The sequence below is a fragment of the Thunnus maccoyii genome, chromosome 9, assembly GCF_910596095.1.
Source record: "Thunnus maccoyii chromosome 9, fThuMac1.1, whole genome shotgun sequence".
NCBI lineage: Eukaryota > Metazoa > Chordata > Actinopteri > Scombriformes > Scombridae > Thunnus > Thunnus maccoyii.
The window spans coordinates 34,570,958-34,692,853 of NC_056541.1; the positions used below are offsets into that span (position 1 = coordinate 34,570,958).

The 121,896-nt window shown below is 40.4% G+C and overlaps 4 protein-coding genes and 1 long non-coding RNA gene across 8 annotated transcripts; 2 read left to right on the top strand and 3 right to left on the bottom strand.

Moving 5' to 3' along the window:
• Positions 1-38,587: 38,587 nt before the first annotated feature.
• Positions 38,588-39,612, bottom strand: tcima (transcriptional and immune response regulator a). Its single transcript, XM_042421716.1, has one exon. It carries the CDS (start codon positions 39,456-39,458, stop codon positions 39,156-39,158), a length of 303 nt encoding a protein of 100 aa, XP_042277650.1. The 5' UTR covers positions 39,459-39,612; the 3' UTR covers positions 38,588-39,155.
• Positions 39,613-53,389: 13,777 nt separating this feature from the next.
• On the top strand, positions 53,390-75,047 carry LOC121903462 (zinc metalloproteinase-disintegrin-like crotastatin). Of its 4 annotated transcripts, none has more exons than XM_042420486.1 (23): positions 53,396-53,532; positions 57,154-57,231; positions 60,503-60,591; positions 60,763-60,839; positions 61,082-61,160; positions 61,355-61,431; positions 62,775-62,958; positions 63,134-63,196; positions 63,521-63,592; positions 63,842-64,011; positions 64,688-64,769; positions 65,570-65,703; positions 66,026-66,203; positions 67,651-67,740; positions 68,243-68,438; positions 68,615-68,720; positions 68,896-69,052; positions 69,144-69,224; positions 70,682-70,775; positions 70,902-71,004; positions 71,089-71,182; positions 71,270-71,362; positions 74,402-75,047. In XM_042420486.1, coding segments are annotated over exons 1-23 (2,331 nt in total). In that variant the 5' UTR covers positions 53,396-53,531; the 3' UTR covers positions 74,435-75,047. The 4 variants fall into 4 exon arrangements, 3 of the variants coding, with proteins under 3 accessions (XP_042276420.1, XP_042276421.1, XP_042276422.1); XM_042420487.1 differs by lacking the exon at positions 53,396-53,532 and adding an exon at positions 54,973-55,004; XM_042420488.1 differs by lacking the exon at positions 53,396-53,532 and adding an exon at positions 56,109-56,850.
• LOC121903464 lies at positions 57,652-62,763 on the bottom strand. Its single transcript, XR_006098052.1, has 2 exons — positions 62,671-62,763; positions 57,652-58,751 (listed from the first exon to the last, which is right to left on the bottom strand). It is a non-coding gene; the product is annotated as an uncharacterized LOC121903464 (long non-coding RNA).
• A 3,261-nt stretch (positions 75,048-78,308) lies between the features above and the next one.
• On the top strand, positions 78,309-97,042 carry LOC121903461 (zinc metalloproteinase-disintegrin-like lachestatin-2). Its single transcript, XM_042420485.1, has 22 exons — positions 78,309-78,405; positions 80,589-80,677; positions 80,849-80,925; positions 81,350-81,428; positions 81,623-81,699; positions 83,404-83,587; positions 83,763-83,825; positions 84,150-84,221; positions 84,471-84,640; positions 85,157-85,238; positions 86,036-86,169; positions 86,492-86,669; positions 88,120-88,209; positions 88,712-88,907; positions 89,084-89,189; positions 89,394-89,550; positions 89,642-89,722; positions 90,793-90,886; positions 91,013-91,115; positions 91,200-91,293; positions 91,381-91,476; positions 94,507-97,042. The coding sequence occupies exons 1-22, from the start codon at positions 78,348-78,350 to the stop codon at positions 94,537-94,539; spliced, it is 2,313 nt and encodes a 770-aa protein (XP_042276419.1). The 5' UTR covers positions 78,309-78,347; the 3' UTR covers positions 94,540-97,042.
• Positions 97,012-121,692, bottom strand: ppp3cca (protein phosphatase 3, catalytic subunit, gamma isozyme, a). Its single transcript, XM_042420489.1, is given in 15 exon segments — positions 97,012-99,019; positions 101,043-101,069; positions 102,931-103,028; positions 103,711-103,795; positions 104,209-104,286; positions 104,778-104,903; positions 104,997-105,091; positions 105,180-105,257; positions 106,581-106,720; positions 106,830-106,975; positions 109,252-109,282; positions 109,285-109,365; positions 113,894-114,018; positions 115,178-115,375; positions 120,936-121,692. Coding segments are annotated over 15 exon segments (1,530 nt in total). The 5' UTR covers positions 120,997-121,692; the 3' UTR covers positions 97,012-98,858.
• Between the last annotated feature and the right edge of the window lie 204 nt (positions 121,693-121,896).

Below are 121,896 nucleotides of genomic sequence, written 5' to 3' on the forward strand. Positions count from 1 at the left end.
AATACAACAGCTCTGCCCTAAATTCTACATTTATGAAGCTTACACATTTTCAGTTTTTGTTGACATTGTCAGAAAGGTGATAATCCTACTTTATTCATTATTGAGGTCATAGTGGGTGGTGATGGTGGTGGTGTACTGGAGTGCATTATATTGGATAGTCTTCCTAATATTTTGTCCAGTCCATTAACATACATGATGGGGGCAAAATATCAGGTACACTTTTCAATGTAATGCACTCCAGTACACCACCACCATCATCCACTACAACCTCAATAATAAAGTAGAGTTATCACCTTTCTGACAATGTCAACAAAAACTGAAGATATATGCACACCCAGCTAAAAGTCTCATGTTGTTGGTTTGGGTGACACAGATCCTCCTGTTCTGTTGCAGTATTAGTCTGAACAGCATATGCTTTGGCCCTCACAACTTGAAATTGGCACCCTTAATCTCAACTAAGTCTCTTGACATTTGCGTTTGTTCTAAAATGTTATCGTTGAAAAACAATCAAATCAACAAATATCTCGTATCATCACAGCAGTGGGAAATCCATGTTCATGGAAATGAGCAAAACCTCCATCCATGCAGGAAGTGAAGTGTAAGTAATGGCACCATTAGAATTACTGTTGTGTTTATGATGCTGATAATGGCAGGAAATTAGCCAAATCAAGTCCTTCTTGCACCCTGTGGGTGTTGGAAAATGACATAACAGTAGTTTTTCAGCCAAACCCTGTACAGAAATGTAAAATGTTTGCTGTTTTATTCAAATGAGGCCAATTCGTTCATCTTGAAACTCATTCTGCTGTGGCAGACATCGCATGAAAGCGCTGCGTAAACACTTTTTTTTTCTGCAAAAGCTATTCCAGCACTGATCTTTTGACTGATAGAGCAGCATTATTCTGCTAGACTTCAACAAAAAACACCACATTCATAATCTTGATACAGTAGGTTCATATCAGACAAACATGAAAAGGAGAAAGCTACACTCAGAGTCAACTGACGTTTGATAAATTGCTGCATGTGACATTTGTGCCTCCAAGCACAGCGGCCTGACTCCTGATTAGCAATGCTTCAAATGAGGACCTGTCATGATCTGGATCCTGTTGATAACGGCTGAAGCTGAGGAGACGGAGTTGACGAAAAGGAGAAGTAGTCTCAGCTAATCATCATCTAAGAATCTGAGAAAAGGGGATCTCCTTAGTCTGGCAGGAGACAGCGTAAATAAAGAGTTGTCTATCTAATCTCCAGTCCTCTGCCAAAACGTGGTGTTAAGCTGCAGTTGAATCACTTCCGCTAATATAGGCAGGAGAGAAGTAATTGCCACCAGTGACTGACCTATGGACCTATATTGATTTGGAAGCCAGTGTTGTTGTTTTTCACCCCTGCTGATACGAACCCCTCATTTGTTAGAAAGTAATTGAATTCTTCCTTCTTCACAGAATTACTGCGATGAATTCAAATGACAGTCAGTTTGTGCATCAAACTTTGGTGGAAACAGTCAAGATTCAAAGAAATCTACATGTTAGGGTTATATAAAAGTAAAGTTAAAAGTTATATTTTAAGCAATTTGAGGGATTGTGACAGAAAATGCCAAGAAATGTTCAGGATGAGTATCAGAGGAGGATCAGACTGTTTCAAGTTTGTATTTCTCACGTTTGAGTTAGTGTATATATATATATATACAGTACAGTATAGTGTGAAGCCTACAATCACACAACAGATACACTAGTGTTGACTTATGTTAGGCCTTCAATCAGCATCACTGACAGAACAGCTGTGAGCTAGCTCTTGGACGGAGTGATGTGGTTGAAATTAATTAATATTTTACCCTGTTTCCCTTCAAAAGGCGTCCAATCACATTTCAGCTAATCAAAAATCTTAAACTTAATATGAGATAAAAATCTTAAATTGCTGATATGACGAAGCAATCATGTCATATCAGCAATCAGGGCCTCCAGGTTTGGTTTTGTATTCTAGTTCTGAGTAGTAATTACAGTACTGACAGTCCTTTCACTGCCAGGATATGCACACTTTAAACTATGTCATTTTAATAAAAGTGTCTTAAATATTGATCCAAAGTGTGTATTGTTTTTTTCTTGAATATAAAGGCTTTGTTTCTCTGGATAATCCACAGACTTTACTTTCTCCTCATCAGAAGTGTTGCCTGTGGGTTCTGTGGATTATTCAGAGTAACTGGTCTTGAGTAGGGGTTGATAATATGATGACATGTACCATGAGATTAAATTTATCTACCGTCAAAGATGCTGCCATACCGTTTACACCCTGTAACCATCACTTTAACATCTCTAGATATATCAGCCCATTGTAGACAACCTCTGTGTTCAACCCAGCTGCTACCGCTTATGATGTGAACGCAGTCTTAGCACAAAACCAGTAAACGTATAAGCTAAAGTAGCCTTAGCATTGTGTAGTGAATGCTAAAGTGTTAGCACACGGGAGCCAGTAACCTATGAAAGACACATGGATGGTTTCAGTGTCTGAACCTCTTCTTTGTTGAGATGGAGGTAATAATTCATCATCTTTTAACTACAGATTCCAACCTAAGCAATCCATCATGCCATCAATAGTAAATCTCCTTTTACTGGAGGACGGGAAAGGCATATGAGCATCCAATACTCTGATTCTTCCCTTTTTCTCAGTGCAGAGTTGGAGCAGGAGATGCTGGAGAAATGTGCTCTTGGGTTTATCTGGAAAATAAATGATAGATAAGATTGCTGGTTTCCTCTCAATTTACTGTAAACTCCTGCGAAAGAAATCAGACCTTCCAAAATGAGTTCATCCATCTGGCTGGCTGACAAAGTCTATCTGCCAGGCGGGACGAGGAGAGATGACCTGATACTGCCTTCCCCACTTGCACTGTGGTAGGAGCCACTCTGGTCTTCAGACACATGAGTAATAGATAGATGAAGAGAGGATCCTGCAGTATAATGGACTGCAAAGGGGTTAGACCAATATTCATTGGCACTTTTATTACTTTTTATTAAGAATCTGATTATGAGCAGGGTGTTCCACGCTGATGTTATGCAGCTAGTTTAATTGCATATTTATATCATTACTCATTGTAATGGTGTCATTAGCGAAGTGGTAATGTTATTTTCCTGTTTCACTGTTTGATAAGGACCAGTTCCAATGGTGGAAGAAACTCTGACTATTATTTGTCCAGTTCTATCCTCAGATACTCAAACACTTTTAGACTGTATCAATCTGTGATGCAAATTCATTCTATAACTCTTCATCTTTTTGTGATAAAGGGCTATATTTTGTTTAGTTTTCCTCGACCTGCTTTCATAACTGTCACAGCAAACTATACAAGATTTGTCTCTGTAAATAGAGTTCAAAGAAATGCAGATACACCTCAGCCCTGAGCACAGTCTGAGAGAGCTGAAACTGAACTGACTGAAAGCACTTAAATCTGTGTGAGGGGTGTCATAAAAAAACTATGTAGGGGTGCAGAGGTTTTAAAAAGTTTAGGAACCAGTGTGATGCTGGATGTCCCTGCTCTGTTAAAATGACACATCTTGTGCTGAATGAAAGTAACCGTAGGGGACACTAGGGTGGCACTAGAAAGGGCTACAGACCCACCAAGGAATTACTTTGACATATAAAATCCTGTCTGATCTCCTCTATTCAACTGCTGTTTCCCCCGTACAATTGATCCAGTTCCCATAGCAACCTTATATGCACTGGTATAACCTGGGCAAGTTCACTGTGCTGATGTCATGCGAGTACAGCATATTTACTTAAGTAAACTGATTATTCAGTTAGCTCATTCCATCATAAAACCTCGGCAGAAGTAACGAGAAACTGGTGAAAATGAGAAAGTGGAGGCATGGAGAGAGAGAGAGGTAACAGCAAGGGAGACCACCTGTGAGAAGCTACAGTAGCTCCTCAGGTGCTGCACACTCCTGGCAGCGCTATTAGCAGTATTACAGCAGCCAGCAGACGACTCTGAGCCTTGAAAATGTACAAAAACTCTACAACCAGCGAAGGTAATCAGAGCTTGTATGAGAAGGACTCCTGCCTTGAATATTCTCACTGAAAAAATGAAAAAATGAAAATGAAAAAATATATATTAGAAAATATTCCTTTCAGTGACTCTAAGGAGAGTCCATAGCTCATCTCCTGATCTATAATCTATGGCATTTTATCTTTGATTGGAAAAGACTTGCTGACAGACGATTATGCATTAATGCTATTTTTCTGGCAGGGAACATTTAAAAATGTTATGAATAGAATTTGTGGAGCTGTAATAAAAAAGTGAGAGAAGAAGTGGCAACTCATCATACGCAGCACATAGCTGCTTTGTATTGTATGGATATTCTTCAGCATCCTCTCCCAGAGGTGTTATTCAAAGAGAGATGACCCTGTGAGAAGCACAGACGTATTATTTATCTGCAGAGCGATAAACACAATTCTGGGAAAGGATTGGAAGCCTGTGCTGTTTTTGATATTACTTCATTACCTTCAGAAGCCTCTGTAACTTCTCTAGCTTCTTGGAACTGGTTGAATCTCTGGGTGAAATGAAAGTGCAGCAGTTCCTACAGTATAGGAAGACTGACACCAGTGTTTCTGGACTGAAGCTGTTGGAATATTTTATCCCCTGCCAATATTCAATATATGTCAATTAAACTGGGAAATAACCTGTTAAAGGCTGGATTGTACTGTCTGCCTCTGAGAAGCCTGAGCCTATTACTGTATTAAGGTTGAAATAAATAACTTTTAAACAAGTTTGAGAAGGTTGAAAAACTCTGAAAATATAATTAAGTTAGGTGCCTGAACTGAAAACAGCTAAGCAACAAAATTACCACTCAGGGCCCAGAATTAAGCTGACCTATACTTCATAAAAGTAACAAACTTACTGTACTGTACCTCATAGAAAGAGACATTTTTAAGGTGTCAGAAGATGTGCATACAAGATCATATTATTGCAAGTAGACCTAATTGTAAAGAAAAGTCAGACGGCTTAGTATAAACACAATGCACACTAGCTTATTTTTAGCATAAAAAAATTAAAAAGTGATTATATATCAATGCTATGTTTTCAACTTGTTTCTGCTGCCCCCAAGTGGCCAAAAATCAGTTATTGCAGGTATTAAAGGGGGTCTATTTTGGGTCTATTTTTGCTAGAACAGCGTATCTGAAGCACAAAATTCCCTTGGAAATGTATATCAATGCCTGCCTTTTTTTGGCAATTGACTTAAAATGAATTTTAATTAGCATGTCATATATTAGTGACACTGCCTTCACATGTACACAGCAAAACTAGTTTTAACATGTTTGTTTGTATAGGGAGAGTGAGCCTGTTTTCATACAGTAGAATTCATGATAGAGTTGTACTCATTTAATTATTTTTCTGTTTATGTTGTCAGATACTGGTACGAGTGTGAAATTTGATGACCAGCAGTCATCAACAAACTGTTGATAAAATCATTATTTTATGATCACAACATTAAGACAAAAGAAACAAAAACAGAGATGTGCAGATGTGCTGTTAGATCAGCTGTACTGACATTTAAAATGAAAGATCACTGAGAATACAGACACAAAAAAAAGGTCATATCACACCATCACTTTCTCAGGCAGTTGTGAAAAACTCCTTCATGGTTTTACAGTCATCTGGATTACTGAGTGCACATACTATACTCTCCACATACTAAAATCTCTCCACTGGCTGCCTGAAAGCTATGACTGATGTTAAGGTGCTTTTCATTGTTCTCAGATCATGACCTCACGTTCCTAACTTATCATTCAGTCATTGTTGGGTGTTTATAGCACTCCAAAGAAGGTTTTCAATGTTTTTCAGGTTTTTATTTTGTAATCATTGTGTTTTTGGACCAGTAGGCAACATGTAACCTGCGATTCCATTGCGGCCGGTAGCTATGCTTCACAGTCCAGCACGCTTCCTGGACTCACAGTAGCTTTGATGTGTTGGATTGACGGACTGTTTGCTCACCTGCTGCTCTATCCAGCTCTGAGACTGACTCTGAGTCAGACTATTGTCTGTGTTCACAGTGTTTTAATGCTAGTTTAATGCTACTTGATTACGATACCTGCCCTGTTAGCACAATTTAGTTTAAGTAGCTAACATTAGTCAAAGTGTGTACCGCTTGGTGTTTGCTTTGGTCCGAGGTAGCGCAACGTGAAAGGCGCCAACATGAAGGATGATGTGAAAGGTGCCATCACACTTCGCTACATCCATCTTTATTCACAGTCTACTCCGCCTACCAGTCATGGAGAATCTAATGAACGATGCAAGTGTATGATCCTGCATTTTTGGGGGGTTGGATATTATTTTTTAAAGACTGTATGTCTTTCGCAAATCCGCCAACTTTGTGACAGTGCAACACTAAATCTCTGGACTACACCTTTAATATTTTTTCCTTCCAATAAGCAAACATTGAGGTCTCATTATTAGCTTCTTGAATTAAAAAGGTGTGAAGCTCCAACCTCAAACAGACCTGGACATGTTCAGTCCACACTTTCAGCCGCATTACTAAACAATGAAAAATTTTGACAGATATTAAATCAAGGTTCATGTCAATCATTATGGATTGCCTATCTTGAGCAAGTTTTAGTGTCATGAAATTGATTTTCACACCATTCTGAGAAACATTGTAGTTATAGTTAAGCTACTAAATCTGCTACACCCTGGTCCTATAGGACGAGTCAGTAAATATACTTAATCAAGATCTATCACATCCATCATATTTGAGGTGGATGACTGCACCACATCATTTTTTAATAAAAAGGACAAAATCAGTCTCATTTATCAGTCTCCATCTAGCAGCAGCAGGGCCACTGACTGGAAGTATAGCAACAAACTTAATCCCTCTTGCCCTGGGACGTTGAGGACTGACCTTCACCGAAGTGATGAAGGAACATCTAATCCACTTAAAGCTCCATTAGTGGATAGGCTCTTGTTTTTCAGATAGGGTGCCATGTCCATGTCATCCTCCAGTTTTAGAGGGATGAAAGTAAAAGCACCAGAGACACAGCGGTTCAATACTTTTGGTTTAACTTTTAAAAAGAACCCGGTGTTGTTTCCTGGGAAGCATCCTAACAAATCTTCAGAGGACTGTGGAGAGTGTGTTCTTGTAATGAAACATTAAAGGATTTAAAGGAAGAATTAACACAGCAATAAATGTTTCAAATACAATATGTCGCCTCACTCTGGAGACAGTGCTCAAGATGACCTTGCTTGTGGTTTTGAACCTTAGCTATCCAAGGCGGTTTTCCACCTGAGACAAAATGAAAAGGCTCCTGTGAAGGATGGATCAAGGCTTGATGGGAGACACTCCTGAACCTACATTCTTTTCAAACAGGCGACAGACCACTGCAGTTGCACAGATAATAAAGAAGTCTGTGCTTTCCCAAAGGCTGCTTGACATGACAGATGACTCGTTAAAACCAACAAGTTACACACATTCAGTGCCAATGCAGGAACTAGTGTGTAAGGTGTACAGCAAGGAGGAAAGTAAAGGTGTGGAGGTCATATCCCAGCACTGACCTGCACTTAATGTTGCAGGTTGCAGGTTGAAATACTTTGATCATAATGCCTTGATAATTGTTGGATGGATTGCCATAAACTTAAGTATAGATATTTATACACTTTGTTTTAAAAGCAGTAATATTATGCTTTTTATGATTTTCTGTTATTTGTATAATGTTATGATGTCAGATATCTATGCTAAGGTCATGGTCATGGTCATGGTATGTAGAAATGTTCCCTGCAAGTCTCTGAACGTTTTATTTATGACATTTTTTTTCTACCTTGTCGATGAGCTGACGTCGGCTCGATGCTCATAAACAGCCGTCCATTCTGTTGCCTTTGTTGCTAAAGTTGTTGCTAAGGTTTTTCCATGTGTTGTTTGCATTGTCCACTCTCATCTTGAGCAAAGAACAAGAAAAAGTAGTGAAATCTGAAGTCGGTTGTGACGCAGCCTCAAAATTTAAAAAATCATCAGTCACATCTTTTAACAAAGTGCTTTAACATGCCTTAAAGCTGCTCAATCATCACTAAACAATGCATCATACAACAACATGTACTGTGAAATGGGTCACTCATAGAATCATCACCCGACTCTACACCGAATGGCAGACAGACAAAATTAGTGACTTGCTAGCAACATAATGGAGCTTTTAGTAGCTTTAGATTTCAGGAGTTGATAAAACCTAAACAGAGTTAAAAGAAGAGAGTGAGAGACTTACTTTCATCAGGATGCCTGGACATTACTCTGTGTCTGGATGTATAAATAGGCAGCTGATTGCTAACATGTTTCCCATAACAACTTCATAAATTGATATTATGTCAATGTTGTGTTACAAGCTTGTTGCGATGCCATCAAGTGGCCGGAAAAATAAATGAATGCTGGTTTAACCATACTTTTGTAACTTTTTTTTTTTACTATTTGCCATAACTGTGATCTTACCCATTCCGCAGTTGCCATACATATATACTGAAAAGTTCTCCTTGAACATAATCCTGGGGTTTGCTAACCCTTTCAATATCAATGTTATTGTCTGGTAATAGGTTGGTACAGTATGTTGCTGAGCCACTGGCTGTACAATAAGGTCAACACTATTTCTGTTTGTATGAGCTCACATGTAGTCCTTCCTGTGAAAAGAACACAAACACATTCAAATATGTAAGAGCCCAGTTCATGCCTCATCCAAGACTTAAATGAGAATTTAAATGCATCCTTGAAGAGGACGTTTCTTTCATCCTGTAGGCTGAATTTATAGGATCAGAACTGTGGAGTGGAAGGGCAGCACATGGTAAGCAGTTTTCTCAAACACAACCTTCTCCTTTTTGCCAGGGCCCTCATGTGTGACTGCAGTGCGAGTCAAGCCTCTATCTATGGAGAGGCTTTTAAAAAGAACATTGAATTTAATTATTAAAAATGAAACAGATATTGTGGAGCAGGCCACAGTGAAGCTTGGAAACAGGAGGGCCGTCATGTGTGGATTAATCAACCTTTGCAGACTCAGCAGAATCTTTGCAGAGGTGGGAAATGAGATAGGAAGTCAGTAGAGAATAAAAGTGTTGACATTTTGCTCTCTATTACACTTTAATGTTTTCTCTCTTTACTTTGATGCCAGAGGAAAGGCTCGAATCGGACAGTTTGCAGAAAGATGCTATAAAAGCAGTGACCTTGAGCTATGGCTGGGGGGTTAGCTCCAGGGTGATAAGAGTCTGTTCACACACTGTATGTCTGTGTCATTATGTGGCTGTGTTTCTGTGTCACAACTCATGCTGTGTCCATATCACACTGGAAATATGAATATCTGACAGGTAAACAGGTCAAAAGTAGAGGGACCCACAATAAAATACTCACAAAAACACGTTTTACTGCAGGGTAAATTGATTTATTTTATAGACATGATTACTATCTTTATAGCAAACAAAAAATCAATTTCCCCATTACTATGACAATCAGTGGCAGAGTGTTAATCTGAAAAGTCTGGACTGTGGGTGTCCTGGTCAATTTTGGCAGTATTCCACACACCCCTGCTGAAGATAGAGACAAAGAAATGGAAGGAAAACAATGATTAAAATTTCAAAAAACACTTTAGCGGGCTACAGCAAAGTGCTTTGTAATAGCAGAACTATTCAGTGCAAACTATTAACTGTCAAGATTATGGCTTATATAATGACTTCCTCCAATTTTCATTTTATAGCTGGCTGTGAAACCACTGTACTGTATCAAATAAACAAGATCAAACATTACAGGCAACCTTGAAAAGTAACAAAGTGATCAACAAGATTGTCGAGACCATGTGACCTGCTGTAACAACTTGTGTTCAGAAACTAGAGTGTTTTGCCGGCTCCCGTTCGGCATCCCCGGAGGGCGAGCCACAGAAATGACCCCTGACGCCAACGGCACTGCTCTGTTCTGGACTGGCAGACGGCCGTGCTCGCAGCGGGCACAACCGTGGTCATCACTGGGAATGGTGTTACAAAGAATGATGTCCTCAGCCTCGATGGGCTTCTGCGAACCTTGCCATCTACAGTAGAGGCCATGCAGACGGAAAACCAGAGTTTCTCTTAGTCGACTCTGTCATCAGGTTTGTGGAAATTCCAAATGGAAATTACATACTGCTGGCCTCTCTTCTTACTGACATCCACCCAACTGCCCATACTATTATTGTTCATGTGGGCACAAATGATATTAGACTTAAGCGGTCAATTAAGCTCCAACAGGACTATGAGACACTAACTGATACTATTCAGAGCCTCGGAAAGCTCTGTGTTCAATCAGGCCCGATTGCCTCTCAGAGGAAAAGTTTCAGTCGTCTCTTCAGCGCTCACCAATGGCCTGTACAAGAAAGATAACCTTCATTCAAACCACAGAGGCACTAGACTGCTCACCAAAAACTCAATTTTCAGTCCCTATGATGTGTTGGGAGGATAGGTAGCACCAGTAATATCCCTCACCCACTCAAGCTGTTGAAGGCAGGCGATCCCATTTTATTACACAGAAAACTGTACAAAGGTCAGCCAACCATCAAGTCTGATTCAGATTAATGCCATTAATGACAACTTTAATTTAAAGCTTGCTTTATTCATTATTTATGTGAGATCTTTAACAGGAAAGGCTGTGCTGGTTAGTGACCTAATTACAGGTCATAAGCTGGACATGTTACTTTAGACTGTAACTTGGCTGGACTGGTGGTAGTTGTACACTAACAGAGGCATCATCACTGAATTTTAACTTCTTAAATGTTTTTAAGTCTAGAGGTAGAAGAGGTGGAGGTGTAGCAGCACTCTTCGCTGATATGTTTTTATAGAGGCAACTCACTTTTGGTGAGTACACTTCATTTTATTCATTTGAATATCTTGCACTGACACTGAAATGCAGAACTCCTGTCTTATTATTCATAGTGCAAAAACAACTAGCCCTTTTATTGATGCATTCAATGACCTGTTGTTCCAAACTTCCTTAGATTTTGATTCTATATTGGCTTCTGGTGACTTTAATATCCATGTAAATAATAACAATGGAGTCTACTATTCTAGAGAGCTAAACAACCTGCTGGAGGCCTTTGGTTCCTCTCAGCATGTATCTGGATCCATTCATACCTCAGGCTTAATTATATCTAAAGGAGTTAATGTCCTCGCCGTGTCAGCACTTGACATTGCTTTATTAGACCATTACTGCATCTTTTTCTAAATCAATCTTGATCGTGTAAGAACTGTATAGAAACAGTACCTGCATGCTAACTCAGCTGGTATCATGGTAATTGCCTTTAATCAAGGTACTGAACTGGTTTTAGATTATATTGCTCCTGTTAAAATCAAAGTGAATTGATAAGGAGGAAGAGAGGGGACTGCAAAAGGGCTGAGCATGAATGGCATAAAGCCCAGCTTCTAGAGCATCTTGATATTTACAAAAATCTAACTTCAATTCAAAGTGATTTTATTTCCATATTTCCAGGATATTTTAACCACTGAATATTTCCAGCTCACTCAAATCTTCAACTGTTAAACCTCTTTTAAAGAAGCCCACTCTAGATCCATCTATGATTTATAACTACAGACTGATCTCTAACCTCTCGTTCCAAAGCAAAATTATTGAAAAAGTCGTCCACAAGCAGTTAATCAACCACCTGACAACCAACAAAATACAGGATCTCTACCAACCATAGTACTAAAACAGCCTTGGTCAAAGTAATTAATGACTTAAGAATAAATGACAATGGTAGTGTTTCTATTTTAGTATTATTGGATCTAAGTGCATCATTTGACACTATCAACCATGATATTTTAATGGAGAACCTGAGAGGTGGGTTGGCCCATCTGGGTCAGTACTGGACTGGTTTTTATCAGACCTTCAAGGACATGATTTTAAGGTTTGTCTTGGCAATTTTAGCTCGAAAAATGTTTTTATCTCATGTGGTGTTCCCCAGGGACCAATTTTAGGCCCATTATTTTTTAGTTTGTATTTGGTGACACTATCTGTGTCTCAATATAAAATTTAAATCCTTCAAATTCCAAAATGACAAAGTCATCTGACAATAGAGGGCAGTGAAATTGTTTTGGCTTCTCTTTACAGCACTTTGATCATTGATTTGTTATTATAAAAAAGTAAGTAATGAATGGACTCTGCAATCAATAGACTACTGGGAGGCATTTCCTGTTGATTTAAGAGAGTCAAACACAGGCTCGTGTGGAACGATAGCTCTTTGATGAGTCTGATGAACAGGCGGTTTAGACTTTGGCAGCGCTGAGAACAGTGGTAAAAAACACAAGGCTCTTACTTATGCGCTAAATCTCCCTGAATGATGGAAGCGCTTCCTTTTAAAGAAGCTGAATTTATGGAGGTCTTTCAGGTGCTTCATCATCTCCACTTTAGCATTCTCATATTCCTTGGAAGGACGGTGGCAGCCCTGATAAGTAGAGCAGACTCCGCTGAATAGCAGTCAATCTATCCCAGGCTTGAATTAATGTTAAACTGAGATATCAAACTGATCAGAGTTTGAATGGAGCTGCAAACACATCCGAGTGGTTGTTTGTTTGGTTTCCCTGTCACAATGGAGTGAGTGGTGTGTTGCTGAGAAAACAAAAGTGAGCATGCATGGGCTGATTGATGGATTTAAGCTCCCAGTTATTGATATTTGTCACTAACAGTATCTTCACATATTCCAGAAAAAATGTAATATATTAAAGAAAATATATGACAGGAGCATAAAGATCACAGTGTAAATGAAACAAACTCACATGGACCAATATCTTAATTTTAACTCTGACCAGCAGAACAACATGTCAGAGGGAGTGAGGTACAGCATGTCCAAGGAGCTTCTCAAGGCAACGTCTACGAGGAGTCCCATCTCCAGTCCACATCCCGGTGAGACTCTCTGAAGAGGCTGGACTGTCAAGGAACTGGAACTTCAAGTCAGAGTCTCTTCACAAACTGTTAGCACTTAAGTTTCTGTAACTTTCCAAAACCAACAATCCAACATTTCATACTGTGGTTGGCCAGGTGTGTGGAAGTGAGAAAGCAGAGAAGAGCCAGGATGTGAATTTCTTTCTCCAGCTCTCTTTTTCATTCCTTACACAACCATTTCCTCCCATTTTCAAGTGAGCAACTGAGTGCAACACTGTGAATGCCTTCCAGGAGAGTCTGAAAATGTGTGTCATTATCCCTGTAATGATATCGCATCTTCCCCCATATCACAGTTGGCTCCCTCCACCTTCAAGTGAGGCCGTTCATAACAACTATAGACACATTTGATTTCGTGATGAGGTCAGACCACACGTAATACAAACTACTCCTTTTTGAATATAAACTGCCCCTTATTTTCCATATTAATACATAGGCAAATGGAGTTTTTCATCAGTTAGTTACTATAATAAAGCAGGAAATAAAAAATTAAAAATAAGAATTATATTTGGTGAAGCCATTTATATAACTGCATCAGACTGACGCTGTATCTCTACTTATAAATAATCACATTAACTAATGTTACAGAACAGGGTTTGCACCATAGTGCATTTCAAGAATTAAACATGAGAAAGTTGGGAAAGAGGCTATGATGAGCTGCTCAGCCGACGTCTATAACGGACCAGTCTGATGTGTGTAGAGATGTGTGTGGTTATTCTGTAGTGGCCTGGTGTCGTTTTCAGGTAATTTAATGGTGCGTAATGGAACTGTGCTCCGACATGAAACTTCTCAGAGGCTGGGGATTTATCAACATATCAGTCCTGCTGCCTTCAGATGCTGCAGGGATTTAAAGAACTGAAGGAAAAGCTTTTCATACAATATGAACAGCTGTGGACAACAGATACTGTGAGAATCACCCACATTCATTCATAGATCAATGCAGACTGATTTACTGACTTTCCTGCTTTAACCACATTAAATTTTATTTTCTGTGCTGATTTTGGTCGGAGAGTGTTTAATTTAAATAACCTGTTTATATTTTAAGCATTAATCTGTTATTGCAGCATGTCTGCATCAAGTATTTAGTTTGATCCTGTTGATAAAATCACAGCGGCAGCAGACTGATGTTGCACCAGAAACAGATGTGTTTCTGAGACGTCTATTTTCGGCACAACATCTAGAACCATGTTTCAACCAAAATACAACAACTGGCTTTCATTTGAATGAACCTCCCACTTGTCTGCACCTCTCCTCCCACCTGTGCACCATGTGCTCTGCGCTGGGCACTAAATACCAAACAGATGGGCAAAGAGAGTGTCAATGTCAGGAAAATACCAAACAGCCTCCACAAAAATAGGGCACATAAAGAGCACACTGCGGGCACTGATACTGGGCTGCATCATATCTGTGGACCCTGGACAAGAGAAGCAACACCGGAAGCATCAGCTGACTGTGAAAAACAGACCAAAACATGTCACAGCATTGACTGGGAAAAGATCAAAGGTTGGTTGAAACCTGCTGGAGAAACATCTAGCAGGACATTCACATCTGACACCAAAGACCATCTTTAAATAGAGAAAGCATTTAACATAAGAGTGTCTGTGACCTGACCCCATGGCGTAGGGGGTTACGGCCATGAACCCCTCCCTGGTTTGAGGTTTGAGGACTTTTGTTGCTTGTCATACACCGTCTCTTTTCTCTGCAATCTCTCTACTAATGTCACTATCTAATAAATGCATGAAATGCCCCAAAAATAAGCATACGAGTCAATAACTATTATTGCTGATGAAGACCATGAGATGAAAATGAAGAAAAAAAGGTAGTACGTGGCCCTTGACATAAGATTCTCATCATCAGTTTCTTTTTATTTTAATGCATATTGTGTGCAGTACATTAATGCTTAGAATATTAATGTTAATTATCACAAAACACATTTGTTAATCCAGACACTCCACATACCTCAACCTGCATAGTCTGATTGTTAATGTTGCCGGTAGCGTCTCTCCATATTCTGTCTCGTTGGCTTCCTGGTGTTTCAGTAAAGAAGTGAGACTATAGGAAAGCATCTACCCACACTGTCAGAAAGGCTGAAGACTCAAATACAGCCTCCATTGTTGTTTTTAATTCACTTTCAATAATGGATGTCTCCCATATTTCCCATACCATGGAAAATATCTGGATTAGGACAAATCCCCTGTGATCACCTTAAAAAACATTTGGTGTCAGTCTGGGGAAAACCTGTATTGTTCACTAAACCTGAGTGGCAGGTGCGTTATTTGAAATACTATCTCCTCTTTGTAATCAGATCCTGGAGAAAATACTCCATGTAGCATTAATTTCCCCCGGTGGGAGGAAGGTCATTCGAGAGCTTTTCACCGGGTCCTTTGTTTGAAGTCTTCCAAGTTAATTGACAAGTCTGTCAGGATGCTGTCATATCAATATTGAAAGGCATCAGTATAAACGCCAGTAGTTAATAGTGCATGGGAGAATGTGGAAGCAGAGGGCAGATGTGTGCAAGGGGACACCCGTGGAATATTTCAGGGATTTTTCACAGTGATCTCTGACATTAGAAAATGTCAGTCCGCAGGCTCTCGTATTTCAGATGCATGATGGGACGTGGGCATCGACCTGCAAGCAGCAGACTTTCATAAGAAATAGATTTCAAAGTTAGTGGAAGGTTTTAATCCAGATATATACAGATGTAAATGTTACTGTAAATGTGATTCTTAGGAGAAGGTGTTTCATGAAATTTCTTGTTCACTCAAATTCATCATGGTTACTCTCAAGGCTAAACTACTGTAGCTGGTGAGCTCACTGCTAGCAAGCTAGCCAGTCAGATTAGCATTTTTAGGTCACAATAGCTCTCTGGGCTGCTTTCTAATTTCTCTGTACTGTGAAGTTTACTCCCTCTTGGCATTTTGATAAGCAGACACTTCATTGTGTCATTCAATAAAGAGCTACTGAAGGGGACAAAGGCTTGCTGAGCTAGCAAACTTAGTTAGCTCAGTCCCTTAACAAAAACATATTTGTACTATGTCGACTCCTGTCAGAACTGTCTGCAAACCTTTTCTCTTTGTGGGGCCGTTTATATTCAGAGAGATATAAATGGATGCTGCAACCATGCTAATGATAGCATCCATGTCAGACTCTCCAACTCTCTGTTGCCTCAGTGGTCTGACAGCTAACAGCTAACAGCTAACAGCTAACGGTCAGCTGCACAAATTTGTGTGTAAAAATTCACAAAGTTTAACTCAAGATGAAAAATGTGCTCAAATTTATTTTGTTCCCATGAGACAATCTTCTCATCGTGACAGTTCTACTGGAATTAATTGATTTCGCAGTAAAAATTTTGTCATTTTAAATGTGGCCTTTACTCTTAAAATAACTGTTCTCAACTTCTAAATGTTAAGCGAAAAAATGTTTTTGATGAGTGTAAGTGTGTTTAGCCGAAGTGTTACTGTTCTGTCAAATTATCACTATATATCAAATTGTACACATCTAATTTACATCTATATAAACTACAACTTAAAGGCCTCATTTAGGAAACAACTGAAGCATTTTCCTCTCCAATGAGGGTTTTTATTAAATGTCAACTGAGCTTATGTTGGTTACATAATGTGGCTTGACATTAAAGATGAACACATTACTGTTTGCATATGAAACACTTTATCCCTGTTCAATATAAATGATCCCTCTGGTGAGATACTGCTCCAAATTAAATTAACACATTACTGCACCAGTGATTGCCGTTATTCAGACCCTTCATCATTGAGCTCTGAAGGAAATTCTATACTATCATATTGACCAACTGAAAGCACAGTCCCGCCTCTCTTGGCTGCAGAGAAGATGCACTTTCTCTGTATTTTCTCTTGTGGTTGAAATCACTCAAAGGTGCATTGTAGTGCTTTTTAACAAACCTTTAGGTGCTGGAATGGGAAATAACAGCTGATGTAACAAGTCTATATATATATCACCTCTAGTTGTAATAAAAACACACAACACTCCATTAAATGTACAATGTCTGAATTCAACATGTTACTAAAATCAAAGTAAGAGTGTTCAAATCTTATTTCGTGTGACCTCTGTATAGGTGTCGTGTTAAATTGGCCAGCTGCTTGGAGTGTAGCATATCAGGTTAGCTGCTGCTGATTAGTCTTTTTGATGGGCTTGAAGAGGCATATTATCTCTGACAGATTAGCAGTGACAACTGGAGAGGTGCAAATTAAAAGTTTCTTATCTCCACTCTGCACAAGGATAACTGTCACCGTGCTAAGAAGATCTGACCAGGAGAAGTCAAGATTATACTGTCACTTTCCAGTAAAGATTTTCAGTTCCACACATTTTTCAGAAACATTCTTTGATTCTCATCCAATCTTTTATTTGGCTTTAAAAAAAAACAGATTCATTATGTTTGTTTTATAATTAATCCACAGGCAATTTAATGTTTTTCATTCTGGTTAAAATCACATCAATTTATTCGCTGTCTCACAGGACTGGCATGAGCTCCCATGCAGGAATTATAAAAGAACATCTTCACTATTGCAAATATAATATGGATATCAAATATAACACCTAGTTATTAATTTACTGCATCTAATCTTCCATCTCAGCCATTCATCATAAGCATGTTCATCAAATTACAACTAAGCGATCTTTTTACCAGTGTTGAACGACATAAGATCCACCCTGAGGGTGCCAAAGTATTAGATTCGGATAACTAATTCAGAACATGATGTATTAAGGTGAATGCTGATGCTGTCCTGCAAAGACTTTGTGGATAAAGTCACAGTTGGAGGGATTAATAGTGCAGCCAAGGTCAGGGAGGTAACTGTTTACAACTGTAATCAGCAACATTATTATTCCCTCAGAATAAAAAGTGCAAAACATGCCGACTGCTCGGCCTCCGGCTGCTACTTCAACGCATAGAAAAATGAATACAGTTGATGTGGGCTGTGAATGAGTATGCACACCAACAACATGAAAGAAGCTGTTAAGATGTTAAGTACTGTAATAGTGGATCTTTTCTCATTTCAAGTATAATGAGGGCTGCATTTAAAGATAAAACACATAACAGAGAGCTTTCCTAAAATATAGTGGATCAATCTTATTGGGTTCTCAGATTGTTTATTTTGTGGGTTTATTTGCATACAGGTTTTGAACTGCCCATGGGAAGCAGCCAATGACATGAAAATACTGCAGAAAGCTTTCCACCGCTCCCTCTCCTTACTCTGCCATGCTCTCTCTCACTCTCTCTCTCTCTCTCTCTCTCTCTGTCTCTCTCTCTCTCTCTCTGTTGCTCGCTCACCCTCTCTCTCTCTTTTTCTCTCGTCTTTTTTAAAATGAGTCGGGAAGCCAACAACAAAGCATCACTTTTAACGTTATCAAACGAAGTGAGACGTCCTCCATTCCTCCTCTGATGGCAGGTTTACCTCCGTCTGGCTCCGCCCTGCTGCTGCTGCAGAGTGAAGCGACTCTCTGATCACTTGTTTATTCAAAGTTTATTAATTATTATTGAATCTGTCGCATGTTCAAATTGCACCAAATTTGACACTGCACTTCCTTTGGTCCTCAGCAATACACCTGTCAAAGTGAAGTTGATCAGATGAACAGTTGTCGAGATACACGAAGGACACACAGACATACAGACAGAGATTATTTATAGTTAGTTAAGTAAATAATATCTCTGGATTTCTTCTATGAATCCAAACAAACAATTTGTTACAGTGTGAAACAGGCTGATGTTTAGCGGTTATAATGTTTACCATGTGTGTGCACTAAACACGCTAGTGCTAAACATCATGACATCAAGATGACAAATTAAGACATCGTTAAAGTCAGTGGGCTCATCTGCAGGGACCATGAATGTCATTGCAATGCATCCAGTAGTTGTCAAGATATTTCACTAAAAAAACAAAACCTCAAACTGCTGGTGGCGCTAAAGGAAAGGTCAGATCTGAGGATATTTCACTGGATATGTGTAAATGTTCATCTGCTGGTGAAGCTCAGGAGATCGTCTTCTGGGGACCATGCATATCTGTATTATATTTCATGGCAAACCATCCTAAAGCTGTTTAGACATTTCATTGGACACCACAGTTAGCCTCATGGTAGCACAAGAGGAAAAGTCAGTATGATTCATCCTCTGTGGACCATGAATGTCTGTCTACAAAGTTTCATGGAAATTCATCCAGTAGTTCTGGATCAAAGTGGAGGGCCAACAGATCTCAGAAGTGTGTAAGTCCTTCATTCTTAGTCTGTATAAATTAAAATAATCAAAGAAATTGCTAATGTAAAAGGCGTTTTTACAATTACTATATGGAAATGCAGTTTCCCTCTTGGCATAATTAAAACTGTTAATGAACAGTATAAACACAAGGGGCTACCAGCACTGTTAATGAGCCATATTGGATAAAGCATCTTGACAATTTACAGTGTATCATCTCACAGTACGATGTGACACAAGGATACAGTAGGAGGACCTTGAACACTGATCAGGCTACGTTGTCACAGGCAAGGACACACCAGACTGTGCAGTATATGCTGCACTGTTAATTTCCATAGACAGCGTCAAGTATATGTGACATCCTCTGTCTCCTCCGTCTATTTAATTGATTCACGCACTGCCAAACGTGTGTCTTCTGTTTGTAAAGCAGGCCATTAAACATTCATGCTCACCACTGTTGCTGCATCTAACTTGGCTGCATGAGTTCTCAGTGCCCCCTGGTTGTTGTCGTTCCGTGAGGCCCGATGGGAATTAACCACGCTCAGCCATGCACTTCCTCTCCGGCTCCAGCCCATCAAAGGACTGGGAGCAACGGCGAGGAGAAAGCGTGCGGCTTCCAGGCACCTCGCAGGCAAGAGATTTTCTCACCCTATCTACAGATCTAGATCTGCTTCCATATTTTAAGCCAGATGCTGCCGCAAACAACAAGGGCGTCTGTGTAATTACCAGACTGGATGTGGAGCAATTTCACCACGTGTGTGTGTGTGTGTGTGTGTGTGTGTGTGTGTGTTACCCCTGATGTGCAAACGCCGCCTCTGGTTTCACTTCATACATGTCACATATGTCATGCAAGCCAATGTCACCCAGTGTCATACACATTAAGCTTGGGTTAGTACTTGTTATATGACATTTTTAATGAGTGATGTGGATAATTTGATACTCTGCATGTGCAGGAAGGTGTAGTGCAGGATCATTATCCTTCAGTCTACACGTCAAAATAAATGAAGTTACAAGGTGAACGTATACCGTAGCGCCCTCGCAGGATGACGTGTGTGCATTTATGCTTCCTGTGACTGAAGGCTACATCCTACTCAGCTTAATGGGGTTAGACAGGATCACTGGGTAGGAGGTCAGAGATACAATCTCCTTTAAATTAATCTAGAGGACAAATGAGACTGTTTGGATATTAGCTCAGGTTACAAAAACGTGTCTGAACCAGTCTGTGCTTCCTGTTCTTTTGGAGATTTATATTTAATTGTTACACTCTCGCCTGTCTGATGCCTGTCCCAGACGATCTTGTGGTATTGCGGTGTCTGGTCACTCTAATGACATCCAGAAGCAGCTGAATGAAGAGGAACTGAAACCACTGGCCAGTTCCTTCTTCGTTGTGAGGGGTTGTGGGAGGTCAATATCATGGGTCGCGCACACGCCATCACCTTCATTTCCATATGAAGCGTGAATCAGCTGTTTTCAGCTGTGCGTCATCATCAAGGGCAGGCAGGGATCATGCCTGTCTCGCCACACAGAAAGCATTAACGAAGCATTACCTCTCCAGCTCTGACTGCTGGCATATGACAGCTTCTGAGTGTAAGAGAGAAGAAAGTTTGGTGAACTGTGTGACACCCATCTTTCTCTCATGAATTTTAAAATTGTTTACAACTCTGACAAAGTCAAATGTATGTTTTTAATTCGAACCCAGTGATGACACAAATAATGGCATCCATGAACTCATTTATATAATACTGCAAATACTTTAATAACACATTTTAAATCAAAACCTGACCCGAAAACTGAGGATAAAATTATTAAATATTAATAATAAACTGAGAGGCACTGATACCCTCACCGACTTTAAAAGAACACTTAATTCATCAGAAGACTGTTATTCAGTCAGAAATCTTTAATTGATGTCAGTACTTCCTTAAAGCAGCTGTAATAAATATTTTCAGCCGTGCTATAGTGTAATGGCTTAAATAAATACAACTACTGGCTGGATTGGGATAATATAACGTACAAAAATCTCCCCTCAGGATGAATTGTAGTAACTTTGTTGATGCTCTGACTTTTCATCAGGGGTGAAAATTTCAAAATTTTTAGTTGTTTTCAGCAAAAAAGAAATCCTATTGTATGATTTGTTGGAACAGGCCAAAAACTTTGTGACAAATTTATTGGTTGAACATTACTGAGGATACACTGGGGTTTTCATGAAGTAACAGCTTTAAACATCTAAATGATGTGATAACGTCTGTGATTGCCTTTCATAAAGGGGCACGCCACTGATTCTAGTTTACGTCATGAGATGTACCACTCAGGCTGTGAAAACAGCCTTCTAGTGTCAAACTCTGCACGTACATCATTCTGCGTCAGGGTGGGGAAGCAGGAGTCGACCCAAACGCAGAGGCTGGAAAATCTCCTTTAATCATGGATGGTCAAGAACAGGCAAACAGAGCTGAACAGAACCAGCAGACGAGACAAAACGAATGATCCAACAAAGACTCAACTCAAAACCAGACCTTAAATACAGACTAAACTAATCAGGGAATGGGGGAACAGGTGACGAGACACACGGGCAGGCTGGGAGTGATTGGCTGAGGGAAACACAGGAAGTAGAGCTAACGAGGGAAACACAGTAACAAAACCAAAACCCAGAAAACACAATACTCTAAATACAACCCACACCGACCTGTCCAAGAACCACCATGAACCTAAACTAAAGTACACAACACACCAGGCTAAACAACAAAAGGCAGTCCAAATATAACACGACCCATATGACCAGAAGGACTAAACAGAACTGCAAACCAGGAGATCCCAAAGAACACAAGAACATAAAAAGACCAAAAAACACACAAAGTCCAGACAGGGTGGGACAATTCTGCACAATGAAGCTCAAACATCCAACTGAAGGAACAAGAGCAGAAGTGGACTTTAAACTTGCAGGGAGATTTCAGATTGTTCAGGACGCCAGAATTACAAACTGGGTCTGTGGAGTTAGAGAGACGTGGGCCTTTAAGGGTCCAACAGAGAGAAGTTAGTGTTATTACAGGAAATGAAAATGCAGTGATCCATACTGGGGAGTCAAAGTCAAAGATATTTCTTTTGCTACTGAGTCAATTTTGACCTTTTTAATCTTTAATTTATTTTCTATTGAAACAAAAAACAACAAAAAAAAAAGTGAGAAACATACAGCTGAACTCCCATGAGTCATGTCTGTGTCATGTATCAAACCGCCACCTTAAAATGCACAAGACGTTTCCAGTTGAGCAGAACAACAATTATTTATTATCTCTTCCTCTCAGGTGGGTTCAGAATCCAAGATTTCATCATTTGCTCTTGACGTCAAACTAATTCTTTTCAGGTCTTTTCTCTGATTCGTCTTACTCAAGCGACGCATGGCGGCTCTGACTCTGTAATTACGGGTGGCGCTCTGTGTGCTGAAAGTCTGTGTTTATGTGCTACAGCTGACACTTCAGCTCATCTCCATGCTGATAGCTCTGGTTGGGGCTGCACACACACACCAGCTCTCTCCCCCGCAATGATTAAACTGTGCCGCGCGACAAAAGGCGCTGCTGGCATCCAAACAGCAATTAAAGTGAAAATGGCCGTGTCAAATCCAACAACCATATTTCCGTTTGTCAAGATAATTATAACCATCTTGGTGGCCTGGCGACGCTCAGTTCAGGCGGAGAAGACACAGTGGGTGGGGGAGAGGAAATACAGAGGAGGAAAACACAGAGGGAGGAAGAGAGAGGGCCATCGGAGCATTAGATTACCAACAGCAACAATAGAAATATCTGTCAGATTAGCCTGTATTGCCAGCCCCGCGGCCCTGACTATAAAATCTATAACCTTTTTACCCTTGATTCCTTAAACGCAGCTGAATTGTTTTGAAACATATTGCTGCAGAGCGGCTCAGGGGCCCGGTGCGGAGCCGGGCAACTGGCAGCAGCAATCACTGAGAACAACTGGTTATTTGCTTTGGCCTTGAACGCTCCAGCGACGCTGCGGGGTTTTATAAGAACCACGATGACCTAATCGCTTTCACAAAGGTTGCTTCTCTGTTAAACTTTTGGTTTAGTTTAGAGTCATGTATCATTTAGTGTCATAAACCTTTAATATGAGCTGTAATCATGACGTATTTTTCTTTGTGGTCACATTTTTTCACTTCCTCACTATGCGCACAGGACCAGTCATATTCTGGTGTTATAAGTCAACTTCCAGTCACAAGCATGCTGATGCATTCAGTCTGGTGACATATTAGTTGTAGAACTGATCAAAACCACATCAATCCTTTAGGAATTAAGAGGATTTAAAGGATCGTAACACTGATTTTATTTTGATTTGTAACTCATTAATTACAGATCAGGCTGTAAAGGTTCAGATGTTCAGATATATTACTGCTACTGTTTTACATTCATTTACGTAGGTATGAAAATTAGCTGATTCTTAAAAACTTTCTTGAATTATGTAATCCATCAGTTTATTGTCGTGTGGGAATGTAGTTTACATGCAGACTGATATGACAAGACAAGATCATTTGGATCATTTAACTAAATGAATTGAACTAAAGAGCCTTTAATTCCTTTAATTTATTTCATGTAACTCTTGGATCAGGTTCCACAACACTGTGCATGAAAATGTTTTACACACTAACAAAAATACATTTCCTGAAAGACTGTATTGAATTTTTTCTGAATTTTAGAAATTGTCAGTTTCAAAAGTATTGATTTTAAATACCATCAATGAGACGTTACAGTCTGTTCATCCAGACCTGCGTTACGTAAAGAATGTTTTCACATCTCTGATTTCAACATTTTGATGCACTTTCATAGTTATTCAGGTCTGTATTAAATAATTGAAAATGAATCAAATGGAACATCTTTAGAAATTAAATGTGTGATTTGAGATCCACAATCTGTTCAGCTGAGTCATAGTTCAGAACATTTTGAGCTAATTTTCACATTAAGTACAATTCATTCACTGTCTGGGGATTTGAGAGGAGGTGGTTTGTGATAAGAAGAACTAAGAAGTGAAACAATCTCATGTTGTCACTTCAGCAAACCCTTCACTGCATAATAGATTTAAAGAAAACATTTTTGTATCCTTTGAGACTCACTTTCTTGGGATAATAGTTTTTAAAAAGGTTATTATTTTGCAGAAGAATTGCTCAAAAGATTCATTTGCATACTACATGTTGTTAATGAGTTGTCAGTTATCACTCTTTTAAAGTCCCACTGTCCTACTGTACATCTTGTAGTGGGACTGAGTATAATAGAAAATGAGTCATAGTGTAATTTTTCCTTTGAGTAGATCAAAGCATTGTTTCCCTGGCAAGCATCAAACGCAATGAGTCATAAGCCTCATGTTTGTTCTGGGCTTTTTTCCCTCCTGTGTCTATCTGTTTAGCTTGCTGTGACAAATTGTGGAATTAGCAGCAGCAACAATGACCATTGGAATCTGAACAAAGCACAATGTAAAGAATCTGCATAGCAAATGGATAGAAAATAGCTCCAGCTGCTGGATGCAAACAGAGGAAGCGCCATTCTTTCCTGCCTGGAGCTCTTTTGTTTATTGTTTCACCCAGAGAGCAATGCATGCTTGTATCATGCTCTTGTTTGGTTAGCAGTGTGTTTCTGACTTCTTGCTGCAGGCCAAGAAGTCAGAAACCCATATTTGGGTAGTAGAATCAGGGCTTTGTTAGGATACAAGGGCTCAAAGATTTATAGAAGCAGCACAGTTGAAGTACGTACTTTGACCAATAGATGGTGTGATTATCTAAAGAAACAAGTGAGAGTTTGATGACAGTGTACACTGAATCTGTATTACAGTAATAATTAGACCCACCTTTGCAGCAGTGTTTGCAGTGGTTTTATCACATCTGCAGATAAGTGGTAAGACCCCAGGTGTAATAATAACCTTAATTAATCTTAATTAAGGGTGCATCTCAGTTAGGTGTTCTGGCTCCAGAGCTGTGATGTATGCATGTTAACTCAGTGGAAAAACCTAAACAGGCCTTTTTCACAGAAGACATTTTGATATGTCACAGTAGGAACATTAATGATGGCTGAATTTCATTTAGCTGCTTCAGTATGATTCATGCAGGCTCACACTGCCACATCTTTTCACTAACGATGTCACCATTCAGTGACATCGTTAATGTTATTAGTGAAACCTGTGCTTTTCCTGCTATGATAAGTCAGTATGTCTTCTGTGAAAAAGAGCTTTTTCTAAACAGAGTAGTTAAGTTCCATTAAATATTGCCATAAATGATATTATCTAAGCTATAAAACTGTGACCATCAGCTACTGTAGAAACACTCCTGACATACAGGATGTGAGTTAAATTACATATCTCACTTTTCTGTGACCATCCACTGATGCACCATACAGCAAATGCATACATAATTATGCAAATGCATAATTCCTGGCAGCTTATGACTTTTTTATATATCTGTTTGTACATACATGAATTAACATGGCAATCTGTTCAGTCTGGTACAGTATTAGCTACGATTAGTCAGTTAATTTGTTTTGCATGAGAGATTCATAAAGAGAAAAATAAAAGTCAGGCACTTATATTTGATTGAAACATTACTGCTGTGTGATATCTAACATGGCTTGACAAGGAGCAGCTTATGCATCCAGTGACTGTGGAGGAGAAAACATTTAGATAGATAGAAATACAGTTTGGCAGCAATCCTCAGTGTAGCAGCTGGACAAAACCGAATAAATAGAGAGTAAAATAAAGTAGTTAAATAGATAAAGTATCATACTAAATATTTTTTACAATATCCTCCAAATAAATGGAATGATTTTCAGAATATTACTGTAATACTGTTGTAACACCAGATGGCGCTCTCCACTTTGCATCCACACTTGATCCTCTCTGGTCTATTCTCTCTGAACCCAAACGAGCCTGAAGGTGAAACTCAGTCATTATGATTTAAATGATAGTAGAGAAAAAAATCATAACATGGACCTGTTTTAGAAAATTCTTGCCGATGCAGCTGAGGATGTGCATATGCTAAATGCAAAATGACACTTTTAACAAAATTTTAATTCATACTAAAATACGTTTGTGTTCAGATGGTATCAGAAAGGGTCCTGGCTCTAATGATAGACACAGCAGACTGCAGTGATCTGACCTATGACCTCTGGGCCATAATCCTGCCATCCATACACAGATCAGTGAGACTGAGAACAGAACATATCAGCGAGGTAACGCAAGTGCAAAGAACAAAGAAGGTGTCCCATTGTGCATGCAAAATCAAGAAAGCAGGTTTGAACCAGTTTTCAAGGCTCCACGTGGACGCCAACAGTAATCTCATCCATCTCATCTCAGTGTTTACCTGCTCCAGGTAGTAGACAAGCCCTGCTGAGTCAACAGGCACATGAAGTCGCCGTGCTTCACACTCGTCTCTACCTGCTGTCTTTGATTCAATGCAAACAGTCTTTTGTCCCAGTGGTTCTCCATGCTCCCCACTGCATTTACACTCACAGGTTCAGATCATTAAAAACAGCAGCCAAACAGATGAAGGTTCTAGTGGCTTGGATCAGAGGGGAGAAAGATTATAGACAGAGCATCCCATTCCACAACATCAAGCTAACATAGAGCCAAAAATGATGAGAGATTTGGGGTTTGGAGACACTGTAATTTCCCTCCTTGAAAGCATAATTTGTGCAAACTAACGAAAATTAACTTCGTGGCAAACTGCAAGCTGCCCACAAGCTTTGAACTGCTTCCTGAAGAGGCTGACCTCCTGTGTTGTGACATAACTCCTGCCAGAGTAAATGCATGACTCATGATTGTGGGCAATAATAAGCTTAGGGTTAGTAACTTCTCGCTGCACCAGTGTGTTCTCATGGCTCTAAATCTGACTGAACATACATCATCTGCAGGTATGGAGCCACTGATCTGTCATCCCGGTTTTTGATGCAAACAAAAAAAAAAAGCTGAGCAGGATTTGGACGCCGCTGATCTCTGGCTGTCCCTCGCAAGGTTTCTGAGCATTACCAGATACACTAAGAGGGATGTGCCCGTCCTTGTAAGCACTTCTGGCTGGATCACAGCACCGAATAAAGGGACAGTGCTCTAAAAACAAACCCAAACTCAGCTCTCCAAGGAGACAAGCACAGAATTGTGTCACTAAAACACTCAATTCTGCCGGCTCAGTAGAGGTTGCTGTTTAGTGTATGCTGTGATACATCTGTTCTGGCCGGCTGACAGCTGATCTGCTTATAGGCTTTGCCGTAGGTGCCAGGCTGCCTGGATAAAGGGGCGGTGTGCTCTGCTATGCTCTCGCCAGCTCCATCTGACTTGACCCACAAGGTTAATCTGAACAGGTTTGAAACCGGTTCTGGGGCAGGCAGGGCGGTCCAAGCACATGCAGGCAGATACTCACTGTCGTAGGTTTTACTCACTGTTGTTGAGTGTGTTAATGCTCTGTGTGCAGCCCAAAAACCTCCCATGTCCTCAGCTCACTGTTGGACTGGCTGGGTTTCACTACTGAGACGCTTCATTCCAGCTATTTACTGGTTATAATGGAAATAGTCATGTAAAGTCACTTTCCAGTAAAAAATTATTGATAACTAAGAAGAAGAAGAAACAATTACTGTCTGTCAGGTTGGAGGAGTCAATGATAATGGAGCCCAAATGTCCATCTATTAACTAGAAACACAGGAATACTTCATGTTACACAATCTGTTTATGCAAAATAATCCAAAAAGTGAAATTGGAGGGAAATATATGTTTAAATTTAGATACTATAGACACAAATATACACTGAGATTACTTGTATTGGAAACACATTTGCAGTTGTATTTTTCAACTTGCATGAATTATGTGCAAAACATGCATCATATTCACTTTAGCAGGACGACAGAGGTCACATGATTTAGATTAATGTACTAGATATATTTTAAGATACAAATATTTAATTTTAGAAAACATCTTTCAGTGCCTTTGTTTCTGAAAAGTTTTCATCTTTATTAAGAACATAAATGTTAGATGGTCTGTTATTGTAGCAACCTTCCCCCAACACTCACAAGTCTATTTTTTTCCACTGTTTATGTTCAGTGGAATTTATTCCAAACTCTTTGAAAAGCTTTTTTTATCTCTTCCCCTATTCACAGCCCATTGTTGACACTGATACTGTGTGAAAAACTCTCTGTGTTACATGAACACTTCAATGAGTCAGTTCTGTGTCAAGAAAAATAAGGCTTAAGAGGAGAAATGACAGGAAATTACAAATAAGGGCATGTGTTAATAAGTATTCCTTTGTTTTCTTATCATGAAATATTCCATGCATTTCATAGATACCTCTTAACGAAGTGAAACAGATCATGACCATGATAAAAACCTGCAGTTGAGAGTATTGACCCCATTAAAGCCCCTCTGTTAACAATGTCCCTCTCTGTACCAGTCATACTTTTATCATGTGGCCCTGCTGGTTTGCCAAAGCCTTCATCTTCAGTGCTGCTCTGAGCCGACATCAGCTGCTAGATTAAGAGCCCTCATTGCCCACCGTCACTGCCTAACGACTACCGACTGCCTCTCTCTCGCTCTGATTATCATGGTGATGTTGATTATAGGCCAAGATAAATACAGCCTCTCACATCTTGGCAGCAGCAGAGGGAGGATGAGATGCAGTATATATTTCAGTTCAGGTTCTGGGATCTCTTCTCTTTGTTGAGAAAAGCTTCACAGACCTAAAGGTTAAGTCTTGTTTCAAGGTAATAAACTTTCCTGTTTAACAGCAAACATGTAATATCAGACAGCCAGAGGGGCGTATCTGGCATTTTGGGTCACAATGAGACTTTTAGGTATGCAAGGGCGCAACAATGTCGGTCCATCAGTGTAAGTCCAACCCAGTATCACCAGGACTTCCACACACTTCCCAGTTTATGTCCGACGCCAACACAGGGAGTTGTAGCATACGCACTTCCTCAATATCCACACCCTTACTTTCATGGCAGAGATGCAGGATTGCAACCTTTTCATTAACTGTGATGACGTGGAAAACTTTATATTGACAGTCATATTGACATTCATAGTCCCCAGAGGATGATATATGTAGCAGGATATTTCTAAAACTAAAGATCATAACATGCTAAGTTTGGCATGTTAGCATGCTAACATAAACTCAAACTACAGCTTCTTCTCTTCTTGAGAGCAGCTGAGGCTGATGGTGTAGATTAAGGGGTTACGCTGTCTGCAGAGCAACCACATGGAACTACCTGCCAGCTGGATCTTGGACTGTATGTTTTTAAGTGTGTGATGCCAGAAGAGACTGCTGAGAGTGGAGATAACTTGAAACAAGGGGGGGGGGGGGAAGTTATCTGCTGCTTTTCAGTACCTAGTAAAGACATGTCCACTGCAAACTTCTGCTAAATGCAATCACCACATTTAGCAGACAGTGAATGAAAGGAATTACATCGACTTTACAGAAAACTCTCCCATTCAGCATTGCTCGTATCACAAAGTGAATTAAAGATTTAAACACTACTGTGGGTGATAGAAATTAAAGCCTGATCACATGATACATCCATCTAGTATTGTGGGGGTGATGCTGAGTTATGTATTGAAACCTACACCGTAGATATCTGCAGTGGGATTCCCATGAACCCATTGTGTTTATCCAGAATCCCAATAAATTGAGTGTGATGTGTCTTAAATAGTTGCTGTACAGATGATAAACTTCTGACTGAAGATACATGGACTCCTCTCAGGTCAAACTTGCGGTAAGAAGAATCTGGGCTGGAAATGTTGTTACACTTTTTGATATAAAGAAAAATATTTTAAGGGGAACATTTTCCAGTGTTGTGAGTCTTTGATGTAATTTATACATTTTTCATTCATCCAAAAATCATTTGTTGGATGTTTTCTGGAGTTTTACAGCCTCATGGTGCGCTAGCATGTTAATGTAATGTGATGGATGTACTGTAGATACACTGTTACATAATAATACGTAAGAAAATTATTTCTATTGTTCAAATCTTGTCTCTCTTGTCATAATCATTGGATCAAAATTTAAGAGAGGTGGGAGATTTTATCTTTGCCTCCTGTAATCAGCACTGACAGATTTTTATGAGCATAACAGCTGGACTGTCATTCTGAGCTGGAAGAGTTCAGTCTCAGGCCACCGCTGGAGCCATTGTGTTTGTGAAATTAACCACTAGATGTGTAAGATTGTGGAGCACTTATGGACATTTCTTGCAAGATTGTATTGAAAGATAGCTGGAGGGAGTAAATGATGCAAACCATATCACAAGTGAACAAAGTGCATTGTATCTTTGAATACATGTGTATTATGTTGGATGCCCTAATGAACTGAGCACAGCAGCTGTTTAACGCATCAGTAGCTAATGTAGAGCATAGACGTAAACCCAGCCAGGACCAAAGCGTGACTATAGCAGGCGGACTACATATCCGCTCTCTCAGTGGCGTAATGCCTGACGTTTGCCTCTCAGATATGGATCAGCTACAGAGCAATTGAGCCATATCAGTTTCCTTTCTCTTTATCAAGTTCCTGTCTCAGCTGATGGATGTTGGGCAGGTCTGTGTGTTTGAAAGCAGCTATTGTTGTGCACATTTCACTTTGGAATTGCAAAAATGAATATTAAAAAGGTCTTTGTTATAAACAGACAGAGGCTGCATGTGTTTCTTTGTTCATCTTTAATTATCATTGCAGTAGATAGATAGATAGATAGACAGACAGATAGATAGATAGATAGACAGACAGACAGACAGATAGATACCTGGTAACGTATTGATAGCACACAGCAAATTGAACTGAACAGAGCAACGTTTCAATCTCAGACAAACATGATTAATAGGTGTATTACATTTATTATGTTCTTGTATAATATTTTCCCTGATGTTTTGTTCTATTTTTGCCCTTCACATAGAGGCCTGTCTCGTCCCTATATTGGAGTATCAGACAGTGTTATCCAGCTTTGCTCTGATTGGTTCAGTCTGAGAGTAGACTGACTCTCAGTCATCCCTGAGTGATGAATGTGTTTGTGTGTATGTATAACTCGCTCCGCTTTGTGATGCCTGTTTGTCAACGCCTGAGGAAAATCTAAAATACCTGCAACACTGATGTGTAAAGTGTGCAGCTGTGTGTAGTGCTGGTTAACAAATGTTAGCATGCTAACTCATTAAACTGAACATGGTAAACATTAAACCTGCTAAACATCAGCATGTTAGTAGTGAGCATTCAGCCTGAAGCAGAGCCGCTGGCACTGCAGACTCATCAGAGGACGTCTTACGCTGTACAGGACACAAGAACATTTTAGTGCTTTGTTACACTTTCAGAGTTTAATGCTCCAGTTGTCATAAGACGAGCTCGCTGTGTGAACAGTGCCTGTTTCCTCCATAGTGATCATATTTTTCCTCCTCAGCTGTGGAGTTTTGAGCAGGTCACATTTCATTCAGACACATTTCACTTTGTTTCCCTCGAGAGATTCATGTTTCACATTGTTAACGCTTTATCTCTGCACCATCATGCCCCCTCACACTGAAACAGAATTGTATTCTTTTCTGTAACATACATCTTTTAAAATAATGTAATCTGCAAATCCAGAAAATATTTCAACACAAATAAATTGTTTTTCTTGGTGCAGATTGCATCGTATTCGAGTCTCTGAAAGAAAACAAACAGGGATGAATTTTTAACTTATATCACTTCTGAAGGCATCTTTAATATTATTCTAAATGGGAAACAAGAGAAAGTCCTCACTATTTTGTACTAAAGAAATGCAGTTGTGAATGCACGGCAATAATCTCACTTTCCACCCTCAGTGATTTACACTCCAGAGTCCATTTAGTCTGAGAAAGGCTTCAAAATGCACCCGGGCATGCACTCACTGCCCTACAACACATTATCTGTCTGCCACATTTTACTGACCCAGCACTTTGATCAGTGTTGTAATGTAAGTGTTGACCTGCAGTAACTCTTAAGTACTCTCGGGACACTTGTAAGGATAGATATCATTGACAGATCACACTTGACTGGCAGATATAGTGTCAACCCTTTGTACAGCACCATTACATCACACATTTATTGTAGTGAACGTGTAGAACTGGTAGCACAGCTATCAGTTTAATTCCTCCACATCTGTGATAAGATCAAGCTTTTGAAATATGAAATAATATCTGAGGGGGATATGGGTGCATTCCACAGCACATAATAATACATCACAACTATAAAAGGTGTCGGTATCTGGGCAGCTATGACTCAGGAGGGTCGTCTACTAATCAGATGGTCGGTGGTTCGAACCCCGGCTCCTACAGTCTGCATGTCAAAGTGTCATTGGGCAACAATCTGAACCCCAAAATGAGCGTGTGTGTGTGTAAAAGTGCTATATTGCTCCTGATGAGCAGGTTGGCACGTTGCATGGCAGCTTCTGCCATCAATGTGTGAATGTTGACATGTTGTAAAGCGTTGAGCTATGTTAATGCAGTTAACCATACACTGCATCCGCTGTGAGTAATGACACTACAAGTAGCATAAAAATGGACTTTAAACTCAGGTCAAAGGGGGAATCCCATAATCTTGTTGGCCACAACAGGCTGAACATGTTTATATGCTGACACAGGGGGTTTTACAATCCAGTCTGGTTACAAAATTACACATACTGATGTCAAAACCCCCAAATAAGCAGCCAAACGCATAGATAACACAAAGAATTGATATATAAATAGGAGCTGGGCTCTGCTATTGTTTCTAGGCCTGCACTTCCTCCTTCTCTGGGCCACGGATCAGCTGCACCTGCAGGGCAAGAGACAGGAGGAGAGGGTGGAGGTGTAGGAGGGTGGGAGAGGTGGGGGGTTGGCAGACTGAACAGGACAAAGGCAGTAAGGCGCAGAACAATGGTAAGGCCTTGTGGTGGAACTGGAGCGAGACAGCATGTCTGCGGGCCGCCCAGCCCCAGAAGGAACCTCCAGCGCCACACAGGAAAGAGCTTTCTCCAGAGCTGCCTAAAACACACACACACACTTACACGACATACAAACACACACTGATACAGACAAATGCGAACAATAGAGGCCCCCATCCTGACCAAACCCTGGACATGCCTCTGCTGTAACTCCAGGGACTCATCTCACACAAACTCAAAGAACAGACCGTCCTGTCAAAGAGACAGAGTTACAAAGGCAAAGGTTACTAAAGGTCAGAACATTTTGTGGAAGAGTCAGCCCTCGCTGTCTGCTTACACAGCACTTACTCTCCGAGGTGGTCAGGATTAATACCGGATGAGGCCGGTTTCTGTCGTTTATCTCAAGTTGGAGTTGAAACATGAAGCAGCGCAGCCAGTGTGACCTCCAGTTGGTGATCATTATAAGGAATCACTATCAGCTGTCAACTAACTATTTTGTTATGAATCATGCTTCACTTGATGCTTCATATCATATCAAATGGATGACGGGAGGGAAAGTTCAAAAGCAAGTGAGCCAGCTTTCTTGAGCTTGCTTTACAACCAGGTCCAGGACCAGGACCAGGACCAGGTCACTGCAGGTCAGTGTGTGCAGGCTGGTCAGCACAATGTGTCAAAGCCTCATTCACCCTCTTCCAATATATCATTTCCTGCAGCTGGGTAACAATGTCATGTTGCATTTTTATGTTAAATCCTTTATGTTTTTAATCTACTTCCATCGTGTGTCTTTCAGCAGGTTGCTCCCAACTTCACTCTGAAGATTCAACAAGCTCACAGCACTTTGAGGAACAGGTGAGAGTAGCTTTACTCCTGTTTAGGGTTTACTGTAGTTCTGTTTACTGCCAGACTTGAGCTGTGATTTTTCAGTCTGCATGGATGAACTCCCAGGGAATGTTGGAAATGGGAATAATGTGATATTCTTTTTCTCTCAAGCTATTAAAATGTGTGTGTTAACATACAGTAATGCAGCTTTACAAGAGCTTTAATCTTAACAAAATCAAGTACAATCAAATAATGAGAGAGAATGACCAGTTTTCAGAGGAAAGAATTTAATCTCATAAATACACAACATGGAAACTCATTTTTCCCCGGAGTAACGGCGCTTCTACCATATATGGCTATATTTTCTATCCACTACTAGGTGGCCATCATCGCCATCCATCCCGCGTTCGCCAGAGTGACAACAGCGACAGTAACAGGAAGGATTGCTGTCGCAAACCACAGCGTGCTCTAAGCAGCCATGATGTTTTGAACATTTTGCTCGGGATGTGGCTGAAGCACCGTGGTCCCTCTGCGGGTGCCATCCAGCTGGCAGGGGTCACCTCCGACGCAGACCACTGACGCAACACATGCAGTATGGCGTTAATGTGAGCAAATCACATACCCCAGTGAGGGCAAACATGCACAATAGACTGACTCATCCAAAAACAACAGATGTGCTCCCGAGTGAATGACATCTGCACATAGACAATCAGAGACTGCAAATGTGCCAAATTCCAGGAATCCTTCTTTGATGCCAAGGAATGTGTTTCATTTTCGGTCTGTCTCTTTTGTATTCCCATCATGAGCTAATCCGGATGATGCCTCTACACACATGGGGCCCCTGTGGGAAAAGCTGTGAGTCAGACAGGCCGGCGCTTCAAGGTAAAGTCTCGGACAGTCGCTGTCTACTTGTTTCCTGCGTTGGTCTTCTTCTTGCACATTTGACCCTCTTCCTTTATGAATCTTACATCACCATAACCCTCTGACCTTTGCTCTGTCCTGACCGGCCAGCCAACCAGCTGCTTTTGACACGTGGTGGAGAAAATAGGGCCGTGCTTCAGATTGAAGCATCAAACACACTCCACACTGCAGGAGACAACTTTGTCAGTCAGAGTTAAGGAGAAGGATGCTCGAGGATTACAATGGATCTGAATCTGACACACCAAACAGTCATTCAGGACAGACTCTGTTTTCACTTTCAAGCTGTAACTAATGATTAGACAGAATTATCTAAATGTGAGCAGTGTTGCTCAGCAAAGTTCACTGAGTTTTAACCAGAAAACTGAATGACTCACATGTCTGGCTACCTTCACTACTCACATCCTGGTGGAGTTTCACATGAAGAGACCGTAGAAAAACATGTTTTTACCACTTTCTCCATCTTAGTTTAGCTTAATAATTAAAGTACAGCTGATGAGAATATCATTAATTTTGTGGATGAAAAGTCAGCTGATCACCAGAGTTATGAGGATTCACCCTTTGGGGCACCCTGGATATCTGCCACATGACATGGCAATACATCTAACAGTTCAGATATGTCACTAAAAACTGAAAATGTCAACGTGATGGTGGGACGACATGAAAAGACACTGAGGTTCATCCTCTGGGGATCATGATAATCCAGGAAATCTTTGTTGAGGTTTTTTGGTGGTGGACTGACAGACCAACATTAACACTAGCATGGCTAAAAACAATGACCCCATTTAAACCCAGTTCTTAACCAAAACCACATCCTGATGCATGAAGCTAACATTAAACAGCTCAGAGTCTATTTCAGGACATGTTTCTCTTCCACGGATCACCTACGATTCATTAAACCTCGTAGTGATAAATTACAGACACTTGCTAGTATTAAACAATCCAAACAATGTGTGACCATCTTTCCGGGGAAATGTGCGCAGCTTGTGGCGGTCGCTGACGATAAACTCCCCCACTTGTTTTAAAAAGCCTCTTAAAATAAGCAGTGTGAAAAAAAAAAGTCTGTTCTAATAAATGGGAATTTAATCCTTTTAGTCACCGGCTGTCCAATTCTGGATCACTCTCTGATGGCTTTTTCAGGAAAGTACCAGCTGCCTGGCTTGATTTACGATTTTAAAAAAAAAGCTAAATATAGAGTCAAGAGGAGCCTTTTGTTAGCGTGAGATCAGCCAAGTGTCAGAGCACACACCATTTCATCACACACTGACTTATGCCGTGGGCTGTTGATTTTATGGCAGCCGAACGTTGACTAATCCTAAGCCTGTGTACAGCTCATGCTTAGTTCCTCATCACAGACCTGTTTGAAGCGGTCTGCACTGGAATCGAGCTGTCTGCCACTCCCTGCGCTGTACTCACTGATACAGCACCTCTCTCTTTCGCTTCCCTCTTTCTCTCTCTCTATGTAACCCCCCCGCTGGCTGAATTTACAAGAAATACACTAGTTTACAACCTTACAGATCTTGTTTTGACTGCCCAAGTAAGGAGAAATGGTGCTGTAATTGTTCCCCTTTTTCAGGCTAAAAGTTTATTCTGTCATTAATGTTTTACAGAAGACAGGAAGGATGAAGATTCAGGTCTTTCATCTAAATCTGAAGCACCACTTATTGAAACATCTCAACAATGGGACAACAATAAATATGCATCTTATGAGGATACAGTAAACATGTCAGTGTTTTAAAATCTTACTGATTTTATTTATTTTCATGTCAAACAAACACTTGTTATTTGTTGTATTCTCATTTATATAATTTAATTGCACCCCCGTCCCCCTGTATCTTCCTCCCTTACTGTCCTCCAGGTTGGAAGGCTGTCTGCCACAGTGTCTGTTGACATCAAAGGCTTCACCGTTTCTAAGGCTGATGAAAGGCAGGAAGAGGGTGGGAGACGACAGGCCCCAGTCCAACACAGTTCGCCGCTGCCAACACACTAAGACGGCCAAGACAATTGCCTTGAATATTTAGCTTTCTTTTCCTGAACAATTGGATGGCCCTAAAAGGGAAAAGGGGGTCAATAAAAAAGCTGCCTAGTGTGAGATACACGAGCCGAACAAAAGGCACAGCTGAGAGATAAAAGAGCAGAAATAGACGGCATTGTTAACAAACTGTGATAAAGTGGTAAATTAAAAGGTGGAAGCTGTGACCTCAGAAACCTGAGCTGAAGATCATTATTTAAATCTTCATACATACACTCAAAAAACCAATTATTAGTAGTTAAATGCTTATTTCCAGACATTATTACTTTAAAAGGATAGTTCAACTAATTATCATGGTGGTGTTTGTACCTTAACATGAGTCAAACATCTTCAAGACACACCCAATTTATTGAATTAAACAAACTTATATTTAATGTTACTCTCATTATTTGATACATTTTCCCGTTTGCTTACATTTGATTTGTCTTGTTTCTAAGCTGGCAGTTGTCAGATAGTGACAGTTGGATTAAAGTTAGAGGGAGCAGCATCTGGCTGTCTGCTGTGTGGCGTAAAGTAATTAGGTTCTGGCGTCAGCACACAAACTCTTCTTTAACCAGTCTCAGGTGATTATTCACCTGAGAGTTCCCCAACACGGGGTGAGTGATAGCCTGCTTGAGCTGCTCGTATCTTTCGGCACATGCCAGAAGCACACACAGTCAGATGTCGTCATGCACAACAACACAGGGAACTGGTTTGAACCGGTACGGGGACTATCAAAGCAAGCAGATTAGCAGGCATCCACTCAAGTGATCTGTGTGTCTGCAGCAAAGCCTGCTGTGCACAACCCAATGAAATGCTGTAAAAAACACCAAAAAGGGTGTTTAGTGGGGGGTAAATGTGGTTTCTGGTTGCAGGTCATATATCATTTTCTTAAGAGTGAAGAATCAGAGGGCGAGGGAGCGAAGCCTCTACAGGTCTAAACCCTGTAATGCTACTTAGACAGGCTCTTATCTAAAGAGCAGGGATGATTAAATAGACTCCAACGCAAACACGCTGTGCGGAGAAAGCCGTCCACCCCCCTCCCTCCCTCCCTCCCTGCCCAACCTGAGCCAAACTGGTTCACACCGGTCTGCTGAGGCACACAGCGCTGTTAGGGAAACCCAATGAAGGTTATCTCATGTGTAACTCTATTCCCTTGAAATGCCCTTGCTGCTTCAGAATACAAAACAATACAGGCAGAAATATGCACACCATGAGCCTCCTTTATTAATGGGAAATAAACAGTAACCTAATCCCAGATTACATGACTCAACACTCTACACATGAGCTGTTGCATTGCTCTGTGATGTGTTTGTCTACAACTAATGTCACAGTTACTACAAACACATCAGCTTCCCTTCTCTGTGATGATTTGGATTGTTTTACTGAAGGGGTTTCCCTGTTTATGAACCACACAGAGGTCACAGCTGTTGGTTGGCAGATGGTTAAAATGTGTTATGTGTCAAATTGTTTTTAAAAAAAAAATCATGCTTACAATCATTTAATCTTGTTTCTGAGCTTATTTTTTTCTCTTTTTTTCACAGAAAACAGAGCTGAAATATAATTTTACTCTTGTGTTCACTGCAGTCTCTCCTTTTCTTTTGTTGTCTGTCCTCATGGATGGACAACATGGTCAACACTGTACTTCCACTGCTGTCTTCTAATTTCATCTGTACTTACATACAACATATTAGAGCCATAATTAAGCCTAAACAGCCAGAAATATAATTTCCCATACCTGGACAGGATGCATTTCAACCTATATGACAATAACTGGCACTAATGTCACACTAATGAAACCATATAAAAGGTGTGTAAGAAGGACAAACAAGCATTCATCTTTAGTATACAATGCAATAATTTATTTTAAAAATGACAAACAAAGGAACATATCATAAATGCAAATCATCATGTTATAACATGTTAGTGACAAAACACATTAGTGGCCACTAATGACAGTGTTCATGTTACACAGTTAAGCTGAAAGACAAGGCATGTGTTCAGGACAGGCATTTATGTAGGTTCTTCGGCACTAGAAAGTCTCATTTTGCAGCTTTACACCAGCATCAACGCGGTGGTGTGCACTTGTACAAGGTGCTGCTTCACAGTCACGCATCCACAGGAATGCATTCATGAATTCAAGTCTCAGGGAAGACGTGTATGCCCTTCATATTCCCACTCTGTTCTTCTTGCTCCATCCGCTCATGGCGGGACTCTCCACTGTCACCTCCGTCCATGAGGTGACAGCTGCTGCATGTTTGCCCTCCAGGCGGCCGGCTGCACATTCACCTCCGCACATTTCCAGGCGACAGGTGAGCCGTACCTGCGGCGGCGGCGGCAGCCCAATCACAACGGGAGTGTTTTCACATTCGGCTCATACAAGAGCCGACAGAGAGAGACAGTCAACGCAGTTTGAGCAGCTGTCGGACCATGCCGGCGATCTGGAGGAACTTGTCCTTCTTTCGCTGCTTCAGAGCCATCAGGGCCCGGGCCGTCTCCTCCGGGTCCTGGGTGTAGGAGAAGATGCTCCTCACTCTCTCCTCCGCCTTCATGTCGCCGGTTTTCTGGAAGAGTCTCATCAGGGAGTCCTGATTGACATTCTCGAAGATGTTGGCCACGGCCTTCTTGCGGTGCGCCGTGTCAAACTTGTTGCCGTGGACAGAAGGGCTGACCCGGCGGCATTCAGAGGACACGTAGGTCGACATCTTGTCTCTTTGTTTCTCCGGTGGATGTCGAGTGTTTCTCTGCTCCAAGTGTGGCCCTCCAACTCGGTGAGGATGAGTTGTTAGGTGCGCACTGCTTCGCCGGAGCGGCTTCAGGCTGCTGTGAGTGAGTGAGTGAGTGAATGCAAGAGAGCTCAGCCTGCTGGTATTTATAGGGCTGCTGTGGGTGGTTTGCTCCGGCAGGACGCACTTCCAGCGGTGACATCAGCAGTCGTGAAGCAGAGACAGCGCCGCGGCGCCTCCCTCTGAGCGCAGCACATTGGAAAGTACTACAACTCTCCAAATACTAACGGCTGAATGATGAAACCAGTGAGCAAAATGTCACTCCATCTCTCTGCTGGCTGTTTGAATGAAATAACCCAAACAGCCTAGCCTACTGAAATACTCTGCTGTAATCATTAAATGCATCATATAGACCAACATATAAGACCCATAGAATTGTTAAAAGCATTGGGATATTTTATTCACTAGAGAGTGCATAGGATCTGTTTTTCATGTAAACAGACAGTATAAACAGTTCATGGAGCCCTATCCATAGCCAGAAGAAAACATGCAGTATTAATGTATACTGTGGTGCATCTGTATAATGCATGCTATGATGAACAGATGTAACAAGGGAGACACGATGTCTCAGTTCATCTGAGTCATGTGTTTTTTTTCACTTGTTATTCTACGGAGGACGATGAGGCTGAAGAACCAGTTTATAAAGCAGCAATGAGATAAATAAAGTTGTTATTTTGTTCTCTAACAGAGAGGTGTGTTTACTGACCGTGTTTTTCCTCTTGGGAAATCCCCCTTCACACTGAGGCCTGATGTTAACGTGGTCTTTACTCAAAGTTTACTGAAATCATGCTTCTAATGTTATAATAGTGTCTTTTTATATACAACGCCAACAGTTATACAGTATGTTAAGTCTACAAACAAGTTACTGTTACTTTTTTAAAGTGTTATTTGTTAGAAGGGAAGTTTATAATTAACTTGTATTTCTACCATTATTTAGTCATAAAGTTCTTTAAAAGTGTTTTATTTTTCTTTTTTTTTGCTGTTTCCAGAAGTGCTACAGAAGATTACTCCCTTTTCCAGTTAGCAGTGCTAAAAATATTTGTCTTGCGTCTTGCCGTCAGATAGCAGGGTTAGTGAGTTGTGTTTACAACTGCAGTTGACCTGTGGTCCACGCAGTCTGACTGATCTGCGCTGATAACGCTCCGAGGCGTTTCCCCTCGAGAGGCAACTCTCCTCATAAACAACGTTGACAGTGTCAGTACTATGCTGGTGCAAAGCCAAAAATGTCACCCATACATGTGTCGCTTGAGCCCGGTGCCTTATATGGAAAAAGATAGTCAGGAGCAAATGGCCATAAGTGGCTCAGGAAGTGTGTTTTTCCCCAGAGTGCTAAACACTGAAGCTCGTGCCCAGTATGTGGCATTGACTTTGTGTGCTGAGTTGAACAATGTACCAAGGATCCTTGCTGAGTCTGAGGTGAAACAATACCCAGATCCTCACTGACAGCTTTGTTTTCCAGGTCTGACTGAACAATGTGCCGCCACAGGATACCTGTCTGTCTGGAGCTGGCATGACAGTTATGACTGGAGGCAGAGAATGTCACTGCTGTTGGAAATGGCATATTTATGACCCCAAAGTTGTCCCGAGGCACAAGGGACGAGCAATGCACAATGAGATTTCAGTGGGTAGACGGAAACAGGAGCCTTGAGCTGCTGACCCTATTCTCCTGTCCACACCAAGCATTCACGCTTTATCATAACAAAAGAGACACTAAATTTAAACAGGGCCAAAGGTTCTGTCATTTCTCTCCCCATGGGAGGGAAGATTCTCAGGAGACAGTAGGTTTACTCCCTTGTGTATCCCTTAAAGATAAGACCCCTTCCACAGATATTTAAAATCCCACTTTGGTTCAAATTGTATAACCGTGGTCCCAAATGTACCGAAAATAGAGTTCAGGTCACAGATAAGAGTGTTCATGGAAAAGGAGGCAGCCTGCTGAGACTTGCAACAAGTCTGATTAAGTAACACAGCCAATGTTCAGCTTTATCTATCTAGACTAATTCTGTTGTTTCCCTCCTTGTCTTTTTGTTTATGGCTGTACTGTACAGTACTTCAGGCAATAAAATGTGATAGGACATGCCTTTAACAGTCTGAAACCACCTCCAGAATTACTTGTCAGTCTTAGCCTGGGACATCTATAGATACTGAGTAATCCTCAGCTACAACATTTTCCAGCTTAAAAAATAGATTTTGAAATGCTCCCTTCTGATTTATGACCCCACATAAATCTCACATAACGGTAGCCTGTCATGATTGTTTTTTTACAGCCTGTGGTGTTTGATACGGAGCACAACATGCATCAATCAGCCAATATCCTTTATCTAAAGTGGAAGTCATGTGATACAGAATGATAACTTGACAGTAAGTTTAATGCAACACATCGGGCTGATTTAGTTACTATGATATTGTCTTCTTGTTCTTGATTCTTTGTATAACATTATTAATTAAAACAAGACACTTCTTCACCCTCTCGGTGCATTTTAAAGTTTAAAAGCCCAGTCTCCTATGCTACTCTGTAGAAGCAGCATAGTTAATAAATGCTTTATAACACACTGTAATGTAGTTGTATGCAGATATAAGTGTTTATTGATGTGTTTATTGAATGACTTTAACTCCTCCTGTGGGCACCCATGAGTCTTCATTAGTTAAGTTATAACACTTAAAATGTCTTCATATCAGCTTACAACTACATGATAATGTGTTATAAACCATTTATTAACTGTATATAAACTGCTTATAAATGCTAAAAAGGGGAACTTAAAACTTATTTGCTTTGTTAGACAAGAAGATTGATATCACCGTCATGTCTGTACAGTAAATATATAGCTACAGTCAGTATTTGCTTAGCTTAGCATTAAGACTAGAACAAAATGTTCTTATGTGCTAAAATATTTCCGGAAGAGCAACAACAGGATTTCAGGAAGTTACTGCTTTGGGCTGAGAAGTTGTTCAGCACATAACTCCCTGTAAAAACAAAACAAACAAGATATTACATGTTAATTGGCATATTTTTTCAACCTATGGACAGACTCATGTTAACTGTTTCCAGTCTTTATGCTAAGTTTAGCTAACTGACTGTTAGCTGTAGCTACATATTAAAAATACAAATATGAAAGTGCTTCTTCTCATTTAACTCTCAGCAGCAAAGCATAGACGTGTATTTCCCAAGATGTTGAAATCTGCATTTAAAGGGAGCAGAAACATTATGAATATTTTTTATAATACATTTTTATAGATTTTAGCGTTGCACACGTTCGTGCAACTAACTGAAATCAGCTGATAGAGAAATCTTTGAACAAACAGTGATGCTTGTCGAAGTCCAGTGATGTAAGAGGACAAAATTACAACATTTGAACACATAAAATCCTCTTTAATTCAGAGCTGAATGACAAATCTCAGGTTATATGATGTTTACTTTTCTCTAAAATGGATAAGCAGCGTTTTGGGAAATGTCTCAGTCACTGTTTCCTGTTCCTCTTGTTTAATCTGCACAAGTCCCAGACACTATTTCAATGTTAAACACATGTAACCAGAAACTGTTTTATCAGAAATCAGCTCTGGTGAGACTTTGACCTTCGAGTTAATAGTCGACCACACACTTCTTTGTGTTTAGAGCAGGATGGAAAACGAATAAAGCAATATTGATATGCCATTATTAGGAATATGAGAAAGATATAAATACTGATTAAATCATATTAAATGTGAAGGAAATGTGGTCCATGAAGCATAAATATGCAGGTAAAGTACAGCATGAAAACAAACTAACAGCTGTTAGAGATGATGGAAAGACAGAGTTCAAACTGAATTAAATGGCATCTTAGAGATACCAGCAGCATAACATGCAGCGGGAATAATAATGACTAATGAATGCCTACAGGCCTTGTTGTTACAGTAAGAGAACGCATGTTTTCATGAAGGCCTGTGTTTATATGTGACTGCGGGACCTTACTGGAATCTGTGACTGGCAGCAAACACCCGGCGTGTCTGTTTAGCAAGTGGCTGCTTATGTAACATTAGGACAGAAAGGGAAGGACATCTGGGGAGAGCGGGAGTCTCTGGGGGACTAGTGTGTGTGTGTGTGTGTTTCTTTATGTTGTTTCTCCAAAGGACAAAGATTCTAAAAAGTTTGGCACATGACGAGGAAGCATGTGAACATTACTCAGATGTAACTGGCCCTGTGGGTTTCATGTCTGATTGTTTGACGGTAATACAGGTGAACTTTGATTACCCAAGAGCAGCTGTATTTCAGGAGAACTTGTTATAAAACCCAGCTGTGAGTGCACTGTGCAGGCAGGGGGTGCACTTGTGGCAATAAAAACTGAGCCAATTATGAAGAATAAGGTTGGAAATAGGAAATAGTTGTAAAACGCCCATTTCTGTTGGATTTCCCAGAAAAAGGGTAAAATACTTGAAGTGCATCATGATACACTGCAAGCAGTCTATAAACCCAGCGTGCTTTCGGTTTCTTTACTATATAATCATCAAACCTAAAACAATAGACTTAATTCAACATAATGCATGAGTAATATGGATACCTGTTAATTATTTTGCTTTTATGTCTTACTCATTTCTTACTTATGATGCATTTACATTGGAAGTAGCACAACTTCAAGTTAAGTTTTTTGGAATCTGCACAAAGGCTTCACAGGAATCAGCTACCTTTGTTTTTTTAATGGAGGCAGGGAGGAGTGGAAACATGTTTCACAACCTGCAGGGTGAGCAGCATCAGACCCACAATAGAGCAGGAGGTAACACTTGCACGCAAAGCAGAGTTCATGTTTCCTCTTTCCTCTGCTCCTCCCTCTCACACTTTATCAACCTCAACCCCCGCCCTCGCCACCCCAGGGACCAGCCTGTGCATGCAGATTAAATGACTGAGCGCTGAGCCCGCATGAACACCCAGGCAATGCAAGGCACCATTACACTGAACCGGCTCAATCCGGCTGCCGCTCGGTTCACGGCTGGCTGCACCGCAGGGGCCCGAGGCCAAACCTACTGTACATCTGTCCACACGATGCTCAGGATCCTGAACTGTGGCCCCACTGGATCAGGTGGATCATATTAAGGTCACCGGTCTACAGGGTGGATGTTGAAAGACGGGTGGGGGGGGGTAGTTAATGCTCTATGTTACCTTTAATTCACCCATAGCTGCTTTTTGTTGTCTTGCACATGTATTATTTTATATGTAGGTGACGTCTTCAGAACATCAAAATGAAAGTAAAAAAGGAGCATTTTGAAAGCTCCTGGTGGGAAGCAAGAGGAAGTCATTTCCTGCAGCATGTAAAACAGAATTAACCGACATTACACATCAGTTTATTAGTCATGATGAGTACTACTTAGTGTGAAATTTCACACTAAATGTTGTCAGACTGCAATAGAACCAAAGATGTCATCTTTTTACTCAATGTATTCTTCTCTCTTGTCGAAAACCTGGTATCTACTTTACCCACAATGCAACTCAACAACCTACAGTTGAGTCAAAGATCTGGGTGTCATGCTAGTAACGTAGCCTCGAGCTGCTAGACTCAAGAGGAGATGAGGAGCAGGCTACAGAGGTCTTTCTAATGCCTGCCCCCAAAACACAGCTTGGTTTTGTAAGCATGATGGTTATGGATCAGGTATTATCTGCACAACAGGATACCCTCATCTAAGTACAGTTCAAAGCTCAAAAGTCAGCATGGAGACCAAAACAGCTATAAAACACACAGGCCCACATATACTGTTACAGTTTCTGTTTATCATTGGTGGAGGCTGTGGAGCGAGGTAGCACAGTAAAGCACATTTTACCCCAGGGTGACGTAACCCTGGATGCACTGTGGCTGACAGCTTAGCGGGAGCTCAGAGGCCTTCCTGTCTCCATGGCGATACAGTGGAGGGCAACAAGAGAGTCAGTGGGTGGAGATGGAGAGACTGGGAGGATACCGCTAGGGTCACCATAACACTGCACCAGCAAACAAGCAGTGACTCAGTGCGTTTGACGAACTATAACGTCCTGTTATACTGGAGGCAGAAACGGTCTCTATGGAGCCTGAGTGAGTCTCACGCTCTGCTGAGTGAACTGGAAACTGTTACAGCGTAAACATTTTGCAACCCATATTTCTGAATCAGGTGGGAGATTTGTTTGCTGTCACTTAGGGGTTTTTTTTAAATAGTTTTTTCCTCTCACGGTTTGCACTGAAAAAAGAAGTAATTGAAAGGAAACAACCTAAACTGTCAGTTTATGAGAGCATTTTAACCCATTCACCCCTACTCTCATACTTCATTTACTCTGCCAAGCTGCTTCACACACTGTCACTGGCAGTTTCCCAGTACAACCACAGCCTTGTACCGTAAGCCACTGAGGAACTCTACCAGTGGTTAACTCAAGGGTTACTCAGCAGTCTTCTCTCCCCACTGTACCACCACTACATAAATGGACAGATGTGAGGTGGTCAAATGTGCTGACCCCGTATTAACAGTAACAGTACAGCAGAGAGGCACATGAATTGATGGGGCTTGGTCCAGCGCCAAGTGAAGGAAAGTGCTGGAGCCGGTCGACTGCAGGCCCATTGTTCATCATGGCGGGAGGGCAAGGTCATAGTGGAGAGACCGGAGGTAGGAACACGCAAGTCTGAATTGATGAACAAGTCATCTGTGGCAGGAGACCTGATAAATCTGAGAGAATACACCCTTTTGTTAGGATGTGTCAAGCTGAGTGTGCTTGAGTCTGTCATGTTTTAAACACTTGATTGAATTGAAGACAGTGCTGACAGACATTTGTGGGGTTGAAAGTGCACAAAATATTCTGTTTAAGCAGAGGTTGTCTTTGACTACGTTTTAAAATACACAGTTGTTAAAATAAACTTTCAAACTTGCTTTCTTTCTGAGAGTTAGTCAAAAAGATTGACACCATTCTCATAAAGGTACAATAAAGCAGCTGGTTAGCTTAGCTTAGCATAAAGACAGATGGAAAACATCTAGACCGGCTCTGTCCAAACGTCACAAAATCTTTAGAAGCGCTGGTTGAGCTGACAGAGCCAGGCTACGTTTTTCACCTTGTTTCCAGTCTATGCTAAGCTAAGCTAACGTGCTGCTAGCTCCAAATACATACTGAATGAACATATAGGAGTGTTGAATTGATCTTCTCATCTAACACTTGGTAAGAAAGTGAATAAGCGTATTTCTCAAAATTCAAGTTATTACTTTTACTAAATAGTATCTTATTTTTTATAAGAGTCGCAACAACGCTCACTATGTGATATATGTTTGCGTTTAGTAAAGCACACTACTCTAAGTCTCGGTGTAACTCTGCACAGTCTGAGCCTTAAAATAATGTGAAGATGACTCATCGTCTTTTAAGAGTGTAGGCGAGACTGACTGAGACATTGTCAGACTGCTGCTGAGACAAAGAGGAAAACATCACTTACGCAAAATAAAGCACCTCTTATTTACCGTCATTAGACATTTATTAGACTGCAGTCACACTGACTGTAAGATTAGGTATGGCTTTAAGAGTCCCTTCCTGCCAAACAGTCTAAGTTCCTGAGCTGCAGAACAGTAACCATAGCTCAAAAACAAAGTGTGATATGGTGTAGATGTATGCCTCCCATATCAATGTCTCCTCTACAAGTGATACAGTAGAACATTCAACAAAGAAGCCACCCCATGTAAAATGAATCAGTGTTGAACAATAGTCATGAAACTGGACAGATTAAGGGGAAGTCTATCAGCAGGTCTTTTGGGAAATTCTATGAGCTCAGGGAGGTTTAACAGTGCTTAGTGTGGTGGCTTGGATGTGGAACTGAGAGCCACGGCTAGTTTCAGCTTCAGGCTGGTTCAAACCGGTCCGCCTGTAAGAGAAATAAGTCTTGTGGATGACTTAACTCACCAGCAGGGTCTTGTGTGTCCATATACCAGAGCACAAATATCAGCGTGGAAAACAAAATAAGTTCTCTTATCTGAACCCGGGTCTGCTCAGGCCCCTTAAGCTGACGTCAAACGCATCATAAGATCTCTGACAACAACAACAACAAAAAGGAGAAAGGCAGAGAGGGAAGAGGGAGTGAGAGTGACGGTGAAACACTTGAAATTAGGTCAACAGTCACTCCATCGCTATAGCATTAGGGAAGCACTCAGCATGCATACTGCAATACTAATGGAGTCATAGGGTTCAGAATTTAACGGTAAACTAAAAGACTGCTGATTGTAAGTCCATATTTTGCAGTGGACAGGACAGCAGGGTAGGCATCATCATCCCCTGCGCTCCAGTTTGAGGCAGCAGCAGCAGCACGTGGCGTAAATAAATAACAGCCATGTGTGTAGCTAATGCAACTTGAGCCCTCATCTTCAAGCTGTCAGCAACATTTCTGCAGCCAAGATCTACTGCAGTAAAAATACAATGAAAACACTGCAAGAATTCTACATTTATTCTGACAGATATATTGTCATACACATAAGACAAGGAATGAATACAAAACAACCCAGAAAATGGCTCAAAGGCATAGTGTAAATATACTGACTTTCAAACAGTGGAGAAGTTAATCCTAAGGGGTAGATTTGTTTTGATAGATGAAATGGTTCATACAAGAGCACGAGAGTGTTATATATTTAACATGATTACAATATCCCCAGGCAACAGACAATGCTATTTTAAGAGAGTTTTCTCACACATTAGTTGCCATCAATTTTCCCTTTTTGTTTGTATTTTCTGTGTTTATTTTGGTGGCTCTTTGCTGCAGTGAAGATTGTATGTTGGATGACAAGTACTCAGAGTATTACTTCACTAAACCCTAAGCCGTAAAACAAAGTCCCAGCTTTTCATGTTATTTGCTGCTAAACCCTCAAGAGCAGCTTTCATCAGGCCACCAATGACTAATGACATTGCATTATATTTTAAGATAAACGATCAATAATTATCAGGTATCATGAGCTCGAGATAATGTTGTGAAAAGTAATTAAGTATATTTACTCAAGTACTGCACAATACAATGTAAAATTTACAGTTTTTTGATTTTACTTTACAATATTTCAGAGATAGATACTGAAGTTGTCACTGCTAATGTTTCTTTGCAAGTTTACATACAAAACATATGAAAAGTATTATTTATGAATGCATCTTACCAGTGGTGGTTGAAAGTAACTACATTTAAGTAAATGTACTTCATTTAGTCAAGTACATTTGTAGTTACTTGAACATTATCAGTTTATGCTACTTTATACTGCATCTATTTAACAGCTGAAGTTAATTATTATTATAGATTAATTCCCTGCACAACCACACAGGTTCTACCTGGTTAGACCTGGTCAGGCATAAGTTCTGAAAATCTAAAATGCTACTTACATTTTAACACATCAGTAATAATAATCCATTTATGTCATGTAAATCCTGAAGATTTATGATTTTTTGTAATAATTATAATAATAATTTGGGGGCTCTGTAATTCAACTGTGTCACTTTTGATACTGTGAGTACATTTTGCTGATAATTCTTGAAATCAGCTTAATCAACATTAAATTTCTACTAAATATAAAGTAAGTCTTTCCAAAAAGGGCCATTCTGTATAATGAGTACTTTACCTTCAGCATATTGTTTCTGTTAATGCTTGTGTGTTACTTCTACTTCAGTAAAAATTTGAATTTTGTAATAGAACATTTTTACATTGGGATATTGCTGCCACTTTTACTTTAGTAAAGGATCTAAGAACAAGGCAAACATACATTATTGATTTTCATCTGATGTCATCTGTTGTTTGAATGAAACATATGTTTCAGTGACACACCTGAGAGATGAAGAAATGTCTAATTCCACTAATTATGCTTTAGAAGTGAAATGTAAGGACATTGTGGATTGCTTTTGCTCTTTATCAATAGAAACCTGGCTCATTTTGACACCAGTAGCTCTGATGTGTTTTAAAGCTTTCCTGATAAAGATTTAATGACTAAATATTAACACCACAAAGTGAGTACAAGTTAGACAATCTAAGGAGTGTTTGGCTCTTTTAAAACATCTTAAGATTACTATATCTGGATTTATGTAAACTAAGATCTGTCAAGTTTGAAAATGGATCTGAACCTGGACCACTGCGCTGATGTGATATGGATATTGGCCTGCGGAGCCCACTCTGCAACCAAATTCATCTATGATTGTCAAGGTCAGACCAGCAATGGAACAAACTGCAGTGTCCCTGGCAGGACTCCATCAGCAACACAGTTTACATTGTTGTACTTTCTGTGTTTGCAATCCATAAAGTCACATTTTTCCACAGAGGCCCGGTCATGCAAGCCAGCTGTCCTCCCACAGCTGGGCCGTCCAGCAGGGATATCAGCCCGCAGGCTGGGCAGCTGGCAGCCAGGCCAGCAGAGCAGATACTGTACACAAAGTCCATCTCAAGAAGTCATATCTTCTACTTTTGGTTTTTCACAAAAAATTATAAAATGTGTCCCATGTGTAGAGCAAAAAAAAACCTTTAAGTTTTATGAAAATGTTGTTGTGAAAAAATCATATGGAATGTTTTTTTTTTAAACAATTTAAGAAACTTTTAAAAAAGTTTGAAATTCTATATTAGGAGGACAAATATGTTGCTGTGATGAAGCTGATGCTGTGTGTGTTGTGTGAGAGCCAACCACAGGCAGCTCAGGCTCACTGCAGGATCCAGCCTGCATGCATATAAAATGCAGACAGCGCTCTCTGGTGGTGATGAGATAAAGTGCAACCCAGTGTTCATGAGAAGATGATTCATCTCTGAGTCAGAGGCCAGGTCATACTGGTCATATTAATAATCTGAATGATCAAACTGCCAGATGAATAAGCCCCCCCCCCCCCCCCCATCCTGAGAGCTGTCTGTTACTGAATCTAGTAAAACTACAGAAGCTGACATCTTATTACATTGCATCTATTGCACATTGCATATATATATATATGTGTGTGTGTGTGTGTGTGTGTGTGTATCTATATATCTATATGTATATATATAGTATATATATATAGATATATAAACATATACATACATCGACTGTAGATAGAAGGGGGAAAGACACTGGAGGTTCTCTGAATGTTGTTGCAGTTTCTAGTGGCCACAAGTAAAAGTGAGTCACTAATCATTAATCAGAGTATAATCTGGATGTCAGTGGAACTGGTGTGAGACTGGTCCACTATAATAATAATTATATATATATATATATATATATATATATATATACATATATGCGTCCGCTCAGCAACAGCACTGCTATTTGTATCTGAAGAATCAAAGGTAAGTAAAGAAAATATAATCTTTTCAACCTGATATTCATAGTGCTAACAGATTCTCAATCCTAAAAATATTAATTTCCAAAGAGCAGTCATTTGTGACATGTGGAACTGCTTTTTCAGGGTTTTAAGGGTCTCTGTCATTAATCCAAGCTTCTCAGAAAGCAACAGCATATGATTCAAAGAATTTTACATCTCTAAAATGCTGATAACACATTAATGTTTTAAATGCACTTAATGAATTCACTTCCTCACTCCAAGGCTCCGTACACCACCCACTAATTTAAATTAGGAATCAAATGCCACAATACAGTAGCATTTGGCCATATTTAAAGGCTATAAAGTCTGTCTTAAAACAACAGTCAGGAGCCCAAATGAACACTGAAACCTGTTTTTCTTGCTGTAATCATTCCTCCTGTTCATACTGACCATTAGAAGATCGCTTCATAATGACCTTACAATGGAAGTGATGGAGGACAAAATCCACAGTCTGAAGCTAATATGAAGCTTCAGCGTCCAAATGAGTCAAATCAAGTAGATATCTTTCAACGTTACAGTCTTTTTAGTGCCAAAGTTCCTCTTTTTGTTACTATACTTTCACCTGCAGCTCAACAGGGAAACACTGTCCGAGGAAACACAAAGATGCTAAAAAGACTGTAAATGTGTCAGATATCCACTTGATATGACTAACTCAGACTGCTGAAGCTGAATAGAAGCTTCAGATAAAATGACTGTGTGGACACACTGAGGATTTTGGCCTCCATCACTTCCATTGAAAACACATTTGAAGGATCTTTTAATAGTCAGTATGAACAGGAGGAATGATTACACTGTACATATGAACTGCTGTTTTAAGACACACTTGAGAAACTGTGAACCTGTCCTTTAAAAATGACTCCTAATGATAGATTTTTTGTCAAATTGGAATATCTCAGTATTTGACAGGCTTCATGTTAAAATGAACATCAGTAAACATTGCAAAATACAAAGATTATGGATCAAATCCACAAAAGGATTCTGCGCTGTGTAATTCTCAAAGCACCGCAAACTGCGCTGCCAAACTAATCTCGTATGAATGTAAATGAGGTAATATTCATACATTCGGCGCAAAATTGCCCCCTTTCTATGCAAATAAGCCTCTTTGAAAATCAGTCTGATTCACAAAGACCGGCGCTAATTGCCATACGGTCAGAGTCATTAGCGTCTGAAGACAGTTGGTGTTAACTGTGCTCTCTCTCTCTCTCTCTCTCTCTCTCTCTCTCTCTCTCTCTCTCTCTCTCTCTCTCTCTCTCTCTAAATATTCAAGCTTGAATGATATTGAATTGACAGAATTATTATTTTTTTCTGATCTGCAGTCAGACATGGGGGGAGGTCAAATGGGGTTTGGGGGTTTATCTCGGGTTTAAATATTAAAATAACAGCTGCTCTGTTACACATAATTCCACCACATAAACCTGAATCTGTGTCGATATGTAGCGGAACACAGAACATTAATTACCGTCAGATCCTGACCCATCTGCTGTTAAATGCACACAGTCTTTTCTGTCTTCTTTCTGTTAATTAATGACACGCAATTTGAGGCTTTTTTGCTCTCTGCAGTTTTCATCACTTTGTGTGCTGAAATGTGGACAAAAGCCTGAAACACTGGAAAACCAAGGGCGAATTACACTCAGCTGCAAAATGTTATGGGCGTGTTTGCAGCGTCATATCATTAGTGCAAAATCTTTTGTGAGTAGGACGTTAAAACGGGGCAGATTGCAAATCCATTCTTTGTGGTCTTGCCCCATTTTTTTTCTTATAGAAATCAAAAGATCCAAATCATTGTAGTTCATCTTATAAAGGGTGGATAGCCTCTGATATATCACAGGGGGGTGAATAGGGAATAACAATTGTTGAACTGAGTAGAATATTATGTCTGTTTATTCATGCAGCTGTAGCCACACCAGACAAATATAGATTATACACCTGCTTACAAATAATGCAGCCTGATAAAGGTGTGATCAGATTTTTGCATGCATCACACATCATTTTGGACTTCTTTAGCACTTTTCCACACAAATTTAACAGAATATTATGAGAAAATACATATTATGCCACAAATAATACAGGAAATGCCGCTGTTAACTAATAAAAATATTGTTTGACAGACTCTCTGATCCTTTGTGTGTGACTGTTTAATGGTGTCAATATGGAATAAATGAAGTTATATGATCAATGGAATTAGTAATAGGGCCTAGTCCAATTTATTTAAGTTACACCCCCAATAAGCTCAGAAGACAAAGCTCCAAACACCAGGGAAAAACGGAGCTGTCGACTTTTTGACGTTTTTAAATTGTTTGAGTATGCTGTTGCTTTTACCCATCAGGCACAGTGCACAGAACCATGGAGCCCCGAAATCCTGATAAAATGCAGATTTTTTGAAGATTTTGCAGGTTTAAAGTATAAAATACAAAACCTCTTTCTCTCTCTGTAACAAGACTAAAACTGTACTCATTCCCTGCAGTGTTAAAAATGCAGCAGCTTTATATAAAGATCCTACAAACTATATGAACAGTGCAAAGCCATATACTGCTGATATTGCTTTTCTTGCCATTAGGTGGTGCAGGTTGGACTGAAATGGATGATGTTGGTTGGGCCAGTGACACTGTGGGTGTCTTTGACTGACACCTACTCACCTGACCCTGCTGCAGGAAGAAAAAAAACCCCAATTAACAGTGACAATCAAGACAGTGCATATTCAGGACACTTTAACAGGTCAAAAGAAAAGTAAGTCTTGCCTTTTAATTGTCATATTTTGAAAATATGTTTAGCATCGGCTGACTTTATTAACCTATATGACCTTATATGAGTTGCTTTACTTATTGCAAAAATATGTTAGCTGTGATCTTGAAGGTGATTTCACAATAAACAACTTTCACTATAACCCTGTTAACCACACTCTACAGTAGCAGAGTTGCATGTCTCCCATTTGTCACAGAGACATTTCTGTATGAAGACACTTGAGTTGATGTTAGCACTGTTTTCAGTTCGTATTATTCTACAGTATTTCATCACTTAAGAGAACTCAGACTGTCAGCAAACACATGCAGTATGAGATAATACTGAATAATCAACCATCCACCTGTCTCTTAGACCCCATCCCAACTAGGCTGCTTAAGGAAGTCTTCTTAAGAAGCCTACTCTTGATTCAGGTGTTTTAGCCAATTATAGACCTATATCTAACCTTCCATTTCTCTCTAAGATCCTTGAGAAAGCAGTCTCTAATCAGTTATGTGACTCTACATAACAATAGTTTATTTGAGGATTTTCAGTCAGGATTTAGAGGCATCATAACACAGAGACAGCACTGGTGAAAGTCACAAATGACCTCCTAACTGCATCGGACAAAGGATTTGTCTCCATACTTTAGATCTTAGTGCCGCATTCGACACAATTGACCATCAAATCCTTTTGCAGAGACTGGAACATTTAATTGGCATTAAAGGAACTGCATTAAGCTGGTTTAAGTCCTATTTATCAGACTGATTTCAGTTTGTACATGTTAATGATGAATCCTCCGTGAAGGCAAAAGTTAGACACGGAGTTCCACAAGGTTCTGTACTTGGACCAATTCATTTCACCTTGTATATGCTTCCTTTAGGTAATTGTCACATCTTGCCTGGACTTTGGGTGTTTTTTGGTCTTGTGTTGTGTTCTTTGGGGTCTTCTGGTTTTGCACTTCTGTTTGGTCCTTCGGTTCATGGGGGTTTTCTTGTATGGTTTGGGTGGTGGGTTTTGGAGGACTGCGTCATTGGTTTGTTGGGTTGTGTGCTTGGGTTTGTGTTTGTGGTTGGTTTTGGATGGGTTAGTGTAGATGGCATTGAGTTTGTTTTCTGTGTTTTTGTTCTGTTTCCCTTGTGTGTTCATGTGCTCCTCCACACCTGCCCTGTGTTAGCCTCGTCAGCCCTGCCCCGCTCCCTGTGTGTCCTCAGCCAATCAGCTCCCTGTATGTTCACTCCCCTCTCTTGAGTTCTCCACCCATCTGCCCACCTGCACCTCATCTCCTTGTTAGTTCAGTTTCTTTTTAAGTTCTGGTTTTCTGTTCAGTCCTTGTTGGATCGTTTTGTGTTGTTTCATCTGCTAGTTCTGTTCTGCTCTGTTTGCCTGTTCATGACCATCCACAATTAAAGGAGTTTTTCATCATATCTGCATTCCGGCCTCTGCGTTTGGGTCCACTCCTGCTTCCCTGAGTCTGACAGGTAATATTATTAGGAAACACTCCATAAATTTCCATTGCTATGCAGATGATACCCAATTATATTTATCAATGAAGCCTGATGAAACCAATCAGTTAACTAGACTCCAAGCATGCCTTAAGGACATAAAGATCTGGATGACCTGCAATTTTCTGCTACTAAACTCAGATAAAACTGAAGTTATTGTGTTTGGCCCTAAACACCTTAGAAACACATTATCTAATGATATAGCTACTCTGGATGGCATTTCCCTGGCCTCCAGCACCACCGTAAGGAATCTGGGAGTTATCTTTGATCAGGATATGTCCTTTAACTCCCACATAAATCAAATCTCAAGGACTGCCTTTTTTCACTTATGTAATATCACAAAAATCAGGCACATCCTGTCCCAAAAAGATGCAGAAAAACTAGTTCACACATTTGTTACTTCTAGGCTGGATTATTGCAATTCCTTATTATCAGGCTGCCCTAACAAGTCTCTAAAGATTCTCCAGCTGGTCCAGAATGCAGCTGCACGTGTTCTGACTAAAACTAGAAAAAGAGATCACATTTCTCCCATTTTAGCTTCACTACATTGGCTTCCTGTAAAATCCAGAATATAATTTAAAATCCTTCTCCTAACTTACAAAGCCCTTAATGGTCAGGCACCATCATATCTTGAAGAGCTCATAGTACCGTATTATCCCACTAGAACACTGCACTCCCAGTATGCAGCTTACTGGTGGTTCCTACAGTCTTTAAAAGTAGAATGGGAGGCAGAGCCTTCAGCTATCAGGCTCCTCTTCTATGGAACCATCTACCGGATTCAGTCCGGGGTGCAGACACCCTCTCTATGTTTAAGAGTAGGCTTAAAACTTTCCTTTTTGATAAAGCTTATAGTTAGGGCCGACCAGGCTCGCCTTGGATCAGCCCTTAGTTATGCTGCTATAGGCCTAGACTGCTGGGGTACTTCCCATGATGCACTGAGCTCCTCTCTCCTCCTCCTCCTCTCCATCTGTAATCATTCATGTAACATCAACGCATGTCACTAACTTGGCTTCTTTCCCAGAGTTTTCTGTGCTTTCTCATCTCACAGGAAACCCTGGGTTCTGGGCCGAGCCTTCGCGGTCCTTCACAGTCCTGTTGGTGTCTTTCTCTGGCTGTTGCTGTTGCTGATGATTGTTGTTCTTCTGTTCCCTTGGAATTTCTATTGAAGTTTGAGCTCTTTTTTTGTCTGTGGACCCATGAGTCTGTCTGTGCTTACAATGTAGTTCTTATTCTGATTATTCCCATCAAACTGCAAACATGCACCATTTGCGTCCTGTGTGTCGGTGGTTTTTACAAAGAAAAACCACCAAAGAGACTTGGTACTGAGAACAGTAAAAAAATTATTCACATGAACTGACTGTTGGTTAAATCAGTGTTGTACTCTATCAAAGGTAGGACAGATTTGATTAATATTAAGCTATCACACAGTGTTGCTTAAACTCTGGCAGGGCGAGCAACATGCTCCACCTACTGAGCCACAAACACTGACCCCTATGGAGACCTCGTGTCCTGAATTGTCCCGGTCTGCCGCTGAGGGAGCATGCACATTGACCTTATTGTCTTCTGACACATTGTCTCTGCTGTGACTCCAAGCATGTGTTCAGTGGGTGAGGGACAGAGCAGCAGGGACGGAGCATCAAAACCGCATCAATTTATTGTCCTTATTTGGCAAAGGTTGTGAAACTTATGATGTTGTGACAGAAGTGCAACAAGTGATGTGTAGGGAAATTATTGAGTAAGTCAGTTACAACACAGGATGAGTCAAACTGCTGATTTGTCATTTACGAAAAATACAGTAGGTCAAATGAAATCAAGCAAAAAGGTAGGAACATTTAAACTTCTGTCAATAAATGTATATTATCTCCTTCTCTAAAATACTGCTGATAAATCCTGAACAGTATGCTTGTATGTAGGAGACTAGCAGTTAAGATGTGACCACAACACCACAGTTTTCTGCCTGCATTCCTGGAGATAAGTAAGGGTGTATTCAGGCCGCTTGTGAGCATGGTGTAAATCTGTCGACAATAAGGAAGTGGTGGGGGGGGGGACATACTGTCTTGCAGCAAGACAGTATGCAGATAGAAAGCATAAAGCCTGATCAGAGCACCGATCTGCTCTGTTACAGTGACTGTCTGCACTTGGATAATGATGCATGCACTCCTACTGTGGGCCCTCATCCTAAATGCCTCACTCAAGCCTTCAGGTAAGTCACTGGATACTGTTACCTCCACTGTGCAATGGTTAATTAATAACTAAAACCTAAGTTTATCCTCTCTAATTTATTCAAAATAAGTACTTTAGTACTTTACATAAGTACTTTCATTTGTGTTTAGAGTGTCATGTAGGTTTCTGTTCCTGCGTATAAAGTAAGAAGTGTTCTGAACCACTAGATCCGATTAGATCTAATAAATTGTATTGTAAATTAAATGGACACGTATGTTCATCATGATTTAAAAACCATAACCACATGTAACTTCAGTTTCAGTTACTGAAAGTATCGTAATATAGAGTAGGGGTGTCAAACTCATTTTAGCTCAGGGGCCACATGGAAGTAAATTTATTCCCAAGTGTGCCGGACCGGTAAATCATGGCATAATAACTTAAAAATAACGAGAACTTCAGATTGTTTTCTTTGTTTTACTTTGGTCCAAAATAGAACAAGCACATTCTGAAAATGTACACATCACAAATAATCCTCTTGACAAAACACACAGTTGAAAATTCTGCGGAAAAAATTGGTGCAATTTTAAGAACACAATGCCTCAGTGATTGGAACTTAGACTTTGTCTCAGTGTATTTACAAAGCCATTCAACTTTAAGTCACAGCCTATCTGGGATTGAACAAAATACAAAATAAATAAAAATAAATAAATAAAACAACTCTTCTATGTATCAAATACCTCATTTGTCATTTCCACATATTAATTGTGTGCTAACTGAACAAACCATACAAACTGAGGTAGAAACTATTCAAGAAGGTTGAGTTACTCCCTACCTTGTAGGCTACACTATTAATTGATAGAAAAATAAAAGCTGTGCAATGCATGAACAATTTCAACCAACCAAACTTATGAACTGAAGTGACTGATATTATCACACACTGTTCACTTTCTTTACATTTCCACAGAAGACAATCATTTTCACAGAACTATATCAGGATGCAGTGTCTCATGCAGCATTTTAAGTGGGGTCATCTATTGTTTATTTTGCTCCTGAAACCTGGGATCTTTTAGCTTTCACAGGTGTCACATCCTGAGTGGCAGCCAATTTCAGGATGTTATTCGAGTGCTTGTGCGTGAGCCTTGAGCGAAGCTTTGTTTTATTGATGCTCATTGCAGAGAAAACCTGCTCACAAAGATATGTGGTTCCAAACATGCACAACACTTTTGCAGCAAGAGATGTCAAGTTGGGGTAACCTGGCAATAGATACTGATAAAATGTGTCCAAGCCAGCTGCAGCAAATTTCCCCTTCAAATCTGAGTCACACTGCATGTCTATTATTTCAAGTTGGATGTTGACGAGCAGATCAGAGGCATTCATGGTGAATGGCGAGCAAAAAGTCTTTCTCCAGTTCACCAAAAATCTGAAAGCGTTGCTCAAACTCCCGCAAGGCGTTGCTCAAACTCCCGCCACCACCCTCTCTGGTGCTACTCTGTTCCTGGCTGACAGGTAACCATGACTCAGAGTGACTTATTTCCTTTCAAGCAGATTGAGTGGGAAGTTCTGTCATTGCAAATAAAAGTCATTACTTTGGTGAGACAACGTCATGTAAAGATGACTGGGGGAAAGTCAAACAAATCTAGATAAGACACAGGTACAGTCGAAACTGTAGAAACTGACATTGTGATACTCTTTCTAATATATCAGTCGCAATTTCTCATCTCTCTACCTCATTCTCTGGTTTCATCTCACTGGTACTGTGAGATAACACTTTCAATATAGCAAACACAACATAAACTAAAATCATACAAACAAAATACAATATGCACTGTGTATAATATAAAGTCATACACATTTTCATATTAATGTGTCATTGGTTAATAAACAGAGACAATAGAAAACCCCATAATTACTGGACAGGTTGGTCGCCCAAGTGTTTCAGCATAACCAGAAACACCCGAGGCCATGCAGGCAACAATCTTGGTCTAATCTGCCCTGATCCTACCTCTAATATGCTGTGAAGCATGTATAAATAAGTTATTCTACAGCTAACTTCCCTCTAAAGCAGCAGTTCCCAACCTGGGAACCTCCAGGGTCCAGGGCTCCTCCTTCATTGACTATAAGTTAGCCCAATGACAGAATGTATAAGAATGACTATTCTGTTCATAGGTTTCACACTCTTTACTGTTAATCTGCCAATCTAAAAGACAGCTTTTGTTACTGTTCGACAGAGCCAGCCATTTCCCTCTGCTTCCAGGTGTTGAGCTAAGCCACACTAACCAGCAGACATGAGAGTGGTATTGATACTGTCATTTAACTCTCAGCAAGAATATTTTCCAAAATGTCGAACTATTCCTTTAACATAGTCTTTTGAAGTTGAAAATAAATGTCTATGGGTAACTTAATGGACAAATGCACTTGTCTGCTGTTCATTTTCAGCTCAAATACAGAGGAGACTGTCCTCACAAGAAAATCAACCACATTTGCTGCCCAAATACAACCTGTGGTTACATTTACCAGACAAGGACCTCAAGCGCCAGCAGTTGCAGCATGCTGTTGTTATTGCACTGCAAGAGCTTGTTGGGAGCAGCTCTGGGTGGGCCAACAAATCATGGGATTTTGACATGCGTCATGTTGATTTGTTTTACCAATTACGATCTTTCCCTAACCTTAGTAGTACAGTAGTAGTAGCCTAACGACTAGTTCTTCTTTTAACCATGACCACAAAATCATGATGTTTGGAAGGAAGTGACAAACTATGTGTTTTGTTGTTAAGTTTAGAAAAAATGATGGTACACAGACAGGTGGGCGAACCTTATTAGCATGGCTTAGTTGGCGCAAAGACTGGACACAGGGAAACTGCTAGCCTAGCTGAGTTGACTATGAAAAATATACCTATTGTTGATGAAGTGAAGTAGAAGAGTGTGTATGTACATGATGTATGCTGTGTTTGGGCACTTGGGTGAATACAGATATGTATGTATGTGTGTAGTAGTATATAACACAGACGTGTGTATATAGATGTATATATTCCTTCTGGAGGTGACGATAGATGACTAGAAGTTTACTCAAAGACTAAATGAAGGCCCACAAGCACCGCTGTTTTAAATTGTTCTTTTTGTGCATATGTATATGAATATATAAAAAATGAACAAATGAAAAACTGGAAAAGGGCTTTTTGTAAAATATCCAAAAAAAAAACAAAAAACAATGCAGCTAGAACTTTGACTACTTCTTGTTTATAACACTATAACGTCAAATGAGCACATTCTTCCTTTTCACAAAGCAATATGATGTGTGTTGTATCTCCACAGAAAGCCATGGTCCTGAGGCTGATGAGGTGAAGGACTATGAGGTGGTTCGACCTGTCAGACTTCACACAGTCAGAAAAAGACATGCAGAGGTACCATGTTTCTCCAACAGTTATATTGTTTACTACATTTGAATGTAGCAAAGTTTGTGCTGATTTTGCATACACTGCAGAATAAAGTTATGGTTGACATTGGTTATGGGAAACATAAAATGAATAAAAGAATGAATTACTAAAAGCACAATGTTAAATCTGTCTCCGCAGCACCTCAGGCCAGAGACTATTAAGTATGCAATGACGGTGGGAGGAAAAGACATTGAAATGCAACTAGAAAAAAATAAGTAAGTTCTTTCTTCCCTCAAGGCACACTTCTGTAAAGTATCAGTAATAAAAGATATACATAATGGTAAGATAACCAACTTTCAAGGTAATCCAGTATTAAAGGATTACTTGCTCGTTCTTACAAAACTTGTGGTTTTCACATCATTGGTTTTTATTTAAAGCATTGGACACACTGAAAACCAACTCAACATTTCATGGCATGGCATGATGTACATTCATTTTTACACCTTTTCATCATCAGTGAATTACTCACCAAAGACTACACTGAGACTTCCTATCGAGAGGACGGAACTCAAATCACCACAACTCCAAATGACATTGTAAGTATTTGCATTTGTAGTCAACTTTCAGTTCCACATATACTGCTGGGATGTGACAAAGACCATGTTCCATGAATATTTACCTAACTGTTGAACAATCATATGAGAATGAATGCTAGAAATATACACTGGATTAGGATAGATTGGAATTTCCTATTTGATTATACAGTCATAACATCCTCATGTCTTTCCAGGATCACTGCTACTATCATGGCAGGATTGTGAATGACAACAAATCATCAGTTAGCATCAGCACTTGTGATGGACTCAGGTGAGCTCTCGAACCATCCTGTCCTCAACTTTAAATTTCATACCGTATTTTCTCAATAGTGGCCGGGGTCTTTATTTACCTCAACTGCAGAGGGTACCAGGCCTTTATTGGAAGCAGGCTTATATTAGAGAGAGGCTTTTATTCCTAATTCCCTCTATTTGATAAGTATATTTGCTCACATTTTAGTACAAAGCCTCCCTGTTTTCTGATCTGCTTCCGTTTGCTCTGTTAATTTTTTATTACTGCATTATACTATTAATAAAATTAAAAGGGAGAGGGGCTAGAGAGTGAATGAAGAGATGGAGCTGGTAAGAAAGCAGTGAATCAGATCAATAAAAAAAAATATTCAGTAGTTTCACAGCAGTTACTTTCTAGAGCACAAATAAACATACCCACACCCCCCCGCACACCTCCGCACACCCCTGCAGTGGTGCGCAACAACACCTGATTTGGTCTGAATACAGCCTCAATCCATCCTTGTTTTTTCCCTCCCCGGCCTGTATTTGGGGCCGGCCTTTACTTGTTCTTGTCGAACACACCCCCGGCCATTATTGGAGACCTGGCTTTTAACTATTAGAGAAAATATGGTAACTCGTAATAATACCTACTCACATTACAAACAGAATTAATGAAGATAACCTGAAGATAAGCCTATTGATTGAATTAAACCTCAAGGGAGGAAACTGTTTTTCAGTCTGTATTGAGGCTCAAGCTAATACTGTGCTAAGCTACTGCAGAGGCACAACACTGACCTATAATCACCATTTAAGTTGAAGTTGTTAGCAAGCCGTTATTATACACATCCAGAAGATATGGAACAACATGGACTCATGCTTCTGTACACCTGTACATAAGCACAAGTACACATAAGACCAATATTCATTCTCCTTTTAGCTCTGCGTTGCTCACCGCCAACTCCTGAGAAAAAATATCCGGCTTTTTATAGCTGATAAATGCTCCATGATATTCACCAGCTAGTCAGTAACCTTGTCTGATCTTCAGTGCCGCGCAGGTAACTGTTAGTGTAACTCACAGGACGTTACGCTAATGAGAGCAGTGTCCTAACAGATACTAAAATGCTCTGTAGAGCTGGGCTGAGCAGCATAGCTGACATTCCAACTTCAAACTTACCATCCTAGCCTATTGCTACAAGATACAATACGCTAGCTAACAAGTCTACTGTATTCATATTTTGAGTTCCATATTTTCCGTACACTGTGTGTTTGTAAGATATCTTACCTGTTCTCAAAAGAAGAAAAAGGTCTGTCTTTTGGCTCATCAATGGGTTTCTACCTCAAAGCAATGTCTGTAGAACTAGTCTGATTGGCATGATCTTGGTTTAGGGGTTATTTCAGAACGGCTGCCCAGAGGTACCTGATTGAGCCCCTGTCTGGTGATGATGAGGGGGATCATGCAGTAATGACGTTCGGTAACCAGAGTTCCACACCTGCAGTGTGCGGTGTCACCAACACCTCCTGGAGCACCGACTTCGAACCCCCAATTAGCCGCAGTCGCTCCAGATCGGCGGTATAACCCCATCACTTCCATGACACCCCAATAGCCTACATGTACACGCTAAATGTGACATTAACAAATACATCAGAAAAATAACACATCATTCAGTAGTCTGAAAAGACAAATCTGGCCATTTTAAATCTGAAGGAGTGCATTATCTAATCAACTTTATTTTTTTGTCTTTCAGGGTATATCTATTGTCCAACAACAGAAATACCTCGAGCTCTACCTTGTTGCTGATAACCGTGAGGTAAGATGTAGTAACATGGAAATTTACTATGAATGCCAGAAAGTGTTGGAAAACAGGAAAAAGTTTGCTGCAAATGTTTTTGTACTCTGTGAAACACATGACCTGACTTGACCACATGATGTTAGCAAATCTCACCTGCGTGGCATTGCAAGCACAAAATGCTCTCAATTTCTTGACTATTTGGACTGGGTCTGATTAGAATAACACATTGTTATCTTGGTCAAAGTCAGTGTATCATCATACATCATGTGGATATTTCATAATGATTCAACTGCTGAGAAACAGGATGTGACCATGCTCTAACATGATGACATGGTGTTACAGTACGTGAAAATGGGGCGAGATCAGACAGCCGTGAGAAAAAGGATTTTCGAACTTGTCAACTTTGTCAACATGGTGAGTCAGTTCTGTTGCTAATTCTCTGCAAATTTTTAGGCATAAATGAAACGTATTCAGCTGCAATTTAGGTGTCATTATTGTTATGGTATACAGTCTCTAGATCTTATTTATTTTTATTACATTTCAGCCAGAGATTTTCAAGCAATAAATCTAAAGGTTTTCAGATAACTTGGTCTCCGTGTTTGAACAAAATAAACATGCATAGATACTGCCTTACTGGTGATCTCATGCCGGTATTGTTCGCAGGTTTACAAACCCATGAGGACTTTTATTGCACTGGTGGGGCTGGAGATCTGGTCCAATCGTGACTTGATCTCTGTGACTCCCCCAGCTAGGGCCAACCTTGATGCTTTCATGGAGTGGAGGAACTCTGACCTGGTCAAAAGGAAAAAGCATGACAACGCACAGCTCATCAGGTCTGAAGAGCATTTCTAAGTACAACCAAAAAGTCTCAAGATGTCTCTAAAGTTTCATGTATTAAATGTGTTGCACAGAAAAAGATTTGCATACTACCAACTAACTACTTACATACTAACTAATTTTCACTGTGTTGTGGCTCTGGTGACAAATAGTTGGCATGATGTCAGGCTTCATAATTAACCTGTAAACAATGGCAATAAAACCCAGCAGTCAGATTTTTCTTTAAATAGCAGGAAGCTTGAGCTCTGTTGCGCATCCTAAATGTTTACATATTTATATTTATTTTAAGTTTACATATCATGCTTGTACAGAGAATCGTGTGAAGTGAAGGTCAAACAAGGGGAAAAACCAGTGTGGTTCGATGGCCTCGGTTGGCCTTGATAAGACGAACAAACATGTATGTGAAAGTGCTTTTGGCTTACCAGAGCTGACACCCTGAATCATTAGTGTACGTCATCGTCACAAGAAACTGTCTTTCCAACCACAAACCATATTGGTCATTGTGGAACAGGTTAAAGTTTGACACTGAACCAAACCCTGTAGAGCCAGTTTCATGTTTACGTGGCCGGTCATTTCATACCCAAATCAAGCCTCTCTGAGAGAGAGAGAGATATGGGTTTCTCACAATTCATATTCAAAGGGTTTATTGTCCTTTCATTCCTTGTCTTTCAGTGATATTGACTTTGAAGGAACAACTGTGGGACTGGCCTTCGTTGGGACTCTGTGCTCAGGTCAATCTGTTGGGGTGGTACAGGTAAGCTGGTCCAGGGAGACAAGAAGAAGACTTGTTCCATCTGTTATTTGGATGCTATGTATCTTGTACATCATACTCTTGACTGGGCATAATATTTAGCAGCCATTATTATTTTTAGCCATGGTAGTGTCGTGGCTCTTGGCATGGTGATCTCCATACTTTTCATCTAGCGTCACCATGATGATCACCACCAATATGTTTGATCCACTTTATTTTAGGATTCACATTATTTTTAAATGCAGCCCTTATTTTAGGCTACTTGAAATGAGAAATGAACATTTATTTGCCATTAGAGTACTTATTATTTATATCATCTGTGTATAATAGAGTGTTAGTTTCTTTCATGTTGTTGGTGTATATACTCATTCACACCTCACACCAACTGTATTCATTTTCCTATGCGTATAATTAGTAGCGGGAGGCCAGTCAATGAGCCCCTTCCAAATAAGCATGTTTTGAATGCGCACTGCACTTTAAAGAGGAAGTGTCACTTCTTTTCACATGGCGCCTCTGAAACTCTTCTCATGTAGTGTTGCACACATCTAGACACTGTCATGGAAATAGAGGAAACCCGAAAATCCAAAGAAGCCCGAAAAAACATTACTGTGGTTACAATATCGAGAAACAAAGCAGATTGAGGAAACAGATATATTTTTATCATGTGTTAGCAAGGAAACCACAGTGCATGCTTGTTTTAAAAGCACGTAAATCACTGATAATACCCCCCCGACCCCCTCCCTCTTCATTAAGTATAATTTATAGGGTTCCACTCATTAAACTGGTGATTGGTTACCTCTCAGGATCACAATGATCGGGCCATTGCAGTGGGAGCGACACTGGCCCATGAGATGGGCCATAACCTGGGCATGGACCATGATGATTCCAGCGCCTGTGCTTGTTCTGGGGATAGCTGCATCATGGCTGCAGCCCTCAGGTAAGACAAGTCATTGCAGAGACTCAATCTCTATTTTTAGAAATATGTAATGACAGAGTTTTAATATATCATAAGCTTCAAATGGGGTCAGGCCAGAGAGCAGTGATGTTCAAAAAATCACCAGGAATTCTCTAGAAAAAATCGCTCTCTTGCTTTTACCTGACCATTGTTTGACATATACTTGTCAAACCCAAAGTTATAACTATTTTCTGGGAAGCTTTGTTTGACAGCTAAAGGAGGCAGACAAGACATCATGGCATTCACGGTCCCACCTCTGTCTCGTTGTTCAAAGTTGACAAGGAGAATGTATGTTTTTCCCCAGCTGGAACGTCCCTCGCTCTTTCAGTAGCTGCAGCAGCAACAACTATGAAAAATACCTGATGAGCCGCAGCCCCAGCTGCCTGCTGGACAAACCAGACTACCGGAGTCTGGTAGCTCCTTCAGTCTGTGGGAACGGTTTTGTGGAGACAGGAGAGCAGTGCGACTGTGGAACTGTGGAGGTAAATGAACTCATTTGACTTTGACTGGACTTTGTATTATTCCATAGATTCCTTTTAAGGACTTTTTTTTCTTGCATGCATCACTAACATTATATTGTGAAAAGTTATGCTGAATAAGGAACAAACATGGGGAAGTTGCCTTGCAAAGTTTCATTGAATTTGGAAGCTTTCAAAATAATGTGATTTACATAGAATTTACATAAAATTGAAAGTAAGAAGCTGAAAGAGGTTTTAGTTTATGCAGCTATTCTCCCTATTCTACTCTCCACAAATATTTACTCTCCCAAAGGTTTCTCAGTTATCAATAAGCTTTGCTCCTGCCCTTCAGTATTGTGTAAGCGACAATGCAGCAAGCGGTCATTATTTTGAAATGAACCCTGACAGGGTGATGCAGGATGCATTTCACAATAATGAACCACTCGCTGTACATCATCCCTTACATAACATGCAGAGGTTATTCAGGTAGTATCAAAGGTCTTATTGTAGCAATATAAAAAGCTCTTGAAGCTTACTCTAAATTTGCTTCCTTGGTGCTAATTTTTGAAACTTTGTCTGTGTTCAAGTCAGGATGTGTCTATTGAGGCAATTGTTTGAATAAGCGTCAACACCTTGTTTTCTTTGTCTGATCCTGAATCTTTTAGTTTGCTTTTTTGCCCAGAGGCATTAAGAGAATGGAGCTGTCAGACGTGCACTAACACATTTCTAGAAAATTCAGAGTGTATCTTTCTACTCATGGCAGTATATTAATGTTGAACATTATGTGAACTAACATTCAGTTCTTGGTAACTAAAGTATTTACAGTGGACATCACAAGTTTACAAACCTTGATTTGGGGCTTCAAAATTAATTCAAAAGTCTATGACAGTGTTGTACTCCACCTAGATATCACTTGTAATATAGAGCACGGCAGTAAAACAACTTGTATTTATCATAGAGAAGTACATTCTGGTGAAGATGATGCAGAGCTGTGAATTTGTTCAAACTTGCCAATTGTCCTTAACTTTGCCACTGCTGGTATTCAGCAGATGCACAAACCACAAGCTCAAACTGGGGATGTGAGGTGGGTGTTGTTGTTTGCAGCTTGCTATTTACACCAGACACCTGCACCACGCAGGAAAGTTTGCTGCCCTTCCAAGAAAAGCAATCAATCAAATATTAAGTTATTTATAAGACACACACTGCAGGACTCTACATACTTTACAGGATAAATGCATTTTATGGTTTTGTACAGATGTACAGATGTCTGACACTTTCTCCAGATAATTAAAAGCAAATACCACAAGAATACTTATTAGAATGTAATTATTTTAAGAGAATAGAAACAAGTTTAAGTCCTAAGAAATTGTCAAGTAACATCAAATTCTGCCAATGTGTCTACCAAGTGTCAACAGCACAAGAAAGGGAGGGATTAATAACAACCTAATCAGTTTCTATGTTGTCTTCATAGGAGTGCAACAACCCGTGCTGCAATGCCACCACCTGCACCCTGAAGGAGAGTTCACAGTGCACTGAAGGCGAGTGCTGTGAGAACTGTAAGGTGAGTAAATATGAATTAATAGATGCTGTTCTACCTGCTGCCTGTTACCTTTTATTACCCTTTTTCAAATGTTGATTTCTTTTCATGAAATCCGCCTTTACTGACGATTGTGAAGCGATCATTTAATGTGATACAGCCCTCTAGTGGATGTTTGACATATTACAAATATTTGAACTTTTACTGCTCCAGCAAAAAAAAAAACATCCTTAAAAAGAGATATACTGCTTCTACCTCATTGAAAAATTCAGGATCTATGAATATGCCAATATTTTTCACTTTACTGAGAAGTCCATTCTCAGTGTGTGTGCACTGGACCATGATTGGCTCCAAACTAGTTGTGATGTCACAAATCATGTTTGTAGATAGTCGACTTAAACTCAGATTTACAGTTTGCATACGGCATTGAAAAATAGAGCATTACAAACTTTACATGGACAAAAAAGTAACCTACATCATGACATGTAATTTGATCGATTGGCCCTCACCTCCCACCTCCCCACAGATCCTACCTCGATCCAGGGAGTGCCGGAGGAAGCAGGATGAATGTGATCTGGCAGAGTACTGTGATGGGAATAAGGCCACCTGCCCTGAGGACGTCTTTGCTGTAAACGGCCTCCCGTGTGATGAAGGCCTGGGATACTGCTACAACGGCCAGTGTCCACAGAGACCAAACCAGTGCATCAAGCTGTACGGATCAAGTGAGTGTCCTGTGCTTATATGTATGTTTCTTTGTACTGGGCTAAGTAATCTTTCTAGTATGTCATTTAACATTACACTACTGTGCTAAAGGAAATAGATAACAGTTTAATGGGATACCACAAAAACAGTCATTTAAGTTGTTATTAAAAAAGATGTAATCTATTTCTGTCATCAGGTGCTATAGAGGCCAGTCCTCGCTGCTACCAAAAGAACACCGAAGGAAAATACTATGCCTTCTGCAAACGTCCCTCAAAGAATCAGTATATCCGCTGCCAGGGAAAGTGAGTCTGAGCAAAACATACAGTGGGGTAGTTATTCTGCAGGGCCTTATTAGTATTCTTACTGTAGTAGTTCATCACCTTAATATGCAATATCAAGTGAAGTAAAATATCTGTGTTAGAATATTGACTCTGAAGTGAACATGAACACATGTTGATCCTGTCTTTCCTTTTGCAGAGATGTGTATTGTGGGACGCTCTACTGCCAGAACGGCGATGCAAACCCAAACTATGGGACCATGGTCAGGGTCGGTAACTGCAAGGCAGCTTTCTTTGAAGACAACACCAGTGACTACGGCCAAGTGGACACTGGGACTAAATGTGGGGACGGAAAGGTAGCAGGCTGCATTAGTTTCCTCTATGTTACATTATTCAGTGTTTGTGTTCATCATGTTCACCTGTTTGAAAATCTTTTCTTTTTTAAAGGTGTGTAGCCAGAATGAGTGTGTGGATCTACAGACAGCTTACAAAAACACAAACTGTTCAGCAAAATGCCCCGGCCATGCTGTAAGTAGACTACATACAAACACTGCTCACTCAGTCTTACATCACCATCACTAAATGCAGAAACTATACAAGAGTGAATCTTGTGGACCTGCTGCATAGTCTCATTAAACAAAACATACTGAGTGCAAAAGGAACAACATGTGAAAATTAAAGCTGCAAGCAGCGTTGGTCGGGACCTCGCATTTTGGCCCGTCGGGATCAGATCATTTTGCTTTTTAAAAATGAGGGATATTTCTTACAAGTGTGGTGTGCTTTTATTTTGAAATATTGATTGACATGTATACTGTCAGGTGTGTAGAGACAATAAGTAACTGCAGCTGGACACAGAAAAATACTCACATATATTTGAATGGAGAGTGTGAGCGAACCCACACCTTTTTGAACATTTACTGCTTCCACATAGTTTTAGATACAAACTTCATTTGAACTTTAAATGAGTCACAAGACTTTGACCTACAAATCTGGAATTTACATGTTTTTTCTATCTTTTACTGTTTTTGAGATATTAGAGTGTGAGTTTTAAAGTCTTTTCTTGCTCCTCCTGTGATTTTATAATGAGTGTGTATTGCGGAATGTTTCACAGCACTGAGGGAGTGACATCACCAGGAGCAGTTGGAGAGGAGGATTTTAGAGAACACTTCTGGTGAAATATCCTCATAAATCCCATGACTTTGGCCAAATCTTACATTAAAAATCATATTTTAGTAGGAAATTTTGTGGTGAATCCATTGATACAGGTTTGAAAGTGGTCAGACTTACAGTTGAGACATCAGAAGCCTCTGTTTGACACAAAGTTCATGCCTCCCCATTGGTTTACATTGTAAGGGTGATGTGGCACTGCAACTCTGAGGGCTTATAAAACTTTTTTAAGTTTTATAACTTAACAACTTTTGTTCAGCACAGTGTCATAAGTCATGTATTTAAGTTTGAAGCTGATGCTATTAACGCCCTCGGAAGAGATAGCGTTTGTTTGGGGGCCAAAATTGGGGCAAAGTCTTATTTTGAAAGGCTAATTGCGGATTTCCTGTTAGATTTAGGTCAGGGGTGTCAGTGTACAATTTGTAGGTCTTGATGTGACGAATAATTGAGTTTTGGTTTGATCTCTCTATGACATTCCTACGGGCCATGGCGGCCATATTAGTTACATAGGTGGCGCTAGAGAGCACATTTTGGCACTTTGGGGGTTAATATTTACATTTGATCAAATTTTTCACCAGACCTGATGTGCGTGCCAAATTTGGTGAGTTTTTGAGCATGTTTAGGAGGTCAAATTTAGGGTTTAAGTGGCGTAATAATAAAGAAACAAACAACAAACAAACACACGAAAAACAATAGGGTCCTCGCCCTTAGGCAGGGACTACTGTTTTACAGTAGTCCTCTGTCTTTTGGGCTCGGTCCCTAAAAATATTGAAATATTATAATTTTGAAAAAAAAACGATGTCCTTTGTGTTCTTCAGGTCTGCAATCACAAAAGTGAGTGTCAGTGTGAGCCTGGTTGGATTGCTCCTTCCTGCGATTCACGGGATGAAGCTTTCAGTTCTCTTTCTCCTGGTACTTACAGTCATGCATTAGCAAGCACAGTATAATAAATATGTACCTTCAGCATACCTAATATGGAATTTGAATCACTGTATTATTAAGGTGCAGATGAAATTGATATTTAAACTATTTCTGCAGGAGCGGCTGCTGCCATCGCAATGACAGTGCTGGTGCTTCTGGGTGTCATTGCTGGTGTTTTGGGGTTCTTTTGGAAAAAACAACAGAGTCCCAAGTTGCCAACGTAAGTAAATAAGCATCATCCCTCTTGCAGGTCATGGTCTGGCGATGTTACTGAACACTCATCATTCCTCTATTTCTATAACAGTGCACACACCCAAAGGTATCAGCCAGCAGCAGAAAACTCTGCTTACCGCCTTGACAAAGCTCCAGTTCCCAGCCAACCCATGCCAGTGACACAGGTAATGAGTTGGAATGTATTGTATTATGAGTTGGGATATATCATCTTACAATTCAATTATCACTGATAAAATTAATGATAATTTTAGGTTCGAAGGCCAAAAAAAGGAGCCCCACCTCCACCACCTCCAGCAGGGAACAGACCAAAACCCCCGAGCCAGAACTACATAGCTGCTCGTCAGGTAACTGAAGTGTTAACCTGCCACATTACACACAGTTTGTAGGCTTCTGACAGTTTTAAATACCACAACTTCGATGTGATTCTTGCGTACTTCTTAGATATAAACTGTTTGATCTGGTGAGAACTATGCTGTTCAGATCCAGCATTGGGATACCTGAAAATTTAGATCTTAGTGTGCATCCACAAAAATTACAATTGTGGTAGTTTAGGAGTGCAAACAAAGTCTGAACAAATTACAGCGCAAGAAGAAAATGTAAACTGCAATGATGCCCATCTCCATGTCTTCATAACCACTATTAATGCCTCAGAAGAAGAGTGCAGACAAGATAATGATTTCATCCTTTTGGAGTGTGAAAGTACATTTACTCAAGTACTGTACTTAAGTACAGTTTTGAGGTGCTTGTACTTTACTTGAGTATTTCTGTGTGTTGTTACTTTATACTTCCACTCCACTACATCTCAGAGGGAAATATTATATATATATATATATATATATATATATATATATATATATATATATATATTATAAAATAAAAGATGAAACCAGTGGTTTCCAACCTTTTTGGCTTTTGATGTCTTACATAAAGCAGTGTGTAGTCGGGGTCACATTTCACATGTCTATGAGTTGTTAACAGCTCCACCAAATAGTGATTTTTCCCTCTAAACTTCTCACATCAAACTAGCTAACTGTATATAAAGTAGTTGAAACTAGCTCCACCTCCAGCAGCTACAACAGTAACATGCTGCTCTAACACGGATGCTTCACTATTAATAATCTAATGATGTCATATATAATTAAAGCTGCAAGCAGCGTTGAACGGGCCTTCGCGCCCTTGGGCACGTGGGGCCGTGGCGCAGTCACCTAAGCCTCTGGGAACCAAGAAAACGTTTGGAGATGATCAGTGTGAGAGTCTTTTGACACACAATACTAACCAGTTTCTCTCTGTGAGCCCACCCCTCTGTTTATCACAGATAATTATGAATTATGAAATGAAAATATTGTTAACCTTAATCAATAATTCGGGCACCAACTGTAGGATCTGTGAGGAACACAGTTGATTATTTGCAATAATTATCAATTATCAAAGATAATTAACTAATTAAAGCTGCAAGCAGCGTTGGTCAGGACCTCGCACTCTGGCCCGTCGGGATCAGATCACGCTTTTTAAAAATGAGGGATATTTCTTACAAGTGTGGTGTGCTTTTATTTTGAAAGTTTGATTGACATGTGTACTGTTAGGTGTGTAGAGACAATAAGTAACTGCAGCTGGACACAGAAAAATACTCATATATTTGAATGGAGAGTGTGAGCGAACCCACACCTTTTTGAACATTTACTGCTTCCACATAATTTTAGATACAAACTTCATTTGAACTTTAAATGAGTCACAAGACTTTGACCTACAAATCTTGAATTTACATGTGTTTTCTATCTTTTATTGTTTTTGAGATATTAGAGTGTGAGTTTTAAAGTCTTTTCTTGCTCCTCCTGTGATTTTATAATGAGTGTGTATTGCGGAATGTTTCACAGCACTGAGGGAGTGACATCACCAGGAGCAGTTGGAGAGGAGGATTTTAGAGAACGCTTCTCGTGAAATATCCTCATAAATCCCATGACTTTGGCCAAATCTAACATTAAAAATCATATTTTAGTAGGAAATTTCGTTGCGAATCCATTGATACAGGTTTGAAAGTGGTCAGACTTATAGTTTATACGTCAGAAGCCTCTGTTTGACACAAAGTTCATGCCCATAGATTACCTCCCCATTGGTTTACATTGTAAGGGTGATGTGGGACTGCAACTTTCAGGGCTTATTAAATCCAAACCGTTCGAGTTATTACAAAGTTTTTAACAACTTTTTTTCAGCATAGTGTCATAAGTCATCTATTAAAGTTTGAAGCCGATACCATTAACACCCTAGGAGGAGATAGCGTTTGTTCGGGGGCCAAAATTGGGGCAAAGTCTTATTTTGAAAAGCTGATTGCAGACTTCCTGTTGGATTTAGGTCAGGGGTGTCAGCATATGATTTGTAGGGCTTGATGAGACGAATAATTGAGTTTTGGTTTGATCTCTCTACGACATTCCTACGGGCCGTGGCGGCCGTTTTAGATACATAGGTGGCGCTCTCGAGCACATTTTGGCACTTCGGGGGTTAATTTTTACATTTTATCAAATTTTTCACCAGACTTGATGTGCGTGCCAAATTTGGTGAGTTTTTGAGCATGTTTAGGGGGTCAAATTTAGAGTTAAAGTGGCGTATTAATAAAGAATAATAATAAGAAAGAAACAAACACACGAAAAACAATAGGGTCTTCACCCTTTGGGCTCAGGCCCTAATAATATATCAGTCAGAGGGACCAAACCAATACTTTTACTGCAATACTACAAGTACATTTTGCTGCTCATACTTTTACATAAGTAGGATTTTCATGCAGGAGTTTTACTTGTAACGGAGTATTTTTATATGGCTACATTGGTACTTTTACTTGAGTTAAGGATCTGAATGCTTCTTTCACCACCACCAGCAAACAGTTATTTTACACATCCAGCAGACAGGGAGCAAAATTAGTGTTCATTTGAAGTTGTGTTTTTGGACTCCTGATGAATCTAAAGCCAATATTCAATATGGCTCTTAATCTGTTAAATGCTTCACTATATTCACCAGATACTCACTAACTTTGTCTGTCTGTAGTTTGCTGGGATAGTAGCATACGATTAGTTTTTAGGGGCTTTTTCTCAGAAAACAGCTGCCTGCTGCTGTCGGAAACAACACTTGTGAGAGTGGAACAAGTGACACTGAACCAAAACAGTCGATTTTGGGCCATAAAACCAAAAACAACTAGCTAAAAAATGCTAAAGAGCTCCAAAGAACTAAAGGGGAACTGCAGTCGGGTGATAATTATCTGTAGGTTCAAGTGACCTCTGCTACAAGTAACCTCTTTCACATCACATACAGTCATTTGATCCATTGTTCATATTAGAATATTGATTATTGCAGCTTGATGGTTTGTGAATTAATGCATCTTTTTTGTCCACTAGGCTCTGAGGCCAGTACCTCCACAAAAGGTCTGATGTCTGACACAATGCCACCTAATGGTAAAATTTGGGACACTCACATCTGTCTGCTGCTCCCAACGAGCAGCTGCCCGAGACTGAAGAGAGGAAGAGCCCCGTTTTTATTCAACTGTTTCCTGTGCAGTCTGAAGTGTGATTGTACCAGTGATGTGCAGACTGCACGAGGACAAAACTGGGCTTTTAATTGTTACTTGCATGCACTGAGGGCTTGTTATTACAGGGATGAACTTTTTGTTTTTAAAGCACTTTTTTATACTTTAGGGTTAGAGATGCAATGAGACACAGGTATGGCCCTAAATGTGAACCATATAATTTTATATTCTTGATCTTTTATTTTGTCGCAGAAATACAGAATAATATTATTACATAATATTGCACATGACTGTATTTATTTGTCCAACAGTACTGAGTGACTGGAGTAGCATTTACATATTAATATAACCAAAACAAATATCCACATTTGCTTTAATGAACCTCAATCTTATGGTCTAAAATTTTTATCGCTAACTTATATGACCTTATATGAGTTGGTTTACTTATTGCAAAAATATGTTAGCTGTGATCTTGAAGGTGATTTCACAATAAACAACTTTCAACCCTGTTAACTACACTCAGTAGCAGAGTTGCATGTCTCCCATTTGTCACAGAGACATTTCTGTATGAAGACACTTGAGTTGATGTCAGCACTGTTTTTAGTATGTATTATTCTACAGTATTTCATCACTTAAGAGAACTCAGACTGTCAGCAAACACATGCAGTATGAGATAATACTGAATAATACTGCCTGTTCTGCTGATGGAGAAATTAAGAAACATACTTTAAGTCACAAGAGTAAATCTGTTGAGACAGATAGGTACTCCAGCTGACGGAGACAAGAATAATCATTCAACAGAGTTGCATCATCTGAAATATACATATGTTGTGTTCTGTAAAATATCACACAAATATCAAAAATTACTTAATACACTTTACACTTTGAGCTGGAATCTGCTTTCTTCAAACATAATAGAAAGCAATATGAAAAGAAAAAATGTTTACATCTTTTAGTCATGCTGGCAGCAGGGCTCTATGAATGGCAATGTTGGTGCTCCAACATCAGGTGGGAAAGAGAGTTCCCAACACAGCCCATGTGTGCCGCAGTATCATAGCACTTCACTAAAAAGTCATCCATAATGTGATATATAATAATAATAACACTGGGGCCTGGGACAGCGAGCCTCAGGTTGCAAGACTTCATCGAGTGACACAATCAAGGGGGCAATAGGCAGCTCCACAGCTGGCATCTGACCCAGGCCATAAGTGCTGGCCTCCTGCATGAAAGCCAAGGCCCTGACATCAGAGGTGTGGTGATAAAGGGATTAGGGGTCTGGCCATTATTTGTGAAGCTCCTCAATGTAAGGCTGAGAGGGTGGCACAGCAAACATAGTTTGTGGTGGGACCCGCCTAACTGCACTTGCACTACCTGGGGCACCTGCCATCGGGGCCTCATCCAAGCCTAAGTGCACCAGTGCCCCAACCACTGGCTTAACCAACACTGAGGCAGCCGTTGAGTACACCCTGCACTCGCTTCCTGACCCCTGGTCGGAAGCCAGGCCTGTCCTCACAGAACTGGGTACAGGTAGCCCTCATAGACAAGGCATCCTCATCCCAACCTGATGGGGTAAGAGTAAAAAGAACTGGTTAACCAGGAGTGAAAACATTTTCTCAGTAACAGGAAAAACACAACCTGCTTCTATCCTAAAAAATATGGTGGGTGTCCCCCACTCAAAGCAAAACATCTCCCTCAGCAACAAGACAGACTAACTGACTGGCAGCACCCTGCTTGACTAATAACACAAGTGACTAACCAACAGGGAGTGAATAACTCATTTATTACCTCCACAGCAATCACAACAACAAAAAAATCCCACAAGCGAAACCACTTACTGTGGAGCAGTCGCTCTCTTCACCAAACCAAGGAGGCACTTGCTGTAATGAACGAAAGCACTTGTTCAGAAAAAAATTGCAACTGAGAAGTCATGCACAATAACGGAAAAAGACAGCAAGGGCAGGCACTTAGCCCAGCGACAATAAACTACAAAGGAGACCTGAAAACCAGGTTAGGGTTATGGGAGAGAAATAAATAGAGAGAGACAATAAAAGCTAACAATTTAACAAAGGGAGGCTGCTACACTTACCTTGCTACACTCAGCTCTTCTTCAGAGTCAGAAGAAAAGACACCTGTCGTTATCCTACCCGCAGCAGACTAGCGAAAGCACCAGTCACAACAGCTGAAGAGTCAGACAGCAGCCGTGACTGTCTAGTTGCAGCCCTTGGAGGATGAAAAACTGTAGCTCCAACCATGCGGTTGCAGGGCTCCTTGCGAAAAGTCACCGGCTATTGTCTCACTGAAAATCAACCTGCATCCATGTATCACCTGCTGCAAGTAGATAATATAATTTTTCATGATGACGAGGGCTTATATACGCCACGTCGTCCCAGGTCACATGTGACTTTGTTGGCATTACATACTCGATCTGCACGAGACAGATAACATTCAGTGTTAAGCACTGCCTCTGGCGGCCAGGAAGAATGAAATACAACCAGACAAGCAGAGTCAAATCTAAGATTCTGACTTTTAGTTTGAGTGCAGTGTGGACAGTCACAGTGAGGCAATTGTTCAGTTAGGTCATGTCCTCTGTGAATGGAGTATCATGAAATGAACAGGCATCAATAAAACTGCATAAACAAGAGTTTACAACCATGAATGAAGCTGCATAAACTACTCCAACCTACTATGTTTACCAAGATACAACAGACCCACCAAGAGTTCATAAAACTGTAGATCATTTAATTCAGTGTGTGTGTTCAGTGATGATGCCTTTTCCCTTGGAATTTCTATTGAAGTTTAAGCTCTTTTTTTTTGTCTGTGGACCCATGAGTCTGTCTGTGCTTACAATGTAGTTCTTATTCTGATTATTCCCATCAAACTGCAAACATGCACCATTTGCGTCCTGTGTGTCGGTGGTTTTTACAAAGAAAAACCACCAAAGAGAGTTGGTACTGAGAACAGTAAAAAAATTATTCACATGAACTGACTGTTGGTTAAATCAGTGTTGTACTCTATCAAAGGTAGGACAGATTTGATTAATATTAAGCTATCACACAGTGCTGCTTAAACTCTGGCAGGGCGAGCAACATGCTCCACCTACTGAGCCACAAACACTGACCCCTATGGAGACCTCGTGTCCTGAATTGTCCCGGTCTGCCGCTGAGGGAGCATGCACATTGGCCTTATTGTCTTCTGACACATTGTCTCTGCTGTGACTCCAAGCATGTGTTCAGTGGGTGAGGGACAGAGCAGCAGGGACGGAGCATCAAAACCGCATCAATTTTATTGTCCTTATTTGGCAAAGGTTGTGAAACTTAATGATGTTGTGACAGAAGTGTAACAAGTGATGTGTATGGAAATTATTGAGTAAATCCGTCACAACACAGGATGAGTCAAACTGCTGATTTAGGTCATTTATGATAAAAAAAGAAGAAGAAAGAAGTGGGTCAAATTCAATCAAACAAAAAGGTAGGAACTGAAACTTCTGTCAATAAATGTATATTATCTCCTTCTCTAAAATACTGCTGATAAAACCTGAACAGTATGCTTGTATGTAGGAGACTAGCAGTTAAGATGTGACCACAACACCACAGTTTTCTGCCTGCATTCCTGGAGATAAGTAAAGGCGTGTTCAGGCCGCTTGTGAGCATGGTGTAAATCTGTCGACAATAAGGAAGTAGCTGTAACAAGTTCGGGGGTGGGGGGGGTTGGCGAAGGTGTGGCCTCGCAAGAGCAGCAACACAGTATGCAGGTAGAAAGCATAAAGCCTGATCAGAGCACCGATCTGCTCTGTTACAGTGACTGTCTGCACTTGGATAATGACGCATGCACTCCTACTGTGGGCCCTCATCCTAAATGCCTCACTCAAGCCTTCAGGTAAGTCACTGGATACTGTTACCTCCACTGTGCAATGGTTAATTAATAACTAAAACCTAAGTTTATCCTCTCTAATTTATTCAAAGTAAGTACTTTAGTACTTTACATAAGTACTTTCATTTGTGTTTAGAGTGTCATGTAGGTTTCTGTTCCTGCGTATAAAGTAAAAAGTGTTCTGAACCACTAGATCCAATTAGATCTAATAAATTGTATTGTAAATTAAATGGACACGTATGTTCATGATGATTTAAAAACCATAACCACATGTAACTTCAGTTTCAGTTACTGAAAGTATCATAATATAGAGGATATATCTATGAGTTTACTTCATTGATAATGGATCATATTGGGACAAAACATTACACCTATTGCATTTGCTTGTGCAACATATACTTAGAAAAACAATGCCTTCATCATGTCTAGTGTTATCTAGCTGAACACTGACACAAAATTGCTTTCTTTAAATTATTACCACACTTGGTACAATGTAATAATGCTTCATAAGCCGAGCAGAATGAGCAGGAATTACTGTAAACACATTGTTGATGTTGTGACACACTGTCGAAGCTGGACTTTAGATCACAACAAAGCCACCACCCTCTCTGGTGCTACTCCGTACCTGGCTGACAGGTAACCATGACTCAGAGTGACTTATTTCCTTTGAAGCAGATTGAGTGGGAAGTTCCGTCCTTGCAAATAAAAGTCATTACTTTGGTGAGACAACGTCATGTAAAGATGACTGGGGGAAAGTCAAACAAATCTAGATAAGACACAGGTACAGTCGAAACTGTAGAAACTGAAACTTGTGATACTCTTTCTAATGTATCAGTCGCGATTTCTGAAAAAAGATGGTACTATAAAGAGGAAAGGACACCCGCACACTGTCTGTCTGTATAAAGATGGTAAAATAGGAACTGACAAAATTAACAGAGAGCAAAAAAATGTATGTTTTGTTTCCTACCTCATTCTCTGGTTTCATCTCACTGGTACTGTGAGATAACACTTTCAATATAGCAAACACAATATAAACTAAAATCATACAAACAAAATACAGTATGCACTGTGTATAATATAAAGTCATACACATTTCTCTGCTCAGTAAACCTTTTGTGTTCCTACTGATAAGAATATCAAAGGCGGCAGACATGAGAGTGGTATTGATACTGTCATTTAACTCTCAGCAAGAAGGTGAATAAGCGTATTTTCCAAAATGTCGAACTATTCCTTCAACATAGTCTTTTGAAGTTGAAAATAAATGTCTATGGGTAACTTAATGGACAAATGCACTTGTCTGCTGTTCATTTCCAGCTCAAATACAGAGGAGACTGTCCTCACAAGAAAATCAACCACATTTGCTGCCCAAATACAACCTGTGTTTACATTTACCAGACAAGGACCTCAAGCGCCAGCAGTTGCAGCACGCTGTTGTTATTGCACTGCAAGAGCTTGTTGGGAGAAGCTCTGGGTGGGCCAACAAATCATGGGATTTTGACATGCGTCAGTGTTGATTTGTTTTACCAATTACGATCTTTCCCTAACCTTAGTAGTACGGTAGTAGTAGCCTAACGACTAGTTCTTCTTTTAACCATGACCACAAAATCATGATGTTTGGAAGGAAGTGACAAACTCTGTGTTTTGTTGTTTAGTTTAGAAAAAATGATGGTACACAGACAGGTGGGCGAACCTTATTAGCATGGCTTAGTTGGCGCAAAGACTGGACACAGGGAAACTGCTAGCCTAGCTGAGTTGACTATGAAAAATATACCTATTGTTGATGAAGTGAAGTAGAAGAGTGTGTATGTACATGATGTATGCTGTGTTTGGGCACTTGGGTGAATACAGATATGTATGTATGTGTGTAGTAGTATATAACACAGACATGTGTGTATATGGATGTATATATTCCTTCTGGAGGTGACGACAGATGACTAGAAGTTTACTCAAAGACTAAATTGAGGCCCACAAGCACCGCTGTTTTAAATTGTTCTTTTTGTGCATATGTATATGAATATATAAAAAATAAACAAATGAAAAACTGGAAAAGGGCTTTTTGTAAAATATCCAAAATAAAAAAGAACAATGCAGCTAGAACTTTGACTACTTCTTGTTTATAACACTATAACGTCAAATGAGCACATTCTTCCTTTTCACAAAGCAATATGATGTGTGTTGTATCTCCACAGAAAGCCATGGTCCTGAGGCTGATGAGGTGAAGGACTATGAGGTGGTTCGACCTGTCAGACTTCACACAGTCAGAAAAAGACATGCAGAGGTACCATGTTTCTCCAACAGTTATATTGTTTACTACATTTGAATGTAGCAAAGTTTGTGCTGATTTTGCATACACTGCAGAATAAAGTTATGGTTGACATTGGTTATGGGAAACATAAAATGAATAAAAGAATGAATTACTAAAAGCACAATGTTAAATCTGTCTCCACAGCACCTCAGGCCAGAGACTATTAAGTATGCAATGACGGTGGGAGGAAAAGACATTGAAATGCAACTAGAAAAAAATAAGTAAGTTCTTTCTTCCCTCAAGGCACACTTCTGTAAAGTACCAGGAATAAAAGATATACATAATGGTAAGATAACCAACTTTCAAGGTAATCCAGTATTAAAGGATTACTTGAATATTAATCTCTTGAGCATGAAGAGTAGACACTGTCTCTCAAAAGAGACATGAATAGTTGCACTGTTGCTGGTTCACTAAACTGCCTGATGCCTGAGAAAAAGCAAGTCTAAACATGTTAAGAGGTGTAGCCAGTGTTGAAAGCAATGTTTCAGTGCAACTCCCTGGCTTTACTTTTCTTGTTCGTTCTTACAAAACTTGTGGTTTTCACATCATTGGTTTTTATTTAAAGCATTGGACACATTGAAAACCAACTCAACATTTCATGGCATGGCATGATGTACATTCATTTTTGCACCTTTTCATCATCAGTGAATTACTCACCAAAGACTACACTGAGACTTCCTATCGAGAGGACGGAACTCAAATCACCACAACTCCAAATGACATTGTAAGTATTTGCATTTGTAGTCAACTTTCAGTTCCACATATACTGCTGGGATGTGACAAAGACCATGTTCCATGAATATTTACCTAACTGTTGAACAATCATATGAGAATGAATGCTAGAAAAATACACTGGATTACGATAGATTGGAATTTCCTATTTGATTATACAGTCATAACATCCTCATGTCTTTCCAGGATCACTGCTACTATCATGGCAGGATTGTGAATGACAACAAATCATCAGTTAGCATCAGCACTTGTGATGGACTCAGGTGAGCTCTCGAACCATCTTTAAATTTAAATTTCATACTGTATTTTCTCAATAGTGGCCGGGGTCTTTATTTACCTCAACTACCAGGCCTTTATTGGAGGTAGGCTTATATTAGAGAGAGGCCTTTATTCCTAATTCCCTCTATTTGATAAGTATATTTGCTCATATTTTAGTACAAAGCCTCCCTGTTTTCTGATCTGCTTCAGTTTGCTCTGTTAATTTTTTATTACTGCATTATGTCTTTTCCAGTATCTGATTCTTATCGGGTCAGTGTCAAAAGGTCTTGCAGCTTTCGCTCCTTAAATTTCCTCCGTAAACTGCAAAACTCTCTCTTTGAATTTGACGTCAAACTTCCGTCTGGTTGGTGCCATGTTCGCTCTCTACAGTGTTGTGGCATTGGTGTTATGGAAAATCTAGTCACTGACACTTGCACAGGTCCTATATGGTACTTCAAATATAGCTACCGCCATCTTGTGGCACTTGTATATTACTACAAACCACAGTCACATTATAACAGGCACCAAGAAGAGTGGGGCAGACATTTCTTTTCATTTGATAAAATAAAAGTAAAGTTAGGCTTTGCTGTCAGTATCCCAACTCATTTTAAAAAAAAGGACGAGAGAAAAAGAGGGGGAGGTGGCTAGAGAGTGAATGAAGAAATGGAGCTGGTAAGAAAGCAGTGAATCAGATCAGTAAAAAAAATATTCAATTGTTTCACAGCGGTTACTTTCTAGAGCACAAATAAACACACCCACCCCCCCCCCCCGCACACCTCCGCACACCCCTGCAGTGGTGCGCAGCAACACCTGATTTAGTCTGAATACAGCCTCAATCCATCCTTGTTTTTTCCCTCCCCGGCCTGTATTTGGGGCCAGCCTTTATTTGTTCGTGTCGACCACACCCCCGGCCATTATTGGAGACCCGGCTTTTAACTATTAGAGAAAATACGGTAACTCATAATAATACCTACTCACATTACAAACAGAATTAATGAAGATAACCTGAAGATAAGCCTATTGATTGAATTAAACCTCAAAGGAGGAAACTGTTTTTCAGTCTGTATTGAGGCTCAAGCTAATACTGTGCTAAGCTACTGCAGAAGCACAACACTGACCTATAATCACCATTTAAGTTGAAGTTGTTAGCAAGCTGTTATTATACACATCCAGAAGATATGGAACAGCAAGGACTCATGCTTCTGTACACCTGTACATAAGCACAAGTACACATAAGACCAATATTCATTCTCCTTTTAGCTCTGCGTTGCTCACCGCCAACTCCTGAGAAAAAATATCCGGCTTTTTATAGCTGATAAATGCTTCACTATATTCACTAGCTAGTCAGTAACCTTGTCTGATCTTCAGTGCTGCGCAGGTAACTGTTAGTGTAACTCACAGGACGTTACGCTAATGAGAGCAGTGTCCTAACAGATACTAAAATGCTCTGTAGAGCTGGGCTGAGCAGCATAGCTGACATACCAACTTCAAACTTACCATCCTAGCCTATTGCTACAAGATACAATATGCTAGCTAACAAGTCTACTGTATTCATATTTTGAGTTCCATATTTTCCGTACACTGTGTGTTTGTAAGACATCTTACCTGTTCTCAAAAGAAGAAAAAGGTCTGTCTTTTGGCTCATCAATGGGTTTCTACCTCAAAGCAATGTCTGTAGAACTAGTCTGACTGGCATGATCTTGGTTTAGGGGTTATTTCAGAACGGCTGCCCAGAGGTACCTGATTGAGCCCCTGTCTGGTGATGATGAGGGGGATCATGCAGTAATGACATTCGGTAACCAGAGTTCCACACCTGCAGTGTGCGGTGTCACCAACACCTCCTGGAGCACCGACTTCGAACCCCCAACAAGCCGCAGTCGCTCCAGATCGGCGGTATAACCCCATCACTTCCATGACACCCCAATAGCCTACATGTACACCCTAAATGTGACATTAACAAATACATCAGAAAAATAACACATCATTCAGTAGTCTGAAAAGACAAATCTGGCCATTTTAAAGCTGAAGGAGTGCATTATCTAATCAACTTTATTTTTTTGTCTTTCAGGGTATATCTATTGTCCAACAACAGAAATACCTCGAGCTCTACCTTGTTGCTGATAACCGTGAGGTAAGATGTAGTAACATGGAAATTTACTATGAATGCCAGAAAGTGTTGGAAAACAGGAAAAAGTTTGCTGCAAATGTTTTTGTACTCTGTGAAACACATGACCTGACTTGACCACATGATGTTAGCAAATCTCACCTGCGTGGCACTGCAAGCACAAAATGCTCTCAATTTCTTGACTATTTGGACTGGGTCTGATTAGAATAACACATTGTTATCTTGGTCAAAGTCAGTGTATCATCATACATCATGTGGATATCCCATAATGATTCAACTGCTGAGAGACAGGATGTGACCATGCTCTAACATGATGACATGGTGTTACAGTACTTGAAAATGGGGCGAGATCAGACAGCCGTGAGAAAAAGGATTTTCGAACTTGTCAACTTTGTCAACATGGTGAGTCAGTTCTGTTGCTAATTCTCTGCAAATTTTTAGGCATAAATGAAACGTATTCAGCTGCAATTTAGGTGTCATTATTGTTATGGTATTCAGTCTCTAGATCTTTTTTATTTTTATTACATTTCAGCCAGAGATTTTCAAGCAATAAACCTAAAGGTTTTCAGATAACTTGGTCTCCGTGTTTGAACAAAATAAACATGCATAGATACTGCCTTACTGGTGATCTCATGCCGGTATTGTTCGCAGGTTTACAAACCCATGAGGACTTTTATTGCACTGGTGGGGCTGGAGATCTGGTCCAATCGTGACTTGATCTCTGTGACTCCCCCAGCTGGGGCCAACCTCGATGCTTTCATGAAGTGGAGGAACTCTGACCTGGTCAAAAGGAAAAAGCATGACAACGCACAGCTCATCAGGTCTGAAGAGCATTTCTAAGTACAACCAAAAAGTCTCAAATAATCGGCATGATGTCAGGCTCTTTAAATAGCAGGAAGCTTGAGCTCCGTTGCGTATCCTAAAAGTTTACATATTTATATTTATTTTAAGTTTACATATCATGCTTGTACAGAGAATCATGTGAAGTGAAGGTCAAACAAGGGGAAAAGCCAGTGTGGTTCGATGGCCTCGGTTGGCCTTGATAAGACGAACAAACATGTATTTGAAAGTGCTTTTGGCTTACCAGAGCTGACACCCTGAATCATTAGTGTACGTCATCGTCACAAGAAACTGTCTTTCCAACCACAAACCATATTTGTCATTGTGGAACAGGTTAAAGTTTGACACTGAACCACGCCCTGTAGAGCCGGTTTCATGTTTACGTGTTTACGTAATTTCATACCCAAATCAAGCCTCTCTGAGAGAGAGAGAGAGATATGGTTTTCTCACAATTCATATTCAAAGGGTTTCTTGTCCTTTCATTCCTTGTCTTTCAGTGCTATTGACTTTGAAGGACCAACTGTGGGACTGGCCTTCATTGGGACTCTGTGCTCAGGTCATTCTGTTGGGGTAATACAGGTAAGCTGGTCCAGGGAGACAAGAAGAAGACTTGTTCCATCTGTTATTTGGATGCTATGTATCTTGTACATCATACTCTTGACTGGGCATAATATTTAGCTGCCATTATTATTTTTAGCCATGGTAGTGTCGTGGCTCTTGGCATGGTGATCTCCATACTTTTCATCTAGCGTCACCATGATGATCACCACCAATATGTTTGATCCACTTTATTTTAGGATTCACATTATTTTTAAATGCAGCCCTTATTTTAGGCTACTTGAAATGAGAAATGAACATTTATTTGCCATTAGAGTACTTATTATTTATATCATCTGTGTATAATAGAGTGTTAGTTTCTTTCATGTTGTTGGTGTATATACTCATTCACACCTCACACCAACTGTATTCATTTTTCTATGCGTATAATTAGTAGCGGGAGGCCAATCAATGAGCCCCTTCCAAATAAGCATGTTTTGAATGAGCACTGCACTTTAAAGAGGAAGTGTCACGTCTTTTCACATGACGCCTCTGAAACTCTTCTCATGTAGTGTTGCACACGTCTAGACACTGTCATGGAAATAGAGGAAACCCGAAAATTCAAAGAAGCCCGAAAAAACATTACTGTGGTTACAATATCGGGAAACAAAGCAGATTGAGGAAACATATTTTGTTATCATGTGTTAGCAAGGAAACCACAGTGCATGCTTGTTTTAAAAGCACGTAAATCACTGATAATACCCCCCCGACCCCTCCCTCTTCATTAAGTATAATTTATAGGGTTCCACTCATTAAACTGGTGATTGGTTACCTCTCAGGATCACAATAATCGGGCCATTGCAGTGGGAGCGACACTGGCCCATGAGATGGGCCATAACCTGGGCATGGACCATGATGATTCCAGCACCTGTGCTTGTTCTGGGGATAGCTGCATCATGGCTGCAGCCCTCAGGTAAGACAAGTCATTGCAGAGACTCAATCTCTATTTTTAGAAATATGTAATGACAGAGTTTTAATATATCATAAGCTTCAGATGGGGTCAGGCCAAAGAGCAGTGATGTTCAAAAAATCACCAGGAATTCTCTTTAAAAAATTGCTCTCTTGCTTTTACCTGACCATTGTTTGACATATACTTGTCAAACCCAAAGTTATAACTATTTTCTGGGAAGCTTTGATTGACAGCTAAAGGAGGCAGACAAGACATCATGGCATTCACGGTCCCACCTCTGTCTCGTTGTTCAAAGTTGACAAGGAGAATGTATGTTTTTCCCCAGCTGGAACATCCCTCGCTCTTTCAGTAGCTGCAGCAGCAACAACTATGAAAAATACCTGATGAGCCGCAGCCCCAGCTGCCTGCTGGACAAACCAGACTACCTGAGTCTGGTGGCTCCTTCAGTCTGTGGGAACGGTTTTGTGGAGACAGGAGAGCAGTGCGACTGTGGAACTGTGGAGGTAAATGAACTCATTTGACTTTGACTTGACTTTCTATTATTCCATAGATTCCTTTTAAGGACTTTTTTTTTCTTGCATGCATCACTAACATTATATTGTGAAAAGTCATGCTGAATAAGGAACAAACATGGGGAAGTTGCCTTGCAAAGTTTCATTGAATTTGGAAGCTTTCAAAATAATGTGATTTACATAGAATTTACATAAAATTGAAAGTAAGAAGCTGAAAGAGGTTTTAGTTTATGCAGCTATTCTCCCTATTCTACTCTCCACAAATATTTACTCTCCCAAAGGTTTCTCAGTTATCAATAAGCTTTGCTCCTGCCCTTCAGTATTGTGTAAGCGACAATGTACAGCAAGCGGTCATTATTTTGAAATGAACCCTGACAGGGTGATGCAGGGTCCATTTCACAATAATGAACCACTCGCTGTACATCATCCCTTACATAACATGCAGAGGTTATTCAGGTAGTATCAAAGGTCTTATTGTAACAATATAAAAAGCTCTTGAAGCTTACTCTAAATTTGCTTCCTTGGTGCTAATTTTTGAAACTTTGTCTGTGTTCAAGTCAGGATGTGTCTATTGAAGCTATTGTTTGAATAAGCGTCAACACCTTGTTTTCTTTGTCTGATCCTGAATCTTTTAGTTTGCTTTTTTGCCCAGAGGCATTAAGAGAATGGAGCTGTCAGACGTGCACTAACACATTTCTAGAAAATTCAGAGTGTATCTTTCTACTCATGGCAGTATATTAATGTTGAACATTATGTGAACTAACATTCAGTTCTTGGTAACTAAAGTATTTACAGTGGACATCACAAGTTTACAAACCTTGATTTGGGGCTTCAAAATTAATTCAAAAGTCTATGACAGTGTTGTACTCCACCTAGATATCACTTGTAATATAGAGCAAGGCAGTAAAACAACTTGTATTTATCATAGAGAAGTACATTCTGGTGAAGATGATGCAGAGCTGTGAATTTGTTCAAACTTGCCAATTGTCCTTAACTTTGCCACTGCTGGTATTCAGCAGATGCACAAACCACAAGCTCAAACTGGGGATGTGAGGTGGGTGTTGTTGTTTGCAGCTTGCTATTTACACCAGACACCTGCACCACGCAGGAAAGTTTGCTGCCCTTCCAAGAAAAGCAATCAATCAAATATTAAGTTATTTATAAGACATACACTGCAGGACTCTACATACTTTACAGGATAAATGCATTTTATGGTTTTGTACAGATGTACAGATGTCTGACACTTTCTCCAGATAATTAAAAGCAAATACCACAAGAATACTTATTAGAATTTAATTATTTTAAGAGAATAGAAACAAGTTTAAGTCCTAAGAGATTGTCAAGTAACATCAAATTCTGCCAATGTGTCTACCAAGTGTCAACAGCACAAGAAAGGGAGGGATTAATAACAACCTAATCAGTTTCTATGTTGTCTTCATAGGAGTGCAACAACCCGTGCTGCAATGCCACCACCTGCACTCTGAAGGAGGGTTCACAGTGCGCTGAAGGCGAGTGCTGTGAGAACTGTAAGGTGAGTAAATATGAATTAATAGATGCTGTTCTACCTGCTGCCTGTTACCTTTTATTACCCTTTTTTCAAATGTTGATTTCTTTCCATGAAATCCGCCTTTACTGACTATTGAGAAGCGATCATTTAATGTGATACAGCCCTCTAGTGGATGTTTGACATATTACAAATATTTGAACTTTTACTGCTCCAGCAAAAAAAAAACATCCTTAAAAAGAGATATACTGCTTCTACCTCATTGCAAAATTCAGGATCTATGAATATGCCAATATTTTTCACTTTACTGAGAAGTCCATTCTCAGTGTGTGTGCACTGGACCATGATTGGCTCCAAACTAGTTGTGATGTCACAAATCATGCTTGTAGATAGTTGACTTAAACTCAGATTTACAGTTTGCATACGGCATTGAAAAATAGAGCATTACAAACTTTACATGGACAAAAAAGTAACCTACATCATGACATGTAATTTGATCGATTGGCCCTCACCTCCCACCTCCCCACAGATCCTACCTCGATCCAGGGAGTGCCGGAGGAAGCAGGATGAATGTGATCTGGCAGAGTACTGTGATGGGAATAGGGCCACCTGCCCTGAGGACGTCTTTGCTGTAAACGGCCTCCTGTGTGATGAAGGCCTGGGATACTGCTACAACGGCCAGTGTCCACAGAGACCAAACCAGTGCATCAAGCTGTACGGATCAAGTGAGTGTCCTGTGCTTATATGTATGTTTCTTTGTACTGGGCTAAGTAATCTTTCTAGTATGTCATTTAACATTACACTACTGTGCTAAAGGAAATAGATAACAGTTTAATGGGATACCACAAAAACAGTCATTTAAGTTGTTATTAAAAAAGATGTAATCTATTTCTGTCATCAGGTGCTATAGAGGCCCGTCCTGGCTGCTACCAACAGAACACCAGAGGAACCTACTATGCCTTCTGCAAACGTCCCTCAAAGGCTCAGTATATCCCCTGCCAGAGAGAGTGAGTCTGAGCAAAACATACAGTGGGGTAGTTATTCTGCAGGGCCTTATTAGTATTCTTACTGTAGTAGTTCATCACCTTAATATGCAATATCAAGTGAAGTAAAATATCTGTGTTAGAATGATTATTTTTTTGCAGAATAAGTTGGAATATTGACTCTGAAGTGAACATGAACACATGTTGATCCTGTCTTTCCTTTTGCAGAGATGTGTATTGTGGGAAGCTCTACTGCGAGAACGGCAATGCAAACCCAAACTATGGGCGCATGGTCAGGGTCGGTAACTGCAAGGCAGCTTTCTTTGAAGACAACACCAGTGACTACGGCCAAGTGGACACTGGGACTAAATGTGGGGACGGAAAGGTAGCAGGCTGCATTAGTTTCCTCTATGTTACATTATTCAGTGTTTGTGTTCATCATGTTCACCTGTTTGAAAATCTTTTCTTTTTTAAAGGTGTGTAGCCAGAATGAGTGTGTGGATCTACAGACAGCTTACGAAAACACAAACTGTTCAGCAAAATGCCCCGGCCATGCTGTAAGTAGACTACATACAAACACTGCTCACTCAGTCTTACATCACCATCACTAAATGCAGAAACTATACACAAGTGAATCTTGTGGACCTGCTGCATAGTCTCATTAAACAAAACATACTGAGTGCAAGAGGAACAACATGTGAAAATTAAAGCTGCAAGCAGCGTTGGTCGGGATCTCGCATTGTGGCCCGTCGGGATCAGATCCTTTTGCTTTTTAAAAATGAGGGATATTTCTTACAAGTGTGGTGTGCTTTTATTTTGAAATATTGATTGACATGTATACTGTCAGGTGTGTAGAGACAATAAGTAAGAAATTTTGTGGTGAATCCATTGATACAGGTTTGAAAGTGGTCAGACTTACAGTTGAGACATCAGAAGCCTCTGTTTGACACAAAGTTCATGCCTCCCCATTGTTTAACATTGTAAGGGTGGTGTGGCACTGCAACTCTGAGGGCTTATAAAATCCAAACCGTTCAAGTAATTACAAAGTTTTTAACAACTTTTGTTCAGCACAGTGTCATAAGTCATTTATTAAGTTTGAAGCCGATACCATTAAAGCCCTCGGAGGAGATAGTGTTTGTTTGGGGGCCAAAATTGGGGCAAAGTCTTATTTTGAAAGGCTAATTGCGGACTTCCTGTTAGATTTAGGTCAGGGGTGTCAGTGTACGATTTGTAGGTCTTGATGTGACGAATAATTGAGTTTTGGTTTGATCTCTCTACGACATTCCTACAGGCCATGGCGGCCATATTAGTTACATAGGTGGCGCTAGAGAGCACATTTTGGCACTTTGGGGGTTAATATTTACATTTGATCAAATTTTTCACCAGACCTGATGTGCGTGCCAAATTTGGTGAGTTTTTGAGCATGTTTAGGGGGTCAAATTTAGGGTTTAAGTGGCGTAATAATAAAGAAACAAACAACAAACAAACACACGAAAAACAATAGGGTCCTCGCCCTTAGGCAGGGACTGCTGTTTTACAGTAGTCCTCTGTCTTTTGGGCTCGGTCCCTAAAAATACTGAAATATTATAATTTTGAAAAAAAAAACGATGTCCTTTGTGTTCTTCAGGTCTGCAATCACAGAAGTGAGTGTCAGTGTGAGCCTGGTTGGATTCCTCCTTCCTGCGATTCACAGGATGAAGCTTTCAGTTCTCTTTCTCCTGGTACTTACAGTCATGCATTAGCAAGCACAGTATAATAAATATGTACCTTCAGCATACCTAATATGGAATTTGAATCACTGTATTATTAAGGTGCAGATGAAATTGATATTTAAACTATTTCTGCAGGAGCGGCTGCTGCCATCGCAATGACAGTGCTGGTGCTTCTGGGTGTCATTGCTGGTGTTTTGGGGTGCTTTTGGAAAAAACGACAGAGTCCCAAGTTGCCAACGTAAGTAAATAAGCATCATCCCTCTTGCAGGTCATGGTCTGGCGATGTTACTGTACACTCATCTTTGCTCTATTTCTATAACAGTGCACGCACCCAAAGGAATCAGCCAGCAGCAGAAAACTCTGCTTACCGCCTTGACAAAGCTCCAGTTCCCAGCCAACCCATGCCAGTGACACAGGTAATGAGTTGGAATGTATTGTATTATGAGTTGGGATATATCATCTTACAATTCAATTATCACTGATAAAATTAATGATAATTTTAGGTTCGAAGGCCAAAACCCAAAGGAGCCCCACCTCCACCACCTCCAGCAGGGAACAGACCAAAACCCCCGAGCCAGAACTACATAGCTGCTCGTCAGGTAACTGAAGTGTTAACCTGCCACATTACACACAGTTTGTAGGCTTCTGACAGTTTTAAAACCCACAACTTTTATGTGATTCTTGCGTACTTTTTAGATATAAACTGTTTGATCTGGTGAGAACTATGCTGTTCAGATCCAGCATTGGGATACCTGAAAATTTAGATCTTAGTGTGCATCCACAAAAACTACAATTGTGGTAGTTTAGGAGTGCAAACAAAGTCTGAACAAATTACAGCGCAAGAAGAAAATGTAAACTGCAATGATGCCCATCTCCATGTCTTCATAACCACTATTAATGCCTCAGAAGAAGAGTGCAGACAAGATAATGATTTCATCCTTTTGGAGTGTTAAAGTACATTTACTCAAGTACTGTACTTAAGTACAGTTTTGAGGTACTTGTACTTTACTTGAGTATTTCCATGTGATGCTACTTTATACTTCCACTCCACTACATCTCAGAGGGAAATATTATATATATATATTTTATATTATAAAATAACAAGTTTTTAAAATACAACACATTGTTAAAGATGAAACCAGTGGTTTCCAACCTTTTTGGCTTTTGACGTCTTACAAAAAGCAGTGTGTAGTCGGGGTCACATTTCACATGTCTATGAGTTGTTAACAGCTCCACCAAATAGTGATTTTTCCCTCTAAACTTCTCACATCAAACTAGCTAACTGTATATAAAGTAGTTGAAACTAGCTCCACCTCCAGCAGCTACAACAGTAACATGCTGCTCTAACACTGATGCTTCACTATTAATAATCTAATGATGTCATATATAATAATATATCAGTCAGAGGGACCAAACCACTACTTTTACTGCAATACTACAAGTACATTTTGCTGCTCATACTTTTACATAAGTAGGATTTTCATGCAGGAGTTTTACTTGTAATGGAGTATTTTTATATGGCTACATTGGTACTTTTACTTGAGTTAAGGATCTGAATACTTCTTTCACCACCACCAGCAAAGTTATTTTACACATCCAGCAGACAGGGAGCAAAATTAGTGTTCATTTGAAGTTGTGTTTTTGGACACCTGATGAATCTAAAGCCAATATTCAATATGGCTCTTAATCTGTTAAATGCTTCACTATATTCACCAGATAGTCACTAACTTTGTCTGTCTGTAGTTTGCTGGGATAGTAGCATACGATTAGTCAGAAAAAAATCAGAAAAATCAGAAAACAGCTGCCTGCTGCTGTCCGAAACAACACTTGTGAGAGTGGAACAAGTGGCACTGAACCAAAACAGTCGATTTTGGGCCATAACACCAAAAACAACTAGAAAATGCAATTTCTGTAGAAATTGCATGTGATTGCTGAAAGCGAATTTAGATTGCATAACTGGAAGCTGAAGAGTATTGAAAAATCTACCAAGATTAAAATCAGCAATGGGTGGAATTGAACCTACATACTCATGTTTGCAAGACAAACATGCTATGGACTGAGCTAACATGTCACACAGCAACAGCAGGCCAGATTTTGGTGTTTAGTCTGTCAACTGCATGAAATTGACAAAAAAGCAGTTCAGCTCAGCTCATTAAGCAGATTGACATCACGTGGAGTCCTTCATCCTTCAACTCTACTGAGTTCTGCCCTAAGCGGGGCTCAAACTCACAACCTTTGGACCTAAAAGGAGTTGAGAAATGACATGAACATAAACCACTGGAGTACTCACACATGCTGTGCAGCAGAGGAAAAGATGTCTTTAACAAGCATATCAATCCACATTTTAGGTAATGATGCTAATGTAAGCTAAAGAAGTATTGACTTATGACACATGATAGAGATGTAAAGCAACTTTGTACGTGAGAGCAATATTATGAGGAGCACTGCAGTGAGCAGGTATCAAACACACAACCTTGTCCTCTAAGGTGAAGCTGATCATAAGAACAGTGTTCTAAACCACTGAGCCAACAGACATTCCCAGTAACGAGAGGAAAAAATCTCCATTTTGATGAGGAAAATGTATTTGTCTCAAACTAGAGCTTGAAGCCCAGAGATTTGTACATCATTAGTGAAAGCAGGACTAGTTTAACATGAGAATGAATGATATGTGTAAAAAGTGTTTGAAGGAAGAGAGAATCTGTAAGTTTAAGAAACTGCAGTGAGAGGAGACACACATCCTGCAGACTGTATTGCAGTCAATGAGAACATGACAGCGACTCTCTATCAATTACGGTTCAGATCTCAAAAACTATAAGTCCTATGTGAAATGTATTTACATTTTGAGAGAGAGGAGGCTTGTGGCAACATACTGAGGCAAGATATGTGCTTGAGGAGTTAAAATTGTGGGAGTGACAGCAATTTAGAAAAACATTTCTGGTCTAAAAATATCTGTGCTCTACACTGTGCCTGATCACGACAGTCTGGTGAGACCTGACAAAGTCTGCCAAACCCCTGACTTTGGGCTTAAATTGCTGAAAAACTACAACAGATATCACAAAACAATCTGATAACTTTGAAAATTCAAAGTTTTGTGAACATTTTAAAGTTTGAATGGCGTCTGTAGGATAGGGGACATCCGAGCAGTTGAGTGTCAAAGTGACAAAAGTTCCAAGTCGGTTGGACGGTTCGTCCCATAGACTGCCATTATAAATTTTAATGTTTTAAAAAATTATATAAAATCACTGAAACATGTTACATCTCAGAAAATACAAGCACACATCTGCTGAATGAGTTGCACAGATTGACAGTTGAATGGTTTTTATAGCACAAAGTATGCAGCAGTTGAAACGCAGCAAAAAACGTACAGAAGACGGAATAAGAATAAAGACTGAGAAGAACAATGTGTGATTGCTTTCAGCGATCACACAATTAGCTAAAAAACGCTAAAGAGCTCCAAAGAACTAAAGGGGAACTGCAGTCGGGTGATAATTATCTGTAGGTTCAAGTGACCTCTGCTACATGTAACCTCTTTCACATCACATACAGTCATTTGATCCATTGTTCATATTAGAATATTGATTATTGCAGCTTGATGGTTTGTGAATTAATGCATCTTTTTTGTCCACTAGGCTCTGAGGCCAGTACCTCCACAAAAGGTCTGATGTCTGACACAGTGCCACCTAATGGTAAACTTTGGGAAACTCACATCTGTCTGCTGCTCCCAACGAGCAGCTGCTGGCGACTGAAGAGAGGAAGAGCCCCGTTTTTATTCAACTGTTTCCTGTGCAGTCTGAAGTGTGATTGTACCAGTGATGTGCAGACTGCACGAGGACAAAACTGGGCTTTTAATTGTTACTTGCATGCACTGAGGGCTTGTTATTACAGGGATGAACTTTTTGTTTTTAAGGCACTTTTTTATACTTTAGGGTTAGAGATGCAATGAGACACAGGTATGGCCCTAAATGTGAACCATATAATTTTATATACTTGATCTTTTATTTTGTCGCAGAAATACAGAATAATATTATTACATAATATTGCACATGACTGCATGACTGCATTTATTTGTCCAACAGTACTGAGTGACTGGAGTAACATTTACATATTAATATAACCAAAACAAATATCCACATTTGCTTTAATGAACTTCAATCTTACGGTCTAAAATTTCTATCGCTGTGGTGCATCACAGTGCAAACTAATAATAATACTCTCCATAAGCTATTGAAAGACTCCAGATTAAACAACCATTGACTATTACAACTCTTCTACTCAAAACTTTTGATTTTGACATATGAACATTTTTTTGTTGAATCTCAAGCAATGCCTCTATTAATTTTCTCATTGTAAAATCCTAATGATGTGGTGATGCCCTGACCTTTATCTAGTATCTCCCGCAAGTTGACATTTATGGTTTTGAGTGAAATGTATCAACTATTGTAATGTTTACTATGAAATCTGGTACACAGTCAGTTTGGTTCAAGACCAAACTCTTACAAATCAGCATATTAGCATTGTCATTATGAGTATGCTAGCATGCTGACGTTAGCATTTAGCTAAAAGCACCACTGTGGCTAACAGCCTCACAGAGCTGCTTGCATGGTTGCAGACTCTTGTTCTTAAATGTTTTTAAGACTTTTTAAAATTAAAAATCACAGTTCTTTCTAGTTTCTTGGTACCTTTTGAAAGTACGAGCAGCAGCACTGTCGACTGTCCTCAGACTCTAGAAAGACTCTTAGAAATGCTTTATTAAAAGCAGGTGCACTGGAAAGGTCAACCAGTTGAAGTTATATACAGTATGGTAGACACATGTAGACAATGATAGTATCCACAAATACGATCAAGATCATTTCCATGATATAAGATGTCATTATCACTTTTATGTTCCAATGTTTCAATGTACAATCAGCACATTGCTTGACATTTAACCAACAGACAGGATATTCAATGAGGTATTGAAAAACAGCATCGACTGTGCGGTTTTTTGATGATTAATAATAATTTGGTTTATGTAAATACATTTCTGCAATGCTCACTTGTCATATTGCTGCTTGTCTCAAAGGGGATCACTATGTGAATATGTACATACTACAATAAAAAAAAAAACCTCTTGTGGGTGCAATGCCCAGGCACTGAGCAAAGATATGTTTTCTATGTTGTATGGCTAAAGCCACACGCTTATGTGCTGCAGCATTACTATTACTGTATAGATGTTCTTGTCTTGTCTGGAAGGAGGCCATAACCTTGGTGGTATTAATCTTCATGTTTAAAGGCCAGTGACTGAATATCTTAAGCTTTAACAGTTTGTCCTCGAGTCCCAGACTGTCCACATGATGGAGACAGGGTTGATAACTGCTATAATGTATAAAGTTTAAAACAGAAATCTTTTATGTAAATTAATGATGGGAAATAAATATTTTATACGAACAATGCACAAAGACATTGTGTGCAAAAACTGTCAAACTCTTATTGGCGCATTTGGGAACAAAGACATTTATCTTATTTTGAAGCTGCATTGTCTTTTTCTTGGGATTGGGTGGTGGTGAAGAGTTGTGGAAAGCTGAAAAACATGTAACTGTAAAACTGACATTGCTTTAAGTGAAATAAGAAGAACCAACAACCAAGACCAGTCAAATAAAACACTGCATTTGAATTTTATTCTTTTCTTTCAAGTGATACATCTACGTAAAAGATTTCATGGCCTCGCATGACAAGTACGGTACAGTTTTTTGTTGTTGTTTTTTTTTTTTTTTTTTTTTTTTTACAGATATTATAAGATTCTTGATGAACAATATTTTTTTACATTCTGTGAGATATGTATCAGACCTAACAGGAGGTCAGTATACCGTATGGCTCACCCAATAATGCCTCACCTTTAAAACAAATTTTAAAACATGTCATGAATGTAAACCAAAATATTTAGGAAGCTTTCCCGAAGTCTACTGAACATACCAGCAAACAGCAATATTTGGGAAATTTTAGGGATATTAAGATTAATATTAATAACATTTGAATTGTAATCATGTGTGTTTGAAAGTCTCCTGGCTTGACGCCTTTTACCATCCACACACACACACACATTCAGATCTTCATGTGTGGCCAAGGTGGCATGGCACATGAGCACAAACACCTCATTTTTAATTAAAAAAAAAAAAAAAAAAAAAAGCAAATTCACAAGAGAATAGCAAATCTTAAAGCTTATTTCCCCCTCCTTTCCTCCGTGACAAGAGGACAACAGATTTACAGTCGGGTGTGTCAAAGCACCAGTTAAGTTGTTCTAGAAAAAGCAGGTTTTAAAAGGTTGGGAGGTGCCTGGGAAGAGGAGGGTCCCCATCCTGGTATGAGCATGAGTTGTAAAAATAATATCCTGTATATATGAGTCAGCCATGGTTGAGATGATTACAGTACTGTTAGGCCTTGATAAACAGCTGTTAGTGTGGTGGCGGTACCTTTTATAGTATCATCCCTGCCGAACGAAATGACTCTGTCCATTCTGTCATTTAACTGAATGTTAAATGTTTCCCTTATTTGATCACATCACAATTCAACATCATCTGCATACTGTATAACCAACAGTAGATGGAGACACTGATACAGCTTTAGTAAAGAAACAAAGTAAAGCCCCGAAAGCACACCTGTTTTTTTTTTTTTTGTTTTTTTTTTAGTGTTTGACAATAAAACCGCCATAATTCTGTTAAATATACTAAAAACTCCCAAGCAATGATGAACATCAGTCTGTTTTGAGGACAGTAAAGCCAGCAGTTCCTCTGCTTTGTAAGGAAATATGTCCTCTCTTGTCCATACGGATAACCGCAGAGAGAACGTTCGTCTTTCGTAGTTTTGTGTCAGTTGGTTTGTCATGATGTAATCTTCATGCACAACCCCAGAGAGGTCAGCTCAACTTCAGTGCTTCCCACCAGGATGTGGGAGTATTGATGGTTCTGGTCGTAGTACACGCTGTATTCTATATCCCTTTTTTTTTGGTTTAGCGGAGCAATAACATCCTAGCTGCCATCAAGTGAACACAAGTCATACCAGACAGGTATGACAGCAACTATCATTGCACACAAAGCATAAATCCTTCATTTTAACCGTTTCACTCACAAATTATAATACAGGAAGAGTTATTATTATTATTATAATTATTGTAGTTGTTACTCTGAAAGTGAACAAAATACTGAAGAAATATCCATCGAGCATCTTTGGGGTTCATCAAAGTTTTGTGGAAAATTTATAAATAAGACTATAAAGTCTTCATTAAATTTCTGCTTAAGGTATAAAATATTAATTTGCAATCATTGGTCTGATATAATTTAATTCCCTTATTCTTTTTTCACCTTTCAATATATATATATAATTTATCTTTCAACTGACACACATATATAAGCAAACACTGCACTGTATGTAGAACCTCACCTGATATCTTGCAAGATCCAAATGAGGTGTTTCTACGATATTTGTACTTCAGTTTTTCCCTTAGCAAACACATGGAGAACAACAATTTAAAAAAAACTTAAAGTGACTAAAACTCCTGGATAACAAGGGCTTCATCTATTTGTATCAACTCAAATTTAAAAAATTCTCCTTTTTTTTTTTTAATAACTTTGACATGTATAAGTTAGGACTTCAGTGTACAGTATACATTTGAACAACTGCAAAATGTCTTCATTCAATGATTTGTTGCTATTACACAATATATCTAATATAATTCCTTTAATAAATAAGATATGATTTTTCCCCAGATAATCACATCATACGTTTTGTCTTTTTTCAGCAGCTGGAAGTGTTTTCCCAGCGCTGTGGCCTCCTTTTGTTTTTATCTAACAATGTGTCCACTTCCTTTCCCGCCCAACTGTGGGCGAGCAGAAGATGGACAGGCAGAGAGAGAGAGACAGAAAGGTCGGGGGGGGGGGGGGGGGGGGGGGGTATGAGTCAGGGGAGTGTGGGTTATGTGAAGATGACAGGGTGCTGTTTCTGTCGCCTATCCATCAGTGCCGTTCTTGTTGGGGGTGTTGGTGTTGACCGTGGTGCCGTCTGGCTGCTGGCCGTCTTTGCGAGGCGGCATCCTCTCGTTTATCCTGTCCAGGCCGCGCGCCTCCTCGAAGTTACGAATCTTCCTCGTGGGAGAGAAGCCTTGAATGGCTGAAGGACAGAAGGGAAAATTACACTCAGCTAACATCCCTCCTTCTGTTGCTGTAAACTATGTTCTTTAGCTTTTGCATGAGCCTCAATCAAACTGGATTCCTTGTGGAATTTTATTTAATAAGCACAAAACACGGTATTAGCCGAGCACAGTACGGACGACCAGTGAATACAACACATGCACAGGTAAACAATGACTGCTACAATAAAACACCTCACACTGTTGTAGACTTACGGTAACGTCCCGAAACAGCCGAGGAAACCAGACAGAAAACGTGTGCAAATGAAAAGCAAACTTGTTCAGACATGAGTCATTTAAGTTATCAGGTTAAACAGGAGATGAAGACTCTGAGGTGAAGGTTTAATAGGTGGATTTACTGCAACACTAACAGCTTCCTCAAGGTTACTCTTGCACAACCACATATCTGGGACAATGAAGCACTTGTGCCAAACTTTAAATCAGTGATTCCCAACCAGAGTACATACAGTAGAAATTATGAATTGATCAAAGAAAGTTTTTAGATAATTAAATCATTTAAAATTGGTGTGATGCTTTAGTACATTTACTGTCCCAATAACCAGTAAGCTACTGGCTACGCTGACTGTGCAGTTAGAACACCTTAAAGCTGCATTTATGATTGAAAGTGATAGAAAACTAGCTAGAAAGTGAGCAGAGACGTTGATATAGTTAGCTGAAAGTAGCAGATAGTTTAAATATTTAGATAAAACTGTTAGCTAAACATAACGGAGAAACATCTGAAACAGTTAGCTAAAAGAATGAGCTAAAGGTGAGTGAACATTTAAAATAATTAGTCAAAAGTAATGGATAAACATTTGAAATAATTATATAAAAGTAATGAACAAACAGTTAAAATAGCTAAAAGTAATCATTAAACACTTGAAATAATTAGCTTAATGTAATGGATAAACAGTTGAATTAGTTAAATTAAACATGAGATATTTAGCTAAAAATAATTGCTAACTAGTTTGAATAATTAGCTGTAAGCACTGGATAAACTATAATGTCTGGATAATAATATATGGATATATATGTAGGGTTAATAATGGCATAAACAGCTAAAATAATTAGCTAAAGGTAACGGATAAACAGTTGAAAGGATTAGCTTAAAGTGATGGCTAAACAGCTGAAAGTAATGGATAAACAGTTGAGACATAGATAAAAATATTTAATACAAGGCTCTTGCGACTCAAGTGGTATTAGCATTAATGCTAAATTGACAAAAGCAACCTGAACATCTGGAATTCAAACACTTTTGTGAGGCCTGAACATGAATAAATGTGGAAGATGGCAGGTGGGATCTATGAAGGGTACTCGAGCTCATCTGATGTGGGGGTGCGTTTGACAAAAAAGGTTGGGGACCACTGTTTTAATGAATTCATTAATGAAATGAATGAATCTCAATTGAATGATTCAGTTTAGTGTGTTTGTATCGAGCAGGAGGGGCCGACAGTGCAGCAACAGCCAACCGTGTAACAGGATTAGCTTCTGAAAATATCCCAGCGAGGGATGTCCCCGGTCTTAACTTAACCAGGTCTTAGCAGGCTTTTCTCTGTGTGGGGAGCCACACTTGGCAAGAAAAGCCCATGTGACCACAGCCGGGAGCTGACAAGTCCTGAACCTGATATATATCAGACCATAACCAGCCCATTGTCTGATGTACACTACCAAGCTGCTGAAATTAATTTAGTTTAAAACACATTTTTATACTGTCTTTCATAAAATTTCACCAATTTACAGCAAATCTTGTGCTCGTTTTATTCTTACACAAGCTTCATGTTTATCTTTTAAGATCTTATTTCTTTTTCTTTTATTGCTTAACTGCCAGCCCGTAAACAACAGACACCGATAATGCAAGAGCAACCAGCAATAAAGTGATAAAGACTAATACAATAATCCGTGATATTAACACAGTGGGGACACTACAAAACAATAAAACCAAGAAAATAAATAGACATCTTAAGAGTGGGGCGAAGTACACACAGAACACACAGCCATGCGTACCTTGTGCTTTAGCTGCCTCAATGGTAGCTATGTTCAATAAAGAGACAGCAAATACAACAGTCACATCACATGTTGTGATAAACAGAGGAAACAGATGGTACAGTCATTATTTATGCAAAATTCACAGCAGCTGTAAAAACATCATCAGAACATGTTAGTGAGTGGGCGGGAAGGTTAGAGAGAGCCTGCTGGAGATTTAAGATGCTGCTGGTGTTAAAGGGTCACGAGGACTTAGGTGTGGAGAGCTGAGGGGGGATTTGGCTGAGCGCTAAGAGTCTAAGACCGGCCGAGATGTGCAACCATGAGCAGGCGGGACGATGCGTCTGTACATAAAGATGTTCATTCAGACGTATAAACACACACACACTGCTCATTAACTCACAATAGATAGAAACATATTTACAAAAAAAATACTCAGTGGTGAACTTTACATGATTATTTCTCCTCTAAATCAGATGTTTGACATTTGAGAACTCATCAACATGAAATACAATCCAGAGAGCGACAGATCTGTGAGTTTGACTGCTACTCAGAGACAGGATTGTCATCAAGGCGGCAGTTATTTTATCTTTCCTCGTGATGATCGCGAGGTGAACGGTAGATAACCCTGATGATGTCATCAGGTCTTCCAACTTTATATGTGATACATGGGTCGGGCGTTTCCTCTCATTTCGTGATACTCTCAGAGGGAGCCGGCATTCAAAGATCAGTGAGCAGCATGCCCAAAATGTCAGCAACTGTACAGTAACTTCAAAAACTACAGCCAGGGTTGGAAAAACAAAGAGTAGAATTAAGAAGAACGGACAAAAATACACAATCAGTCGCCCTCCCTTTGTCTGTGGCTGTGGCTGAGGGAGTGGACATGGACAATGACATTCTCCTAAAGGTCACAACATGTGGTTTCTCCTTCTATTCCTCTGCAACTTCTGTAAGCCTCCAGCGTGGCGAAGCGGGACTCCCGGCATGTCCTCTGGTGGGCGCGGCGAGGCGCTGACCTTTAGATCAAAGGGTCAGTACTGGCCACTTTCATAGGAGACCTCCCCGACAGGCCAGCATAGAGGGGGGGGGGCTCCAGTCAAAGCCCAGCCGCTGCCTCCTGTGCTGGCATTGATCTAGAACCCTTCAAAGAGACTGGCAGGGCAGGAAAACCAGTCTCCTGAACTGGACACCAGGATATACAGATTGATGGAGCTAGTGATATTATATTAATGCACAAGTCACATGTGCAGTGTTGCAATTACTTTAATGGTATCTAATCAAGCTGCTTCATCAACTCTTCTGTCCTGTACCAAGGTGGTGGGACGGTGGTGAAGTGTTGATGGATCAGTGCACCAGGAAACACTGGAATGTGGTCAGTGATGAAACTTCTTCTGTAATGGAGTTTTCTCTGCATCAGTTATGAACATTGTGAAGAACGCTGAGTCATGAAAGGAGGATTTGCTCGTTGACTGAAGGACTGTCAAAGATATGAAAATCCTCTGCTATCAAACACTACTACAGGTGCACTGGAAGGGAAATAACACTGTTTAATAGAGATTGGCGAGCTATTTGCAAGAGTAAGAAAATATAGTTCCATTCACCTGAACACCTCTGCCAGTGAAGGAAGAACAGTTTCCATATGTCCATCACTTCATAAAAGGGGATGGTTTAATGTAAAGACTGTATCTGTATTCATGTATCTTTCATTATAAAAAGAAGATTCCCTCGTGTCTCGTCTTCTCTGTATCGATGTACTCGTAGGAGCAATAGATCACGTAACACCACCTCTTTTCTCACTACAAATATTCGCAGGGTGAGGAGATGTCCTGAGGGGGTTTCGGGTCTTGCTAAATGGCAGCTAGCGAGGAAGAATCACAGAACAGTGTTACTGAGGATAAAACACACTTACCGTTCTCTAAGGTCTGCTTCCCGCCTGACAGCACTCCCACAGGAAGAGTTCCAGTTGGGGTCAGGCCTTTGAGTGTTAACACGCTCTCACTTTCCTCCCTGGTCCACAAACAAAACACACAGACACACTTGGATGACATTTCAACAAGCAGCTCGGTGGTTACACCAGGTGGTTACAAAGCCGTTCATATGTTCGGTCATCACTAGACGTCTGCTGCACGGAGCGACGGACTGTCAGCTCTACCTGCCTCCAGTCCACCTGGTTCATAAAGCGGCTCATTGACCAGTCCGTCCGTTCTACACATCAGGTTCAAGTGTCAGCATGCTTTTATACGTACACGTCTGCATTTTTATTGTATATTCATATTTTTTTCTCTGGGTGAACAATTGGTTTTTAAAATGTATTTCAAAATATACATGATGATTTTCATCCTGCACAAAAACACTGAGTCCAACCTGTCAAGAATTTATGACTACTTCTGTTATAAATTAACATTTGGATTTTTTTTTTTTTTTTTAAGCCACTGACCCACATAGACAGGCTGCTCTACTTCCTGCTACCAGCAGCAGCATTAATCTGGAATCATGTCTAATGTCATTATACAGTCTCGGCGCATCGTGACTCATCTTGTGCCAGCTCATTAACACTTGCAGGGCAATTTTCAAACACAACTTCATTGTGCACTCATCTGACTCCTCCTGGCCCCACAGTGACCCCATATACATGTAAAGAAGTTTTCTGATGAGACAGGGGAAGCATTAAGGACGCAGCCAATCACACCTGAGGACTGAGAAGACTCGGGCCATTTTCCCCACAGCGCGAATCTTGTTCCGGATGACTTCCTTACGCATCGCTGAGGTGCCACCTGAAACCAGAACACCACTGTCAGTAGTCTACTACAGCTGGATGTGATATAAGAAAACAAAGAGGAGATGATGCATGTGAGGGATAAATGGAGGGTTTAATGGTGTGTTTCAAAGCGTAGCAGAACTCCATCATCATCATCATCAGACATGTGAGACAGAACTGTGATGAAGCTCTTACAGATGCCTCCCGGCTCTCTGTGTCATTAAGTGAGTGCCGGGACTCATTTGCAATTCAAAATGTAAAATCTTTAAATTTTCACAAATGTGAACCAGTATTTGGATCATCATGGTACATTCAGACTCTCCCTGAAAACCTTCCATCACTGTTCACCTGACAAAATGCACCACGTTCACCAGACTGACGGGATTATCTGACAACAGCATCAGCTGACATCCTCTGCTTCAACCTTACCTTCATACAGGTCGTCTCCCTCTGACATGAGCTCATCATCAGAGCAAATGTTCAGTACGTTCACCAACATCTCCGTCACTGTGGAGGAGAGAACAACTGACAGTTTAGTCTGGTGACAGTTTTGTGTGACAATGACTGACTTCTCTTTGGATTTTTATTTTAATCTAGAGCAGAATCCCTCCGTCAGGTCTTACTGTCATCTACAGATATTAACTCTCTTATTTCTTGAGGTGTGATGGGCAGCTATAAAACCAACAGAGGAAAGTCCCACAAACGTCAAAACCAACAGTAACAAATAAACACTTTGCTTGATGATGTGAATTAGTGTTTGGCTGACATCGTTTTCTGTGTCGGATGTGCACATTGGCACACTTTTCAAATGTAGTAAAAAAGACACCTGCAAACAAACAGACATGATTTTACCATTTAATGTTTCGTGTGATGTGTTCATCTTTATTCTAGCAGCTGTGTTGAGCTGTAGCTGCAGACTGAAAGCCCCTAAATTCACTCCTATTACATGATTTAACAGAGTTTCTGGGTCAGCCTCCAGAAAGTCGATAACAACATACCTTTCTCTCCAACAAAAGGCAAAGACCATGTGAAGACATCCATAAAGTTGGGCAACCAGTAAGGGTGGGGGGAGCAGTTGAACTGTCGGATGTTCATCACATTGTTCTCATATTTTAATACAGCAGCTGGGATTCACAGAGCAGAAGAGATGGATGAAGTTAAAGCATCGATACTGAGCCAGAAAATCAGAACTAACAAAGATGAAGAGAGAGAGAAACCTTTGTTGTTGTAGACATCTAAGTAATTTGGAGCTGAGAAGATTGTGATTAATGAAGGGAAGCCTGTCGTCTGGCTTTTTCTGTACATCCGATACCTGTTAGGCCACAAAGAAGACGACTCATTAGACACATCTAATAGTATAACATGCTGGAAATGGATCAGAACACAGTGAGCCTACTCACCCTGCATCCTGTGCTTCATGGGCTCTTATTACTGACAGCAAGTTATTATTTACCAAAAAGTCACAGACTGCTGAGTAACTGCAGAGAAAGAGAAGCAGACAGGCCTGTTATTACAACTTCAACCCTTTAACAAGAGAGTAGCCACCGATTCACTGACTGTTGTTGACTTGTGGAAATATTTGTGTGTTTATTTTCAGCATGTCGTGCCCTCTGGCATGTTTAGTGAGGGGTTTAAAGATGCTCTGGTATTTATGGGCTCTCTGCCTCTCCAGAAGAAGAAGGCGAGAGGGCAGAGCAGCTGAACGACATGCAGCTACCAGCCCTCCTTCTTTCCCCACTCCACTTATTCATGCTCCCAAAACAACATGTGGGTCATCTCCAGTTCATTCCATCAACACCAGACCATTTAAACCAGTGTAGGACAACAGATAAAAGTCAAGCAGGGTTGAACTTGTATATTATTGGCCAATATATCAGTCAATTAAATTACTGTTATTGTTCTGATAATAGAATTTCAGCCGCCAATGTGGAGTCTGGACTGCAGATTAGGGGACACCACTTGAAACCTTTATCTCCACTCCTGTGTGAGCACGAGGGCTGCAGACAGCAGTGTGACTCCAGAGCACGGACCGGAGCACGGACCGGTGCACGGACCGGAGCACGGACCGGTGCACGGACCGGTGCACGGACCGGAGCACGGACCGGAGCACGGACCGGAGCACGGACCGGTGCACGGACCGGAGCACGGACCAGAGCACGGACCAGAGCACGGACCCTAACCCTAACCCTAGAGGGTAACCAGAGAGTATATTAACTTGTTCTGGTATCAATTAGTCAACAGTAACACAATAATTAAATATATTCTTTATTCTAGGGAGGAAGAAAGGAAAAACATGTCTGTTTTCCACAGGTTTACTTTTATTAATGTTAGTGTCGTCTCTGCCACATACTGTGCAACTTTTATAAAGAGAGGAGTAGAAACATATCATCACCATGTTGAAATGCTTGTTCTGAATGAGCAGTTTGTATCTGCCGACCTGCTGTAGATGCTACTTCGGTGTGCTGTTGACCATTTTTGATCCCATTTTCATTTCACATATTCAGAACAAGCTGTTTTTATCTGTTAACCTATTTTTGAAAAAGTTATTTTTAATGTGTTAACCTTATTTGAACCAGCTGTTTTTATCTGTCAACCTGTTTTGAGGTTTTTTTTTTTAAAAAAAGTACCTCAATAAGATGTTTGACCTACAAAAACAGTGACTAGCGGTATCCATTAACCTACGAAGCAGTCCACATTCTGACAAAAACTGTTTCTATTAATGAATTATAAATAAATAAATAGTTTCTATTAGAATAAAGTCCTGTAGTGTTAAACGAAGGTAAAGCAGGCGTGATGAATACCTGAAAAAGTAGGAGCAGCCTCTGACGGAGTTATGGTTGAAGTGTTCAGTTGTCTTTTCACTGCCGTAGTCCTCACCAGGATCCGCCCAGATCAGGTCACACATAGGCCCGAACGCTGGAGGCTCTTTAAACCGGTCTAACTGTTGAGCACACAACACACAAACAAATAAATAAAATCTACAGTTTAAAGTGAAGTAAACTGTTTCCAAATGTTAGCGCAACTTCCTGTGCCACCGGCCGATCACTTACTTTCCTTATGTCATCTAGGCAGTTGATTTCTGGTGAGAGTCCGCCGTGTACACACAGGAACTGTTGGTTGAGCAGCGCGGCGAGGGGCAGGCAGTCAAAGGCCTCCATACACGAGTCATACACCCGCTCAGAGTATTTAATTTTACCTGCAGCACACACACGGGGACACAAACACACACTGCCATCACTAATAGACGAACTCAGTTCACAATAATCTGGAAGAAACAGTCGATGTCATGATGAAACAGTCGTGATGTCACGATGAAACAGTCGCGATGTCACGATGAATCAGTCGTGATGTCACGATGAATCAGTCGTGATGTCACGATGAAACAGTCGTGATGTCACAAAGAATCAGTCGTGATGTCACGATGAAAGAGTCGTGATGTCACGATGAAACAGTCGTGATGTCACGATGAAAGAGTCGTGATGTCACAAAGAATCAGTCGTGATGTCACGATGAAACAGTCGTGATGTCACGATGAAACAGTCGTGATGTCTCGATGAAATAGTCGTGATGTCACGATGAATCAGTCGTGATGTCACGATGAAATAGTCGTGATGTCACGATGAAATAGTCGTGATGTCACGATGAAACAGTCGTGATGTCATGATGAAACAGTCGTGATGTCACGATGAAATAGTGGTGATGTCACGATGAAACAGTGGTGATGTCACGATGAAACAGTGGTGATGTCATGATGAATCAGTCGTGATGTCATGATGAATCAGTCGTGATGTCATGATGAAACAGTCGTGCTGCTGCTATCAATGAATGTATCTTGATGTAGAAAAGTGTGTTGAAACCAACTGCCTCACAATAGAAATACACAGATTGATAAGTTTCAGTTGAAAGTGCTGATTCAGTGGTTATCGTGGTCAGCGGTTAGGCTGCGTCGCCGGCAGCGAAGGTCAGATTAGGGCGGGAGGAAGTCAGCTCCTTATAGGACAGCACAGCGTGAAAACGTGCTGACTGAGTGATTTCATCCCAACGTTTGTGATCCAGACGTCACCAACAGCAAAATAATATCTACAGTCAGTAACACTTCGAGCATTATGAGCTTTATATTAACAGTTAAATACAGTTTATAATATACTGTAATGTAAGCAGATGTAAGTGTGATAAAATGAATGATAATACAATAAAATAGTTGTAACAATACAAAATGTCTTCATGGGAGAAGTTATAATTGTTGATAAATACTGTACATTAATAAACATGTATATGATTATAACTGCACTATAGTGTGTTATAAACCGTTTATTAGAAGTTCATATAAATGGTCATTTTAAGATATATCATTTGTGATGTAATATCAACATGACTCAGCAACTTCAGGTTTATTGTGTGAAACATTACAAAAGAAAACCTCCATCAAACAGGAGTGAACACTTTGCCTGTAACATCACTGATGCAACAGTTTGGACTCTAATTAAAATGTTTGGAGTGAGGTGACACGTCTGTTAGTGAACACACGTATTCTGACGAGTCGTATTCATGGGATGATATGATCCAATATCATTTATTATTCCTACCACTATGACTTTATCTGCCTATTTAGTTCACACATACTCCTGACTGCTTTCATGACATAAAAAATATGACACCCTGCCCCTGTCAACCGCCACCATCGAAACCACTAAAGGCTGGTACAGTGTGTAATGGTACAGTGTGTGTGTGTGCAGATGAGGTGGTATGTGTGTGTGTGTGTGTGTGTGTGTGTGTGTGTGTGTGTGTGTGTGTGGGGGGGGGGGGGGGGGGGGGGGGGGGGGGGGGGGGTGTAGTGAGTGAAATCTATTTGCAGCTGGCAAGGTTGTCTTTGCTGTCTGCCAAAGTGTCTTTGTTTCTGAGTTTGCATACTAATGCCTGCACACCTGCTTCTCACACACACACACACACACTCACTCACACACTCCTGTGTGTATTCGTGTGTGTGTGAGTGTGTCTGTGTGTGTGTGTGTGTGTGTGAGTGAGTGAGTGAGTGTGAGTGAGTGTGAGTGTGTGTGAGTGTGTGTGTGAGTGTGTGTGTGTGTGTGAAAAGCATGGCTACAGCACGCCCGGCTGCTCGCTCCAGCAGTTCATTGTCTTCAACATGAAAAGGTGAAAGCAGAGTCTGTGATGCTGATGAACTGTAACATCTGACGGGACTTCCTAACCTCACTGACACAGTCAGTCACCTCACAGTTACCTGCAAGAGCTCAATGTGCATCACCAATATTTCCCATAATTACATGTTTTTAATGCCTCATTTGAGACTCTGACGTGAAAGCAGAACAATCAATGAACCTGCAAAAGTGACTTGCAGAGCAACCCTGCACTTCTACTGTGAGTAACATGCTAGCTTGGTTTGAAATGGGAAACCTGATTGATACACACACATTAGACCGGCCTTCATACAGCTGAGAGAAGCACTGCACTTACATTCCTGTTTGAAGGTGAAAGTACTCTGTGAGGGTGCCGGCACTCGTGGTTCCCTCGCAGGAGGAAGAGTGTGGTGGGGTGGTTGATCTTGAGCGACCAGAGGTAGAGAACACACTGGGAGGACAGACAGCGAGGGAGAGAATGAGGGAAGAGGGGAGGAGAAGGAAAAGTCAGAGATGAGCGGATGCTTTTGTCTTGTCATGCACAACATGTACATGCACAACCTTTTATCTCAGCGTATAAAAGGCAGAATGTAGCCAATCAAAGTCAAAACTTTGAAGATGGAGGAAAAATGGACTTATGAGTTGTGGTTAAGCTGTATGAACCTGCTCCACACACACATTCCAGCAGCAAACCTAACGAAGAGCAAGAGACTGATTCATCTTTTCACAAAGATGTTGCTGGACTGATTGGTCCACCAAGACTCTCTGGTATCTGTACGTGTCATTTTAGGGCTGCACTGTGCACACTGTTGCAGAAGAACAACAGTTGATTGAGGTTACATGCAGCGCTTCAACAATTAGTCCACTGACTTGATTAACTGATCGACAGAAAAATAATCAGAAACTATTTTTCGTTCTGGTTCCAGATTCTCAAATGCAAATATCAGAGTAAACTGAATATCTGTTTTATTTGTATCCAGACTAGTTGGCATACCTGCCGGTTGTGTTTCATACTGCAGCGACAGTCGGCATGTGATTATTATGATGAAACTAAATGAATTCCTGTCATATGGAAATCTGCTCACAGGTGAAGTAACTGTGGTGTGCTTGTTTCATCTTCATAAATAGCGGACCATAATTTACAATCCAGATGACAAGGCGCTGCACGATAGCTGCCACTTGCCACTCTCAGCCCTCTCTTAACACGCACCAACCACGGCCTGCTATTAACTCGCTGGAACCAGAGCCGGCGGGTTTGTATGCACGTAACTGACATAATTTATTTTTTTTGTTTTTAAAGGAGTGGGGGAGCCAGGACTTTGTCTTTCTCACTTCCATTGTTGGGAGGAACAGTGAACAATGAAGTGGAGGTAAATGTAGGGGGGCTGGAGGCGGAGAAAGGGACGCGGCTTGGAGTGGCTGGAAGCTGACATGGGTTTTAATGAGAGCCCTCTGCTCTCTTTTAGCTTGCCACTCTGTGTTTGAGCACGGAGTGGGAGAGGTAGACAAAAGGAAATGGCACAAAGCTTTGTGTGAACACTGATTACCTTCACTTCAAGCCCAGACACACACACACACACACACACACATATGTAGATACATGCACACACACTCTTCAGCCTGTCCCTCGCATGTGCAGGGGACAAGGAGGAGTTCATTCATAGAAACACTCTTTTGGATCAAAGAAGATAAAGAAGAGCTTAAAGAATGAAATGGATTGCTCACATGCACTGAATTTAGACTTTGGCAAATTGCTGGCCTGCAAAGGTAATACGCTACCTCAAGAGGCTACCGTGACTCTTTATGTTACCTAGGCAACCACATCCTGATTTCCATTTTCCTATATCTGTCTTATGTGTTGCTGAAGTGAATTTTCAGCCCTGCCAGTGAGAGCAAACAGCGAAGAATCCGAAGCTGTCAAAGCTGCTTCATGTGATATGTAGGAAGAATGACCCACATTTCATCCTGACAATCATCATTATGTCTGCCAGGAAAAACATAACAGACCAGCATCAGTGTGAATGTACCTTGTTCTTCCTTGTAAAGCTGAAACAAATATTGTTTTGATGATCAGTTCATCGTTTAAGAATGTCAAACTCCTCATTTTATCTGTTTTATATGATAGTAAACTGTATGTCCAAGTGATGGATATTTTTCACAATTTTTTGACATTTTATATACCCCAACCAGGATATTCACAGGTTAAATGATATGTCCCTCCAGGCTGCCTTATTTTTCATTATTTTAGGATAGTCACATGACTGCATATAATGTAAACATACAGTACTGTATGAGTTCCTCCATGTTACTTCTGACAGTGTTGACAGCAAGATGCACAACAGCTGTGCTTCACCATCAGTGAGTGGAGGAGTCCGGCTGTAGTCGGTTCTGTTCTGTATTTCTCTGTTTAGCGTCTTCAGGTTATGCTAGCCCGTTGTTGCTAACTTTGGAGCTAACCTCCTTTACTTTTCCAGCATTTAGAGAAACAACAGACGTGACTTTTTTAGCATTTATTAACTGACACACTGTAGTCTGTACTGCATTGACAACTCACTACTAACCTTTTCCTCTGCTCCGCACGCATCCACCGTCATTTCTCTGTCCCTCGCTCTTTCCCGCTCGCTACGCAAACATGCTCCTTAACGGAGCCGCGCGACCAGTGGTTTCCCAGGCAACGACGCAGAGGTTGACTCACGTACCGGAACAGCGCTGCTCAGAGACTCCCAAACGCTGTCAAATATTAAAAAATATTTTTTTGGCCTGGCGGGAGTTCTGGTTGTGTCATTATGGAGAAACACAGATTCAGTAAACGTTGAGTAAACGTTGAGTAAACGTTGAGTACAGTCAGACCCAGCAGGCTCCATCAGCTTGGGCGAGTTCAAAGTTGTGAAAACAACGGGGGTGTTTTGAATATAGCCCCCCCCCAACGGCATGCGTCTCCACATGCGTCCTGATCTCACTTTCCCGCTCTATATGCAAATAAACACGGACATCATTTCCGTTTTCAAAGACCAAATTTGCTGTTATTAACCGGTGGGAGGACCGGACCGGGGTCCGCTCCGTCCACAGCTGTTCAACTTGTTTGATAACAGGATAAATATTCATATAGAAATATTCCACGTCAGAATGGAGAAAGAGAGAGAGAGAGAGTTATATGCAGTGATCTCCTCATTGATTATTTAAATCTCTGACACGCTGACAGGATCTAATGTTAGTTGATGTTCTGTGTTCTTCTTCAGCTGTTACACACAGTCCAGGTTCTTACTGTTTGGAGTAAAGCAGCGTCCTCCTCATAAATACTGAGCTCATTATGTTTAGCAGCAAAACTAAAAACTGTAGTCATCAACTTGACAGGACAGCGGAAACTATCCAGCAACGTTTAGCTTCTGAAATATATTTTTAGACAGACAAGCGAAAAGTCAATGGTTTAATTTCTATTCTAATTGTGGATTTGAAGAGAAAAACAGGAAAAAACCAGAGGACAATTATGTTTTTAATTCACATGAAAAACAAAATGATGTGTTTATCCTGTTATCAAACCAGTTGACCAGCTTTGGACGGAGGCTCCTGTGTCTAATCTGCCGGAAAATAGAGGAAGTCAGTTGAGTAGGCGTCCTTCAATGTGGCCCAGGATGCATTGCGTTTACACTGCTAAATGAATGACCACCTCCGAATGTGGTCTGAGTGATCGGATCTCAATCCGACCTGTATTTAGAGCTGTCCGCTTGTGATGGGATCACCTGAGACGGATGTTAATAGCAGGTGTAAACGGGACCAGAGAAGCTGAACTTATCTTCAAGTGGAGAAGAGGTCAAAGCATTTCTCGTTCATTTTTTCTACTTCAATAAATGAGAAACAATCCCAGTGTTCTGTTTTGAGGTCTTCAGTGGACACAGTCAGTCTATCAGTCCCCACCTGAATGTACCAAGCTGGGCCATCAAAAACCCCCTCAGGCTGGTCAAAACTCCACATCATCCCTACAAAACATGTCTTCAAATAACAAACTAGTGAAAATAATACAGGTGGACAATAAAACACACCTGCCTGTTGCAACAGTCACACCTGAAGGAAACAGAGAACACATTTCCCTCTCTCACAAGACTTGATGCCAGTGTACCTGATCACAGTGAAGCCTGTAGCTTCACAGTGAGAGCTTTGATGTATTACAGGAACAACTGAATGATACTGATGGTGAGTCATATGCTGTTAATACTGTATCTCGCTGTGAGTCTTGGGATTCGCACTCCTCCCACATGGAACTCCATTTTTACTCGTCTAGATCCGTGACTGTCTCATGTTATCTGTCTGATAACGTCTTGTCAGTGATGATGCTGACAAAGTCATCAAAGTTCAATAACTTATAGAGACTAGATTTTTCATTTTGACAAGCTGATCTCTTGTTTTGCTAAAACTAATGTTTGACAATTAAAATAATACTAACGTACACAAAACATTGCGGAAGTCTGATTGTTTGGAATATAGAAACACAGATGGACGGGAGAGGAGAGGATAATGCTGCAGGAGTGTTTTCAGAGCTTTTGGTACCTTTGTAGCCATGAAACTGGGTCACCAGTGGATCCACTGGAGTCCACTTTGTTCAGCTAGACTGTGGCTCTCTGTTCCAAAGCTCTCATCTTATTTTTAAACTGTGCCCTTTGGAGCCGTCATTGAAATAGAATTTCAGACAGCAAAAAGCCATTCGGTCAAAGCAGCGCCACTAACATTTCAAGTATTGTAACGTCATCATCACCGTCTTGTGACACACAACCATCCAGTTAAGGTTACATTTGTCTTCATTACATTGACTCCTTTTCATCAGAGTTGCAACCAACAGCATTCATGTACATGCAGCAGAGTATCAGAAGCCAACAACACAACGAGAGGTTAGTTGAAACCTGGAGACTGAGGACAGAAACCCATCCGCTGCTGTAATAATACACTGTTCAACACCAAACAGTTCACACAAAGTAACAACTTACCTCAATACTGAAGTATCCTCGATCTACGTAGTCACCGAGGAAGAGATACCGCGTGGTGCTGGGCGACCCCCCCACTTCAAACAGCTTCATCAGGTCAAAGAACTGCCCGTGGACATCACCGCACACTGACAGAAGACACAAACACAGCTGTTACTGCCAAATAACAAGGTTTATACCCATTCTGTTTTAAACATGTGACTCAGTCTGGATATATAATATTGTTGCTCTTAATTTAATCATTTATTTATTTTCTTATTTATTAAGAAATAAGCCTCCACATTCAACAGACCTGAAGATTCAAAGCTGTATATTGAGTTTAATTCAAGATCAACTAGCCAAAACTATATATCCATTTAATAAATGTTCTAACACAAGGTTAAATATAGACAGCACAGATATATTTGAAATATATTGAAATAAGAGACAGTAATACTGTGTGCTGTGTTTTTCAATAGATATTAAATATCCTCTTTACTGATGTTTGCTGATGTTCCTGATGAACAGTGTCGTCCTCACTGGGAATATTATAGCAGTAGAAGCAATAATATCAATTATACTGACAAGCAGGAGTGGAAGGAAAGTGCTTGTTTCAGTTCACCAATCACGGCCGTTTCAGTTTAATATTGAGTTTTTCTTCTTTCAGTAGATTGACTCTTCTGTTACACCACACAGCTACACACCCACTGCTGACATCTTAGGATGCATACAGGACTGTTTGTAAAGCCAAATGACTGTTGATGTGTTGAGGGAAGCTGAAAAATACCAAAACTGTAGGAGCTGAGTCTGTTTGCTATACGTGAGAAAAAGCCAGAGCTGATTGGATCTGAGGTCATACAGAGGTCAGCTAAGAGTGAGCAGATGTGGACTCTGACAGCCTGCGAGGCTCTTGGATCTGGAACAGAACTGGGTTTATACCAGCTGCCGGCATACAGAGACGCTGCTGCAATGGAATAATGCCGACGGTGGTGCACTGTTTACTTTTTATTATTATTATTAATGCTGTCTTTACACTTTTTAACTGGGTAGTAATGGAAGAAGTGAACTGGTTCTCTAGTGAACCATCGTATTAATCAATACAAGTATAGTACGTCAGTATTCAACTATACGATGTGCAGTACATGCACACTTCAGATGTTTATGTTACTGTTAGTGATTCAGTGTTTTGCTCAAAGACACTTCAGCGATGTTAGAAGAGACTTGAACCCAAGACCTCCAGTTAATGCAGACCCGCCTACAATATCCCAGCATCCCTTGCGGTCTTTTGGTGGACATGTGACAGCCTACCTGTTATAGGCGCCTCCACTTCCAGCATGCACTTCTCTTGGCGGAGGATGTTGGCCCCGTCATTGATGATCCTTAGAGCCACTTCCTCTTCCACCCTGCCCTCCTTGACGAGGTGATTGCGGAGCAGCTCAGCATTAGGCTTGCCATCTTCAAATAGCTCTTTCATAGTCAGCTTATGTTGTGGAGGGTATGGCACAGCTGTTGGGAAAAAATCAACACATCAACTATTAGAATGGACAGGTTAGAGACGTTTATAACTCTGACAGAGAGTTTGTGTTAGCATTTAGAGGTTCAAGTAGCATCTCGACCTGCAAACAGCCTGGTCAAACTGGAAATGTCAACATGCACGGCTGCAAGAAAAGATGCCAATTTTTATACAAGCAACATAGAAGTAGATAGAAATGTGGAGCAGGAGGAATATACTGCGTCTCAGACTGCATTTGCTTAAGTTATCATCATGAGAGGTGACATTTGCGTCGACTCAGCCAGGATGAAGTTACTGGAACACCTACATCATACTGCCGTGCAACGAGACGTGTAAGATAGACACCTCGTCTGACCCCCCCTCCCTCAGTAATCTGCTCCACACCACCTACACAATCCTTTTACCGTCATCACAAAAAGGTCAATGCTTTTGAAGCTGAGACCTGAGAGCTTCATGATCAAAACACAACTGAGACCGCAGACGTTATCCCCGTCATACAGAGCGGTGAGACTGCAGCTTACAAAAGCATCATCAATCATATCACCTAAACAGAACAGTAATGCAGTGATTTATACCAAATAATATAACTGCAAGTATTAATAAATGTTGAAATGAAACTTCAGACCGAGGCGTCCTCTGCAGAATCACACAAAAACATGACCTGTGTAGATTCAGCGGCCAACAAATCTATATGTTTATTTTTATTTACTAATAATAAGCTAAGAGTTGGTGGGGGGAAATAATTTGTGACCACGGAGCTGTCCCTCCAAAAAAAAACAGCCAATGAGGACGCAGCCCTCAAAAACCTTCAGAACTGAAACTGAGAAACTGAAAGAAGTGAAATCCCAACCAGAAGAAAGATGAAGAGAAGAGGATGTTGTCATCAAATCTAACTTTCTAGAATATAGTTTTATTCTAAGTTTTGTCTTTGAGGTCATTTTTTGGTTTCAAATGATATTTATTCACATCTTTTTTGTTTCATTCTTGAGAGATTTTGTGGTCTAATCCGTAGATTATCACTGTAGTATTGGCAGCAGACAGTTGCAGACTAAGCTGCACTTATTGAAAACAATAGCAGAGTGTGATCCATGGCCAGCTGCTCTGCTTCATAACAGGCCAGGCAAACCACAAAGTGGAGTACATTATGGTACCAATTAAGTGTGGTGAAAAAGCTTGTCAAGTAGGTTTTTCAACACTGTCTGTAAGTCTGCTCTTACACTATACAGAAAAAAGCAAAAATAATATGAGTGCCTTTAAAAAGCCAAGAAAGTGAGCATTAAAACCAGAGAAAACACTCTGGAGCCCTGATATCATCAAAGCCATCCACAGGTCAGTGCACATCGAATGGGACATAAATACCTTTATCAGTGGAGATCAGCATTACTCGTGTGATAAGCGGTGCCAGCGGCAGTGAACAAGAAACAGGGAGGGAGAGAGGCTTTCTGAGGATGTTGTCACACCCACACAGAGCAAATCAAAGTGCAATATGAAAGAAGCCTTAATGAGTTTTTAGTGTGGGTGCATTTGCTAATCAGTGATGCGGTGGCCGGATGCATTTCTCACTGAGGACTTGAGGAACACCGACTGTATACTGATGTTTTCATAGCTTTATAGAAAATATACATGCTGTTAGATGTATTGCTGCTAGTGAGATAAAGTAAATGTTACTCTGCTGTTTCTGACTGGATGCAGGTAACTGATGTGAGTTTGGCCTATTTAGCCTGCCAATAGAAAAGCTGGAACACAGTTCCAGTTTGGCTGCCCTGTGATGAGGACAAGCTTTCATGCATTGACCAGTTTGGTATAAATAAACAGTAAGTGCTCCCGGGCCTACGAGGCACGGCCGCGAAGAGAGCTATAGCCAGCCTTAAGAACAGATTAGGTAAAGCCTCTATTAGCAAGGGCTTCCAGATTCAGGGGCTGTTTACTTAAAAGCCTTTTCACACTGAGGGAAGCGCTCCAATAAGGAACAAAGCAGGCTCTGTGAAAACACGGCGACACAGGATGGATACATGGTAGGCATGAGATAAGCAGACCGTCAAACTTCTCAGGCGACAGCGTTCGCCGGGAGGCTGGCAGGAATTACCCACACTGGACAATATCAGCTGGTCTCAATGCCAAAGGACTGAACACACCTACACACTCAACAGGCCCACAATAATAATAATAATAATAATACTAATACTAATAATAATACTAATAATAATATTAATACATTCTAGGTGTGTTTCCCTGTATGAACACAGATATACATGAAGCAAACAGCATCACTCAGTTCAAACAACGTGCACTGACAGAAAACAACAGTGCAGCGTTTTCCCAACACACTGAAGAAAAATGTTTTGTTAGACTGGCTTCTTAATAGACACAGCCTGGTCTAATTAGCATTAATGTTTGATGAACTCTTCAGAATGACACACGCGTTGGGCCACTGCTGCACTGCATCAACACCCACACTGTCTGGCATGACAACAAAGACGCTACTATCTAGCATCCTGCCCCGCTGAGGATAATGTTTTTGGACAGTGATATGAGCCAGCGTCTAGAATATGTTGGCTATTGTTTCAAAATCAACAGGATGGAGGAGGATTGAATTACAAAGATGCGCCTGGGCAGAGATGAATGGAGCAGACTGTGGCTGGATGAATCATGAAGTCCACTTCAGATTGCTCTAATTATCAGTGAATCCATTATCCTCGCAGGCTAAATAGCCAAGCCTTGGCTTTATTTGTCATCTCTGTCAATCAATCATGTGTTGTGGTGCTAGTTTATATTCCCCTCTGGCCTCTTTTTGATTTGATTTCAGACACACAGGATGAGTTTTAACACACAGCGACAATCCGGCGGAATTTGTGTCAAGTTTGACGTGAATCTTGGTCATTTCAAGCCACTGAACTCCTGTTAGTCTACAGTTTATTCACACATATCCTGAGCAGAAAACATCAGATCAAGGGACAAAGTTATTGAGCTAGCAGGTCAACTGCAATACTCAGCTGTGAATGAGCTTAACTATTGACTTACACAACCAGAGCAGCATTAGTCTTATGCAGTCTACCAGTTAAGCCCTCTTACAGCCACCAGTTACACCAGAAACACCACTGGGGCTACTTGGAAGCATACACCACTGATATGGACTTTGGGGAGCCCACATTTTAAAATTGAAACTATTCTGATATTAATAATCCAATTTCATCATTTTTGACCGTACAGATGGACACTAAGATGGTCCAACAACAGCTTTTATAGACAAGATAGCACTGATCAACCTGAACCACGGCTGACGCTGATAATAACGTTGTACTTTTCAAATCCAAGACCAACCCTAAAGCAGAGTTGTCTTCATCCCCGTCTACATTTCTTCTTCCTCTCTTCTTCCCTATCACGTCCCTATTCTCTCTCTCCACCATGTGGCTGGCCATGTTGGGAACATCACTGGGGAGATTCTTTCCACAATTAACTCACCCTCTCCCTACTGGCTCACACTTCAGCATTCCAGTCCCCTGGCAGGACACTCTCCCAGTGCCCTTGTAGACAGACGGGGATGTGGGCTGAGTTGGCATTAAGTAGTAGTAGTGGTGGGGTTGGGTTCCCTCTCTCTCGGGAGCTACCTCAGACTTGGCTCTGCCTGTCCTGTCTTGGGCAGACACGACAAATGGTGTCCTGTCTGTCCAGTGAGTCACGGCAACCTCAGTGTGAAGGAATCCATCTTGTCAAGCTCTGCTAGTAACCTGAGCAGACATGGGGTATTCCCGTTTGTGAGCGTGCAACGGCCTCTGCAATTAAGATTTCATCCATCCTAAATGTCAAGGAGATTGGGCACCGATATAGGACTCACCTTTGATTTCTGCCATGTGGTGGCACATTATATATATATATATCAGAGGACAACAACAGAGATGATGCCTTTATGAAGTTTTATCCCAAACAATCACAGAAGAAACATTTCCTGATTCACCCTCGTCTACAGACAACTGAGAGCATCTCCTGGCAAAAGTGAATGTCGTAGACGCCTCTATAGTTTATACTACCGTGGAATACACACAATAGTTGATAATTACAACTTTGTAACTAACATTCAGCCTCTTTTCCTAACAGATAGGATGGTAAGTTAACTGGGGGTGTAACGGTATGTGTATTCATCACCAATCATTCGGTACAGGATATATGATCAGACAGCACGTCGTAAGAACCAGTTCTGAGAGAGAAAAATGTAGTAAAAAGTATGAAACTAAAAGTGGTGGTTTGGTCCCTCTGATGCACGTTACTGTTGTAGCTGCTGGAGGTGGAGCCACTTTAAAACAGTTAGACCATAAATCAGCATAAAACAGCTGTTGGCAACTGTCCTTACAAGAAACAAAACTGTTGTTTTCTTTTTCCATGCAGCATGAATAAACTGTTTCAGCAACACTTATGACCAATGAGCCGTTGTCATAGACTGTGAAAAAATAATGTACGTAGCCACCATGACGTCACCCGTTGGTTTGTGGACTCCCTTTTTGAAGCCTCGAGTTTGGCATTTTGACCGTCGCCATCTTGGATTTTTGGAGCCAGAAGTGACCATATTTGGAAGAGAGGGTGGAGCTGACCCGAACACCAGCTGCTGGCTTGGTTAGCACGGTGCATTTACAGTCTATGGTTAACAGTGATAATACTAATGCTAATTTTCACTGGCGAAAAACAGGCTTAAAACCATTAAAACAAAATGTACTTAGCAGATAAAACTGAACATCCAACTCCTTAGAAGGTCTTTTAGTTCAACCAAACACTGAACAAGACTTATTCAAGTGACCAAAATATTACAGTTAACTTCATGAACTAAAAACACGTTGAAATAGCGACGCTACGGCTATACTCTGAATCTGGGGTTACGACATGGTTACGTTACCTAACCAATGTGATCGCTGTGGCAGTGGCTTGTCAGTCACATGGTAGCCACGCCCTAAAGCATATCCTACTTTATCATTTATTTTACTCTAAATGGGACCATAATTTACAAAATGAACATCATGCCGCTTTGAAGAAGACTTGAAACTAGTGATCGAGACCATAAACTCATAAGGAAACTGTTTACTGAGGTAATAAATCCAGTGAGCAGTAGGGTCATTTTCTCATAGACTTCCATACAATCGGATTTCTTTTTGCAGCCAGTGGAGTCGCCCCCTGCTGGCCGTTAGAGAAAACGCAGGTTTAAGTCACTTCAGCATTGGCTTCACTTTTCAGACCCAGAACTACCCGCTTGCTGGATGTTTACATTTTTCCAAAGAAAGGACCAAAACATAATTTTCTACCTTTCTTTTTTTCAGCGGTACGAATCGTACCGAGCCGTGACCCCCAAACCCAGGTACAGACTGAACCGTGAATTTTACCCCAACAGTTCACTGTTCCAGTCAATAATAACAGTAACTATATATTTAACTTCATAGTTTTAAAGGGAGGTGTTTAGACGCAGTTATGTCAAAAGCTACAGGTGGTTTTCACTTCATGTGTTTTCTACCAGACTTGAGAGACGTGATGTGAGGAATGTTTGCATGTAACATTGCAGAAAACACTCACCTTTTACCAGCCGCTCCGTTGTGGACTGTTTATCCTGTTTGTCTTTATCCTTTCCAGACATCTCTGCTTTGTCTGAAGGCTAATTTCTCGGTTCAAATCTCGTACAGCTCTCTTCCCAGCTAGCGCATCCGTGTGTCCGTCAGCTCCGTCCTGACTCTCGGCTGGGGTCGGAGGCACCAGTTTTATGTTCCCAACAAACACTAAAGGTCAGCTGGTGGATGAGCTTCTGCTCTTGTTGAGGCTTTGACTAGCTAGCTTGCTGCAACATTAATGCTAGCGAATAATTCACAGCAAAGAGTAGTATAATGTTGACCTAAATGTAGAAATGCAATGCTAATAAATAAAAGGCGACTTTGCTGCGTGATAGTTGTCAGGTACAGCACATAATAACCTGGATATTAGCTAGAGGGAGGCTGCCGTTTGCAGCTAATCCGATTTAGTTACTCTTTTTCAGCTAGTTAGCCAGCTAACATGTTAGCGTGTTGGCAGGTCGGCGGATAGGCAGAGACAGCAGCAGACTGACGGTTCATCTTCTGTGTGCAGGCCGGTTGTTGTGGAGAAAAAGCACCGCAGCTCGTAAAGTCGCGTTCATTTAGTCTGCATAAACACAGAGAGTCCTTCCAAGATGCACACAGCGTCCTGACAGCGTATCCTCCTCCTCCTCCTCCTCCTCCTCCTCCTCCTCGGATTAAGCTGTAATCTGACAGTGAGTGAGGAGAGGAGCAGCGCTGCGTTTCCTACAACATGGTGGAGCCGATGTGACGTCACTCACACGTGGGTCTACCACACACACACACACACACACACATACACGCACGCACGCACGCACGCACGCACACGCACATCTTTTCTACAGCAGCGACTGTTTCTTTGCTGCAGCTCAAAGCTCAAAGAAAAGTGAACAAACAACATTTATTAAATTTACTGGAATGACAATAAAAATGACACACCGGTATTTTTA

Coding starts and splice junctions, on each gene's coding strand:
- tcima (XM_042421716.1), bottom strand. CDS start 39,458: ATGTCGACCTACGTGTCCTCTGAATGCCGCCGGGTCAGCCCTTCTGTC.
- LOC121903462 (XM_042420486.1), top strand. Junction 64,770..65,569: donor AATCTGTTGGGGTGGTACAG/GTAAGCTGGTCC, acceptor GTTACCTCTCAG/GATCACAATGATCGGGCCAT. Junction 70,776..70,901: donor TTTCAGTTCTCTTTCTCCTG/GTACTTACAGTC, acceptor CTATTTCTGCAG/GAGCGGCTGCTGCCATCGCA.
- LOC121903461 (XM_042420485.1), top strand. CDS start 78,348: ATGACGCATGCACTCCTACTGTGGGCCCTCATCCTAAATGCCTCACTC. Junction 88,210..88,711: donor AGTGCTGTGAGAACTGTAAG/GTGAGTAAATAT, acceptor ACCTCCCCACAG/ATCCTACCTCGATCCAGGGA. Junction 90,887..91,012: donor TTTCAGTTCTCTTTCTCCTG/GTACTTACAGTC, acceptor CTATTTCTGCAG/GAGCGGCTGCTGCCATCGCA.